General features: G+C 37.6%; 2 protein-coding genes and 1 pseudogene across 3 annotated transcripts; all 3 read left to right on the top strand.

The window, feature by feature from the left end:
• Positions 1 to 4,376: 4,376 nt before the first annotated feature.
• LOC102668117 (uncharacterized) lies at positions 4,377 to 4,745 on the top strand. The gene has a single exon (XM_006574015.1). It carries the CDS (start codon positions 4,377 to 4,379, stop codon positions 4,743 to 4,745), a length of 369 nt encoding a protein of 122 aa, XP_006574078.1.
• A 19,902-nt stretch (positions 4,746 to 24,647) lies between these two features.
• On the top strand, positions 24,648 to 33,106 carry LOC100818682 (ribosome biogenesis protein WDR12 homolog). 2 transcript variants are annotated; one of them, XM_003516796.5, is made up of 13 exons: positions 24,648 to 24,961; positions 25,049 to 25,146; positions 26,037 to 26,143; positions 27,083 to 27,118; positions 27,246 to 27,331; positions 29,235 to 29,293; positions 29,373 to 29,483; positions 29,591 to 29,713; positions 30,218 to 30,361; positions 32,203 to 32,311; positions 32,406 to 32,542; positions 32,641 to 32,676; positions 32,799 to 33,106. In XM_003516796.5, the coding sequence occupies exons 1-13, from the start codon at positions 24,793 to 24,795 to the stop codon at positions 32,889 to 32,891; spliced, it is 1,308 nt and encodes a 435-aa protein (XP_003516844.1). In that variant the 5' UTR covers positions 24,648 to 24,792; the 3' UTR covers positions 32,892 to 33,106. The 2 variants fall into 2 exon arrangements, with proteins under 2 accessions (XP_003516844.1, XP_014629624.1); XM_014774138.2 differs by lacking the exons at positions 24,648 to 24,961; positions 25,049 to 25,146 and adding an exon at positions 25,444 to 25,608.
• Positions 33,107 to 82,790: 49,684 nt separating this feature from the next.
• Positions 82,791 to 133,282, top strand: LOC106799633 (UDP-glycosyltransferase 83A1-like; annotated as a pseudogene).
• Positions 133,283 to 144,179: the final 10,897 nt, after the last annotated feature.

Here is a 144,179-nt window from a genome sequence, read left to right as displayed (position 1 = left end):
AAAAGTGTTTGATAACTTAAGATAATATAACCAAACATAATATAGCACAAAGTAATTTAGATGTAATATAAGTCATAAATTTGACAACAAGGGGCCAATACTTTTTTTTATATTGGCAGTAATGGCATAAATAGTAAAGAATGATTTGACGCAATGGTTTAAATCAGATTGATTAGATGGTGCTGATTATATGTGGCAGTAAAAGCTACTGATTTGATAACTATACATTTGCAGACGAAAATATTTTGTATTGGATGGGTGTATATTGCAACAGTACCTATTACTAGAAGCTACTAACTTTAGTGTTTAGGAGTAAAGCACATGGCAGAGATGCCTTGCTGATACAAATATTTATTCATACTCTCGGGTCTACAGAATATTTTGCTGAACAAAATTCAGATCGAGAAAGCACACAACAAAGGTGCCTTCTTGATACAATTCCATTGATACCAGTGGTTTCTGGAACAGTGGTTTGGTATCTTAGCAACTAATTTCAGCAACCACACACCAGAGTTGTGTTCGTTAGACACTTGTGCTTAGTTGATGGCAATTTCAGGATACATATTATTGCCAGTTTAGGCTATTACTCCTTCTATTACCTGTTGGGCTATAAAGGCTCAAGTCAGTAGTAAGCTATGGAAAACAACTGACCGCATTAATGGAAGTGCAATTGTGTCCTGATTGTAACCAATAATTGTTGTCATCAAACTGTAATTTTTTAGTGCATTTTGGGATGTTCATGTTGTTTTTTTTTTTGTTTTTATCAAATGTAAGGCATTGTTCCTATTCAACCCATTCCAAGGAAATTTGAAATCATGGAAATTTTTTATGGCCAAATGTGATCATTATTAATAGTATGATCATGGCTAACAAAACTGTTAAAAAATGTCTGTTCCAAATGACATTTTAGGCTCTGTATCAGGTTCAGTGTTAGTAGCAGTAAACATTTTCTAATTTCATTTATGAATGATAAAGGATTAGTAAGTCAAATCAATATCAACTTAATGGCCTTAAACCAATCACGCCATGGCAGAAACTGCCCAAAACATGTCACAAAAGAGTTGTGAGGTGTGTTGCAGCCTATTACCAAAAGCAAAAGGAGGTTTGCTTTCACATGTGCTGGCAGCCTATCACCAATGGCTGAGATAACTCTAAAATTTGCTCTGTTGTTATTATATTTATTTATTAGCAATAGAAAAATAGAGTCATAATCTCCTAATTGGTGGCTAAAAGTCTACTAAGTCTACCATTTACCATAAAGGTGGTGTGACTAACAAAAGCTGTCAAAGAAGTCTACTAAGTCTTCCACTAAGTCACATTTTTTCTTTCATAGATGTTACCATCTTAAGTCCTAATAAAAAGCAGAAGATTTTCTAACTATCCTATTTCATATATCATTTTTTAATGAAAATAACTTATTAAAAAATCATTTCGTAGGTGGTATGTGAATTATAGTTGATGTAATAGTGATATAACATCCAAAGAACCGTATAACACCAAACAAAATTTTCACTCTTCAAACAGTCATTAACACTTTTGTTGATTATGTGTTTCTCCTAAGGTATCTTTAGTTCATTATTAAAGAAATTTTTTTACAAGGAATGAATCATGGAAGAAGAGGTTTATAATAATACAACAATTTGTGATAAATCTACAAGATTATAACAAAAACTGATATTGCAAGGAAAGTGTTTACCAAGAATTAAACATGACAGTACCAAAAAGATACATAATCAATGAAAATATAGGTTTCACATCGCTATACTAATATCCTGAAGTTGTGTAATTGTTATAAGGTGTATTGCTAGATATGCTATGAAGATTGAGCTTCTGTTATGAATTTCACAGAAACTATTAATGCAGTTGGAACAAGTGGCAAGCAAAAAACTTTTGAAATGGCATTAATAGATGTCACTAATACTCAGCCAAACAGCCATGACCTCCCAAATAGATAGAGGAAAACCATCAATAATATCTATAGGCTTCGGAATAATTTGTACAATGACTTTGTAGTTGCATCTTTAACTTCTACTACACTACGAGATAATGAAAGCCATGGTCAATCCTATGTACCTGAACACGCAAATGATCCACTTCATCAAACATATAAAGGCTTTCCAGATGACAGTACTGAAAATGCAAGTGACAATAATTACCATACTATATCAAATGAATTACATGTCAAGTAATTATTATAATGGCGTTACTGTTGGTTTTTATGCAGAAACAACTGATAGTTTACTAGATGATGAGAATGAGCTATCATATGGTGTTGATGATTCTGCTCATGACATTAGCATAGGTTTTACTGTCAATCAATGAGGTTTTAGCTTAAGCACAATGTTATTAATGTCAAACTGATTAACTTTTATTTTGTAGGATATGTTGATCTAGGAGACGCTTCTAAAACATGTGCATATTGCCAAGCTACTATGTGGTATCAAGAAAGGACGAGAAAAAATAGAAATCAAGCTAATGCCAAATATAGTCTTTAGTGCAGCATGGGAAGGATACAACTTCCTTTACTCAAGAATCCTCTCATGATTCTGCAACAGCTACTATGTGATGAAGAATCAAGCGAAAGCAGAAATTACCAACAAAATATCAGAGCTTATAATATGATGTTTACTTTCAGCTCTCTTGGAGCCAAAATAGATAAAAGTGTGCTAAAAGGAAAAGGTCCAACAATTTATAAAATTCATGGACAATCATGTCATTTGATTGGAAGCCTATTATCAATGCTTAGGAAACCTTCAAAATTTGTCCAGCTATATATATATGATACAAAAAATGAAATTGAAAATAGAATTGGTGCAGTAAGGTAAATTGTGTTTTTTGAGTTGTGTTTGCTTTCAATGGTTGTATGGACATTTTTATTGAGTTGCGATACAATTAAATTATGGACACAATTATTTAGTTGATATTATTCATGAAATTTTTTATTTATTTATGCAAGGCAAAATATACTTGATTCACAGCTGGTGTCGAAGTTAAAAGAAATGCTTGATGAACACAATGTGTTTGCTAAGTCTTTTAGGATGACCAAAGATTGATATGATAACTTTTAGACAGAGAATCTTAACCTACAATTCATAGCAGACAAGAAAAAGGATGGAAAGATTTATAATTTGCCCACAGTTTCAAAGGTGGTTGCAATTATTGTTGGTGATGCAAGTCAACCTATCAATCGAGAGATAATACTTGAAAAACAAAGTGGACGATTACAAAGAATCAATGAGCTTCATCCAAGTTATCTTGGATTGCAATATCCTCTACTGTTTCCTTACGGTAAAGATGGGTACCACAGTGGTATCAAACATAGAGATATGGATGATTCTCATCAAAGAAAGAGAAACATACTAACTATCAGAGAGTTCTTGTGTTTTAGGCTGCAGTTTAGAAAAGGTGAAGGTCAAACTTTATTGAGGTCCAAAAGATTATTTCAACAATTTATTGTTGATGGTTACCTAATGATGGAAGCAGAATGATTATTGTTTATCAGACCTCATCAAAAGCAGTTGTGTTGTGTTAAATATAACACTTTAAAAAACTCACAACAACCAGTTGAAAATCAACATGTCAATTGTGGAAAACATATTATTCTACCTTCATCTTTTGTTGGTAGCCGTAGGTATATGGATCAATTGTACTTTGATGGAATGGTCATATGTAGCATTGTTGGATTTCTAGATTTGTTCTTGAATTTCACCTGTAATCCATATTGGCATGAGATTCAAAGGTTTATTTCAACTCTTAATTTAACTGCATAGGGTCGGCCAAATATTGTGACAAGAGTTTTTAAACTCAAGCTAGAACAACAAATGTCTGACTTGAAAGATAAAAAAGTTTTAGGCAATGTACTTGCATGTAAGTTGTGCACTCCTAATGCACTTAGTACTCAAGTGATTATTGTGTGTATAGTTGTGCTTAAACTAACCATATGACAATTGCAGATACTTACACAATTGAATTCCAAAAGAGAGGTTTGTCACATACTCATATGTTTCTGTTTTTGGATGTTGCCAACAAGTATCCATCTTCTGCAGTATTGATAGCATCATATTAGTTGAGATACCAGATTCTATTGAACAACCACAACTTTATGAGTGTGTCAAGAAACGTATGATGCATGATTCATGTGGTCATGCAAATAGAAAGTCGCCATGCATGAAAGATGTTTTAGATATTTTCCAAAAAAAAAGCAACCTGAAACTGTTGTTGACCAAGAGGAATATCCTATTTATAGAAGGCATAATGATAGTAAAAATATAGATAAAAATGGAATAACCCTAGACAATAGATACGTGGTACCATACAATCCAAACTTATTGTTGAAATATCAGGCTCACCTCAACATAGAATGGTGCAATCAATCAATGTCCATCAAATATTTATTCAAGCACATTAAAAAAGGTTATGATCGCATAACCACGGCTCTTGTACCTGCCCAGAATGACGATGAAACAACTGAGCAGTCTATTGATAAGGTTAAGCATTATCTCGATGGTAGGTATATTTCTCCTTGTGAAGCTTGTTGGAGAATATTTTCATTCCAGATTCACAAGAGATCACCTGTTGCTGAAAGGTTGTACTTTCATTTACCTAGTGAAAATTCAGTAATATTTGAAGATGATGATGACATTGATGTTTTGCTGTCCAAGCCAACAATTAAGGAGTCCATGTTTACTTCTTGGCTAAAAGCTAACAAGATTTTCCATGAAGGAAAATATCTAACATATTTGTAATTCATAACAAAGTTTACATACGTCGCCAATGATAGATGTTGGAAGCCACGTAAAAGAGGTTATACAATTGGAAGGCTTAACTTGGTGCCTCCAAATACCAAAGAATCGTATTGTCTTAGGATAATTTTGGTTGTGGTTAAAGGACCAACCACTTATGAACAAATTCTTACAGTCAATGGCCAACTGTATTCTTCATTTAGAGAAGCTTGCTTTGCTATGGGCTTCTTGCTTGATGATAAGGAATATATTAAGGCTTTAAGAGAAGCATACCATTAGGGTTATGTCCAATTCCTAAGTGTAAAAATATACATATACTGATCTAAACATGCAAATCAATTTAAATGGCATATTCAGATCAAACAGCAGAAATTAAAAAATATTACGAGCGTACCTCCAGCCATTGCAAATTGAACGCGAAGCGGCGCACACACGAACCTGAAAGACAGTTTTGTTCTTCCAGACCCTTACTCACTCTGAATAGATGGTGTATTTTTTTTTTGAATAGAGAAGTGGGTTTGGTGATACAAAACTGAGAGCACCCCATCCTATTTATAAAGTCTATCCATCACAGAGCTCAACTTATTATCAGAACATGAGATAGGAAGTTATCAGTACGTGAGATAAAGGATGGGTACGTGATTTGTTACTGAAGGTGGTTGCAAATATATTTGCAAAGATATGGGTTGAATGTGGATGGAAAATGGACCAGATTCAGAAATAACTAAATTTTCCAAAATAATAAAATATATAAAAAAGGAAGTACGTGGAGCGTGAACGTGCTTCGAACGTGGGCTTCCAACATTCTCCCACTTGGTCCATTTAACTCGACATCAACCATGACAAGAAACATAATATATGAGTGATGGCGATAGGTCCTCTGATGATGAGTAGTATCTTCCATGTACCACAATATATCAAGTCTCTCAACACTAGCTCTCAACTTAATGAATAAACCATATGTTTATTCTATATCTAAACCGAATGATTTTTCTCGAAATAAATAAATATGTGCACAAAGCCATATGAGAAAATATCTAACTGAATAAGAGTTTCATTGAAAATAACAAATGTACGTACAATGAAATTACATCATGGAACCAAGTCCCATTCGTACTACATGATCCTTAAAATTCTTTGGTGGCATGCCTTTAGTTAAAGGATCAGCAATCATCAACTCAGTGTTGACGTGTTCAATGACCACTTTCTTTTCTTTAACACATTCTCTTATGGCTAAGTACTTGATGTCGATGTGCTTACTTTGACTTCCATTTTTGTTATTTTTAGCCATAAACACCGCAGCAAAGTTTTCACAATACAACTTTAATGGCCTAGCAATAGAGTCCACAACTCTAAGGCCAGATATGAAACTCTTCAACCATACACCATGCGAGGTAGCCTCAAAACAAGAAACGAACTCAGCCTCCATAGTGGAAGTAGCAGTCAAGGTTTGTTTGACACTTCTCCAAGATACAACTCCACTGGCTAACATAAAAATATAACCAGATGTTGATCTTCGTGAATCAACGCAACTAGCAAAGTCTGAGTCAGAGTAGCCAATCACTTCCAAAAAATCAGTTTGTCTGTACATGAGCATGTAATCCTTTGTTCCTTGAAGATATCTCATCACTTTCTTTGCAGCTTTCCAATGGTCAATACTTGGATTACTTTGATATCTTCCCAAGACTCCAACAACGAATGCAATATCAGGTCTAGTGCAAACCTGAGCATACATAAGGCTTCCAACTGCTGAAGCATATGGAATATTTTTCATGTGTTCCCGCTCAAAATCATTTTGGGGCATTGACTCAAAGCAAGTTTGTCACCCTTCACAATGGGAGCTACACTAGGTGACCAATCTTTCATATTAAATCTCTCTAAAACTTTGTTGATATAGGTTTCTTGAGACAAGCCTAAAATGCCTCGAGATCTTTCTCTATGGATCTTTATGCCTATGACATAAGATGCCTCTCCCATATCCTTCATATCAAAGTTCTTTGAGAGAAATTGTTTCACCTCATATAGCATACCCTTATCATTAGTCGCAAGCAAAATATCATCTACGTATAATACAAGGAAACAAATCTTACTCTCACTAACCTTCTGGTATATACAGTGATCCATGACATTATCTTCAAAGCTAAATGAAGAAATGACCTCATGAAATTTTAAATACCATTGGCGGGAGACTTGTTTCAATCCATAGATGGACTTATTAAGCTTGCTGACTAAGTGCTCACCAACACTAGATAAGAATCCCTCAGGTTGCTTCATGTAAACCTCTTCTTCTAGATCACCATTCAGGAACGCCATTTTCACATCCATTTGATGCAGCTCAAGATCAAAATGAGCTACTAATGCCAAAATTACTCAAAGAGAGTCTTTCTTAGATACAGGGGAAAAGGTCTCTGTAATCGATTCCATCTCTTTGAGTGAATCCTTTAGCAACAAGTCTTGCCTTATGTCTCTCAATGTTGCCTTCTGAGTCTTTCTTTGTTTTGATGACCCATCTACATCCGATGGCTTTTACACCAACAAGCAACTCAACGAGATCCCAAACTTGGTTAGATGCCATAGAATCCATCTCATCTCTCATAGCATTATACCACAAATTTGATTCCTTAGAACTCATGGCTTGTGAAAACGTCTCAGGATCATTTTCGGCTCCAATGTTGTAGTCTGATTCTTGTAGGTACACTACATAATCACTAGGAATTGCTGTCTTTTTTACTCTAGTAGATCTTCTTAATGTTATTTGGTCATCTTGCTGAGGAACTTGTTCAACTGGTTCTTCACCAGTTTGTTCAATATCATAATGTTGTTCCTCACAAACAACTTGATCTACATGATCACTTTCAATAGCTTATGGAACTTCAATCATTGGTTGTCTAACACCCATTTTAACTTGAGGGGTGGGAATGACTACCAACCTATTACTTGTCCCAGAAGGTTCAGCTTCATAGTGACCCCTTTCAAAAGAAATGTTCTGAAATTGATCACTCCCACTGATCAAGTCATTTTCAAGAAACTTTGCATTCCTTGATTCCACAATCCTAGTGTTGTGGGATGGACAATAGAACCTATACCCTTTAGACCTTTCAGTATATCCAATGAAATACCCAGTAATAGTCTTAGGGTCTAGTTTCTTCTCTTGTGGATTATAAATTCTTACTTCAGACGGGCATCCCCAAACGCGTATATGTCGCAAACTTGGTTTCCAATCCTTGAATAACTCAAAAGGTGTCTTTGAGACAACCTTGGTTGGAACTCGGTTTAATATATACGCAGCCGTCTTAAGAGCATCAATCCACAAAAATTGAGGAAGCTTTACATTACTCCTCATGCTTCCCACCATGTCTAATAAGGTTCGATTTCTTCGTTCTACCACACCATTCTGATCCGGAGAACCATGCATAGTGTATTGGGCAACAATCCCATGTTCTTGAAGAAATTTCGCAAATGAACCTGGTGCTTGTCCATCCTCTGTGTATCTACCATAGTACTCCCCACCTCTATCTGATCTCACGATCTTAATTTGTTTTCCACATTGTTTCCCAACTTCAGCCTTAAAAACTTTAAAGGCATCTAAAGCTTCATTCTTAGAATGAAGTAAGTAGAGATACATATATCGTGAATAATCATCTATAAAGGTTATGAAGTATTTCGAACTATTTGCATCCATGTCTGGACAACATATGTCTGTATGTATGATTTCTAATAAATTAGAACTCCTCTTTGCTTACCCTTAATGCAATCTACACAAGTCTCAAAATCAGTGAAATCCAAAGTACTAAGTACTCCTTCATTTACTAATCGCTTGATTCTCTCAATAGAGATATGTCCTAATCTCCGATGCCACAACATAGAGGATTCTTCATTCACAATACATCGTTTTAACCCAATAGAAATGTGCATAGAAGTAGCGTCATTTTTCAATTCAATCGAATAAAGACCATCAACCAATTGACCACAACCAATAATTTCATATTTATTTAGTAAATTAAAACCAAAATCTGTAAAATTAAAATAAAATCCCAAAGGTGCAAGTTTAGAAACAGAAATTAAGTTTTTACAGAAACTAGGAACATAAAAAACTTTCTCCAAATGTAATTTAAAGCCACTACTTAAAACTAAGACGCACGTTCCAATGGCCTCTACATGCGAGCTCATCCTACTCCTTGAGTAGATGCACTGCTCACTTCCCACTGGCTTCCTTAGGCTTTCCATACCCTGCAAGGTATTAGAAACATGGATTGTAGAACCAGAGTCAATCCACCATGTATTATGATTCACATTAATCATATTAGATTCATAACAAACGAAATTCAATGGTGTACCTTTCTTCTCAAACCAACTTTTAAATTTGGGGTTGTCCTTCTTCATGTGTCCTTTCTTTTTACAGAAGAAACACTTTGACTCCTTTTTAATTGTTGGTTGAGTCGGAATCCTTCCTTTATTGGTGCCTACAGACTTCTTCTTATCCTTTCCAGAAGTAGAAGTAGTCAAATTTACCTTCTCACCCTCTTCCATTATCAATCTCTCCTCTTCTTGAACACACATGGTCATCAATTCATTAATAGACCATTTATCCTTATGTGTGTTGTAGGAGATTTTGAAGGGTGTATACTGTTGAGGTAGGGTGCACAAAATGAAATGTACCAGGAAGGATTCAGACATGGTAACTTCCAAGGTTTTCAATTGAGCCACTATGTCCCTTAAGCACATGATATGTTCACGCACACCCCTCGTTCCATTAAGCTTAATGGAAGAGAATTGCATAATGAGTGTGCTAGCAAGCGACTTCTCAGAGGTCGTAAACTGTTCGTCAATGGCTTTCAACAGATCTCTGACCTTATCATGCAGGTCAACTGAACCCCGGATACTAGCAGATATGTTGGTTTTTATGAACATAACGGAGAGACGATTAGATTTCTCCCACTTTTCATAAAGATCAACAGCATCAGGTTCGCAAGTTTCAGTAATAGTCGGTGGCTCATCCTTCCTTATAGCATAGTCAATATCCATCCAGCCCAAATGAAGGAGAACTCTTTCCTTCCAAACCTTATAATTATCACCTTTCAAAATTGAAAGGTCACAAGAAATATTCATAGATTGTGAAACTGCAAACAAACACACATGCTCATTAAGAAAATTTGAGACTAAACAAATGCCATGTTTTGCCAATGCAAATCATGTCTCAATATATGAATCTAGTGACACAAAACTTGCATGTGGGCTAAAGTCCTACTCAATTAGATTTATCATGCAACTTTATGATAAAACTATTAAATCATGTTCTTTTCCTTAATTCCTGTGGGTAAATTAAGAAATATAATTTAATATTTTATCCTAATTAATCATACAAATACAACAAAATTCCTGTGGGTAGATTTCATCACATTACATATGATTAATCACAATTAATATTTCTAATGTGATTATAAATTTAGCATATAATTTTACTCAATTAAAGATGTTGTGGCTATTCTCTAATTTAATAAAATTATATTAATCACTTAACATTCAAAAATAATCTTTTGCATAAACATACTTAATAATGCAAATATGCTCAATATTGAATCATAAAAATTACATGTATACCAATTCAAAATAACATTGTACGTATATACATTCAACATGTAATAAACTTTAAAGGATCAAAATATATGTGAACTGCACTTAATAAACAATTAAATTGCAACTTAGCGGCAAAGGGAGTCAGAGAGGTAATACTAACCACATCAACCACTGGATCAAGTCATGCTTTGTTTAGAATTTTCAGAAAACAATATATATTAACAATTTCCCATCAGTAAACATGCGCATGTATATCTTCATCCTCCAGCGTATCACATTATTTAATATATAAAAGTTAGCTTCGCTTCCCTTTTACGCTTTCTCAAAGAGGTTCAAACTTTTAATATTTAAATATTAAATTCAGCCACAAACTTTTAATATTTAAATATTAAATTCAGCCCTTTGAGAATTGTATGCTTTAAAAAAAATCCGTTTAACGCTGAATGTTCATGTTTCTTCTTTAATTGAACAAAGCATAATAAAAGCAAGGCAGAGGTATTATGTGGCTCTGATACCAAATGTAAAAATATACATATATTAATCTAAACATGCAAATCAATTTAAATGGCATATTCAGATCAAACAGCAGAAATTAAAAAATATTACGAGCGTACCTCCGGCCATTGCAAATTGAACGCGAAGCGGCGCACACACGAACCTGAAAGATAGTTTTGTTCTTCCAGACCCTTACTCACTCTGAATAGATGGTGTATTTTTTTTTAAATAGAGAAGTGGGTTTGGTGATACAAAACTGAGAGCACCCCATCCTATTTATAGAGTCTGTCCATCACAGAGCTCAACTTGTTATCAGAACGTGAGATAGGAAGTTATCAGTACGTGAGATAAAGGATGGGTACGTGATTTGTTACTAAAGGTGGTTGCAAATATATTTGCAAAGATATGGGTTGAATGTGGATGGAAAATGGACCAGATTCAGAAATAACTAAATTTTCCAAAATAATAAAATATATATAAAAAAGGAAGTACGTGGAGCGTGAGCGTGCTTTGAACGTGGGCTTCCAACACTAAGAAGATTGTTTGTAACAATGCTCATATCTAATAGCATTGAGAGACCAAATCATGTATGGTCTAAAACATGGGAGTGTCTAATTGATGATATTCTTCATCATCAGAGAAGGATAAGAAACATACCAGGTAACATATACTAAATCTTGACTTCTTTTATTAGTTCCAATCATTGTTTAGAACTTAAAAATTAAATTTTTTCTTTGTCTTCAAAGATTTAGAGCTGGAAACAAAAGAATTACAAAATTTAGGATTGCTTGAGATTGAAGAGATATTGCAATCCAACAAAAAATCATTAAAGGATTATCCAACCATGTCTTTTTCAAGACAGGTGGTGCAATCATATTTTGGTAATATATATATATATATAGGCCGAACAAAATTATGACAAGGCTCAATTACAACATGATTTCCAAACATACTTTGCTTCTTTAACAGGTTAGAAAAACATGGTCGTCTTCTTATTGTACTATGTAATATCACTACAATAGAAACAATTAAGATTCATAAATCATTTTTTGTGTATTGCAAATACAAATGAGCAAAAATATGTCTTTAATTTAATCATCAATGTTGTCAATAGACAAGCTGGTGGAATGTTTTTCCTATATAAGTATGGAGATTCTGAGAAGACTTTTATGTGGAAGACATTAACCTCTGCATTACGTTCAAAATGTGACATTGTTTTAACTGTTGCCTCAAGTGGTATAGCCTCATTGTTATTACCCAATGGCAGGATTGCACATTCCAAATTTGCTATTCTTGTCCCTACATTAGATAACTCCACATGTAATATCCACCAAGGTACAAAACAGGTTGAACTATTAAAGGCAACCAATTTGATTATATGGGATAAGGCTCCTATGGATCATAAGTATTGCTTTAAAGCATTAGATAAAACATTGAATGACATTGTTTGTATGTCTAATTTGGACAGTGTTCCATTTGGTGGAAAAGTTGTTGTATCTGGAGGTGACTTTTACCAAATTCTACCTATGATACCTAGAGGCAGTAGATTAGACTTAGTGCATGCTATTATAAATGCTTCCTATCTGTGAGACTATTGCACAATTTTAAAGCTGACAAAAAATATACGTTTGTAGTCCAACTCAACAATGACAAATGTAGAAGAAATAAAACTTTTCTCAGTGACTGTTAGATGTTGGTGATGGGAAACTAGGAAAAGTGATGATGGATTATCTGAGATAGAAATCACATCTGAATTTATAAATACAAACTTCACTGATCCTATTGAATCGATTGTCAGCCATACCTACTCAGATATCCAACAGAAGTATAAGGATGAGGACTTTCTCAAGTTCAGAGGTATACTGGCTTCAACAAATGAAATCATAGACCAAATTGATGACTATGTATTAAACATCATCCTAGGTGAAGAGAAAGAATATTTTGTGATTCAATTGACATGATAGATGCTGCAACAACTAAATGTTACGAAGCCATAACACCAGAGTTTCTACATTCATTGAAGATATCAGGAATACCTAATCATAAAATTAGGCTGAAAATAGGCACACCTATTATGTTGATTCAGAATTTGGATCAATCAGAAGGCCTATGCAACGGGACAAGGCTAATTATGACTAGAATGACCAATCATGTTATTGAAGCACATATAATTTCTAGAAAAAATATAGGTAGTTTGGCTTATATTCCACAAATGTCATTATCACCATCTTAATCTCCTTGGCCTTTCAAGATGACTAGAAGACAATTCCCATTTATAGTGTCATATGCCATGACAATTAATAAATTTCAAGGACAATCTCTTGAATCTGTTGGATTATATCTTCCTAAACTAGTTTTTAGTCATGACCAACTTTTTGTGGTATTCTTAAGAGTTCAAAGCAAAAGTGGATTGAAAATTCTTATTCATGATAAAGAAGGAAAACAACATAATGCAACTACCAATGTGGTTTTCAAGGAAGTAGTTCAAAATTTGTATTATGTGCTAAACTTTTTTAATCTTTATATAATTAATTAGGACATTAAAGCCTATTCATAATGATCATGTGCCTTGTGGATGCAGGGTGGTTAATAACACTGTATTTTGTAACAACATGATCACATCAATATTTTGCAGAGTTTGCTACAACACAATATGTTAAACACTTTTTTTGGAGAGGTTAGTAAAACACACCTGGCATGATCTGCAAGCTAGGCGCTTCCAATGCACATCATTATGTTTTTCAGTTGTTCGAAGATGAGCCATTAATTAGCTTTGTTCTTGCTAAGCTTTTAACATGTGTTCTTCAGGTATGGTTTAATTACTTGGGAGTTGTTTACGATTACATGCATTAGTTACTAACTACGTACAATCTTATATTGACAGTGTAAGTTGTTTGGTGTTACTCATTGAATAAAAACACAACAATGTTGTATGACTAAATGAATACAAATTATATTTTGATACAACAATGCTTCTTAACCAGTGTTGAGAATGATCCACTTTTATAAGCTACATTGACTAGACATATCAAGGCTAAATGATGATGATAAAGCGTTGTTGAAGACTTTCTTTTGAATTGTGGATTATAAAGTATACTTCATGCAATGTTTAACATCAGTGTATTAAGTAGATGTGGTATAATTCAAAGTTGGTTTAAATTTGTATTAACTACTATGTTGTGGTTAAATGGTATGACAGGGTAATGGTGCAATTTTAATTTTGAATCATAATCATCAAATTTTGAGGCTATTATGTGCAAGGTATCAACAATGTAAAACAAGTGATATGTCAGAAATCTTAAGGTTCAGGTAAGACAATGAACGAACATGGCCAAACCTCTACTACCTATATCTTGACCATTTGTGCTAAGAGATCAATGCATTTGGAAGGAAATAAGAACTACAAAATTCAATGATTTTATAAAAATGTGTATGGTATAATTGTATGCAACAAGTCAAATGCTTGGCCAGTTGATCATCATATTAAATGCATAAGAAATAACTGACACAAAGACTATTATTTCTGTACATTCAACCCTAATGATTCAAGCAATAATCAAAGTTAAAGAGTGGAACCACTTCAATAGACATTGGCTGCATGCAATTACGTTATTATAAAAACTTGAAATGCCATTTACATGACTGAGTTTATAAGCAAAAGATTCATGGCATATCAGCTATTAGCTTCATATTGATCCATCTATCAAGTGTGTCTATGTTTTATTGTACAATTCAAGTTACAATGTGTGTTATCACAATTTATATTTTGTATCATGAATTGAATAAACAGTCTATTTAGTCTGATCACAATTTATTGTGTTTCTGTCTTGTGTACAATGATGCCAAGACATAATTTAATTAGAATCTAGAGAATGACTCTTATTGAATACAAAAATTCTACACAGAGGAGATTCAAAAGCTGACCTCTTTCTAATTCTTCTATGTAATATAACAAACAAAAAAATATTATGTTTAACTTCAATTGATAACATTGTGCTATAATACCGTGCAACTAATTCTATAATTTCCTAATTGTGTACTCCTTTATATCTCTCTCTCTATATATATGCTAACAAATGTGAATTTTATTTATGAATCTGATGTTAAGTTTACGATTTTCCCATTAGAAGCTTTAGTTCAAATTAGGTTTTTTTAATTTCTTGAAATCATTTGCAACTTCTCTTTTGAAAATATCAAAGCCTTCAATTAACCGATTTTTTTAATAGTCAAAAACATATTAACTACAAACTCAACAAATATATTTGAGAGTTTTTTTATTAGACAAACCTATTTCTAATATGCACATACCCATGTTTTCTTCCTGCACCAGGCAATAATAAGTAGCGCAGCCAATGTAACTTAATAATTACTTTGTTCATATTATAGAATAGAATCAAAAAGCTTTTAAATTAATTTGAGCGTTGTGCTAATAATGTGAAAGTGCCATATGAAAGTCCTGGATGGGTCCAAAATTATTTTGAAATTAATTTTCAATTTTATATAAAAATCAAAATAATGTGCAATAAACCAAAATTCCATATGGACCCATACAGATTGTGAATCCGTAATGATTTTATGGATTCATAATTTGTATGAGGTTTACCGAAGGACAATTTTGGAATTGTCCAAAATGTGTTGCGTGTCCAAGTATAGCAATGGGTACAGGAGGAAAAACCTTCGTTGATCAACCTCGCTTCATTCTTAAAAGCACAAATAGCGTATGTAGGTCTCATTTCTTCCTTTCATTTTCCAAAACTCTTTTGTGGCTACTTGACTCACCAGTGGGAAAAATGTTTGGCTTTCCGCAAAAAATGAAGACCGAGATAGGGTTGGCATATGAAGGGGCTTCGTCTCACGCGCAACCAGACAACATTCATCCAACTCTGTCAGTCCGTCCCACCCCCAACCAGACAACAGTCACGTGTTGACCCACTACGCCTGGTAAGAATCATCACCCTACTACCGTGTAGGTTATAATTTTTTATTATCTGTTAGAGACCTAACATCATCTTAGGGTTTTTGATTATCTTCATTCACATTGTTTCGTTAAAAGATGAATATTTTTTCCAATAATATTTTTTATATAAACACAGTGTACTACTATTTGTGCTGCTATCAACACCCAATATTACATTGAAAAAAAATGCATATGGACCATGTACTGTTATCATATTGGTTTGTTTCTGATTGATATATCATGTAGTCTATTATGAAAGAGAACTTTTCATGTTAATATTTCATCTTTGTTTTGCTACCCTTCGAAAGTGGATTTCTAGAAAATAATTTACAGTTTTATTAAAATTTAATATATGTTGTAAAGTTATAGCATTGAACACTAATTGGTTTTTGAGAAAACAACTTTCATTTGATAATTGTTTTAAAATCACCCATGTTTTCATCAAGCTTTGGATGTTCGAAATAGCTTATCACTGCTTTTTTTCAAAAAAACAATATTGCAACTGCTTGGTTGTTTTGTTTCAATAATATGCATAATGTTGGGTACATTGAATATGGAATATAGGTTTGTCATGTACAAGGTTATGTGCAGGCTAAAAATTAAGTGGCTTTCATCGTGCCACAAGAATACTATGTTAGATTTGTATTAGAATTGTATACTAATGTTAGTTAGATATTATTCTTCTTATATGATTATTTATGCATCAACATTTATTGATATCGACTTTTTTACTCTATATGGAGTTTAGAATTGATGAATGAATATTACAGGAATTGCTACGAAATAGCAAAGATAATGATGCAGATTACTAGAACACCTAAGGAGATGTTCATCACCATTATACCAAGGATCAAGTTAACAATTTATTGTGATATTATTGTCATTTTGATTTTGATATAACATATCATTTTTTCAAATGTTTTGCCCAACTGACCAATAAATTATTCTTATTCTAATATTACACCTATTTCAAATGTAGACTTACGATAAAGCCAGTAGGTTGTTTGCCATAAGGTGGAAGGATCAACTGGAACGTTACTAGCATTTAATAGACATGAATGGCCATATGCATACTGTTGTTTACAACAAAGATTTGGTCAACCCAACCATTGTGTCAGGATGGACAACAATGAGGAATTTCTATGGGCTCAATGGAGACCATCAAGTCATGTTGACCCATTATGGCCAGAGTGTATTCCTACTAACCATCTTCAAAAGCAGTAGCAATCCAAAATCTTTTCCAAAATGGCATGCATTATACCATAATGTACCAAATTCAGTTACTTTCAAGGTGTTGCTGAATCAATATAAAGTCACTTGCAACAACTTGGTAATTTACTCATCAATATACTTAATCAATTCAAAAGCAGCTTGATTTGTCAAATTTTTAAATTCTTCCATTTCTCACATGAAGTTATTATTAATTTCAGGATGTTCCAAGTAGTATGTAGTATTTTATGAAAGAGAAAAGGTTCACTCACTTGATTTTGGAAGATGCTACGAAATGTCGCATTGTATACAATGATTGAAAAAAGACAACAAAAATTAGCTCGGGGTGGAGAGCTTTTTCTGAATCACAAAATTTGCATCATGACATATAGATTATCTTTGAGTTTCCTGATCCAATAGTTAATTATATTTTGTTTTGGTTATGTTTATGAATTGAGTACAATGTAATTGTGACATATGTAAATTTTTGTAGATAGACAATTTCTTTTGTGGTTGGAATCTTGCTACAAATAGTGTTTCTAAATTTATCATTTTGTAAGTTGGCAGTATCTTATATAATATCTAGAACCCTTTAGGTATGGGGACGGGGATGGATAATCATTTATTCTTGTACCGTACTCATCCAGAACCCTTACCCGTGGTTATTAAATTACTTTTTTAGTCTTACTTAGGGCTACACAATACACAGTTACATAAGCAAAAAATAGAAACCTTCAAACTGGTCTTCACGCTCAGTCACTATTCATTAGTGCCATTGGCTGCCAACCCTCATTTCTCTCACTCTGATCATCTCTCACGCCAATGATCACGTCGTGATCTCGCATCTCTGAGGATAGTTCTTGTTGTGCTGCTATGTTGTTATTCCGTTGAGTTCTAGTTTGCTGCACTCTTCATTTTATGTCGATCCCACCTTTCATTTTGCATTGTTTCTATCAAACCACCCACCACCGTTGCAAACTCAAATGATTGCACACCAAGCCGCGTCACACTTGCATGCACCAGCCACCAGGTCATCGCACCTCTTATCTTCGATTTTTGTGTTATTCTAGTTTGCATAAACTTGGATTATGTGATTTTGTTTATGTGTTCTTCCTTCTTGAAAGAATCTTATAAAGTTAATATTAATTGTTATATCTTGTGAATGTGTTCATTGATCAAGCTTCAATTTTTTTATTAATTGGGTTCTCACTTCTTGAGCATGTGTTGTCTGAATCCTGGAATTGTTTCCCCTGCCATAAATTCAAGGAAAAGGAACTCTAAGCCAAGGAGGCTGAATTGAGAAGAAGGGAACATGTATGTAATGTGATTTCATACCCTTTTTGTACACTTTTTACTTTTATGTTATTTTCCCTTTTTTCTCCATAATACAATCTTGATACCCTTCTATATAGAATTATAAAGTCATTGTTTTTAATGCTAAGTTGTTGACCATACAAAAATGATATTGCAGTATAATCATTGTTTTTTTTATCCAGGATAAATTTGAATATAAAGTCATTAATTCAAATCCTAGTATATATAATTATATATAACTTGACGTCAGCATTGAATATAAAGTCATGAATTCAAAGTCAACTGTTAATAAGTTAATTGTTAATTTCCAACAACAATAAGAATAGAAACCATTATTTAAACTATGTACTTTTTTATATATTTCTAATTAAGATGCACACATAAAACTTCTAAATATATAGTTATGACTAAGTTGCGGTGAAAACCTACATAATATACCATATAGGCCATGTATTTTAGGCTTACAAAGTGCATATTATTAGTTAAATCAACCCTGAAATTTTTTCTTAAGTTAGGTAAATCAAGTTTCCACACTTACATATGGTGTAGAACTGTAGTAGAAGCATGCATTGTCATTGATATGGAAGCTTCATTTTGGATGTTTGGAATGTCTTTGCTTTATATATGTGAAGCTTTCTCTACTAATTTGTTATTAACTTCACGTGCCTGGGTGGAAGTTTAGTTGTATTTCTATATACATTAATTTCTCAACTAACCTACTATATGTATTGACTGTCACTTGAAAAACTGAACAAAGTGTTCCTTTTGATATATATGAAACACTTTTTTTATTTTAAGTTGTTTTCATCTCTTTTTCTTCTTCTTTAATATGGTTGATTTATTATGCTACAAAAAATATGGACATTGAGGACCAACCAACCACAATCTTCAAACCAATCAACTCCACAATCTGCACAACAACCCACTCCACGAGATCCGCAAATGAATGAATCACTGAGATGGGTTAAGGACCCATGAATGAATCTATGCAAACACCTACTATGGATACAACAGATAATGGAGAGTCAACAACACAAACAGGGAAGTTGAAAAGTGTTGTGTGGAAGTATTTTGATAAAACTAAAGTTGAAGGAAAGGAAGAGGCCCAATGTAGATATTGCAAGAAATTAATTTGAGGAGAATCAAAGAATGAAACAAAGCACTTGTACCACCATGTGAATACATGTCAGGTACAAAAATTACAAATGAGAAGGAAGAAGGGGCAGACAATCCTTATTCCTATGTTTGCACATGGTAAAAAGGAATTGACTTGTGGAAGTTTTAGTCAAGAAGAGGCAATAAGGGTACTTGTATGTGCGATTATCATGCATGAATATCCACTTTCAATAATGGACCATGTTGGGTTTAGGAGACTTTTGGATTTACTTCAACCATTGTTTGAAGTTCCTTCGTGGAACACTTTGAAGAAAGAGATATTCAATGTCTATCAAGATGAAGAACAAATGGTCATGAAGATGTTAGATACAAAGGAAGGAAGAGTGGCAATTACATTAGATATATGGATAGAAAGAAACAAAAAAAAAGGTATATGGTTGTCACGACTCATTTCATTGATAGCTCTTGAACTTTACAAAGTTACATTTTGAGGTAGAAACATTTTTAATTTATAGTGTTTCATATATATCTTGTGTTGTATATCTTTTTTATCTTTACAAATGTTAATTTTATTATGTATTAAGTTCATTTATGTTCATGCACCTCACACAGCTGATAGACTTTACATTGCTTTAGTTAACTATTTGTGGGATTGGAATATTGATGCCAAATTGTCCACCATTACCCTAGATAATTGTAGTACAAATATTTGCATGATTGATAAGATTAAGGATAAGCTGCAGTTAAACACTTTAATCAAGGAAGGGTCTTTGCTTCATATGCATTGTTGTGTGCATATCCTAAATTTGATAGTGAAAAAGGGGTTCGGAGTTTTGAAAGATGAGGTGGAAAATATTCTAGATAATATAGCACATTATACCGCAACACCTAAGAAGGTGGAAAATTTTGAGGAGACTGCTAAGCAATTGCGAACTCCTTACACAAAAAAGTTATGTTTAGATTGTCCAACATGATGGAATGCAACTTTCAAGATGCTTGATATTGCAATAACTTATAAGGATGTCTTTGGTCGATTAAAGCAACGTGATGCTCAATTCTCTTGTTTGCCCACTAATTTGCAATGTGAATTTGCAAAGGATGTTTGTAGCAGGTTAAAAGTGTTTAATGATATTACATAAATCATTTATGGCACCAAATACCCAACTACTAACATTTATTTTTCTAGGATTTGTGAGATCAACATTGCTATAAATGAATAGGTTAACTCCCTTAATCTAGTAACTTAGAATATGACACAATGTATGCTGAGCAAATTTGATGGTCGCTGGAGTGTGATTCATGATATAACAGGAGTTGCTACAGTTTTAGATCCAAGATACAAAATGGACTAGCTTGAATATTATATTGATAAATTGTATGACCCCGATTGTTATCACCAAGTTACAAAGATTCGATAGTTTTATTATGATTTGGTTTCTAAATATCAAATGAAAAGGAATTAAGGCTTTGCTAGTGACTCTCCATCACATGCGGGTAAGGATGTTTTTCATGGATTGAGTGATTTTCAAAAGTACATGGCTAAAAAGAAAAAGAGTAGAACTTCATCTATGAAAAAAAAATTGGATCATTACTTGGAGGAGGAAAAATTGCTAATAACATTAGATTTTTATATCTTGACATGGTGTAAACAAAATGGAGTGAAGCATCCAACTCTACAAGCAATTGCTAAGGACGTATTAAGTTCTCATTGTAGTCAACTTCATTTTACTACTTTAGAGGCTTTGATGTGATAAAAGTTAATTATGGAGCACAAGAAATGTAGGTAAACTTCTAAATTCTTTACTTAAATATCTTATCATACTTTTTTAGTTTTTAATTTATCAATTGTCACATATAATTCTCAATTTCATATTTGTAGGTTCTAAAGAAATTATAGAAATAACTAATTTAGTGAGTGAAAATGAATCTAACAATGAAGGTACCCTTTATTTTAGATTTGTAAATTTTCACTTTCATTGTTCCTTTCTAATTTTTCATTTTTCTTAATATAGATGAATTTATGGTTAGTGGCATTACTCATCAATTGGACAATTAATAGATGTTACTATTTGGTAAGTTTACCTTTTAATGTTGTTGTGTGATCTTGTCATTTTAAGTTATATTTCCACTGTTGAATATATTTGATTTAGAGACTCTTGCATCATATAATGATGGAAAGTGTTATCATTTTGTAGGAACTAGGAAGAATCTAATATGGATAAGTGGTCAAATTGTTCTACTCTTGTTACAAGCTTTTATTTTATTTCTTTATGAATCTTGTTACAAACTTGTAATGGCATTTTAACTGCCAAAGTATGTGCACTGATATTTATCTGGAATACTAATATTTATGCAGCTTTTATGTGTCAAATTATGCAACACTTATTGTATTTGTATTATGTTTAATAGCAATTCTCAAATCAGTATTGCTATGTGGAATAAGAATATTGAATCGAACACTAACATGGGATGTTTTAATTAATATTGTTGTGGTGATGTTTGTATGTAGAATAGGAATATTGGATTGAATGCTAACACAGGATGCATGCCTTTTTGTTTAGCGATTATGTGAACTTCTTGTGCACCATTTGCCATATCTTTTTTGAATTTCTCTTAGAAAAAATTGTTGCAAATTGATAAACAAAACCAATGTATCAGGATGGGGATGAGGTGGGGATGCTTGTCCCCAAACAGAAATAGGGACATCAAACCCGTCCCCACCCCACCCGTTGCCATCTTTAGGAAGAAAGAATCAATTTCTTTTTTGAATATTAAGGATTTGGTAAATTCTTGTACTATAAATGATTTATTAATGTTTTTGTCATTTATTTTTCTTTGAGTGTGGGGATAAATAAAGTCTCGATCACATAATCTAGACCATGGTGGAACCATTAAAATTAGACAGTTTTTATAAACTTTTGATGACTATGTTGTGAAAGACACCTAGTATATAATTGCCATCAATACATGACATGCATGGAGGATTCAAACTTAGGTTCAAAACTTGAAAGACAAAATAGGGGATTATTTAACTATTGAACTATCCTCCTATTGGCTTGGTGTTACCATTGCTTTTAATTTTCACTTAATTAAATAATTTATAAAATATAATCAGTACTATGTATGTAATAAAAAATTGCTTAACAATACCATTTTATTCTGCATGAAACAAAAGAAACATATTCTATTGTTACAGATTCTAACGCTCTACAAGAAGATAATAGAAAATGTAAAAAATCAGAGAGAGGGTACCTTAGGCTTTTGTACGCTATTTATATCCTTTACCCGAAGGTTCTCAAAGACTTCGGAGTTGATTTATCGAATTTTGGTTATTAGGCCTAGTGGTCTTTACGATGCATATTTGGATTAAAGTTAAAAATGTTGTGCTCTTGTTTCAATGCAAATTCAACGAATCAAATTAAAATGAAAGGAAAATAGGATCCTAATTCTTTGACAAAATTACTTTTGCCTAAAAAAATATTTTTTTCATTGAAAACCAAACATGCATGTAATAACTTAATTTATCTTTTGCTGTTTACACTTTCCAATATAGTTTATGCACTCCCTTTCTATTTTTTACATCAAATTACTTAAATAACCTCATATTCTCCCCTTTCAAACATTACTCCCACTTGTCTTGTTTCATTGCACTCCTTTTGTTTCACATACTCCCCTACGTACATGTGATTTCACCACACTTCCCTTTTTCTCGTTTCTCTTCTTAGTAAAAATAAGGTTTGATGAATATGTAGACTAAAATATATTTCTTGTCCTGTTTTGTAGCTAAATCGTGTCTTGGAGAAATGAGACGTAATACAAGAGCATTCAAGTGTCAAATGATGTCTCTAGGTTAAACATCAAGAATTATATGAGCGTGTATAATTCCAAGCATGTTGAATGTAGCTGTTGGCCCGAGATCTCCGAGTGCATATCATGGGTGGTTATGCCCAGATTGTGTACTAGGATTCTCATACTCGTGGAGCTCAGGTCGTGATTGACGATTATACCTAGTTAAAAGTCGAGCATGAGATTAGAGGTGGTAATCAATCAGTTGAAGGTCAAAGGGGTACATAATCCCACAATCCTGAGTATGTAAAGCACAAAGGGACTAAGACCAAGATTATGGTCGTCTCACATCCGACTGAGGTTGCCAAATGGGTACATGTCTCTTATCTTTTTTGTTTTATCTTTTAAAAGATTTATTTTTGTAGTTTTTCTCTCAAATCTAAGTGATTGTTGTCCTTTCAAAATAATGATCGTTTTCAATTTTGTAGCACAATTTTGAACCCCTTTTTTGACTGATTCAAGTTGTAAGACTTGTCTAAATAGCTTTACCTATATGAAAATTATGGAACACAACCAACGTCAAATAAAAGAAAAGTCATAAACATGGTGAAAAATAACATAAAAGTGAGTCTCACAAAAAAACTGAATACTTGTAACATAATTTTTTTTCTAGTTGCTCGCGTGACCCGTGTATTGTGCAATTTTTATCATGTTTTATGATTTTTTTTGTTTGAACATTAGTTGGGACATTTATCATCAAAAGACTAAAATCATTAACAGAAAAAAGTTGACGGACTAAGACTAGTAAAAATTTATTTAGAGATTAAATTAATTTCCTAAAAAGTTCAAGAAAAGAATATATATTTAATTCTTACATTTATATACTTTTAATTAAATAGTTACGAAAAATATTTAATTAAATATATTTTTTATTATATATAAGAAACAAAAATGTAAATATGAGTTGTGTAATAAATTTATAAATAAAAATAAGTTTATTTTAAATTACTCATTAAAAATAACTTAATGGCAGAGAATTGAAGTAGAATATATAATGTTATAAGTGCAAACTTCAACGTGATTATTGTAGAAAAAAAATTCAGTTTGAATTAGAATAGATCAACTTTTAAAAATCAATTTTAAAATTCAATCTAATAAAAGTATTCAATTTTTTATTCATGTAATTTTTAATTTATTAAATATTTTTTTATTGGATTAGATGAATTTATCACCATCGATTCCTATTCACATTCACAATGCCTAACAAAGGATTGACTAAATTTTAGAGCAAACTATACTACGCCTCTCACCTTTTTTTTTTTTTGAATTGCGCATATATATATTTTTTTATTTCTCCACAAACACTTTTTAATGCTTACAAATATGACACCAATTCCCTTTAATATTTGAAAAGAAAAAAACTCAGGGGTATTAGGGTAATTTGATCTAAATTCTAAAACCCATGGCAACTGAACTAGCAGGTTGAGAACCGTTAAACCCTAGCTTCTTCTTCCTCTTCGATTAGCGTCTTCGTCTCTCGCACTTCGTTTTCACCTTCACCTCGCAGAAGAAAGAGAGTAGTAAAAGGAAGCAAAGATGAATATGAACGAAGAGAGTGGTGAAGGAAGCGCGAGGAGGGTCCAAGTGCGCTTCGTGACGAAGTTAGGCGAGCCGTACAAAGTTCCGACCACCGCCATCGCCATCCCCGCCGACCTCGCTCGATTTGGCCTCTCCTCACTCGTCAACGCACTCCTTCAATCCAACGGTAATTTCAATTTCTTATTTTCTAATTTGGTTAATTTTAGATGATTGATGAGTTTTGGTTAATATTGTTGCTGGTTGATTTTTGCAGACGCTGATCATCAGCCGGAGCCGTTTGATTTTTTAATCGATGGTGAGTTCGTCCGGATGTCGCTCGAGCAGTTTCTTTTGGCCAAGGGAATCTCTGCGGTAATCATTTTAAAACGATTATTACAATTCCTGTTTTCACTATATCTGTTGTTGTTTGATAAAGTCTGTATGACAGAAAAGTGAAACTACAAATTGATTTTATGTATGTACTGTAAGAGAATGTATTTTTTTTATGGAGGTGTTTGGAACGAAGTTTCATGGAATGGGGTTTAGCTTTGGGAACTAGTTGTTTAGATAAGTAGGACTAGGAGTGCTTGATTTGTCTCTTGCATTCCAGTGATTCATTTTATTTTTTGCATTCTCTTTTGTTAAGGGTTTGCTTTGACAGCATCAATGTGTGTATATCAGTGAAGCAAATAAATGCTACTTGTTATGGTGATAGTGTCAAATGGGATGATGCAGTGGAATGGGGGGTGGTTGTGAAGGAAGTTGCGGCTGTAGTATTCTTGTTGCTGAAAAGGGGATAGTTCAGGTTGTCAGTACAATATGACTGTAACAGTGGTAGGTGACAATTGCCATGTATTGATTGACTTTGACTCAGTTGGACTTGGATCAATTGCTAAGTTGACTTTTTAAGATAATTGGTTCCTATGAGTGTATTCAATAATTCAACACTTCATCAATTTTTCTACAAGACATTGAAAGATGATACTCATCATGAACATTCTGTACTTATGTGAATTCAACACAGATCTTACACTAAACAAAGTTTGAGGTTTCAATCATGTGAAACCGAATAATCTACAACCTTATGCCATTTAGTCACTTACAAGGAAGTTGTTGAAATTCCAGGGATTGAAATTGGGTATACAAACAATAACTTATCAATTTCTTTAATCTTTATTTTTTAACATAGGAAACAAACCATTGTTACTACTTGCTATGATGTCATAGGATTATAGCTAACAGTTTTGAATAATCAATTATAGGAAAGGATATTGGAAATTGAGTACGCAAGGGCTGTCGCTCCGCGGAAGGAGGAGGACCCTTCTCTACATGATGATTGGGTTAGTGCTGTTGATGGTTCTTCTTCTCGGTAAGCTTGCAAATGTGTAATAGTTTGATGGAAAATTTTCTTAAAGACTTGTAGTAATTCAATTTTTCCATAATGATCCTAGTCCGTGTTAATGTGTTCTCTATTAACTCTTATGTTTATTAATGCTAGCAACTGGTGATATGCCAAAATTTGTATGAGAAACTCCTTTTGTTTTACCATTGTTTGTGAAAGATTTTACTGAGGTTGGAAGGTTGAATTTATGTTAGTGTGATTGGTTTTTATTGGCTTCCCTTGATTTTTTAATCATATTTGGTGCATGGTGATGATGGCAAGAGTGATTGCTTATTGGTGTAAACTTTTGATAATGTAGGGTTTGAGTACATCACACTATCAGATATTCACTGCTTGAGGTTCATTTTTGCATTGTGGTTGATAGCAGTAGCCAAAGAACACAACCTAACCCTCTTTGTGAATAGGTTCTTTAATTAATGTTTTGGCCATTGGATGAATGAGAGTAATTGTAAAAGCCTTTATGTTTGTTTAACCCATGACTTTGTGTAATTTTCATTGGCTAAAATATACTACCTCTGGTCCTATATATAAGAAACACCAATAAAAGTAGTTAGATTGGTTACTTTGTCACAAATTTTAGTTTTATTCCATGACTACCCATGGTTACTTTTCTAAGATAATTTTTCAACCAATGAGCTTACCTTGTTTTGTTGATAGCTCAATAAAGACACCACTTTTATGGGAAAATGAAGGTAATCATTAGGGGTAAAAAGGAAATTTAGCAATAAAGTTATCATATGTTTCTTATAATTAGGACCAAGAAAAGGTTGCCTTTTGTTTCTTATATATAAGACCAGAGGTAGTAATAATTTTGGTTCTATTTTAGTAAGTTGAATGATTTTTGTACCTGTATGCCCTATTGCCCTTTCACAAAGAATTTAAAGTCAAGTGTTACTATTTCTGCAGGTTCTTTTTGACCGGATGTTATGATGGTTTAGGGAGGTAATAATCTTGCACAGTTTTGTTCTTTTAGAATTATTGGCATATTTTATTATTGATTAATATTATCATTTGATTACTTTCTTCATCTACTGAGCTTCGACCACAATATGATTAAATTGTATTTTAGGGTATGGAAAGGTGCTGGATTATGTACCCATATATTGGAGGGACATAGTGACGCAATCACTTCCGTTAGTATCATCAATCCAAAAGGTATAGAGACAAGTATATTCTCCTACATACTGCCAACTTTATTCTGTTTATTTTTCTGATTGCCAGTTGTCAATTTTATGGTAATATGTAATTTATTTCTGATGAGAAAATGATAAAATTTTGTATCTAACAGTATACGAAATCTTATGGCTGTTTTGCCTTGGCTATCAAGATCAAAGTCATTCTATTAAATTAGCTGTTTAGGGTTTTCTCTTTCCCCTCTTCTCAGTTTATGACTTCAAAATCTGTTTTGTAAAACAAATTTAAGAAATTATTTATGAGAAGAGACTTAAAACGAAATCTGTTTTGGTAATTTTGAATTGAAATCTGTTTTAGAAATAGTAAATAAAAAAAACTTGTTAAAATTGTTTTCAAAACATGTTTTGATAACTAAAAAAATAGAAAACAGAAAACTCATTTGATAGTATTATTGTTTTATGATTTTTAAATTTATTGAAAAACTTAGATATATATTTAAATATGTTTTAGTTCCCATCAAGGATTAAAATCACACGTTTTTAAAGATTAAAGTAGCATTGTCTTTTACTAAATGCAAGGACTAAAAAATACCACCATTTCTTTCTTATATAAAGTAACAAAGGTTGTAATCTGCTGGGTGAAAGTTACTCACTCAAGCATTCTTTTCAAAAAGGCTTGCATTCTGAACTTATACAAATTAATGTTAGTTTAATTTCAATTTTGATTAAATAAAAAGGGTTCCCTAGGAAAATCTGCTTGAGGGGTGATGTCGACAAATTATTTTTTAATTTAATCACAAAATATTGGAATAAGTTTTACTCCAAACAATGATAAGATTTTGTTAATAATTAAAGTGTAAACAAACTGTTAAATTAGTATATGTATTATATATTAGTATATGTCTTGTAATAGTCAGTCCTTTCGTATCTTTTTCTCTGCTTTAGCCATTTGATAAGATGCTTAGTCTACACCTCTCTATATACCTATATACTGTTTGGCTTTTGTATGATAATATAAGAAGCTTCAGCTGAGTGAGGGTCACTCACTCAAGCAATATTTGTCATATTAATAGGCAATTAAGCCACCCATTAACATAATTAGCAGGGCACCAACATAACATCGTGGGCAAGTGTGATAATCATATCCCGAAAAATGCTTACATGCTTGCAAGACAACAAAAGTTTCAGAAATGATAAAGAGAAGATATTTAAATAAAGGCCATTAACGAAAACTGTAAATTCTCCACTTATCCGTGTGTTTTGTAGATTTTAAAGCAAAAAACGAAAACTGAAAAGCAAAACATCTTAAAGCTGTTTTTGTTTTTTTACTTTAAAAACTAAAATAGGAGGTAGTTTTAAAAAACAGTTTTATAAAACTCATCACTCAAACAAGATTTTTAATTTTTAATTTTAAAAACTAGAATTTTTTGAAAAGAATAATCAAATGGACCCTTAACATTTTGTTCTTTCCCTATTCCTATATAGGATTGGGATGATTATGTTTTATTTGATATTAGTTAGTATTTCAATGCTTTAATTTCCTTAAAAGCACTTACATTTATACCACAAGATAAAATATGTCTTGTCTCTGCTAGTGACTATGCTTATATTATATGTGCAACAGAGCAAGGTTGTCAAGATTGAATTTTTCAGCATTGAAACTGAATCCTGCAGGGGAGGGGGGGGGGGGGGGGTTGTAGGATTGTAACACATATTGTAAGATTCAATTAAAATGCAAAACTATACGTGTGTATGTGCATAGAAAACGACATATTTGGGTTTTTTGGTTGGGATTTGGGAAAAGCTTGTTGCAAACATTTGTGGTCCTTTCTTTGTGTAATCCATATGTTATATTGTTCCATAATATAGTTGCATATTATTGTTATTGAATTGTTCCAAGATATCAAGATTTGTACTGCATTCAGGTGAGGAAACTGTTACAGTAGCTACTGCTTCGAAAGACAGGACATTGAGGCTATGGAAGGTAAATAAAAGCTGTTGAGATACATTTCCTTATGCTGTGCTTATGCTTACTATGTTATGTTTTCCCATTTGTGTTAAAGCTCAATGCTGGGGATCATGTAAACAATCCTATGAGGGTTAGGGCTTACAAAATCTTGCGTGGTCATAAGTCTTCTGTACAGTGTGTTGCAGTGCAGACTGCTGGAGAGATGGTTCGTATTGCTTTTCTATTTTTAACTTCTCCATTTTTTTTCTCCTTGATTTATGAGCAGAGTAATAGTAGTGTGTAGCATTAGTCTTCTTCTATTGTGTTTCATAGGTTTGTTCAGCTTCTTGGGATTGCACCATCAATCTATGGCAAACTAATGACTTTAATGCGGAAGATGACCTAGTGTCTAAAAAGAGAAAAATTGGAGCTCAAGTTGAGGAGTCCCAACTAGAGGTTTGTAGATTTTCATTACACCTTATTTTTTATTTATCTTCTTGTGCAGTTGAAATTGGAATTTTATGTAGTCACATATATTTCTTCCAAACATTTTGTATTTAGAATTTTGTTCACTTCCAAGGGATGGTCATAGATGGCATTTTACACGTCCTTCTCTGACATGTAATTGATCTTGGAATAGTAAAAAATTAAGGTTGTTGCTGACTTTCTGTATGTATTTTCTACCGGTTGAATGTGAAGTATCAAGGTTACAGTTTATGCTGGCGCCAGAGGTCATGGAGGAGGATGTTTTTGAAACTATTCTAGAAGAAATTTGAGCATCTAATTCTGAGACAAGTTAAAAATTCTTCTAATATAATTGTAGACCTGTAAAATTGTTAAATGAACCTTGTAGATTTTGTTACTATTTTCCCCTGAATTGGCGTTTCTTTTCTGTTTGATGTACCAATCTTTTGTTTTCATTGACAAATAAGTTTTCATTAATATTTATCTGTATTGTAGGGAGAGGCTTTTACTACCCTTGTGGGCCATACACAGTGTGTGTCTGCTGTGGTTTGGCCACAACGGGAGTCAATTTATTCTGCATCTTGGGATCATTCTATTAGGAAATGGGATGTTGAGACAGGAAAAAACTTGACAGATTTAGTAAGTTGAAAATTGATGCTCTCTCTTCTCTACCTTAAAATTGTACTCATTTGAAGTGTTAAACTGTTAATTTTTGTCTTTAGGTCAAGCTGTGACATCTTACCCTTTGATGCTCTGCCATTGATTAACTATTTGTGGGTAGTCAGGCAGCTAAAATTGGTTGTTTCTTAATGTCGTTGTAGCGATGTTTAACTTATTTGTTTCTCTAGATAAGGTTTTGTCTAATCTATAAATTAGTGTGTGCTAGTTCTTCAACTTTTTTTTTCCTCATTATGATATTTTTACATGGAAGCGACCATGGAAGCGCTGAGAATCAATTTGGTTTCATGCCGGGAAGGTCGACCATGGAAGCGATTTATTTATTACGGCGGGTGATGGAGCAATATCGCATGGCCCAACAAGACTTGCACTTGATTTTTATTGACTTGGAGAAAGCGTATGATAGAGTGTCTAGAGAGATTTTGTGGAAAGCTCTAGAGAAGAAAGGGGTTAGGGTTGCATATATTCGAGCTATCCAAGATATGTATGATAGGGTATCGACTAGTGTTAGGACACAGGGTGGAGAGTCAGACGATTTTCCCATCACAATTGGTTTACATCAAGGGTCAACCCTTAGCCCCTACCTTTTTACCTTAATTCTGGATGTCCTCACGGAACAAATCCAAGAGATAGCGCCGAGATGCATGCTTTTTGCAGATGACATAGTCCTCTTTGGAGAGTCGAGGGAGGAGTTGAATGAGAGGTTGGAAACTTGGAGACGAGCTCTAGAAACACATGGCTTTCGCCTAAGCAGAAGCAAATCGGAGTATATGGAATGTAAGTTCAACAAAAGAAGGAGGGTTTCTAACTCAGAGGTGAAAATAGGAGACCATATTATCCCTCAAGTCACACGGTTTAAATATCTTGGGTCTGTAATACAGGATGATGGGGAAATTGAAGGGGATGTGAATCATCGCATTCAAGCAGGATGGATGAAATGGAGAAAAGCATCGGGGGTGTTATGTGATGCAAAGGTACCGATCAAGCTAAAGGGAAAATTTTATCGGACTGCGGTAAGACCGGCGATTTTGTACGGAACAGAATGTTGGGCGGTCAAGAGCCAACATGAGAATAAAGTAGGTGTAGCGGAGATGAGGATGTTGCGGTGGATGTGTGGTAAGACTCGACAGGATAAAATTAGAAACGAAGCTATTAGAGAGAGGGTTGGAGTAGCGCCTATTGTAGAGAAGATGGTGGAAAATAGACTTAGGTGGTTTGGGCATGTAGAGAGAAGACCGGTAGACTCTGTAGTGAGGAGAGTAGACCAGATGGAGAGAAGACAAATAATTCGAGACAGAGGAAGACCCAAAAAGACTATAAGAGAGGTTATAAAAAAGGATCTCGAACTTAATGATTTGGATAGAAGTATGGTACTTGATAGAACATTATGGCGGAAGTTGATCCATGTAGCCGACCCCACCTAGTGGGATAAGGCGTTGTTGTTGTTGTTGTATGATATTTTTACATGGCTCAAATAGTTTATTGTCTTGTTATGAAGCAATCTTGGCTTTGGCCCTTGGTTATACTTAGTTTAGAATAAGTGTGTTGAATCAACTGCAATATTTTTTCATCTAACAAATAATTTTTAGTGCTTACTGTGCTGGAGGAAGTGGAACCCTGACATGGGCATAACTCTGATTGATGAATGCGATGTTTTCTGGTTATCTATTTTGTTCATTTATTGTTCTAAATTATTTTCTATACAAAATTATTGTTGAAAATGAATGTTTGACAATCTGAAGGAGAAGAGAAACTCAATTAAAAAAGTCAGAATTTTAGATTAGATTGTCTTCCATGTACAGTTCTGTGGGAAGGTTCTCAACTGCCTTGATATTGGTGGGGAAGGTTCTACTCTGATAGCTGCTGGTGGTTCTGATCCTGTCATTAGGATTTGGGATCCTCGTAAACCAGGTCTGTTAAACAAAGCTAATTATCATTTTCTCTCACCTCCATAGTCAATCACATGCATGATAGTATCTTATAAAGCGTTTATTTTTTCCTGCAGGCACTTCTGCTCCTGTTTTTCAGTTTTCTTCTCATATGTCCTGGGTTTCGGCTTGCAAATGGCATGATCAGTCTTGGTTTCATTTACTTTCTGCATCCTATGACGGGAAAGTTATGTTGTGGGATCTGAGAACTGCGGTAATATATCTTTATTCTGCCAAGAAATTTTTACTCCTTACGCGATTATATATCCATCTTTGGGCCTTTTCTGATAATTTTCTCCATTAATGTTGCAGTGGCCTCTTTCAGTCATTGAATCGCACAGTGATAAGGTATACAACTTTTTTTCCATGTTTTAGCATAACAAAAATACCTCTCCACAACTGACATCTTTCTTTAATCCTCAAGAAGAGCCAAAATTGTCGTTAATAGAATTGTCATTTATTTAACTCAGGTATTGTCTGCTGATTGGTGGAAAAGTAACAGTGTTATCAGTGGTGGAGCAGACTCAAAACTTTGCATTTCTTCAGAAATTCCTGTACAATAGGGTAAACTTCGTTCATATTATGGCTGTCTTTTGTGATGGTGGGATAGGGGCAGATATTTATTATATGTAGAGAACGGGTCAAGTTTTTTGGCCAATTTTGTCCTAGGCACAACTGCCAAGTGTTTTATCAGTTGTGAACAAAGTCTTATTTTGTGTTGCTAACGGCTATGGATGTAAGCATTTGAAATTATTCATATTTTGCTACTCATTGTGCATGCAAATCTTCAATATTTTACTTATTTGTGTTGTACAGTTTGTTCATTTGGATTGTTTTAGCATTCATATTGCTAAAATACTCTACAGTAATCCTCCATCATAAAGCATAGTGCTGTGGCATCTTGTTGGAGGTTTGCTTTTGCCTGTCTGTGGTTTAGATCTCGGTTGAGTCCATGGAATGCTCAAATTGCTTTCCTCCTACTATTCATGTAATACTAACTAACTACCCTGAAACAAATATTTTGTTGTATGGTGCGCTATGGAGAATTAGTGAAGAATGAACTCACCATCATTGTCTATGATGCAGTATCAATCATCTTTGGGATGCTAGATCCCAATACCAACTGTGCTGCTGATGCAGGACAGAAGGCTGCCCTTCTAATTCTCTTTTTCTCTGAAATCTTAACTGCCCATCCAATGCTCTGATAAGCAAGGACACATGTAATCTTCTCACTTTCTGATCTATTTACGCATTCGATTAGCTCCTTAACTTTCTCTTGCGTAACCTTCCAACACTGCTTCAGATGATTTCACAAAAATTATTTTGACATCTTGATTGACTAAAATTAGGGAAAAGCTCTATTAGAGGAATCACATACCCATTGTACTGGGTGAGGGACAACCATAACATGTGGCCTTGCCATCCTAATTATTCCCTTGCTATGGATATTCACTTAGTTCTTGCTATACATATTGTCATAGTAAAGTTACTATCAAAGTTTTAAAAATCTTAGACGGAAAGTGCATTTGATCCTACTGTTGTCTACAACTACTTGTCTTCATATTTCATGGCATGTTCTTGTAGTCTTACTATAAAGACACCTGTGATTAAAATATGTGATCAGTGCTGGAAAAAATTCCATTTATTCAAAGCTAATGGTGATGACCAACAGTAATTAGTGAAAATGGAAATAGACCCGTGGCTAGAGGCTAACTTTAGTTGAAATGTGACGGTTCCAATACTAAAATAATCACTATAGAAGATATTTTTAACTAATGGTCCCCAATTTATGAATAACCAAAAGGTTTAAATATGTTTTTCATACTTGAAAAATAAGCCGTTTTCAAATTATTATTTCAAATTCACTTTTGGTTAATTATGTACCTAATTTTTTTTAATGTTTCAACGTATTACCTGTCGTTAGTCTTATTCTATCAAGTGATGACGTGGTAGATGGAGTGTCACGTCATCAAGTTTAATCATTAACACGTCATTACTTTGTCTTCCCCTTCTCCAACGAAAACCATCACCACCGTCGTCCAACCATTGCTGTCCAACCCAGCGCCACCATTGTCGACCTAGTAGTCGACAGGAGATTGCGAATGAGCAAATCGAACACTCTGAATATCTAATCTCATGCTGCATAAAGCTCAAACTCTGATCTCCTAAAAGCAATCCATTGCTCTTACTCTTGAACCCGAAGCTCTTCTCGATTGATTTCCAATCTAAACTAGCCAAATCATCGGTATCATTCCCGCTATGGATATATGAATTAATTGAATCATGAGTGAATTCTCAAAGGGCATGGGGATTCGAAGGGAAGGGGCAAGTGGTAGGCGCTCTGGACAAGGGAGGTGGGGTCAGCAACGAAGGCCTTATTGGACTTCGGATGAATATGGAGCATGGTGAGTGGGTGGAACTTGCCACGGGGGATGAGTCTGTTGTTGGAGATCGCTAGGCCGTAGTTGACGGGGCCAGCGTAGAGGTCGATCCAGAAGCAGCATTGGCAGTCGACAACACAGTCAGTGTTGGTGGCACTGGGTTGGATGACAGTGGTGACGTGGGGTTGTTTTCTATTGGAGAAGGAGAAGAATGAGAAGAGGTTGTTTTCTGTTAATGGCCCAATGGTGGTTGTTTTCGTTGGAGAAGGGAAAGAAGGAGATGACATGACATGACAGTGGCATGTTAGTGATTAGGCTTGATGACGTGACACTCTATTTGTCACGTCATTACATAATAGAATGGGACTAATGGTAGGTAATACATTGAAACATATTTTTTCAGGTACATAACTGACCAAAAATAAATTTGAGGTAGTAATATGAAAACGACTTATTTTTTAGATATGAAAAATATATTTATGCCTAACTAGAAATTAACCCTCAAATTGTTCAGATTTATATATATCTAATAAATATGATATGATTTAGAGATATTAGAAATATTTATTTTACAAAAATATTATGTAGAAAATCATAAGGTTTATATGTAGAAATTAAAGTATAATTTAAAAATTAATCTCTGGGTAAGTAGATATGTAAAAAAATGATATTATCCGATCATTTCACTTGATTTATAAAAATTCTTTTCAAATGTTAGATACATGGTGTTATAAAATTTGAAATTGATTTTAAATTTATAAATTATTTATCATCAAATAATAATAATAATAACAATAATAATAATAATAATAGTAATAATAATAAAATCAAGCCTTTCTTAAAGGAGGAAGAAGAGACCGAAGAAATGTGTTTAAAAAGTTTTTTTTTTTTGCAATTTGATTAAAATAATTTTATTGAAAAATTAAATATTAAAAAATAAAAATGTTTAATTCTAATTTTATTTTAATTTTGTTGATTTAATTGTACGTTTATTATTAATATAGATTGAGAATATTAAAAGTATATGTACAAAAAAAAAACTGAAAAAATGTACCATAAAAGAATATTAAAAAATCCTTTTCACAAATTCTTATGCTGTGTTTTTTTTTTTCAAAGAATTACTTTCACAACAAGTCATGCATCTGCTCAACCAATTACGTTAGATCATGTTGGTGCATATAATTTGTTACATTGTAAGACACAATGTGCCTAAAGCTTAAGGCCCGCATGTGAAGAGAGAGAGGTCCCAAATTTGGATATATATTACACAACTATAGTGACAACACCATGTGGCAAATTGATCTAACAGGGTCACTTTTACAAACAATTTATCAAATAAGGTCTCTTCCTAAACTATTTAGGAACGGGGTCTATTTTTACATGCATTCCGTCACTTGTGTTGGCGATACAGCTAAGTCGTCACTCGCATTAGCGACATACCAGCTGACGTGGAGGGTGTTTCGCCAGCTGCATTGGCGAAACAACTGCTGGAGTCAGAAGAGCGAAGTAGAGCAGCAATGGTCTCGCTACCATGGTTGGCGAAATAACAGCAGAGGAAGTCTCGCTAGCATGGTTGGCGATTCCACTTTTTTTTAATTTTTTTTCTTATTCCGTGGAACAGTGAATGCAAACACGAAGCACTACAAAATGAAAGGGACTGGTTTGATATTGTGTGATGCCAAAATGAAAAGCAATAATTATTTAATCAGAGAAAGAAAGAATGACAAATGAAAGGACACAAAGCTTATTTTTAGGCACGTCCAACAAAAGCACAGAAGAATAAAAAACAGATTTTTTTTTGTTTTTATTTTTTTTACTAATAATTACACGTTTTAATTGTAATTACATGTAAATTATTATTAAAAAATTATTTAATAAAATGAATTAGAATCCTTATATAAAAAATCATTTTTATTAAAAAATCATTTTTACAAGAAATGTCATTAGAGAATAACCAATTTGACCATAAACTTAATTAAATCATGAAATATCTAAGAGTTTAATCACATGACATTATAAAGTACTTTTAAAATATTCTTCAATCATATTATTAATATAATTTTTGAAGTAATTTTCATAAAAATTAATAAATTTATTATACACCATAAATTTAAATTATGGTCTAAATTTTTTTAGAGTTTATAATCCCTTTTCAATAACTAAACTAAAAAAATATTTAGATTCTTACTCTTTTTTATACTTATATTTTATAATTAGTTTGATTATTGGTGCATTTTATGATCTTTTTAAATTCAATATTTATAATAATTCCTATTTTTTTCACTAAACAAATATGAAATATATAATTAGTTAATAAACTGAAAATAATTAAATTGTTTGAAAAATATTTAGCTGAAAATTATTTAATAAAATGAATTAGAATCCTTATATAAAAAATCATTTTTAATAATAATTTGCATACTAAAAATGATTTTTTATATAAGGATTCTAATTCATTTTATTAAATAGAGAGTGTAAATTATTGTTTTTATTCTTATGAATAAAAAATATTTTTATATTAAATTCTAATTTATTTATCTGAAATTAGTATCTTCTTACTATAAGACAAATAATTTTTATATAAGGATTCTAATTCAGTTTATTAAATAGAGCAGACATGTTTTTCACAAAGAAATTTTCATAAGTAAGAAAGACAAATAATTTATTTTTTCAAAATAAATGAAACCAAACCATATGAAATTCCACCGATGTAAATTAAGAAATTACAATTAAAATGTGTAATCATTAGTAAAAAAAATATAAAAACAAAAAAAAATCTGTTTTTGTATTCTGCTGTGCTTTTGTTGGCTGTGCCTAAAAATAAGTTCTGTGTCCTTTCATTTTCCATTCTTTCTTTCTCTGATTAAAAAATTGTTGCTTTTCATTTTGGCATCATACAATATCAAACTAGCCCCTTCCTTTCATTCTGTAGTACTTGTTTATTTTTTCATGTTTGCATTCACTGTTCCAGGGAACAAGAAAAAAAATTAAAAAAAAGTGTAATCGCCAGCCATGTTAGCGAGACCTCCTTTGCATGCCTGCTCTGTTGCGCTCTTCTGACACCAGCAGCGGTTTCGCCAATGCTGCTGGCGAAACACCCTCCACATCAGCCGGTATGTCGCTAATGCGAGTGACGGCTTAGCTGTATCGCCAATACGAGTGGCGGAATGTATGTAAAAACAGACCCCGTTCGTAAATAATTTAGGAAGAGACCATATTTAATAAATTGTTTGTAAAAGTGACCCTGTTAGGTCAATTTGCCACACCATGATCATCTTCCGTCACGTGTCATGTTCATGTAAGTGTTGTAAACTGGGGGTTTTATTATCGTGTCCAAATATAATATCAATTAAGTCATTTACAAATTTGTTCTTTAGACTAATTCTAAATGAATTTGGCTTGTTTAAGGTGTCTTTCCGGGCTTAGTCAATATTGACCGCAAACTATATAGTTGCCTCTGAGTCAACGGTCTCATAGATGAATCGTTGGTTTTACAAGCATAAGCGTTTAAGTAAACTTAATATTTACCTTAGAACAAATATAAATACATTTGTTTAGTATCATAGAATGACAATGACATTCTCATAAAAAATGTATCACAATGAAATTAAAATTTGTATTAAATATTTTAATAAAAAAATCAATTCAGAAAATTTTGTCATAATAAAATGTAATAATTGTATTAGAATTAGTATTAGCTCATAATTCAAAATTTTGATAAAATGTGATAAGTTGTTAGAATTTGTAATCAATGCCATACAATTATAAATTAATTCAATTAGAAGTTAAATATTATAATTAAGAGACATAATTTGATTAAAATTTCAGTATTGGAAGAATAATATAGTATGAAAATATTATTAAATATAAATATCAGAACCGAATAATGTTGCAGTAAAAATTTAAAATTCAGTATTGAATGGGCGAATAAAGTGTTACATAATTGAAAAGATTATTTTTTTAGCTAATGGTAATAACTAATAATAGATTTTTCAATTTAATAAGATGTTGACACAACATGACTCATAACAGTAGAAAAAAAAGAATCTTATATTAATAAAAATCATAATTTTTTTTACAGGTAGTAGTATAAAACCTAGATGTCCTAACTAGAATGTAAAGAACTTGGTTAACTTGCCTCCAAACTCACTGGATAAAAAGAGAGTTGGAATTACCACTAGCCCTGAATCTTTTAATCCCCATTTTTTTTGTTTTACGCTTCCTCAGCCAGGTTTGGGCAGAATAGCAGAGCAAGTAAAATATTATTAGTATAGCAAAAATGCGTTCCTCGTCATTAATATGTTTGCTAGGGGTAATTGTGGCTTCTCGGGAGAATTGATGAATGCATCAAAGATGCACTTGCTATTGCTAGTACCAGTACATCTAATAATTCTTAATTGTTTGGTTTAAATAGCCCCGGACTGTGGAACAAAGGAGTATCCCAAACCTACATCGAGGTATTGACGACGATCCTCAAATATCGCAGAACAGAACAGAATGGGATACGATGAGATAGAATGCAATAGAAACAAAGACAAGGAAAAAAGGAGTTATCTACTCTTTTTAACGGTCAAAGCAAACCCTTTCATTCATTCCGAATTACAGATTTAGGAGTCAATAAAATCTCCCCAAATAGGATTCGAACCTACAACCAGTCAGTTAACAGCCGACCGCTCATGTATAGAATAAGAAACTCTGAAGCCCCCTTGAAACGAGTGTGTAGGACATCCACAACAGTTTTGTAGTCAGATTCGAATTCAATGACAATTTCGGTGAGATCTAGTTGAGGTATCCATTTTAATGCTTGGAGAAGAGCCCATGCTTTCGCCTCCCTCGGGTTCGGACTTCCACTTGTTGCTACCGTCTTCGCGCGAACAAAAGCTCCATTGTGATCTCTTCCCAGCTCCATATATACCTCTGTATTGAAAAATTGCTGCATCAAAATTGACTTTAAATGCATTATGCACTGGTTTGACCCCTCGTGAGGTGATGTTGTGATCATGTTTGAGTGTTGAAGCTGTTGCTGACTCTCGGGCCTTGGACCGTGCATTCTGCTAGAAATTGCAACACATGAGAAACAGAAACGCTTGGTGGAAGCATTTTATTCTCCCATATTTTCTCATTCCAATGCTTCCAAATGCACCCCAAAATGATGGTGAAAGTTTGAAGATGAGTACCTTTGCTGATTGTGCTCCTTGCATGTTTGTGTGGACTGTATTCCAGAGGCCAGTAGTTTCTTAAACTTTCTTTACTTGATCACTTCCAAAAAATATATGCCATTCATTTTCCAGATTATTTTCACAAAAACTGCAACAAGGTGTACAAGATACTCTGTAGTCGCGTACGTGTGGGAAGACAAGATCTTTGGGTGCACCAAAGGAAGTGCTTCATTTTGGGAGAATATTGAGGTTCCAAAGAGAAGTCTAGCTTTCATTCACTTTCAGATGATCATTGCATATTAGTTTCTCCATTAAAAAGTGATATGCAGTCTTGACTGAATAGTTGCCCGAGGCTGTAAACTTCCAAACAATGTTGCCATTTTTAGCTTGTTTACGAGAGGAAATTTTCTTGATTTCTTGCGCATCTTCATCATTAAACAGATTCACGATTGTGTCCATATGCCAGCAGCTAAGATCATGGTCAATAAGAGAGCTAACATTTAAGGATTCAAGACCATTAGGCGGAGTTGAAGAGATGAAAGACTTATATGGGTTTCTAAGCCAAGGTTAAGACCAAATGTTATAAGGATATGCATTTTTGGAGAAGTGGTTTAAGGACACAAAAGCTGATTGTTCTAAGGATATGCATTTTTGGAGAAGTGGTTTAAGGACACAAGGCTAGGGTCTTCGAAATAATTTTGTAAAGGACGCTGCACATGGATATGGGTTTGAAGTCTTTTCATGGAATTGGGGTTAGGAATCTTGGGAGTGAGGACAATTGAAGTTTGATTAATTTGTGGGGGAAAAGAGCCATTTTCAAGCTAAGGTTGCTACTCAGAAAATATCTAAACCACAAAGGTTCCAATTTATTTTTGTAGAAAGCAGGGTTCAAGCCATCTGGGCTAGGTGATTTATTATAGTCCATTTGAAAAAGAGCATCCCTAAACTCATCAATGGAAAAGAGCAAGAAGGGAGGTGTTAGAGGAACATGATTCACTATTTCAAGAATTTTAACTAAATTAAAGTAAGATTTTTTAACATTACAAAGTTCATTTATGGTTTGTGACAACCATACCATCATCATGAGTGAGGGAGACAATAGTGTTGATCTTCTTTCTTGCAGAAGCATATGAGTGAAAAAAGCGAGAATTCATCTCATCTTCTCTGAGCCAGTAAACCTTTTCCCTTTGTTTCCAACAGGACTCTTCCTGTGCAATCAGATTGTTTAGCTTGTCCTTTTTCACATTATAGCAATTTGCTGAATCTTCATAAGATGCTTCCCTAAGTTGTCCCATCTCTCTTCTACAAAGGTCAAATTGTGATCTAAAAGAAATTTTGACTTGGCGGCCCTATGAGTGCATGTAAGAGGAACCACTTTCGAGCTTCAAGATCAAATTGTCATTTGAGCCATTGCCTATCCTTCCTTAACGACAACATCTAGAGATGGTTCCAAAAACCTGGAATTCTCAAAACGAAATTGCTTACGAAAAGATTTCCTGCAATTGGCATCAAGCAAAAGATGGATGGGTGAGTGATCTGATTTAGAGGCTATGAAGTTCTTTAGCTTGAAATCTGGGAACATGTCAAGCCAGTCAAGATTGGCCAGTGCTCTGTCTAGCTTTTCTTCTATTTCATCTGGTTTCCTTTTGCTTTTTGTCCATGTGAATTTGTAACCTTCCTTCCATAGGAAGATCATGGAGGCCACTGTCATGAATAGTCTCATGAAAAGCCTGCATGAGATAATTAGGATGCTCACACATTCCAATTTTTTCATCTGAAAATAAGAGGTCATTAAAGTTGCCAAAAACACACCAGGGAAGAGGGGAAGAAAGAGAGAGAGATTGTGGATGAGGTCCCAGGAATCCCTTCTTCTGTCTCTTTCAGGAAAGCCATAGAATCAGGTGTTGGTTAATTTGAAAATCAAGATAATACTGGATAAATCTGAAGTCGTGTATAACACTTTCAGATTGAATCAAATTTCGGGGTTCAACCAAAATTGTTCAATCGGATAAAATCAGAAGATTATAATTCAAGAGTTTTGTTTTGGTCTTGTATGTTTTTTTACCCGTTATGCTTTTTGAACCAGAATGATTATTTATGATCAAAGAATAGGTGGTTTTTGGCGGTTGATGAACAGGTGGTTTTTGGCGGTTGATGGAAGTTTCATCTTTTTTAAAACTGCCTTTTCCTGAAAGTCACTTCCATGTAATTTCCAAAATTTGCCTAAACCGAACATCTCGTTATTACATTAAAACAAGCGTGCACTCTTATTTTAACATAATAAAGAGATCAATTACACTAAAATGTCCAACAAACCTCCCCCATTTTAGTGTAATTACCGATCAAATCACCAAAGTCATAACATACCACAAACTACTGCATAGATGAAATATTGTGACGATTGAATTTCATCTTAGCAAATTACACATTTCAAATATTCGAATATCAGGGTGTCACTAAGGATTGAACCCTTTCTATTCATAATGAATACATGAAGATAATATGCACAATAGTTTATAACATTACTCTTGCTCGACACTAGTTTACTAGCCTGTGTCCCTATCCTTCATAAGCATATCAAAGCCAAGTCCCAGCTTCTTGAAGCGGCTAAACTTCATGCTTATATAGGTAGTCCTTTTCTTTCTTGCACCTGCAAATGCAATTTTTCAAAAGAATCATTGAGAAGTTATACTTCAACCTCCTTAACTTACAGAACTGAACACATACCTTTTGGAATACTTTCGATGATGTGTTCCAATCTCTACATGTTAAGCTTTCCACATTGAATTCAACACCTAATGTCATATTAGATGGGAATTGGGTATCTTAACATAAGAGATTTCAGATGGACTTTAATCCTAATCCCACAGCCGACCTTTTCACGAGATCTCTACTTAACCCTTTGGTTAAATGATCGGCCAAATTATGCTGAGTTCTCACAAACTCCACTGATATCACACCATGCATGATTAACTCTCGAACCATGTTGTGTCTAATACCCAAGTGTCTAGACTTCCCATTATACACTTGACTATATGCCTTAGCCAAAGTAGCCTGACTATCGCACCTGATAGACATGGGAGGTATAGGTTTGGGCCACAATGGAATCTCATAGATCAGATTTCTTAGCCACTCAGCTTCTTTACCAGTTGCTGCTAAAGCTACAAATTCAGATTCCATTGTTGAATTTGTAATGCAGGTCTGTTTCTTGGATGCCCAAGAGATAGCACCTCCTCCAAGGAGGAATACCCAACCACTTGTGGATGAATAATCTTCCATATTGGTTATCCAACTTGCATCAGAGTAACCTTCAATAACCGAAGGAAATCCGGTATATGTCAAACCATAGTCAATGGTTCCCTTTAAGTACTTGAATACTCTATTCATAGCTTGCCAATGATGAGAACTGGGATTACTTGTAAACCTACTAAGTTTAGCAACAACATAAGCTATATCAGGCCTAGTACTAATCATTGCATACATGAGTGATCCTATCGCCCTTGAGTATTCAAGTTGAGACACTGCTACACCTTTATTAGGTAATAGCTTCAGGTTAGGATCAATGGGAGTACTTACCGGAGAACAATCTTTATAATTAAATTTCTCCAATATCTTCTCAATATAATGTGATTGAGAGATGGAAATGCCATTGTTTCCACGTTTGATCTTTATTCCTAAGATCACATCCGCCTCCCCCATATCTTTCATATCAAACTTAGAAGACAAAAATGCCTTAGTTTCATTAACTTGATCTTGGTCGGTACCAAAGATCAACATGTCGTCTACATACAGATAAATGATAACTCCTTTGCCATGAGTATCAAACTTGCTGTATAGACATTTATCTGCTTGGTTTAGAACAAAACCACTAGACAACACAACCTCATCAAATTTTTTATGCCATTGTTTAGGCGCTTGTTTCAAGCCATAAAGAGATTTCATCAGTTTACACACCTTATTTTCATTTCCTGGCATAACAAACCCTTCAAGTTGTTTCATGTATATCTCTTCATCCAATTCACCATTTAAGAATGCAGTTTTCACATCCATTTGGTGAATCACCAGATTGTGGATAGCAGCAAGTGCTAACAACAGTCTAATAGTGGATATCTTAGCAACAGAAGCATATGTATCGAAAAAAATCAATACCCTCCTTTTTCCTAAAGCCTTGGATAACCAATCTGGCTTTGTACTTGTCAACAGTACCATCCACTTTCATCTTTCTCCTAAAGATCATCTTACATCCTAATGGCTTACATCCAGGAGGTAAGTCAACCAATTTCCAGGTATTATTTTGCATGATGGAATCCATCTCACTTTGGATTGCTTCTTTCCAGAATACAGCATCCCTTGAAGTCATTGCTTCACTAAAAGTCTTTGGGTCTTCCTCAACATTAAGGCAATATTGATATTGAAATTCAATATCATTCCTTGACCCTTCAACCAAATAGAGTTGAAATTCATCACCAAATGACTTAGCCTTTCTTACTCTCGTACTCTTTCTAGTTTCAGTACTAGTTGAAGGTATATCCTCAATATTAACTGAGACTTTCGACATGGAATTCATGTCCTTTGGCCTAGGTATAGATGTAAACCTTTGTTCATCAAAGATAGCATCCCGTGACTCTATAACCGAGTTCACAGCAACAGAATCATTAGATTCTAGCACATAGAATCTATATGCTTTAGAATGTTCAGCATATCCAATAAATATGCAATCTATACCTCTTTCACCTATGGTTTTCCTTTTAGGTTCTGTAAGCCTGACTACAGCCCTACATCCCCAAATTTTGAGATAACTCAAATTTGGTGTCTTTTTGTGCCAAAGTTCATATGGGGTAACCTTATTCCTTTTGTTAGGAATTCGGTTCAACAAGTAACAGGCTGTCAACATAGCCTCACCCCAAAATCCTTCACTTAAACCCGAATAGGATAACATGGAATTCACCATTTCTTTTAAGGTTCTATTCTTCCTTTCGGCTACACCATTCTGTTGTGGTGTATAGGGAGCTGTAGTTTGATGTATTATTCCAGTAGATTGAAAATAAACTGGATCATAATACTCACCTCCCCTATCTGTACGAAGAGTTTTGATTAGCCCATTTTGATGAAATTCTACCTCTTTCTTATAAATTTTAAATTTATCAAGAGCTTCATCTTTTGTATTTAATAATTATACATAACAATACCTTGATGCATCATCAATAAAAGTAACAAGATATTTTTTATGACCTAATGATGGAGTAGCATGCAAATCACACAAATCACTATGAATAAGGTCTAAGACTTTAGTCTCACTTTTAACATCCTTAAAAGGTTTCCTAGTGATCTTGGTCAACATGCAAGTTTTGCATTTTTCAATGTTCATATCAAAAGGAGGAATCATACTTGTTTTTGACATATCTTTTAATCTTTTGTAATGAACATGTCCTAATCTAGCATGTCAAATTTCTGATTTTGTCATATTAGTTATAGAACTACACGAGGCCATACAAACAGATTCATGAACAAAAGGAACATCAATGTTTAATTTAAACATTCCATTACAACGATAACCAAATTCAACAAACGAACCATGTCTTGACAAGATGTACTTGTCACTTTCAAGTACTTGCTTGAAACCACAATTATTTAAAACCATACCAAACAATAAGTTCTTACGAATACCAGGTACAAATAAAACATTATCCAAATACAAACTTTTTCCGGAAGTAAAAACTAAATTCACACAACCTAATCCTAGGATTGGTTCAGTTGCAACATTGCCCATCTTCACAATATAGCCATCATCGATTGGTCTAAATTCCTTGAACCAACGACGATCTTTGCACACATGGCTTGTTGCTCCCGAATCAAACCACCAAGCAACGTCATCATCCTGCACATAGAATGCATCAGATATTAGTGATACATAATTTGAATTCGTATTCGAATTAAAATTATTCACTACAACCTGACCTTGTTGCTTTTCAGGATCATTAGACCCACTTGGACTAGCCTTGTTCTTTCCTTTGAACACCCGACAATCCCTCTTTAAATGACCAGGTTTCCCACACTTCCAACATGATAATTTTGTCTGTTTGTTTGGACCTTTGTTCTTATTTCCTTGAAATTTTCGTTTGTTACCTTTAGCATTGTAATTTTGCTTTACTGTTCCACTTTTCTCTACCATATTAATGAAAGAGGAACCTGCTACGTTTTTATCATTGACTTTGTCAATTTTCTGAGCCCTCAGCGACTCCTCAATCATGAAATGACTACCGAGTTGAACCAGAGTCAACTCTTCCTTCTTATCTTTCAAGGTATACTTGAAGTCTTTCCAAGAAGAAGACAGTTTATCAATTATAGATGAAACTGCAATGGATTCATCCATTTTCAAATCATGTTGAGTAAACTGACCCAAAATCCGCAGCAGTTCATTATATTGTTCCTTAACAGGCCTCGAATCAATCATTTTGTAATTAAAGAAATTACTAACTAAGAATTTGTTACTTGAGGCATCTTCTGCCATATACTTGGATTCAAGAGAGTCCCATAATTCCTTAGCAGACTCAACATTTTGATAAATATCAAAGAGAGAGTCAGACATACCATTTAGAATGTGTCCACGACAAATGTAATCGTCGTTCTCCCATTTCGAACGCTTCCTTGTTTGATCCAGAGTTTCGTCTTCCATAAACACCGGCATCAGTGTACTCAGCACATACACCACCTTCAATGTTGTCAAGAGAAAGTGCATCTTCTTCTGCCATCTTCTGAAACCCTGCCCTTCAAACTTGTCCAACTTCGCAAACTTGCTTGTCATCTTCGAACTATCGTTCGTCATCTCGAAAGATTTGATTCAATCTTTTGTTGGTTAATTTGAAAATCAAGATAATACTGGATAAATCTGAAGTCGTGTATAACACTTTCAGATTGAATCAAATTTCGGGGTTCAACCAAAATTGTTCAATCGGATAAAATCAGAAGATTATAATTCAAGAGTTTTGTTTTGGTCTTGTATGTTTTTTCACCCGTTATGCTTTCTGAACCATAATGATTATTTATGATCAAAGAACAGGTGGTTTTTGGCGGTTGATGAACAGGTGGTTTTTGGCGGTTGATGGAAGTTTCATCTTTTTTAAAACTGCCTTTTCCTGAAAGTCACTTCCATGTAATTTCCAAAATTTGCCTAAACCGAACATCTCGTTATTACATTAAAACAAGCGTGCACTCTTATTTTAACATAATAAAAAGATCAATTACACTAAAATGTCCAACATCAGGTAAGATGCCAAACTGGGAAATGATTTTGATGAACTTCCACACTTATGTTTTGGGAGAAGTTTAGAAGATGACCCTAAAAAGGGAGTTTGATGAACTTCTACATCAATGGAAAGACAATTAGTTTAGAATTTAATTTGAATATACTAGGAGACAAGCATAAAATTTAGATTTTATTGAGATTGTAAAAAAAAATAATTTCCATATGATTATTTTAGAACTTGATCACTTTGCGAAATATAAATTGTAGTTGTTAATTGACCACTTTAACTCTAAACAAGCCCTAAAACGTTTAACCCTTTTCACGGATATTAATAATTATGAAATCACTAACCACATGCACACATTACTACAAGACTTGTTGCTCTCTATTCAAAAATCTTATTATAAAATAACTGCAGTATATAAAAAATCAAATAATCTTCTATAAACATGTCAAGCAATCAACTAAACAAGTACAATCAATATGCTCTAGAAACTTATAAGCTAACATCTCAAAACAGGATGTTACTCCAATCTCCAAGCCCCCTCCAGCGGATTTGATGAACTTTTTCGGCGAGATTCCCTAGACAGTTGCCACCTTCGCAGCACCTCTTTGTGTCCAACCGTTGAAGATTAGCATGGTGGCTTGAAGAATTCCAATTCTTACCGTGGTACCATAAAATTCAATTGTTTCCATTGTTCAATATGGATGTGTTTTACTTCATCCTTCGAAATTGCTACAAAATAAAATTTTATGAATAACCTCTGGTTAGGAAATTTTAGAGACAAATCTCGTGTAAATATCTTTTCATATGCTTTTTTTTTGTTCGGGTTATGGCTTGAAGATCCTGATGCAGTGAAATATTTCGTTGAGAAACGGGTTCAACTAACAGATTATATTCTTCAGAAATGGGTTTGATAATGCGTTCAATGCTTTGCTTGGTTTTTTGAATTTCTTGGATTCAAATATACGTTGAATTTTTGTCCTGGAGAGTTTAGAGAAGTAGAGATTCATCTCCGGTGAAGACATAATAATTTCGCCAAGTACTTGGCTTATGCGGCCTCTTTCTGCGGTGGCCATCGTGGCGCCGCAGAGGTGGTCGCCGATGAAGGAAGGGAGGAGCTGCGCCGCTGCGGTTCCAACTCCCATGGAGTGCGGAGGCTGCAAGGGGTTGGGATAAAAAAAATCCCGTGAAGGAGATGTATGGTATAATCCTAAGATGAAATGAAACTAATGATATTTAACATATCCAAAATGGACAATTTAAGGTGGTCCATGCCAGTAATAGCCTTAAAGTTGTACCCAAAATATAAAATTTATATGCATAATACAAATTGATATAAAAAAGAAATAAATTAAAAAGAATAATTTATATTTGATCATAATTTCTATACGAAAATATGTTGGTCAAATTTTCCTTTCCTGGAGAGAACTAATAAAATTGTTTGCAAAAAAATTATATTAAACAAAAAGTACTCGGAAAATAAACTAAATCGGCTAGCAAAAGCCAACCTCTTTTTAGGTTAGGAGAGCATAGAAGACCAATACATGGTTGACTTCACTTGATCTGTTTTTGATTTTTTTTTATAAATAAAAATTTGTAAAAAGACTTCGTTGATGACCTGTTTTGGTTTTTCGCTTCTGTTTAGTGCACCACATGTTTAGTTAACCACGGAAGTTCAACGTGTGTATCTTTGAACCACCATGAACTTGAGCCATTGAAAGCCTTAAATAATGACCGTACTGCCGTGTTCAAGGTTGTTGAAGCCGCCACTCTAACCGCCGTCACAGTCGCACCTTTCCATCTCTCCTTCTCGCACCTCTATCTATAGGGTTGTGTAAAAACTAGTTTTCTATGTTATATCTGTGTAGTCAAATTGGTTTGGAAATTGGTTCAGAATTGAATTGATTTTTAATCAATTTTAAATTAATTCTAAAAATCAGACCAGTTTCAAACTCATTTTCAAATCGTGCTTTTCAAATAAAAAAGATATTCAAGTGAAAATTAGTTATGTTAAGGGAAATGGTTTTGTAAAAAAATTTGATTAATTGAACTAGTTTTATAAAAAATTAATTCAGTTTAGATTCGATTATAATCTGAATCAATTCAAACCAGATTTTTTACACACCTTTATTCCTTTGTGCATGATTTCGACATGACTTGGGACTTTTATCAAAAGGGTGCAAATTTTTTTTTTGTTTTTTCATTTGGGGATCGATTTTAAATTATTACCGAAAGAGAGGTAAGTCATAACATGTGTTAGGACTCCTAAGTTAGAAATTGTAACATCTATTACGATTTATATTTTTTTACATTTTTTTTAATCTGAAGTCATAAGATTTTTTATGATTTTATTTTAATTTTTTTATTTACGACTTCAAAGTAGTAGATGTCATTTGTTTTTTGTTTTTGAACTTACCACTTTGAAGTCATAATTTTTTTAAACTTTGGAGTAGTATTTTTTCTTTTAAGTTTTTGTTTTAGCATTTTTTATTTATTTGTATTTTCTTTCCTTTTGCTTTCAATTTTTTTAAAAAAATTATAAATAATTTGATTCATTTCATTATTAAATAAATATTTTAAATTTTATTTGTTATTAATTTTATTTAACATCATGTATACATTTTTTATATGATTTTATTTAATATGCTATATATTTTTTAATATTATTTTATTTAAAATATTTTATATAATTTTTTAATAATATTTTATTTAATATATTTTGTATATTTAAAATTTAGATTTTTTTTAATAATGTTGTTAAATTTAATTTTTTTCTAAATGAAAGAGATAATATAAATTATTTAAATTTTAAAAAACTAAAATTTTAAAACATAATCGTAATAATTGTACATATATTTAAAAGACTAATATAGTTTTTAATTTTGATGTTTGTCTTTAATTTGTATTGTTCATTTTATATTAATGTATTATGTTATTTTGAATTTAACAACTACTTTTATTACTAAATTATTAGATGTTGTTAATAGTAAATTCCTTTATACAAAATAAATAATATTATTTCATAAAATATAAGATAATATTAGTAAATTTTATTAAATTTAAGTATTTAAAATAAAACAAAATATTCAAAATTATATATTAAATATCACTATGTTTGTTTTTTTATTTCATTTATAAAAAAATCAAATTCAATAACATTATTAAAAAATTATCTAAATTTTAAATATACAAAATATATTAAATAGAACAATATTTAAAAATATATAAAATATTTAAATAAAAAAAATTAAAAAATATAAGATATTAAATAAAACTATATAAAAATATATACAAGATATTAAATAAAACTAATAATAAGTAAAATTAAAAATACTTATTTAATAATTAAATAAATAAAATAATTACAATTTTTTAAAAAAATTTAAAAGCAAAAGAAAAGAAAATACAAATAAATAAAAAATCCTAAGTCAAAAAACTTAAAAAAAAAAAATAAGACTTCAAAGTCGTAGAAAAAAACTTACGACTTTAAAGTCATAAGTTAAAAAAATATATATAACATTAAAGTTGTAAAAAATTTTATGTCTTTAGTTGAAAAATAAAAAAAAATAAAAGTCAGAACATATTATATGATTTCTAACTTAGAAGTTATAATAATTATTACGAATTTTCTCATTTTTTTATAATAATTTAGAATCCACATCCAAACAAAAAACCGGAAAAACAATTTAGACCCTTTTGATAAAAGTTCCACGTGGCAAAAAAATTTAGACCCTTTTGATAAAATTTAGAATCGACTTCGTTGTTGAATGATGGACAGTGCCACATGATCACCTTTACTAGCGAAGTAGAAATCTTCTAATAAGAAACAAGATGGCACAAAATTTATATATTATAAATAGATTGTGCTATTTAGTTTGAAGAAATCTCACAAAATCCTCTTAGGTAAGGATATTAATAGATATACATGAATGGTTATGATTTTGTATAAAATTTTCAATTAATGCTTAATATCACAAAGTTTTTTCTTAAAAAATAATATAGAAAATGACAGTCTTATTAATGCTTAATATTTTTTAAGTTTTAGTAGCGTCAATAACATAAATTTACAAAAATTTAAATATTTTAAAGGTGATTTCACACAGGAAATTTAATTAAACTATTTGAGCCTAAAATGTTTTCCGGTAGGGCATAAATTCGAATTTTTTTCAAAATATTTAGAAAACCACATATCCAAACATGCTATACATGGTTAGTAAATTAGAAATCATAATAGATATGACTTTTAAAGTAGTTAATTATACCATAAATGATAATTTGAGATTGAATGAAAAACTGTTTACAGAGACTATTTTATCTATTTGTAAGTATAGGCAAAGAAAACATAAATTGGCTAATGAAATGTGATACACTTACTGATGGAAGCTTGCTTGTGGGGCTTCTATGGAGGCTGGATCTTTGAGCTTCAATGAGGTCCTTTAATGGTGATTTTCCACCATGAAGATGCAGCGGAAGACAAAGGAGAAGAGGTGAGAGGAGGCGCCATCCACTAAGGAATAAGCCATGGAAGAAGGAGCTTCACCACCAAGATGAGCCTTGGAAAAGAAGCTTAGAGAGGATGCTTCAATGGAGGAAAAGAAAGAGGGAGAGAAAGAGAGAGAGGGAGCACGAAATTGAAGGAAGAAAAAGGGAGAGAAGTTGAACTTTGAGTTGTGTCTCACAAGACTCTCATTCATCAAAGTTACAATAAGTGTTACACATGCTTTTATTTATAGACTAGGTAACTTCCTTGAGAAGCTTTCTTGAGAAAACTTCCTTGAGAAGCTTCTTTGAGAAAACTTCATTGAGAAGCTAGAGCTTAGCTACACATACCCCTCTCATAACTAAGCTCACCTCCTTGAGAAGCTTCCTTAAGAAGATTCCTAAAGAAGCTAAAGCTTAGCTACACACACCTCTCTAATAGCTAAGTTCACCTCATTTAGATGAGAAGCTAGAGCTTAGCTACACACCCCCTATAATAGCTAAGCTCACCCATATGCCAAAAAACATGAAAATACAAAAAAAGTCCCTACTACAAAGACTACTCAAAATGCCCCGAAATACAAGGCTAAAACCCTATACTACTAGAATGGCCAAAATACAAGGCCAAAACAAAGGAAAAACCTATTCTAATATTTACAAAGATAAGCGAGCTCATACTTAGCCCATGGACTCGAAATCTACCATAAGGCTCATGAGAAACCTAGGGCCTTCCCTTGGATCTCTAGCCCAATCTACTTGGAGTCTTCTATCCAATGCCCTTGCGGGGTAGGATTGCATCATTCCCTCTACCTTGAAAAGGATTTGACCTCAAATCCCGAGGTTCTTCATACTCTGGGCTCCTTCCCTCGACACTTGTAAAAAGAACAAAAACATATGTATTAGTGGTGTTTGGTATGTTGAAGTAAGGTAAGGTTTGAAAACCAATTTCCTGGGCATCTTCCCATGAAGGAACATGGTTCCTCACCAACTCAATGAGTGGTGCTACAAGTATAGAAAAATATGGGACAAACCTTTTGTAAAAGTTTGTTAAGTCATGGAAGCCCCAAATTTTTCTTATACTTGGTGGAGTGGGCCACTCAGGAATGACATTTATTCTCTTAGGGTTCATGGGAACCCCTTGATCACTATTTGACAAATTAACAAAAGTAACGCAATAAAACATACATTTTCCTGTATTTTCATATTGAATATTCCTACCAAAAAGTATGACAAACCTAAGGTGTCCCATATGAGTACCTAAGTTTGTATTGAAACTAAAAATAAGAACAAACCTACCTAATGGGTCCCTATGTACACACACCATGAAAATGTTAGGTGCACGAGTGATTTTACAAAAGAGGGTTGCACACTCAAAACATTCATCATACCACTTATTTTAGGGACTTGGTGCCTAATAATACCTATTTTGAGCACCAACAAAGCACAAGGATTTAAGCTTTTGCGAACTAAACCCTCATCCAACAACTTCTTTACTTGAGGAATAAACTCAAGCCCAAGAGGTGTGGCAATGCTAGCAAGTGTCTTTTTACAAAAGAGAAAATGTGGAGGTTGTCTAAGAGGGAAAGTTTCTTTAATGTTTGTCTTTATTGTAAAATTAGTTTCCTTCTTAGTCAACCTCTTGGAGGAGACACTTACCTCCTTACACTTCTCTTTAACCACTAATGGTTGTCCTTCTTTTTGGGGGTAGATTTCTTCACTAGATTCTTCCCATTTTGCTTCTTCACTTTCGCTAGAGGAAGGTGAAGTAGTAGCCTTATCTTGGCTACTATAAATGTCTTGGCCCCTCATAATCATGGTTTTTGTGGTGGGGCATTGAGAAGTAATATGTCATTTTCCAAGACATTTAAAGCACTTTATAGAGCTAGTTTTCTCTTGCATACTAGCCTTATGGGCTTGCTTTTCTATTGTCTTCCCCTTATCATCTTTGGGCTTAGAAGGTGTCACCCCAAAGATGCCTTGACCTTGGTCTTTCTTTGGATAAGAGTGAGAGCCATAAGATTTTGACGTAGACTTCTTTTTAAGTTGTTGCTCTACCCTTATTTCCCAAACTAAGTTAGCCTCTACATTGTCCTTCCCATGGAAGTATGGGAGGTTAATGTTAGCCTCTTGAGGCTTTCTTTCCTTTTCTCTTCTATGGGAGTGAGGTCTAAGATGTGACCTATGCCTTCCTTCGTAATAGTCATGAAGTTCTTCACTTAGGCTCTTGCAAGAGTTATGACTACTATAGGAGGCATGTTTTTCTCTTTTCATTTCTTTCATTATTTTTCTTCTCTCTTCCTCTCTTATTTTCTTTCTTTCATCTTGACTTATTTCTTCCACTCTTTTTTTCCTTTTTCTTTTCTCTCTTGTTTTTCTTTCCATAACTTGAGGAAACTCAACTCATCTAAGATTCAAGATAAAGGGTCTTTATGACTAGTACCCTCACCATTAACACTAGATGAATGATGACTCATGTTGGTTCCTAAGTTGTGGTTCTTTCTTGTTGGAGGTTTGAAAACAAAAGGTAAAAGAAACTATGGTTGAAACTAGCCAAAATAAACACTAAAAGAGGTGTGAAAGATAAGGTAAAAAACTAATTGGTAAAAGGAAAGCTATCTAGGCGGTTTGACAATGGAAGGTAAAGGAAATAAGCTATGAAAGTAAACAAGAAATGTAAACTATGTGAATCCTAAGATTGTTTGGATGACCACATTCAAGGTTCCAAACAAAACACTCACTATCCTAAGGAAAAAATGCCTAAAATTATTACACATAAATGGAAGTTTGGTAACCTATTGGAGGCTCCCAACACACTTCCAATGAAAGACCTTTTTGTTACAAAACTTGAAAGCAATGAAGGTAAGTAAATTGTAAATTACAAAATTACAAAACGGTCCTCAATTTTGGTGCTTGTTCTCTCTTTGGTGATTCACTCAATTTGAAGTGCTTTTTAGTCCAATAGCTCTTAAGGTGGTTGGCCCCTTACTTATTGACTCAAATTCTTCAAGGGATGACACCAATCCTCCTTCCAATTCCCTATATGGCAACCCACAAACAAGGAAACAAAGAGACAAGCAACAACCAAAGACAAAAAAAAATGAAATGAAAGTTAAACCAATGGAGTTTTAACAAGACAATTTTTCAAGGATTATTCAACAATTAAAGCAATGAAAAGGACATAGAAGCAAACTAGGACTCAAAGAGAAACTTAGAATGACTCTGGAGTAGAGTAAAAAAACAAAAAAAGAAAGACTCAAAAAACCCTTAGTTTTGTCACTTGTTTTCACACTTACTTTAAATTGAAATTTCAGAACTAAAATTGGTATAAAATAGGAACCAATTATAGCACAAATTTCGAGCCAAAACAACAAGCACACTTCCCTTTCACTTTTTTTTTTCTGGACTCTAATTTTCTGCCAACTTGTGTGATTTTTTGTATTTTCTCCTTTTATCCAAATGAGTTGTTCTTTTTTTTATAATTTTCTCCTTTTATATTTTCTCCTTGCGGGGTAGGATTGCATCACTTACCATCAGAATCTATGATGCCATCTTCAATGAGTGTGAGAATGTTGTATTGCAAGGCAAACATAGTTGCTGAAGCTGTCCAGAAGAGAACTCCTTTAATACCTAGCTTACTCCCAACTTCCAATGACCATATCCCCCCATTATCATATCAGCAACTATGCATGTGATTTTGTCTCCACCATTCAAATGAATATCTTCAATGAGCCTGTCTAGCATGGCAGGCATGGTACTTAATATGGAAACAGATAGCGCACCTACATCGCTTCTGTCATCATCAGGTCCTAAACCATCAAGGATTGAGACCAACTTCATTGGATTAAAACGAAATCTGTTTTGGTAATTTTGAATTGAAATCTGTTTTAGAAATAGTAAATAAAAAAACTTGTTAAAATTGTTTTGAAAACATGTTTTGATAACTAAAAAAATAGAAAACAGAAAACTCATTAGATAGTATTATTGTTTTATGATTTTTAAATTTATTGAAAAACTTAGATATATATTTAAATATGTTTTAGTCCCCATCAAGGATTAAAATCACACGTTTTTAAAGATTAAAGTAGCATTGTCTTTTACTAAATGCAAGGACTAAAAAATACCACCATTTCTTTCTTATATAAAGTAACAAACGTTGTAATCTGCTGGGTGAAAGTTACTCACTCAAGCATTCTTTTCAAAAAGGCTTGCATTCTGAACTTATACAAATTAATATGTTAGTTTAATTTCAATTTTGATTAAATAAAAAGGGTTCCCTAGGAAAATCTGCTTGAGGGGTGATGTCGACAAATTATTTTCCTACATACTGCCAACTTTATTCTGTTTATTTTTCTGATTACCAGTTGTCAATTTTATGGTAATATGTAATTTATTTCTGATGAGAAAATGATAAAATTTTGTATCTAACAGTATACGAAATCTTATGGCTGTTTTGCCTTGGCTATCAAGATCAAAGTCATTCTATTAAATTAGCTGTTTAGGGTTTTCTCTTTCCCCTCTTCTCAGTTTATGACTTCAAAATCTGTTTTGTAAAACAAATTTAAGAAATTATTTATGAGAAGAGACTTAAAACGAAATCTGTTTTGGTAATTTTGAATTGAAATCTGTTTTAGAAATAGTAAATAAAAAAACTTGTTAAAATTGTTTTGAAAACATGTTTTGATAACTAAAAAAATAGAAAACAGAAAACTCATTTGATAGTATTATTGTTTTATGATTTTTAAATTTATTGAAAAACTTAGATATATATTTAAATATGTTTTAGTCCCCATCAAGGATTAAAATCACACATTTTTAAAGATTAAAGTAGCATTGTCTTTTACTAAATGCAAGGACTAAAAAATACCACCATTTCTTTCTTATATAAAGTAACAAAGGTTGTAATCTGCTGGGTGAAAGTTACTCACTCAAGCATTCTTTTCAAAAAGGCTTGCATTCTGAACTTATACAAATTAATATGTTAGTTTAATTTCAATTTTGATTAAATAAAAAGGGTTCCCTAGGAAAATCTGCTTGAGGGGTGATGTCGACAAATTATTTTTTAATTTAATCACAAAATATTGGAATAAGTTTTACTCCAAACAATAATAAGATTTTGTTAATAATTAAAGTGTAAACAAACTGTTAAATTAGTATATGTATTATGTATTAGTATACGTCTTGTAATAGTCAGTCCTTTTTGTATCTTTTTCTCTGCTGTAGCCATTTGATAAGATGCTTAGTCTGCACCTCTCTATATACCTATATACTGTTTGGCTTTTGTATGATAATATAAGAAGCTTCAGCTGAGTGAGGGTCACTCACTCAAGCAATATTTGTCATATTAATAGGCAATTAAGCCACCCATTAACATAATTAGCAGGGCACCAACATAACATTGTGGGCAATTGTGATAATCATATCCCGAAAAACGCTTACATGCTTGCAAGACAACAAAAGTTTCAGAAATGATAAAGAGAAGATATTTAAATAAATGCCATTAACGAAAACTGTAAATTCTCTGCTTATCCGTGTGTTTTGTAGATTTTAATGCAAAAAATGAAAACTGAAAAGCAAAACATCTTAAAGCTGTTTTTGTTTTTTTTACTTTAAAAACTAAAATAGGAGGTAGTTTTAAAAAACAGTTTTATAAAACTCATCACTCAAACAAGATTTTTAATTTTTAATTTAAAAAACTAGAATTTTTTTAAAAAGAATAATCAAATGGGCTCTTAACATTTTGGTTCTTTCCCTATTCCTATATAGGATTGGGATGATTATGCTTTATTTGATATTAGTTATATTTCAATGCTTTAATTTCCTTAAAAACACTTACATTTATACCACAAGATAAAATATGTCTTGTCTCTGCTAGTGACTATGCTTATATTATATGTGCAACAGAGCAAGGTTGTCAAGATTGAATTTTCAGCATTGTAACTGAATCCCGCAGGGGAGGGGGGTTGTAGGATTGTAACACATATTGTAAGATTCAATTAAAATGCAAAACTATACGTGTGTATGTGCATAGAAAACGACATATTTGGGGTTTTTGGTGGGGATTTGGGAAAAGCTTGTTGCAAACATTTGTGGTCCTTTCTTTGTGTAATCCATATGTTATATTGTTCCATAATGTTATTATTGTTATAAAATTTAAAGTATGCATAATACAAATTGATATAGAAAAGAAATAAATTAAAAAGAATAATTTATATTTGATCATAATTTCTATACGAAAATATGTTGGTCAAATTTTCCTTTCCAGGAGAGAACTAATAAAATTGTTTGCAAAAAAATTATATTAAACAAAAAGTACTCGGAAAATAAACTAAATCGGCTAGCAAAAGCCAACCTCTTTTTAGGTTAGGAGAGCATAGAAGACCAATACATGGTTGACTTGACTTCACTTGATCTGTTTTTGATTTTTTTTTTATAAATAAAAATTTATAAAAAGACTTCGTTGATGACCTGTTTTGGTTTTTCGCTTCTGTTTAGTGCACCGCATGTTTAGTTAACCACGGAAGTCCACCGTGTGTATCTTTGAACCACCATGAACTTGAGCCATTGAAAACCTTAAATAATGATCGTACCGGCATGTTCAAGGTTGTTGAAGCCGCCACTCGTAACCATCGCACTTTTCCATCTCTCCTTCTGGCACCTCCTAGGTGTGTAAAAACTAGTTTTCAATTTTATATCGTATAGTCAAATTGGTTTGAAAATTGGTTCAGAACTGAATTGATTTTTAACCAGTTTTAGATTAGTTCTAAGAATTGGAACAGTTTCAAATTGATTTTCAAATCCTGTTTTTCAAATAAAAAAGATATTCAAGTGAAAATTAGTTCTGTTAAGGGAAATGATTTTGTAAAAACAATTTGATTAACTGAACTAATTTTATAAAATAGTGCATTTTTTGAATTAGTTTTAAAAAAATTAATTCAGTTTAGATTCGATTACAATCTAATTCAATCCAAATGAGCTTTTTTACACACCTCTAATTCTTTGTGCATGACTCCGACATGACTTGGGACTTTTATTAAAAGGGTGCAATTTTTTTTTTGTTTTTTCATTTGGGGGTTGATTTTAAATTATTACCAAAAGAAAGGTAAGTCATAACATATGTTACTACTCCTAAGTTAGAAATTGTAACATCTATTACGACATATATTTTTTTAAAATTTTTTTAATTTGAAGTCATAAGATTTTTTATGATTTTATTTTAACTTATTTACGACTCCAAAGTCGTAAATGTTCTTTATTTTTTGTTTTTGAACTTACGACTTTGAAGTAGTAATTTTTTTTTAAACTTTGGAGTAGTATTTTTTCTTTTAAGTTTTTGTTTTAGTATTTTTTATTTATTTGTATTTCCTATCCTTTTGCTTTCAATTTTTTTAAAAAATTATAAATAATTTTATTTATTTCATTATTAAGTAAATACTTTTAATTTTATTTGTTATTAGTTTTATTTAACATCATGTATATATTTTTTATATGATTCTATTTAATATGCTATATATTTTTTAATATTATTTTATTTAAAATATTTTATATAATTTTTTAATAATGTTATATTTAATATATTTTGTATATTTAAAATTTAGATATTTTTTTAATAATGTTATTGAATTTAATTTTTTTCCTAAATGAAAGAAATAATATAAATTACTTAAATTTTAAAAAACTAAAATTTTAAAACATAATCGTAATAACTATACATTCAATCAAAAGACTAATATAGTTTTTAATTTTTATGTTTATCTTTAATTTGTATTTTTTATTTTATATTAATGTATTATGTTATTTTGAATTTAACAACTATTTTTATTACTAAATTATCAGATGTTGTTAATAGTAAATTTCTTTATACAAAATAAATAATATTATTTCATAAACTATAAGATAATATTAGTAACAATTTTTTTAAAATTTAATTATTTAAAATAAAACAAATATTCAAAATTATATATTAAATATCATTATGTTTTTTATATTTCATTTATAAAAAAATTCAATAAAACTATTAAAAAAAATCTAAATTTTAAATATACAAAATATATTAAATAAAAAATATTTAAAAATATATAAAATATTTAAATAAAAAATATTAAAAAAATATATCATATTAAATAAAACTATATAAAAATATATACAGGATATTAAATAAAAATAACAATAAGTAAAATTAAAAATACTTATTTAATAATTAAATAAATAAAATATTTACTATTTTAAAAAAAATTTAAAGCAAAAGAAAAGAAAATACAAATAAATAAAAAATCCTAAAACAAAAACTTAAAATAAAAATACTACTACAAAGTCGTAGAAAAAAACTTACGACTTTAAAGTCGTAAGTTAAAAAAGACATATATAACTTTAAAGTCATAAATAAAAAAATATTAAACTGAAGTCATAAAAAATTTTATAACTTCAGTTAAAAAAATAAAATAAAAAGTTATAATACTTATTACAAATTTTCCCATTTTTTATAATAATTTAGAATCCACTTCCAAACAAAAAATCGGAAAAAAAAATTAGACCCTTTTGATAAAAGTTTCACATGATGAAAAAATTTAGACCCTTTTAATAAAATTTAGAATCGACTTCATTGTTGAATGATGGACACTGCCACATGATCACCCTTTACTAGCGAATTGGAGATCTTCTAATAAGAGATAAGGTGACACAAAATTTATATATTATAAATAGATTGTTTTATTTAGTTCCAAGAGATATCACAAAATCCTCTCAGGTAAGGATATTAATAGATATACATGAATGGTTATGGTTTTGTATAAAATTTTCAATTAATGCTTAATATCACAAAGTCTTTTCTTCAAAAATAATATAAAAAAATGACAAGTCTTATTAATGCTTAATATTTTTAAAGTTTTAGTAGCGTCAATAAAGTAAATTTACAAAAATTTAAATATTTTAAATGTGATTTCACACATAGGAAATTTAATTACACTATTTTAGCCTAAAATGTTTTCAGGTAGGGCATAAATTCAATTTTTTTCATCTATTTGTAAGTATAGGCAAAGAAAACATAAATTGGCTAATGAAATGTGATACACTTACCATCAGAATCTATGATGCCATCTTCAATAAGTGTGAAAATGTTGTATTGCAAGGCAAACATAGTTGCTGAAGCTGTCCAGAAGAGAACTCCTTTGATACCTAGCTTACTCCCAACTTCCAATGCCCATCCCCATTATCACATCAGCAACTATGCATGTGATTTTGTCTCCACCATTCAAATGAATATCTTCAATGAGCCTGTCTAGCATGGCAGGCCATGGTACTTAATATGGAAACAGATAGCGCACCTACATCACTTCTGTCATCATCAGGTCCTAAACCATCAAGGATTGAGACCAACTTCATTGGTGATCCATGAAGGCTTTCCTGTTTGGCCATTGAACTCATCACCCGCTTGTGGGTGAAGTCTGTGTTCACAAAGGTAATTTTGCATCCATGCCCAACCAACTTTTGTGAGAAGTTCATCAAGGGATTCACTTGTCCTTGTGGATCGGATATGGTACAATCAACACATTTGGAATGTTCATGTTGTTTGCGTTTCTATTTTCTTTTGATTTAGAGGTGAGAGAAATGTTCGGTGGATACTAAACTCTGTTTAATACCCAGAGAAAAATACAAGTCTAATGAATAAAATAATGTAATAAGAAAAAAAAAATAATAGATAATAAGTGTTTGATTTATAAAAATATCTATATATCGAAAAACTATTACATGGTCTAAGATCATCACATGATCATGGCCCAATCAATTTTTAGGTGACATAATTGAATTTTTCATTTTACTAGAAAGAGTTATCAAGATTCAAATATGTGTCACGTAAAGATTCACGGAGACCATAGTAGTTAGAATCAAATGACAATTTTCCTTATATGTCACCACTCTTGGATGCTATGCTTTTATGTTGGGCTACTTGATGTAGTTTGCACTTTACATGTGTTTTTAGTTGGCTTCCACTTTGACACTTACCATGCCAATTCAGCTTTTTTAGTTGTCTTAGATGATCTTGACTAATAACAAATGACTAAATTGATCGATTATTAACAATTTCAAGGATCAATTTGATTGATCATTACAAAATTTTAAAGACGTCTAAATTGATGATTCATTTATGTGTAAGTTGTGTATCTTGAGAGGGTATGATGGTTTCAGATACAAAAACAATTTTTGTTGGGTATCCGAGGAGAGGGAGAGGGAAGGGTTTCAAATACAATGTTAAATTAATTTTTGTTGTCTATCTTGTATTAAATACAAAATAAATTAGATTCCATGAAAGATAATAAAGTGGGCCAAGCTCATATATATACGCTATCGTGATAGAAGAACATTGTGGTGGGTTGCTATAGGCCCCAACACAGTTTCTATTGGCCCCTATCATGTTTAAAAAATTCCAAAAACACCTCTTCCCATAATATACAATGGAAATATCCGTTGTATATTTGTGTATTTTTTTACACCCCATTAGTGCAACGGAAGTATATTTCCATTGTATATCTAAGTTTGAAAAAATGTCCAACGAAATATTAATATTGTTATGCAAGTGGAGGTTAACAAAGAATGTATAATAAAAATATGATTTCAGTATATAATGTGTAATGAAATTATTATACTTCTGTTATATTTCTTTTTTTCATTATTTAATAGATACAAATAACTCAAATATTAAAATAAAATCATGATTTTATTATGTTATAATTTTTTTGATACAATCAAATTGATTTCGTTTTGTTATACAAATTATAAAATAATAAAATTGTGATTCGACAATTCCCTTGTGCTATAAACACCATAAATGGAAAAGAGTGAGTATAAGAGGAAAGGAGATAAAAAATACTTTAGTATCTGTGCATTAATTTTAGGGGCTCAAAGCAATATTGGAGGGCCAATATCAATTCCCAACCATGACAAACACAAACAACACCGCGTCACAATCATCGAGCTTCCAAAATTGATGAACAATATACAAAATAATATAAAAGTCAAACAAAATCAAATAACAGTGATTGATTTGAACAAATACATAGCTCGACGGAGAAAGAAAAAAATATGATAAAATTATGAGATTAATTTAGTGGTCGAAGAAAAAATAAAAGAAAAAGAGAGATGTTAGGTTCAAAAGAGGTCTTGAATTCAAATATATTCTGACAAAAAAATCTAATAAGTTAATAATTAATATTTGTTGATAAAAAAAGAAAAAAATTGACTGATCTCATTTTATTATTATTATTTTTATTTTTTTAATTTTCATTTGCTTTCCTTCTTTCTGTCAGATAGTACGGGATCCCTAATTTTGAGACCATTATTTTTTTGTTCAAAACCGTTATTATGTGTCTGAAATTCATGTGGTCGTGTGCTTTTGTTAGATATTTTGATGTTTGCTCTATTGCTCGTGTGCTTTGTGCTTATGGGTTCGGTCTTATACATGCTCATTTGCTTGTGTGAATCAATATGCATACATTGATCAATCAGCATGCCATCAACACATTTTCTAAAATACGTTCTGTTGTGGGCTAAAATTTGTTAAGAAGTCATAAACTATCTCTTTTTTAATTTTGTAAATTTTTAATAAGTTTTAACTAATGATAAAATATTGTTAGAAGAATTATCTCAAGAATGTATTGTTAAGAATGTATAACATGATACTTAATAAAAAAATATGATTTTTATCAAATTTTTTTATTAAAGGATGAAGCAAAATCTCCCGTATGAAGAATGGGATCTTTTTTACAAGATTTTTGAAGATCTGTAAATTGATCAATTTTTTTTTTTACTTTTTTTTCTTAACAGCAAAATGCGGGAAGATCCCGTAGATAAAAAAGAGATGAAGAAGAAGAAAGTAAAACAGACAGAAAAAAAAAAATAAAAAATAGACATTATGGCATAAGGGGTTGCAGCGGAGGTCCAATAGGGGAAAGGGGGTTGTGGCGGAGGAAAAGGGAAAAGGGAGAATAGCAGCAAAGGAGAAGGGCGACGGGAAAGGGGATGAGCAATGGCGTAGGAAGAAGAAGAAAAAAAGAAGAAGAAAGAAGACAACATGTGATAGGGAAATGAGAAAAGAAAAAAATAAAAAAAAGAGAAGGTTGACAAGTGACGTGAGAGAGAAAATAAATAAAATATTTAAAAGTGAGATTGATGTAAAATTTATTAAAAATTATCTAAATTATAAAATGAAATCTATAATTAAAAAATGATTTTTTTAAGAGATATTTAATTTTATATAATAATATAAAATTCACCAAACTTGTCAATCAGGTGCAGCGTTGAATTTACTTTAAAAATTTTGGTGATTTCTATCCTATGCTCTCCCATAAAATTTCCTTTTGAACTTTCTTCTGCTCTGTACTTATAGCCTAGAAAATAGACTTGGTTCATTGATTTGACTTTTTGATCAAAGATATCTTGCAAGTTATCGAGGAACAATCATTGCCGAACCCGGCTAGGCTAACTGACCAATTTTTTATTTGTTGTTTTTCTTTATTGTATTTTATATATGTTTGTTTGTATTTGTTGTTTCTTGCTCGAATTGTCCAGTTTGCTTTTTATTTTCATATGCATCTTTTGTATTGAACTTAGCGTAATGCAAGCCGAAAAAGAAAAGAAACAAGGACATAGAAAGAGAAAAAAGTGTCAACAAACAAAATAATAATAATAGTATTAATAATAATAATAATAATAATAAATCCTTTCGATCCAAGTGGTGTAACCCTCCAATTTATTTGCAAAGTTCTCCAAACAAACAGTATAGTGTTTCAAAAAAAAGAAAACAGTCAGATATGAGCCTCTAGTTAGATCAATCAGGAGCCAGGATTCAAAAACATATAAATAGTAATAATAACGCGGGTTAAATATATTTTTGTTCTAATAAATTAGTATTTTTTTCTTGTAAGTTTATTTTTTAATTTTAGTCTTTGTAAGTTAATGCTTTTATAAATTTGGTCTGTATAAGATATTTTGTTTATTTTTAGTCCCTATAAATATTTATTTTTTAATTTTGATCCTTATAAACATGAACTTATAAGGATTATAAATAAAAATTAAAATTTTAAAGGGATTAAAATTGAAAAAACACAAATTTATAAAGATTAAAAATAAATAAAAAAACTTATAAGAACCAAAATTGAAAAAGTATAAACTTACGGGAACTAAAATTAGAAAAATGAACTTATAGAGACCAAATATAAAAAACGCTAACTTATAGAAACAAAAAATATATTTAGTCTGATAACTAATATAAAAATTGAAAAAACTGGACCGTACGGCTCACGAAACTCGGCACTTGCTCGGCTCGTGGGGCCTTGCTTGCTCGGCTCGTAGGGCTCCACTTGCTCGGCTCATGGAGATCCCCGACTGCCACCCATGAACTCGGCCATGATGCATAGAGGAGCAGTTTACCAACGTGGCTCCGAACATTGCGTAACCCCCTCAACACTGGACATGTATATATAGACCTAGAGAGGAGATCCCTAAGCACATTTTACTCATACCAGTTATAGACACATAAACACCTCAAAGCACCACTGACTTGCTCGTTGGAGTCCCTTTTGCAATACCTCCCCTCACTTCAACATCAGAGATTCCGCTAAGAAGGAGAGGACCAGATAGTTCAGTCGAACCTTATCATAACTCAACAAGAACATTGTTGAAACTCAGTAGGAACATTTGGTGCCCATCGTGGGGTCGTGGAAAATTCTCTTATGGACCCAAAATGGTAGCAACAAGGAGAGGCGATCCTAATTCATTTGTGCGCTCCACACAAGCCAAAACATCATCCATACTGGAAATTCAAGAATAGATGGAATAGTTACGAAAGAAAATAGAGGTTGATTTGGAGGCCTCGAAGCAACAACATGAGGCAGACATGCAACCATTAAGGTAGGAAAATGCGAACCTTAGAGCTCAACTTACAATCCAACACCTATCTCCGCCATCCCCACCACTACTGATGCAATCCTACCCCGCAAGGGCATTGGATAGAAAACTGCAAGTAGATTGGGCCAGATATGCAAGAGAAGGCCCTAGGGTTCTTATGAGCCTTAGGGTAGATTTCGGGCCCATGGGCTAAGTACGAGCCCACTTATCTTTGTAAATATTAGATTAAGGTTTCATTATTTTTGGGCCTTGTATTTAGGGCTCCATAATGTAGGTAGGGTACCCTAGAAATATAGGATTTTTCAGCCCTTGTATTTTAGGGCACCTAGACTAGTTTTTGTATTAGGGGTAGTTTTGTAATTTCACATGCACTAAGTGGATATTTGATGTGTGTGGTTGGAAATAAATTTAATTGAATTGGTAGAAGCCCAATCCAATTAAATTTTAGAGGGGGAGGTGAACATTTGCTAACTACACCCCATTGCCACATCATATAGTCACACTTTGTGCATGTCCTTCATGCTTTTCATGCCTCATGACACCTAAGCACACTTAGTGGAGAATCTTGGAATTGATCTTGGATTAGTGGGCTGAACCATAACTAAAATTCACTAATCATAATTAGTGAAATTTTGGCTCCAAAGTTTGGCTCCACAAATTCAATTTCAAATTCAAGTGAAATTTGAATTTCCCTCCAATTTTGTGTGACACTTAGGCTATAAATAGAGGTCATGTGTGTGCATTTTTTTGAACTTTGATCATTTGAATATTAAACTTCAGATTTCAAAGCTCATTTAGAGCACAAAATTTCGTGCTCTTCTCTCCCTCTCCCTTCATTCATCTCCTTCTTCCTCCAAGCTCTTATCCATGGCCTCCTATGGTGGTGAGCTTCTTCTAGACTCATCTTCTCCTTGAAGTGGCGTCTCCTCTCTCTCTCCCTTTCTCCATTCCGCTGCCATTCATCTTCCAAGAAGCAAAGGAATCCATTGATGAAGAAGATCCTAGGCCTACAAGCTCCAATGGAGCTTGCATCAACTACCATCTCCACCTCGCTCCCCATCCCCACCACCCACCCATGCCTAGACACATACCTAGGAAAGTAACACTCAACTTTCCTCCTATAACCACCACGAGCAACCTCCCATCCATTCTCGACTCAGATCACTCAACACCCATCATGATGCCATTCACTGACACCCTTTTGTAGATGGCATAGTGCATACCCCCTACCCATAACCTAGAAACCCCTAAATATTGAAAGGTACGATGGTACCTCGGATCCCAACGAATACTTAGATGCATTCATCACAAAATTCAATTTGCACTTCAATGACAACGCCGTGATGTGCAAGGTCTTTCCCACCTCCCACAAAGGGTTGGCGCTGACATGGTACAAGTGCTTACCCCTACGATCCATTGACTCTATCTTCTCCTTAGCCCAACGCTTCAGAGTGCAATATGTAACCAGCTGCCCTCATCACATCACATCCGTCGATCTGGTCAACCTCCGCCAAGAGAATGACGAGTCATTGTGGTCTTTCAAGGAGAGGTATGCCGCCATCTTCGTTAGAATTAGAGACCTTGACCCCGGTGAGCCTTTGCCGGAAGCAACCCAAAGATCTGGATGAGCTTTGAGCTCGAGCAATGGGATACATCTAAATGGAGGAGTTATCCGCCTTCTGTAACTAAGTACATTCGACGAAGTAGAAAAAATATAACCACAACAAGGATAAAACGAAACCCATCCAAGACAAATCCTTCAAAAAGTCAAGCCAACAACCAAAGTACCAACACTACTCACCGTTAAATGTCAGCTGAGCACATTTACTTGAGGAGGCATTCAACACAGAAATTGTATCCTTACCACCTCCAGCAAATTCGATCAACTCATTTGACATAATGAAGACATGTCAATATCATCATAACTTCGGTCATACCACAGAGGAATGTATGGCTCTAAAGGACAAGATAAGGGAGTTAATACAGGAGGGTACCCTTGCCAACTACATCTACACCCCTAACAACAATAGAGGTAATTATCAAGGTTGTGGTTGAGATTGTGGAAGTCATTATGGAGGTTGAGGACAACAATCTCATAGTAATAGGCTAGAACAAACCGACGCCAAGCCAGATTCAAATCGGTACCTCGACAGTTGACAAAGGGGGAAACACAGTCATCAACACCATTGCAGGTGGCTTCGCTGGCGAAGGTAGCACCAAGTTAGCTCGGAAGAGGCACTTATGTGCCATCAAAAGCGTGAACCATATTTCTATAATGAGCTCGAGGAAATAAATCCCACCAATAACATTCACCGATGCCGACTTCATAGGATTCAATCCTGAGCAAGATGATCAAATGGTGATTATAGTTGGCATCACCAATTGGAATGTCAGGAAAGTCCTGATAGATGGAGGCAACTTGATTGACATACTCTTTTGGTCCACTTTTCATAGGTTAGATATCTTGCAAATAAGCTCATATAATCTCATTCTGAAACCTTGATTGGTTTTACAGTGGTACAAGTCCACACCCAGGTGTAGTAGAGCTAGTGACCACCTTTGAAAGAGGAGAGTTGTCAAGAACGTTACTCGTTCAGTATGTCCTCATCGACGCCAACATCTTCTACAACATTTTGATTGGCAGAACAACGTTGAATGCCCTGGGCGCGATCATGTTGACGCCCCATCTCACAATGAAGTTCCCCAACCAAAGTGGCAACATAGTCACTATCAAAGTAAACCAGGTTGAAGCCCACAATTGTTCCACTAAAAGCCTACTCGTCAAGCCTTACACACTCGCCTCCATGAAGCATGTCGATGCAGGGGTGTTAATCATGTGGAAAGCACTACACCGAGCTAGGCCGATCTTGACCCAAGGAGAGATGAGGAAGACAAGAGGCCAACACCAACCGAGGAGTTGCGTTGTTTCCAGCAAAGAGCCACACCAAATGCACCAAGATAGGGGAAAGACTTGGTGAGCACCTTCAGAAACGGATTGAGGGCTTGCTGACATGCCCGACATAGACCCCAATTTCATATGCCACAAACTCTCCATTTTCCCAAAGCCAAACCCGTGGCACAGTGGCGATGGAAGCTTGACAAGGACCGCCGACAAGTTATAAAGGAAGAAACTGAGAAGTTAATCAAAGCCGATTTCATAAGAGAAGTCGTGTACTCGACATGGTTGTCCAACATCGTGATGGTCATGAAATCCAATAAGAAATAGAGGATGTGCATTGACTTCACCGACCTCAACAAGGCTTGCTCGTATGACACATACCCACTTCCCAACATCGATCGACTTGTCGATGGTGCCTGTGGATACTGAATTTTGAGCTTCCTCAAACCATACTTGAGCTACAATGAAATCAAGATGTAACCACCAGATGAAAACAAGACAACATTCATCACTAAAGATGTCAACTTCTGCTACAAAGTCATGCCTTTTGGTATGAAGAATGCCGGTGCCACATACTAGAGACTAATGGACAAAGTCTTCAAAGACATACTCAGAAAAAAATATTGAGTTCTACGTTGATGACATGGTCGTAAAATCATTTGACCCCAACGATCATCTTGAAGACTTGATGGAGATATTTTTTGAATCCTAAAAGCATAACATGCGACTAAACCCTGAGAAATACATGTTTGGGGTCAGAGGGGGTAAGTTCCTTGGTTTCACGATCACCTGCTAGGGGATCGAGGCCAACCCAGACAAGTATGAAGCAGCCATTGCCATGCGCAACTTGCAAAACTTGAAGGAAGTACAGAAGTTGACCAGTAGACTGGCGGCTCTATCTCGATATCTACCGAGAATGGCCAAGAAGATGAAACCATTTTTCTGGCTGCTAAAACAACCAACCGACTTCCATTATGACCAACAATGCGAAGCAATGTTTTTTGAGTTCAAGAGTTTCCTTGCCACTCTGGCCATCCTTATTCGGCCCATATTTGGAGTTGAGTTGTTGTTGTATCTATCCATTTTGGACTTCGCAAAAAGCTCAACTCTCTTAGAGGAAAAAGGCAGAAAGCAAATGCCAATTTACTACATTAGTTGAGTACTCCAAGGAGTATAAAAACACTACCAAACGATCAAAAAGCTCAGCTTGGCACTAATTCATTCCGCCTGGCAATTAATTCAGTCAAGCTCTCCAAGTTCGACTTACGATTCGAACCTCGAGGCCCCATCAAAGGGTAGTGTCTGGCCGATTTCCAAGTCGAGCTCCCACCAACCGAGGAAAGTAGCAAAGGCTAGTGGACATTGTATGTGGATGGAGCCTCCAATAATAAGGGTAGTGGCATGGATGTAACCCTTGAAGGACCAAATAAAGTCTCCATCGAGTAGTTAGTAAAATTTGGCTGGAAGGCTTCAAACAACCAAGTAGAGTATGAAGCTCTCATCGCAGGACTAAAGCTAGCAATCAAGGTTGGCGTAAAGAAGTTGAGGAGCAAGAGTGACTCTAAGCTCGTTACTGAGCAAGTTAATGAGGTCTTCGAAGCCAGACTGCACAAATGCATAAGAACTACCACTTGGTCAAATAACTCTTGGAGCATTTCAAGCATAAATAACTGGTCCATGTCGACAGGGAACAAAATGACCGAGTTGATGCTTTAGCCGCCTAGTGAGCACTAAGAGACCAGGTCAGTACTAGAGATTTATCTAGGAGACCCTTGCCTTTGCCACCACCAACGTTATCGAGGTTTGCTCAAGTCAGATTGCTCCCAGTAGATGGATGTCTCCCATATGGACTTACTTAGTCATCATAGCCTTACCCTAGGAGGCGATAGAACCCAGAAAGGTAAGACACAAAGCTTCACACTATGTTATCATTAAAAATGAAACATTCAGGAGAGCCATATAAAGGCCATTTTTGAAGTGCGTCGACGAAGATCACACAGAGTACGTCTTGGATGAGGTACACAGAGGAATTTGCAGAATGCACACCAGAGGTCAGAGCATGGAAGCCATAGTCATCCGCGTCGATTACTATTGGTCGACCTTGAGGACGGACTGCATTGAGTATGTCAAAACTTGTAAGGAATACCAAGAATTTAGCAATGTCCACCATGCATCACCCGAAGCACTTACAACATCATGTCCCCTTAGCCTTTTTCCATGTGGGGAATAGACATCCTCGGACCATTCCCCACGACCAAGGGACATGTCAAATTCCTCCTTATCGCGGTGGACTTCTTAACTAAGTGGATCAAAGCAAAGCCCATACAACGATCACAGCTCAGAAGGTTCAAAAGTTCACTTGGAAGAACATCATTTGTAGGTATGGCTTACCTCAAGCCATCGTGATGGACAATGGGAGACAGTTCACCGAAAAGGACTATGGAGAGTTCCTCAAGCAGCTCGACATCAAGCATCTCACATCTTTGATCGGGCATCCCCAGACCAATAGGCAAGCAAAAGTCGTAAACATGGTCATCCTTACTGAGTTATGCAAAAGATTGTCGAAAGTCGCCAAGGGACTGTGGGTGGACAAGCTCCCGAGAGTGCTATGGGGTACCACTGTACTCCCTAATCTACCACACAAGAAACTCCATTTAAGTTAAACTATGACACCAATGCCATGATACCTGTGGAGATTGGCAATTTACTTCATAGAAGCATGTTCAACGTGGCCAACAACTCAGAATCATTGGAAGTGAAGCAAGAGTTCAAGAAGAAGCCTACAAATGGAGAATGAATTGGAAATACAACTCGAAACTCAATAAATGCAGCTTTAAGACCAACAAATTGGTTTGGAGGCTCCGAGGAGATGCCGAGAAAGACAACTCGGAAGGAAAACTCGCACCAAATTAGGAGTGCCCATTTCTCATTATCGAATCCTTGCAAAACAATGCATATAGGCTTGAAGACATACCAGGAAAGGTAATCCCTAGGACCTAGAATGCAACTCATTTAAGATTGTACTACAATTAAAAATTAGGTAGTGTACTCTTTTTCCTACTTCAATATTTTCTCCCACTTGTAAAAAGATAAGGATTTTTTCTGAAGAGGTTTTAACGAGGACCACTTGAGTACTCATGTAAAAGGACAATCCTTCATGAACTATATTGTTATCAATACAATCCTTTTACTACAAAAACTCTATTCATTGTTTTTTATCTGATAAATCACTTAGTAAATCTCTAAGTTGACTGCAACAAGGTCAAATCTGAACCTCGGCTTTTTCAAGTAATCTTTGAGGTCGAATATGAACTTTGACTTTTTCAAGTGAACAACAGGTCAAGTCTAAACCTTAGTTTTTTCAAGCAAACATGAGGTCGAATTCGAACCTCAGCTTTTCCAAGCTAGCGAAAGGTCGAATTCGAAATTTGACTTCTTTAAGCAGACAATAGGTCAAGTTCGAACCTTAGATTTTTCAAGAAAACATGAGGTCGAATATGAATCGTGATCATTTTCAAGCCAACAAGAGGTCGTATCCAAACCTCGGCCTTTTCAAAGAAAATGAGGTCAAATCCGAACCTCGGCATTTTCCGAAAATGACACAATCGTGAAAAAGTCGTCTTTTTCATTAACATATTATGCAATAAAAAAGCTTCATACAAACCAACAACAATGAATAAAAAATTTTCATTCATTTTTAACTTTGACTCTTATAAAATTTTTTTACATCAAAACTAACAATTCTTACAAAAAACTTCTACAAATGAACTTAGAAACTACAAAATAGGATCACTTAGATTCTACTTCCTTCTCCTTCTCACCCTCAGACTCAGAGCAGAGTTGCGAATCCCTGATAATCTCACCATCTACAGTGTTGCAATTCACATCAAGTCGTGCAGAGTCGAAGCTCGCGACCAATACCTTAACTTGGCATTGCGCCTTCTTAAAACCCTCTAGGTGGTTTAGCATAATCAACCTCTTGGCCTTCTTTAACTCGGCCATCAGAGCATTCTCGCTCTTATCTTTCACCAGCAACTACCCCTCTAACTTTTCAACAGCCTTCTTCATTTCCACCAACTCCTCCTCCATAATCCTTTTCTCCGAAGACAACTCCTCCATTTTCCTCCCCATATCTTTTACTTGCTCCTCAGGGTCGGAGACTCGGCTGCTCAACATTTCGTTCTCTCTAACCTTATTGGATAGATACCCAACATGCTTATCCAAGTCATCTTGCAACTTTTTCATCACCTCCTATAATTTTAGCCAACTCTAGGTCGAGTTCCTTGGCCTTGCCAGCCTCAACCTTCATCAACTTCAGTTGCGCAACCATCACTTTGGTCTTCTCTTCAACCTGGGACACTGTCTCCTTCCAGTGGCGAACAACAACAAGAGATTGACCAAGAAAGATCTCGGTTGCATCCAAACTCTCTATTGGGTCCACATAGTCCATCATGTTATGATCGGTCTGACTCAAAAAAGTATATTAGACAAATTTTGGCCCGATGAGGTCAACATTCCAAAGCGAAACAATGTTTAAAGCCATGGAAACATTTTCCAGGCGACAAAGTTTTCCTTCGTGGTAGCACAGGACAACCTTATTCTTCTAAGGTGCCCCCATACTCGAACTATCCCCAAAACTGATTGAAGTCAACTTCTGAGCGACCTCCGTCATCTTTTCCTTCTTAGTCGCAATTGACTTTTTAGCCACCTCTACTTCTTTCTCTTTCTCAGCCTTTTTTCCCATGCGCCCTCTTTTAATATCACCACAAGCCCTTCGGCTGCTTTGCATACTTCCACCACCTTGGGCCTATCAAGGTTAAAAATCTCTACCTCAGCATTATCGACTTCATTCTGCCCCTCCATAGACTTAACCAGTTTCTTCTCATGCTTAGGCGAGTCCTTCATTCATTTCTTCTTCTTCATTTTCTCGACTTGAGTTTGGTCATCAACGACTTGACAGGTAGTTCCTCGGCCCAGTTACCTTTAGCCCTTTTGACTCACTTTTTTAACTCTCCCAGTATGACTTTATTGGTTGCCTTAGTCTTCCCATTACTTTGTGGGTGTTATATGGAAGTTGCTATGTGTTTGATCCCCAAGCTTTTGAGGAATTTTTCAACTCCTTTGTCCATAAATTGTGTTTTGTAGTCCGAGATCAAAGTATTAGGAATTCCAAATTGGCATAAAATGTTCTTCAAAATGAACTTTCGAACATTGGTTGTCGAGATGGTGGCGATGGGCTCGGCTTCTATCCACTTGGTGAAGTGATCAATGCCCACTAGGAGGTATTTTACTTGTCCCTTTGCTAGGGGAAAAGGTTTGAGTATGTCTACTCACCAAATGGCAAGGGGCTTTGGTGTTACTATGTTGTGTAGCTCTTTGATAGACATGGAAGAGATGTTGTTGAATTTTTGGGATTCTTCCCATTTCTTCACATTCTATATAATCTTTTCTCATTGTCAACCAGTAGTATCCGACTATGAGAAATTGAGTTTCCATCAATCAAGACCCTGAGTGCATTCCTTATATTCCTCTATGCATCTCTTCTATCACATATTCAGATTGGTCTCTAGTTAGGCATTTCAACAGGGATGTTGTAAACCCTTTTCTGTACAGGTCTTCACCCTCTATTATGTAATAGTTAGCGTTCCTTTTGAACATTTTTTGCTGCCTTTGGATTTTTTGAGAGTCTTCATTTCTTCAGGAAGTCCTAAATCTCACTCATCCATTCTCGGTCGATGAGAGTCACACTAGCCATTATGTCTAAGCTTGGTTCTAAGATGGTTTCTTGAATGACCATCTTATGTTGTCCCTTCTTCCTTGTATTAGAAAACTTTGACAGTAAGTCATCTCACTTATTGTTTTCTCAAGCAATATGTTGGATCTTGAATTTAACAAAGGCATCTTTAAGCCGAGTAGCCATGTGGTAGTATCTTGTCATCTGTGGATCTTTGGTCTGGTATTCTCCATTCAATTGACCAGTGACAAGTTTGGAATTGCTCCAACACTTTAAGTATTTGGCCCTTACTTCCTTAGCCAATCTCAATTTGGCTAATAAAGCTTCATACTCGGCTTGGTTATTTGTTTTTTGAAATTTGATCCTTAGAGATTGCTCTAGGATGACTTTGTCTGGGCTTTCTAGAATGACTCCAAACCTATTCCCTTTTTTGCTAGATGAACCATCCACACACAACCTCCACCACTCAAATTTTGGTTCTTTGTTGGTTGATAGTTCAATTACGAAGACGACTAGGCATTGCGCCTTCATGGAACCCCTTGGTTCGTACTTGATTCCAAACTATGACAACTCGACCGACCAGGCTATCATTCAACTTTCAAGTTCTGGTTTCTTTTAAGACTTTTTGGATGGGTTGGTTGGTTTGAACCACAATTTGATGGCTTTGAAAGTACGGTTTTAGTCTTCTAGTAGTTGTGACTAGAGCCAAGGCTAACTTCTTGATCATTTGATACCTTGTTTATGCATTTTTTTAAGATTCGGCTTGTGTAATAGACAAGGTTCTGTCTCTTCTTTTCTTCTACCACAATCACCGAACTTATAGCATGTTCAGATACTACTAGGTATAGGATCAAATCTTTACTCGGTTGGAGGTTTACTCAAGATGGGCGGTGAAGCAAAGAATTATTCAAGTTTCTGGAAGTGGGCTTCATATTCCCCATTCCAATTTGTTCCCTCCTGCTTTTTTAATAATTTGAAGAACGGTTTAGCCATGTATGCCGTTCTTGGTAGAAATATGGGTAGTGCTACTAGTTGGTCAATGAGTCTCTGCATCTCTGCACCTCTTTTAATGTGTTTGGACTTCTCATTGCTATGATGGAAATGCACTTTTCTGAGTTAGCTTCATTTCCCCTGAGTCAGCATAAAGCCCAAGGATTTCCTGCCTTGTACTCCAAATATGCATTTTTCCAGATTTATCCTCATGTTGTGTTTTCTTATCTCGACCAAAATTTTTGCTAAGTCATTTTCATGGGAGATGGTGCTTCTGCTTTTGACCACCATGTCATCCACATAGACCTCCAAGATTCCCCTTAACTAATTGGTAAATATCTTGTCCATCAGCCTTTGGTAAATGGCTCCGACATTCTTGAGTCCGATGGCAGAACTGAATAACAGTAGTTAGCCGTGTTGGTCATGAGGGCGGTTTCCTCCTCATCTTGCTTAAACATGGGGATCTGGTGGCATTCAGAATATGCATCCGAAAAACTTAAGATAGGGAACCCGAACGCTCCATCAATGCTCGAAAGTGGATACGAATCTTTAGGGCATGCCTTTGATAATTGTGAAATTTAAGTTAATTTGATAGTCAATTTTGGCTAATAATGATTGCAATTTCTTTGCTTTACTATTGTTTTTAATGAAATAATGAAAAAATTAACATCTTTGCAATTTTTGATAAGCAGAAGTCAAAAGAAGAAGATTTCAAGTGCTTTAGAGGAAAATTGATGCAAAAATTTGAAGAAAAAGTCTTGAAGAAAAGTTGGAAGAATTGGACAACTCGCTTAGTGTGCAATCCAGGTTTAGCGTGCAATTCAGGCTTATCGTGAAGAAGGCCCACGAAAAAGCCTAAAGGTGCGCTTAGAGTGAAAGCCCGTGTTAAGCACGAAGTCAGCATGAAAAGTAAGCTACCATAGGCCTATAAAAGGAGTAGGAAGCAGAAGGGAAAGACACATAGAATCTCAGAGCTCTCCAGTGAAAAAATCCAAAGCCTGAGCACCCCTAATAGGGGAAACCCCCCTTCTTTAACCATTTCTCCCTTTCTTTAATCTAGTCATCCAACCCCTTCTTCCATCTACATTAGCCCCTGAACTGTAAAGTCTTTCATGGCTATGAGAGGCTAAACCCTTTTTGTTGGGAGCCTGGCAGGCCAAACTCTTGTAATGTAACTCATTTCCATTATCTATTTAATGCAATATTGTTTTTATTATTCTTCTCTATGCTTTTTTGTTTATTATGGCCTGATCATTCATATAATGTTTAGAGGGTAATGTATTAAAAAATGGTTATTTTCTAAAGAACTGGGGAAGGGTATCTAAATAAATTGATTGCTATTTGTTTTTCCCAATGTATAGATCTCTAATCATAATGCGGTTTATTATTTTTATCTTTGCAAAGAAATTTGGAAGAAAAGAATAAATAAATTAGTCTCTTCGTGTGAGAAACCAAAGATAGAGTGTCTTAATAGATGTGAGCAGAAACAAAGATTTCATTAGATAAAGAAAATCATTAACATTGCGTTACAAGTAGTCTTGGTATGCTAGGCCCCAACATTATCACATTCTGGATTCATTTTTCTGCAGTTAAACCATTGTTTATTTTTCTTGTTATTTCTTTATTTTTTTTACTCTAATTTTCACACTAACAATTCCCTATCTTTTCTATTTCTTTTAATTGCTTGATAATTAGGTTTGCATCACTTAAGTACAACGAAAGTCCCCGTGGATTTGACACTTTCACTTTTGAGTCTTTTACTACTTAAAACAAATTGGTACACTTACCAACGAGTTAACAAGTTTTTGGCACCGTTGCCAGGGACTTTGGTTTTTGTACTTGGTTGTTACAAACCCCAATTTGCGAGTAATCATTGTTTATTCTTTTATTCTTTATTTAATTTCTATTTTAATTCTTTTACCTTGATAACCTGCACGATAATGTTTCTTTTTCTTGTATGCGAGGTACATCTGCAGGGGAAAACCTCATTCCATTGAATCTAGAGATCGAAGCAACTTGCAGAAGGAACAACACTGCAAGAAGAAGAAGAGAGCAACAAGAGGTGCAAATTAATCAAGGAGAGAGAGGACCCTCATCTGAATCATCTTCTCCCTCTCCTATGACCAGTCCATATCCTTTCTCTGAAGAATTCATCATGGCAGAAGATCATCCACAGAGGATGACGCTAGAGGACTACTCTAGCTCTGTTACTCCGCTGTACTTCACCAACATAGCCAGATTGGACATTCAAGTGACCAACATCACATATCCATATTCCCTCATCCATCTGATCCAGGGGAATCTATTCCATGGCCTGACAAGTGAAGATCCATACGCACACCTTGCCATATACATCGAGATTTGCAACATGGTGAAGATAGCAGGAGTTCCAGAAGATGCCATCTGCCTCAACCTATTCTCTTTCTCCTTGGCCGGTGAAGCAAAAAGATGGTTTCACTCATTCAAGGGGAATAGCCTGAAGACATGGGAATAGGTAGTGGAGAAATTCCTGAAGAAGTACTTTCTAGAGTCCAAGACCGCTGAGGGAAAGGTGGAAATCTCATCCTTCCACCAACACCCTAATGAATCACTGAGTGAAGCACTTGACCGCTTCCATGGGTTACTCTGGAAGACTCCTACAAATGGGTTCAACGAGCTGGTCCAGCTCAACATCTTCATTGATGCCTTGCGACCCCATTCCAAGTAGATCCTCGATGCCTCTGCCGGTGGGAGGATTAAACTCAAGACTCTAGAAGAAGCTATGGAGCTAATAAAGAATATGGAAACCAGTGATCACGCCATCCTCCGTGATCGAGCCTACACACCTACAAAGAAAAGTCTTCTTGAGCTCACTTCTCAAGATGCTATGTTGGCTCAAAACAAGCTCCTGGCCAAGACCTTAGAGACCTTCACATCAACTCTAAGTAATCTCCCTCAACAGTTGCATGCAGTGCAACCTTCTCCATCTTCAGTCATGTACATTGGGGGATGCAACATTTGTGGTGGCGCTTATGAGTCAAGCTCCTGCATGGCTCAAGATGATGCATCTAACAAAGTCAACTACATGGGCAGTCAAAATCATCAAGGATTCCATCAAGGAGAACCACCATAATTCCATCAAAGAGGAAATTTCTCTTAAGACCAAGGTTGGAGATCTCATCCAGGGAATAACTTCAATCAAGGAGGTCTATCCCATCAGCCTCCCAACCTCTATAAGTAAACAACCAAGCTGGAAGAAATGCTGGCACAGTTCATGCAAGTCACCTTGTCACACCAAAAAAGCACTGAGTCAATAATCAAGAATCTGGAGATGCAGATGGGCCAATTAGTTAAGCAAATGGCTGAAAGACCCACTAGAACCTTTGTGGCCAATATTAAGAAGAATCCCAAGGAGGAGTGCAAGGTAATTTTCACTAGGAAGGAAAGTGTTCAGAAGAAAAAAAGAATTGAGGAGTATGTGAGTAAGGAGAGGGGTGATGAGGTCTCAACCACTAAGACCAAGACCAAGAGCCAGTTAGCTCGGGAGGCTAGAAAGGAGATACCTTTAGTCCTAGTAAAGAAAGTTCCATATCCCTTGGTGCCATCCAAGAAAGACAAGGAGCGATACTTTCCTCGTTTTCTTGACATCTTCAATAAGCTAGAGATCACCATTCCCTTTAGAAAGGCTTTACAACAGATGCCTTTATATACCAAATTCCTGAAGGACTTCCTCACAAAGAAATGGAAATATATCAACAATGAGAGCATAATGGTAGAGGGCAATTATAGTGTAGTGATCCAGAGGAAGCTACCACACAAGTTCAAAGATCCAGGAAGTGTGACCATCCCATGCTCCATTGGGGATGTGTTCGTAGGGAAGACTCTCATTGACTTAGGTGAAAGCATCAACTTGATGCCCTTATCCATGTGCCAAAGAATCAGAAATCTGAAGATAGCTCCTACGAGGATGACACTCCAGCTAGCAGACCATTCCATCACAAGACCATTCAGGGTAGTTGAAGACGTCCTGGTCAAAGTCCACCAAATCACTTTTCCGGCGGAATTTGTATTCATGGACATTGAAGAAGATGCTGAGATCCCCTTGATTCTAAGTCAACCATTCATGCTGACTACAAAGTGTGTTGTGGACATAGGGAATGGCAACATGGAGATGAGTGTGGAGGACTAGAAAGCCACCTTCAACTTGTTTGAGGAGATTGAGCATCCCAATAATAGCAAGACTTGTTTTAAGGTAGGGGAAATTGAGCAAAAAGCTAATCTTGTTGGGTAGCACTTGAACTCTGTGTTTCTAAAATAAGATGAAGCCAAGCTAGTTGTGAATCTTGCAGACTCTTCTAGTGTCTTCCTAGAGCTAAAACAGGTTAGGACTCGAGCCATTCTAGACATTCCACCAACTCCTCCATCAGCGATCCCTCCTCTAGATGTCTGTCCTCCACTTGTCGGCCAAACTTCTCTACCTTTTTCTCAGTCAGAGCAACTCCTTCCTATGCTGCATAGCCTCCACCATGGTCAATACCTACCGATGCAGTGCCTCCACCATCTCTCCCTCCAACAGTCGGCGATGACATCAGAGGCATTCTTAGCCCAGGTTGCTTGGCCAGGGGTCCAACTTACTTTTGTTAGGGGTGGTGACACCTCTGGTGTTGCTGATGATGTTGCCGCAGATGTTGAACCTGAAGATGATTATCTTGCAGACATCAATGATGCTCATAGAGCTTGGGATCCAGGGCCCACACAGGATTGAGGCCCATTTTGACTAGGAACCTTTTTTCCCCCTTTTCTTTAGTTTTATTTAATTTAATTTCAGTAGTTAATTCCAGTAGTTTAATTTTAATCATTGAATAAAAAATTGCATGATTGACAAAGGAAAGCAGTAGTTGGCTATGACTTATTCTGGATGCATTGATGAATGAGATCTACTGATAAGATGATTATGAAAATTTTGATTTTTGTGAGCAGGCATCATTGTGAGTGATGAAGTATGAATCGAAAGCACATGAGTATAGAGGTTAGCACGTCTCAATGGGAATCATGGTGTGGTAAGCCAAACACTTAATAAATGTCCAGTGGGATGTGTGACCTTATAACTGTGAGAGAATGATTGTCCTTAATTTCTTGATTTTGCATGATTCTGATATTGTTTGAGTACGTACATAAGGTGGAAATGATCAAGGCCTTGTATGATTTTCTTAACCACTGAGCCAAATAGCCAACTTGTTACTAGAATGAACCCCTTGAACCCTGTTAAGACTAATGAATTGTTTTGAAACCTTAGCCAAATGAAATTAATGACCACCTTATCTTAGGTTGTAGAAGGGCACGGGTTAAGACAAATTCACCCCTAATTTGGGGGAGGAGGATTTTTGGTTTTGGGTGAAAATTTTTGTTTCAGGAACATCAATAACAACACAAACTCAAATGTAAATTGTGATAAGTTGCTACAGTACCAGTTTAATCTAGTTAGTTAAAAAAAATTGTTTCAAATAAAGAGTTGATAGCAACTAAGTGCCAAATAAATTGTGTGCTGTTAAGAATGAAATACATGAAAAGTTGGGGCTGTGAAATATAGAGCCATGGGTTATCAGAAAAACATGAGGTGGGTGCTCTCTTAGAACCTAACTTTGATTCCAAAGAAAAACCATGAGTTCTTTGTTAGCCCAGCCACGTTACAAGCCTAAAAAGCCCTTAGTGATCCATAGTATGCACTTATGATTGCCTTAACTGAGAAGAAGTGCAAAGTTGGGAACATTAGTTCAATTGTTGACTTTAAAAACATTATTTGCCGAGACACTTGTGCGTTGAGGGAAACACTAGCCTTGTGTGGAATGAAGTGTTGTAATTCTGCCTTGATAAAGTTTTTATTTGCTAACCTTTTTTCATCTCCATGTGCATTCCTTCAAGCTCCCATCACAAGATCAAGACAAATGCAAGCTCAGGATCAATCATTGAAAGGTTTCACAGTTATCTCATATGTCGGTACATTCAGAACTTGTCTTTTGCTTGAGGACGAACAAAGATTTAAATTTGGGGGAATTGATAACTGTGAAATTTGAGTTCAATTGATAGTCAATTTTGGCTAATAATGATTGCAATTTATTCGTTTTACTATTGTTTTTAATGAAATAATGAAGAAATTAACATCTTTGCAATTTTTTATAAGCAAAACTTAAAAGAAGATTTCAAGTGCTATAGAGGAAAATTGATGCAAAAACTGGAAAAAAAAAGCCTTGAAGAAAAGTTGGAAGAATTGGACAGCTCGCTTAGCGCGCACCCTTGCTTAGTACATAATCCAGGCTTAGCGCGAAGAAGGGCCACGAAGAAGCCCAAAGGCACACTTAGCGTGAAAGCCTACGCTAAGCGTGAAGTTAGCATGAAAAGTAAGCTACCTTAGGCCTATAAAAGGAGTAGGAAGCAGAAGGGAAAGACACACTGAGTCTCAGAGCACTCCAGTGAAGAAATCCAAAGCCCTAGCACCCTTAATAGGGGAAACCCCCCTTCTTTAGCCATTCCTCCATTTCTTTCTTCTAGTCATCAAACCCCTTCTTCCATCTACATTAGCCCCTGAAGTGTAAAACCTTTCATGGCTATGAAAGGCTAAATCCCCTTTGTTGGGAGCCTGACAGACCCAACTCCTGTTATTTCTTTATTTTTCTTTTACTCCATTTTTGACACTTAACAATTCATATCTTTTTATATTTCTTCTAATTGCTTGATAATTGGGTTTGCATCACTTAAGTACAACCAAAGTCCCTATGGATTCAACACTCGAACTTCCGAGTCTTTTACTACTTAAAACAAAGTGGTACACTTTCCAATGAGCTAACAGCCTTATTCAAATCTGTGTAGTTAGTGCATATTCTCCACTTCCCATTAGACTTCTTTACCATGACTTTGTTTGCTGGCCATGTGGTATATTCCACTTCTCTAATGAATCCTGCACTTAGCAACTTTCTTGCATCTTCATCCATAATTTTCCACTCTAAGGGATCAAGTTTTATTTTTCTTTGCACAACAGGTCTAGATTCTAGATAGATTGCTAGCTTGTGATAGTGGAATTTAGAGTTGATTATAGGCATATCTGATCTGGACCATGAGAATAAGTCTCTATTTGCTTCTAGTACTTGGGTAATATTTTCTTCCACCTCTGCGATCATTTAACATTTGAGTTTGGTGCACTGGGATGTTTCTCTACTGAGTTGAAAAGGCTTGACTTCTTCTGTCAAATTTTCCCTCTGTTATTCTTCTCTCGGATCAAGCTTGGTATCCCTCAGATTATTCAGGTCAGTGTATGCCACCAGCTGTGTCGTAGGCTCGACTCCTTTTGTCCTTTTACTGATTCTGAGACTTGCGGCATAACACTCTCTTGCTGTCATGTGGTCAGCCTGGACGACAATAATTCTTCCCATGATAGGCATTCTGAGTATGGTAGAAGCTTGCCCTATGGTGGTTTTCCCTACTGGTGTCTTGTTGCCATCTGCAGCCATTAATGGTGGTCAAAGGAGAAGTTTTCCCTTGTCCCATGGTGGGCGTCAAATTCTCTTACCAAGTTTGAAAGAACCTTGTCATGGTGGTGATCTTCCATGAGCTCCTCCACGAACAAGGGTGGAGATACTTGCAAAGACACTCTGACGCTCAAGTTTGAAGCATAGAGATAAATAGGTATATAGGTATATGGGTTAGAATGAGAATATAATACCTGAATTGTGTTCATCTTCTTTTTATAGAGGGGGAATTGGGTGCATAGATCTCAATTCCCCTTTGTAATGAATGAAATATATGATTTTTATCTTATCTTTCCTTTAATAATAGATATTTCTTAGATTTAGAGTCTATGTTATCTTTTGAATTGCAGATAGAGCTTCCCACTTTCCTTATTTAAAACTACTAATCTTTCTTTCTAAGTTGTTAACTTGATCAGATATTGAGTACAATATCTCGCCGAATCCGAGTAACAAATTACTCAGGCCGAGTAGCAACTTGTCAAGTCCGAGTAAGACATTTTCTAATAAACATGAAATAGGCAAGACCCTATCAAATTTTTTGAATCAAAATTTACAAAGAAAAACATTAGTTGCAAAATGTTTTCATAAAATCATGTAAAAATCTATCATAATGAATTCTATTAATTCCCATACATTACCACTCAATCACTAGTTTATTTTATTTTCATTGTGGGATTAATTTTGACCACTAAAAAGACAATTCAACTATCACCAAGGATGCCAGAGTCGGACACATGAATCCTTTTTTTGGTTAAAGTTGGGTGACATAATAAATGCTAAAGCCAATTTATAATTATTTGGAGCATTGTGACACAACATATGAACTTAAACCTACAACAATATCTCGTGTTCCAAAGCTCCTTCCAGTTGATCCATTATTGAGAAGTTATGACAATACATATGCAATTGTAGGATCATTGACAATTTTGGGAAGAAGATATTTCTTGCTTGAGTTGGCTTGATCAACAATCTCATCATTTTGTCATGTATGTTGCATTTGGTATAGTATTACTCATTTTGACCAAAACCAATTCAATGAACTATCTCTTGGTCTAGACCTCACCAATAGACATTTTCTTTGGGTAGTTTGTGAAGACAATAAGATGGCACACCCTAAGGAATTCAAATGGCATAAAGGTAAAATAGTTGGATGGAACCCTTAACAGAAGGTGCTAAGCCACCTTGCAATAGCTTTCTTTGTTAGCTATTGTGGTTGGAATTCGACCATGGAAGGTTTGTGTAATAGGGTGCCCTTCTTGTGTTGGCCATATTTTGTTGACCAAATTTATAACAAAACATATATTTATGATGAATTGAATGTTGGGCTAGGATTGAACTTGGATGAAAATGGACTTGTGTCATGGTGGGAGATTAAGAAGAAATTGGACCAACTACTTAGTGATGAGAACATAAGATCAAGGTCTCTAAAGCTAAAGGAGGAGGCAATGCACAACCAAATAAATGAAGGTCGATCTTTAGAAAACCTCAACAAAGTAGTCAAGGTCTCTAGCTAGTGTCTGTATATTTTGGATGAACCGCTTAGTATTGAATGTTGATGCAATTTGGAGCTGATCAACTAATGTTTTTGGATTTAATGCTAGTTGGATATGAGAGTCTTTAATTGGCTTAGGATTTGTTGTTTTTATCATTAATTGTAATGTTGCTTAAGGTCAGTGAGTTACAAGTACATTGTCAATATGGATGTTTATTTATCTTCTTCTCAGTGAAAGCTTTTCCAATTGTGTGATTATTTTTAGTTATAAAGGGCATTAACTATTCTAGTTGTTGGTTTGGGTTTTGGCCTTGCTCATATATCTATAAAAAATCCCTAATTAATTATAGTCTTGTGTGTACATCTTGTACTCAACGTTTCTCTTTTGGTGGTTGTGGTAGTGATAGCGGCAACGAAGGTTGTAATACCTCGATCAAAATCACATCTGAATGAGAGGGATCCAGAAGCTGTGTAAGTAAGAGAGTGTTTCGCTTGGAGTAGTTATGGGAATATTGCCTATACCAATAAGATGCATTTACTTTTTCAGTAGCCTATCACTTAAGAACTCCATAGTTAAGCGTGTTTCGCTTGGAGTAGTTATGGATGAATGACATTCTAGGAAGTTTTCCAGAAAACGTATGAGTGAGGATAATCGTTGGTTTTGAAAGAAATTGAAGTAGATTGTCGATGTCTTGGAAAGGGATTATGGAGAGTTTTGAACGATGAAGGATTCTGACCAACAAAGATGTTGAGTGAAGTTTCATTGTGTGAAGTGTCATAGTGTGTGAGCCACTGAGAAGCCAACAATCAGGGATGTTGCAGCGATGGTGATGAAGGTGACGCTAATAGTGAAATGGTGGTGATGCTAGTGACAACAACGATGGTGATGGTGGTGGTGACAATGACAATGAAAGTGGTGGTAGATTGGTGGTGGAATGGTGGTGGTGGCGGCAATGACTGATGTTGTTGAATGGTGATGGTAGTAGTAGTTATGGTGATGAAGGTCCATGGTTGTGATAATAAGAGAGTTTTTTAAAACTAAAAATCAATTTCACAAACATTTTTTCTTATTTTTAAAAATGAATATAAATGTGTTTCAAAATTGTGTTTAAACCATTTCAGTTCCCCATTTTATCAAATGCGTTTTGTTTAAAAATCTCATTTGAAAATAAAAAAACCTAAAAACTTGCAACCACATTGAATGAACCCTTAATTAATATTTTCCTTCTGAAATAGTAATCATTTTGAATTTCAATACATGATGTTTAACCCTTTTTTATTTATTGATATAAGATGTGAAACTTGTTTTATGAGATTACATATGTGAAACTATGAAACTTAACTACTTTTTGAATAAAAATGATAATAAATAAGGTGAAAATTACTAAAAAAAAACATCATCTGTATGATCCTTTTGGCTCAAAATTGGGTTTTAAAATAAAAAATGATCACTATTTTGGAAGGAAAACATTAATTCAAATTTGAGAATTAAAGGACCAAAATATACTTTTAAAAGATAAAAGACCAAAAATATATTTTAGGCATAAAAATACACAAGTCTATAACAATGGATGGTAGAAAATAAAATAAATTTTTTTAACACAAACTAGTGTGGGTTTGAGTGGGTCGACATTGACCTTAACACTACTAGAAAATAGGGTTTTAACATCGCTACATTAACATCGGTCTTGAATAAAATCGATGTTAACAAAAACGCGGTGACATTCTTGTAAATAAAATGAGTTTATTAATATCGGTTTTTGAAAAAATCGATGTTAACATCGGTTTTTGAAAAAAACGATGTTAACGAGAGCATGTTAACATCAGTTTTGTCAAAACCGATGTTGTGTTTTGACTTAAATTAAAACCCAAAACCCTTTCCTGCTCGCGTTTAGTCTCGCAAACCCACTTTGTTATCACTGTGCTCCTCTGACCCTGTGTCCACCTTCGCGCTGATCGGGACTCATGCTCACCATCGTGTCACTGTGTTTCTTTGACCCTGTGTCCACCTTCTCGTAAACCCAGTCTGCTATCACGCTCTGTCGTGTCCTGGGTGTCATACCCTAATTTCGTCCGGGGACCTTTGCTTGATGACATGCGACCTTTCTTTGGTCCTTGTGAGGTGCTTGGCACCCATCATTAGGCAATTTGTGAAATTCCAGGACATGCCGGAAAACCAAAAAAATATTGATGCACAATCCGTAAGTTTCCGTGACACACCGGAAATCAAATGGAAGCATCGTTGCATAATTAAGTGAGATTCCGTAACATTCCGTAAGTCAAAAAGGGGATGATTATGTAATCCGCAAGGTTCCGTAACATTACGGAAAGAAAACAAGTATCGTTACGAGATTCGTAAGTTTCCGTAACTTTACGAAAAAAGAATCACCAAAAAAGGTAAGGGGGGTGAACTTATCAAGATAGGGGTGTAAATAGAAATTCAAATCTAGGCCCTTCCAGGACATTTTGGAAGTTGGGTTGCTTAAGGAGGAAGCAACTAGGCGGCAAGCTCCTCCACGTTTTTGAAAAATGGTTTTTGGGGCTTCCGCGGCTTCCGTAATACTTCCGTAAAATTTCCAAAAACCTTGGGTAAGCATATTCCACTTAACATTGGTGAAAGGGAAGAGAAAATAGATGAAAATCAAATTCGAAAACAGTTCCGTAAGGCTTCCGTAACTTTTCCGTAAAATACGAAAAGGGGGGTGAACTTAGTAATTTGGGTGCGCTTAGAAATCTTCTTCATTAAGTCTTTGGGCGGCAAGCACCTCCCTTTTTTTCTATAAATAGGGGAGGGGGGAGCTGTTTCAAAATGTAAAAAAAACCCCTTTGGGTATGCATTTCGGCTATTTTGGGCAAAAACACGTTTTCGTGAAGAAAAATCAAGTCGAAGTACTTCCGTAACGCTTCCGTAAGCGATTCTGTGGAAATTCTTCATCGTTCTTCGTCGTTCTTCACCGTTCTTCATCCGTTCTTCGTTCTTCAACGGGTAAGTTTTCGAATTCGAGACTTTCAATTCATTTCTTGTTTTGTGTACTTTCACTTTAATTTCGTTTACTTTCAGTTTTCTTTTCTTCCGTTTTTAACGTGCTTTAACCATTTATTTAAGCCGTTTTCTCGTCTAATAAATGATAAAATGAATTTCAACCGATCATTTGTGTTGTAATCTCGTTTAATCACTGTTAAAACGAAATCTAACCGATCGTTCACGCTATAACCTCGGTTAAACCAAAAAAAGTAAAATAATAATAAAATAATCAAAATATCTTGAAAAATAATAATAAAATAATCAAAATATCTTTGAATAAAATAATAAAAAAAATCAATCGGACGTTTTTCTTTGGAAGTTTCCTTGAATGAATTGATTAATAACCAAAGTGAAACTAAGACTAAAATCAACTCACAAATCAAGTTTTTTTTCCGAAAAATCACTAAAAACCGTTTTAAGGTCCAACGCCTTAAACGGTCCTCTTTGCTTTTATCGGTTAACATGGACCGTTCAAAAGCATAAAATCAACATGTGACTTTACCACTTTTGCAAGAACTATGTAGGTCTGATTTCCTCATCGCAATTGAGGATACGTAGAAGCAAAAGCCCCGCTTTTGTCGACCACCCCAAGAGATCGTTAATGGTCCAATGCCTTAACGTTTCTCTCCTTTCAAAAACAAGAGATCATTAATGGTCCAATGCCTTAACGTTTCTCTCCTTTCAAAATCAAAAGACCGTTTAATGGTCCAACACCTTAAATGACCTTTTGTTCAAATAAAAAACATATTTTGCAAAAAAGACAAAAAACAAACTTAAACCAAACACTTTGTTCCGAAAGAACTACGTAGGTCTGATTTTCTCATCCCAATTGAGGAATACATAGGAGCAAAGGGAAACACCCTTGTCGACCACAAAAAGAGAAAAAATATAAAAAGGGTATAAAGGATATAAGGACATAAAAGGGAACGTAAAAATCAAAGTCATGTTTGCACATTCGATTAAAGGCTGCCGTCCCTTGGGGCGGACGTGTGGGGTGCCAATACCTTCCCCGTGCATAAATACAACTCCCGAACCTTTCACTTAAAAGTTCGTAGATCGTGTCTTTTCCGGTTTTTCCGACGTTTTCCTCAAATAAACGTTGGTGGCGACTCCGCGCGTATTCATTTCGTGGAACACGCATCCCGCGAGTCTCGCGTCGCCCTCCCGCCAAAGGGTAGGTTGCGACACTGGGTACCAATTTTTGAGCTTATCGACACTGTTTGCTGTTCTTCTGGGAACCTACTCATTTACTGTAGAACATCCATAGGTATGTCCTTCTGATGACCGTGTTCTCTGGCTTTTGTTGAAATCATATTTAAAATACTTATAGGCTTAAAGTGGAATAGACCATAGCTCGAATGGGTCTCTCTTATCTTTAATAGAAAGCTGTGTTTTCATCTGAGATTGTGAGCCTTTATTTTAGAAGAGTGGAAATAAAGCAATGATATAGTCAAGTAGAGGGCCTTGATTTTGAAATTTGATTGAGTGTTGTCGTTGTTATTATTTATTGCTTCCATTGTGTCACAACATGCCCATTTGCGGGCGAGCGAGGCGAAGCTCACGGGTGCGCTTTCCAAAGGAGGAAAATGCGCAGAGTCTCCACCAACGTTTATTTGTGGAAAACGTCGGAAAAACCGAAGGAAAACTGGTCAAAAAGAATATTCCAAGTTCGGGAGTTGTTTTTACGTTTGAGGAAGGTATTAGCACCTCTCACGTTTGTCTCAAAGGACAACAACCTTATTTTTAGAATTGTGTGAAATTGTGTTACCTTACCTTTTATTTCCTTTTTTATTTTTGAGGTTGACAAAAGCGGGGCTCTTGCTCCTACGTACCCTCCATCGAAGAGGAAATCAGACCTACGTAGTTCTTTTTAAGGATGAATCAAGCGATTCTTTTTACTTGGAAGACGATCATTTTAAGGCGTTGGACCATAAAAATGATCCATTTACTTGGTAAGAAAAACTGAGATATTGAACTTTTCAAATCTTTTTTTTAGTGATTTTTGGTGGACGAGCTTGACTTTGCGGGTTGATTTTAGCCTTAGTTTCACTTTAGTTATTAGTCAATTCAATTAAGAAAGAGAAATCCCAAAGAGAAACGTCCGATTGATTTTTTCGCTTTATTTTACTAAAAGGTATTTTTTGATTATTATATTATTATTTTACCTCTTTTTTGATTTCCAACGTGGTTACGGCACGACTGAACGATCAGATTTCATTTTAACAGAAATTAACGGATATTACCAATCAAATGATCGGTGAAAATTTATTTTATTTTTTGATTAGGCGAGAAATGACTTAAATAAATGACTGAAACACGTCAAAAGGGGGTACGAAAAGTAAATGAAACGAGAATAAAAGTACACGAAACAAATGGGGACCACCACGGGTACATGGAATGAATTGAAAAGCTCAATTTGGGGTACTTACCGGTTGAAGACCGAAGAAAAATGAAGAACGAACGATGAATGTCGAAGAACAGTTGAAAATCTTCACGGAATCACCCACGGAAACGTTACGGAAGCACCTCGGCTTGGATTTTCTTCACGGAAACAATTTTCCTCAGCAATTTCAAGTGAATACGAAGTGCCAAGAAGGCTGAACCCTTTTCTTCTTCACTCCTCCCCCTATTTATAGCAAAATAGGGGAGGAGCTTGCCACCCAGCTCGCCCAGGCGAGCCAGGTTGCTTCCTCTAGAAGCAACTGCCTTCTGGAGGAAGAATCTGGAAGGTCCAAGTGGGCCTGGTTGCTATTTGCACCCTTTTTTTACTAAATACATCCCCTTTTATTTTTTTGGTGATTCTTTTTCCGTAACGTTACGAAACTTTACGAATTTCGTAACGATACTTATTTTCTTTCCGTAAGGTTACAGAACCTTACGGATCATGCATTTACTCTTTTTTAGCTTTCGAAAAAGTTACAGAAACTCACGGATTGCGTAACAATACTTCCTCTTGGTTTCCGTCACATTACGGAATTTCACGGATTGCGTAACCACACTTCCTTTTGATTTCCGGCGCGTCTCGGGCTTCACATATTGTGCAACAGAAGGTGCCAAGTACCTCGAAGCGGTCAATCAAAGGTTGCATGCCATCAAGCAATAGTCCCCGGACGAAATTAGGGTATGACAGTTGCCCCTCTTTACTTACCTTTCATCGAAGCTAAGAGGAAAGCAAAGATAAAACACTGATTTCGTCCGTCTTTGCCCTTCCGTGATTATTCTATGATGACTCCCGTCTCTCCTTCTTTTTTTTTTTTTTCTGCACAACACAAAACAAACACAAACAACAAAAACACCAATAACATAATATACATATTTTTGGCGAAGGAACCGATCGGGAAAATAACAAAAACCACATTTCCCAGTCCCCGGAGGCTCCGCACTTGATGGTGGAGGACGCATGAACAGCGCTAGGCAATCAATTTATGAGTCTCCGAACAAGATTTGAGGGTGGAGGATAGGTGTCGCAACCTACCCTTCGGCGGGAGGACGACGCGTGACTCGCGGGATGCGTGTTCCACGAAAGGAATACGCGCGGAGTCGCCACCAACGTTTATTTGAGGAAAACGTCGGAAAAACCGGAAAAGACGCGATCTACGAACTTTTAAGTGAAAGGTCCGGGAGTTGTATTTACGCACGGGGAAGGTATTAGCACCCCACACGTCCGTCCCAAGGGACGACAGCCTTTAATCGAATGTGCAAACATGACTTTGATTTTTTATGTTCCCTTTTTATGTCTCTATATCCCTTATACCCTTTTTTATATTTTCTCTTTTTGTGGTCGACAAGGGTGTTTCCCTTTGCTCCTACGTATTCCTCAATTAGGGATGAGAAAATCAGACCTACGTAGTTCTTTCTTATCAAGTGATTCTTTTTACTTAAGAGGTGATCATTTTAAGGCGTTGGACCTTGAAAATGATCCATTTTACTTAATGAGAAATTGAAATGACAAACTTCAAAAGTCTATTTTTGTGGACGAGCTTGACTAGGCGAGTTGATTTTAGCCTTAGTTTCACTTTAGTTATTAATCAATTCGATTAAGAATGAGAAATCCCAAAGAGAAAATGTCCGATTGATTTTCCGCTTTATTTTACTAAAAGATTTTTTTTATTATTATTATATTATTTTTTACCTCTTTTTGATTTCCAACGTGGTTACGGCACGACCGAACGGTCGGAATTTATTTTAACCGAAGTTAACGGATAATACAATTCAAACGTTCGGTGGAAATTTATTTTATTTTTAAGTTAAGCGAGAAATGACTTAAGTAAAATGGCTTAAGCACGTCAACAGGGGGTATAAAAAGTAAACAAAACGAGAATAAAAATGCACGAAACACAATGTGGACCACTACGGGTACATAGAATGAATCGAAAAGCTTGGTTCGAGGTACTTACCCGTTGAAGATCGAAAAACGATGAAGAACGAATGAAGAACGTCGAAGAACGGTTGAAACCTTTGCGAAATTCTTCACGGAAAACGTTATGGAAACGTTTCGGAAGCGCCTCGGCTTAGATTTTCTTCACGGAAACAATTTTTCCAAGCAAATTCGAAAGAGAGAAAAGTGCCTAAGGGGCTGAACCCTTTTCTTCTTCACTTCCTCCCCTATTTATAGCAAAATAGGGGAGGTGGTTGCCGCCCAGCTCGCCCAGGCGAGCCAGGTTGCTTCCTCCAGAAGCAACAGCCTTCTGGAGGAATATTCTGGAGGGCCCAAGTGGGCCTGGGTGCTATTTGCACCCCCATTTTTACTAAGTACACCCCCCTCTACTTTTTTTTTGTGATTCTTTTTTCGTAAAGTTACGGAAACTTACGAATTTCGTAACGATACTTGTTTTCTTTCCGTAATGTTACGGAACCTTGCGGATTACATAATCATCCCCTTTTTGGCTTACGGAATGTTACGGAACCTCACTTAATTATGCAACGATGCTTCCATTTGATTTCCGGTGTGTCACGGAAACTTACGGATTGTGCATCAATATTTTTTTGGTTTTCCGGCATGTCCTGGAATTTCACAAATTGCCTAATGATGGGTGCCAAGCACCTTACAAGGACCAAAGAAAAGTCACATGTCATCAAGCAAAGGTCCCCGGACGAAATTAGGGTATGACAGTTGCCCCTCTTTACTTGTCTTTTATTGGAGATAAAAGGAAAGTAAAGATAAGACACTAATTTCGTTCCTCTCGATTTGACGAGAGTCGCGGGTGACCATAAAATCTCCACATGCAAATGACTTGTTGTTCCCAGAATTTCACAAATTGCCTAATGATGGATGCCAAGCACCTCACAAGGACCAAAGAATGGTCGCATGTCATCAAGCAAAGGTCCCCGGACGAAAATCAGTGTATGACACTAATTTCGCTCCTCTCGGTTGACGAGAGTCGCGGGTGACCATGACTTGTCGTTCCTAGAATTTCACAAATTGCCTAATGATGGATGCCAAGCACCTCACAAGGACCAAAGAATGGTCGCATGTCATCAAGCAAAGGTCCCCGGACGAAAATCAGTGTATGACACTAATTTCGCTCCTCTCGGTTGACGAGAGTCGCGGGTGACCATGACTTGTCGTTCCTAGAATTTCACAAATTGCCTAATGATGGATGCCAAGCACCTCACAAGGACCAAAGAATGGTCGCATGTCATCAAGCAAAGGTCCCCGGACGAAAATCAGTGTATGACACTAATTTCGCTCCTCTTGGTTGACGAGAGTCGCGGGTGACCATGACTTGTCGTTCCTAGAATTTCACAAATTGCCTAATGATGGATGCCAAGCACCTCACAAGGACCAAAGAATGGTCGCATGTCATCAAGCAAAGGTCCCCGGACGAAAATTAGGGTATGACACTAATTTTGCTCCTCTCGGTTGACGAGAGTCGCGGGTGACCATGAAATTTCCGCATGTAAATGACTTGTTGTTCCCGGAGGAACAAAAGGTGCAGAAGACTATGTCAGCCTCTGCATGCTATCAAGCGTTCTGTCTTACAGATAGCAAAAGAATGTTTATACGGATAACCACTCGGGTATTTCCGCGTATCATCGGGCCCGCCGCCTCTGGATGATACAAGGGTGCAGAATGACCAAACTTGGTCTCTGCTTGTCATCGGGCCCGCCGCCTCTGGATGACAAAAGGGTGCGAATAACCATAAGGTATCTCCGCGTATCATCGGGCCCGCCGCCTCTGGATGATACAAGGGTGCAGAATGACCAAACTTGGTCTCTGCTTGTCATCGGGCCCGCCGCCTCTGGATGACAAAAGGATGCAGAATGACCAAACTTGGTCTCTGCTTGTCATCGGGCCCGCCGCCTCTGGATGACAAAAGGGTGCGAATAACCGTAAGGTATCTCCGCGTATCATCGGGCCCGCCGCCTCTGGATGATACAATGGTGCAGAATGACCAAACTTGGTCTCTGCTTGTCATCGGGCCCGCCGCCTCTGGATGACAAAAGGGTGCGGATAACCGTAAGGTATCTCCGCGTATCATCGGGCCCGCCGCCTCTGGATGATACAATGGTGCAGAATGACCAAACTTGGTCTCTGCTTGTCATCGGGCCCGCCGCCTCTGGATGACAAAAGGGTGCGGATAACCGTAAGGTATCTCCGCGTATCATCGGGCCCGCCGCCTCTGGATGATACAAGGGTGCAGGATGACCAAACTTGGTCTCTGCTTGTCATCGGGCCCGCCGCCTCTGGATGACAAAAGGGTGCGGATAACCGTAAGGTATCTCCGCGTATCATCAGGCCCGCCGCCTCTGGATGATACAAGGGTGCACGTCACATGACCTCAGGGTCAGTATGACAAAGATTATGGGGCGGCCGACAAAAGCAAGGCTCTTGCTCCTACGTATCCTCCAATGAGGAACTCAGACCTACGTAGTTCTGGATAACTTGTGAGACTTGAAAAGTCTCCATCGGAAAATGCTGACATCTCCGGAAAAGGCGCAGATGACCACATTGGCCTCTGCTCATCAATCACACTTGGGGTCACTAAATGACGAGGTGCGGATAACCGTAAGGTGTCTCCGCGGGCTACCAGCTCTTGAGTCATGGCAACAAAAGGCGGTGTGGTCGACAAAAGCGAGGCTCTTGCTCCTACGTATCCTCCAATGAGGAACTCAGACCTACGTAGTTCTGGATAACTTGTGAGACTTGAAAAAGTCTCGGTGTTTTCTCCACTAAAATGCAAACATGCTTTAGCAAAGAGACAAATATTCCAACTGATTTAGAGCAGCATATGCTTTTTTTTTTGGAGTGAAAAACAATGCGTCTACCGGGGAAGGAGAGTCTGCTGATGAAATTCCCCATAACCATAAATGAGATTTTGGATGTTAGCATTTCGTTTCAAAATGACCATTTAGAGAACACCGGGTTCGACAAAAATAGAAGAAATCACTCAAAGTGTATCAATCTCGCACAGGTAAGTGTTTCACCCTAATTCCGAACCATAGATATGTCATGACTTGACTTTGCAAATTATTTCCTATCAAATCAAAAATCACATGCGTGATCATGGATCAATAGGGCTTCCCTTGGGAATGGGTTCTTTTGGTGGTTTTTTTTTTCCGGCTTTTGTGTGTTTTTTGGCTTTTGATTTTTCTGGCTTTTTCTTTTTCTGTTGTTTTTTTTTGTTTAGTGCGGGGCGAGAAAAAAAAGTCGCTAGCGCACGGGATTTTGGTTGGTAATCCAAGGGAGAAGACCATTTTAGGTCGTGGTTTCCTTTCCTTCTTTTTTGTTCATTTGGTGACAATTCTGTATTGTTCAAATATTGTCCGGTCCAAAGACCTCTCTGCACATTTCTTCTGTTTTTTTCCTTCGATCACTGATCAGGAGCTTTCTTTCCTTCTTCTTCTTCCTTTTTTACTTTCTCCCATTCTTTGATTGGGAATTTTCCTTTCTTTTCTTTTTGCTTTCTCCCACTCTTTGATTGGGGAATTTTCCTTCTTTTCTTTTTTGCTTCCGAGGGTAAGGATTGACATTCTCACCCTAGGTCAAGGTTTATGGTGAGTCAGGATTTTGGCTCAAGGTTTGTAGAATGACTAGACATGATACATGTCGGGTTTTGGTTTGGCTCAAGGATAAAAAGGATGCCCCACATTATTTCCATGACACAAATGCAAAATGATGATTTAGAAACTTCATGCAAAACTGGTCATGCATGCACCTATGCGGACACTCAAGTGTCAAATTTTTATGGTCATGTGATGCTAGGGCTCAGGATTCATTTCCTCTATTTTAAATCAACCCAATGTTTCCAAAATATGTTCTTTTATCAATTCGTGCATTCATCCGAGTCCATTTTGGGCGTCCGGGGAAATTTCACAGCATTCACCCTTCAGGTGTAGACACGTTTTTTTTCTCTTCAAAAATCGGTTATGATCAATGAATTTTTCTTCAAAGAAAAGTTGGAAGTCATCTCTTTTCAAAAGCATGTTGGTTTTCAGCTAGACAACTTATTTTCTCTTTTTCTACCTTTGTTTCCTTACTTGCTTTCTTCTTCTCCTTTTTGTTTTTTTTTCACTTCATTCATTTCATTTTCTTCCTTTCTATTTTTATTTTTATCATGATTTTTTTCGTTTATTTTACACATATATTTTTTGGACGATGTTCCTAAACGAAGAACTCTACACGGTTCCAGAATTCCAAACATCATCAATAGTAATGATATATAAACACTAACGCAATAATCTAAACAAAAAGGTATGCGCTGTACAAATGATAATCGAAACAACAAAACCAAACATTAGTCTCTCAAGTCAAAACAATAACATAGAATAAAAAATGACAAAAGAAATATGAAAGAAAACATGAATCTGGGGATCTCCCAGTCACGTATCTCCACTCCCTCCCAAGAAATCCAGCAAATCGGCCATCTCCTCATCCTCGTGGGCCTCTTCTCCATCGCCGGGAGCTCCTGGGGGTGCCTCTCCTGCTTGGGCCTCGGGCCAATCTCCGGGCCATGCAACCTCTGCCCTGAACTGGTCTGGAGTAGGGCATGAAAAAGAAGCGAAGCCCTGGCTCTGCATGCTGAGGCTCATCTGGTACAGACAATCATGGGTCCGTACATGTGCTCGGTGGTTGGCCGCCTGCTGGCGAACCAAATGCCGTAAATACTGCTCCATGTCAAATGCCCCAGCCTGGCCAGCCTGATGAGGTGGTGGAGGCGCGCCTGCGGCCTGTGGAGCATCACCCTGAGCCTGTCTCTGGGTACAGTAGGTGCGACGGGGACTCCGAACGACTGGCAGAGTCCTGTGATCAGTGCGGGGAATCCCAGGGCCCTGTTGGACTTATCTGGGTCCAAAGGGTGCCTAGTGGGCGCCATACCTGCAAAAATATATATGGCATCAGCGATCAACTGAGCCACATGGATGCTCATCCGTGTCAGGATGGCGTACACCAGCTGACACTTCGGCATGGGAAGGTCGGAATTATGATCGGTGGGCAGGATGTTGCTGAGGAGCAACGTCATCCATATCTGGGTCAGGGTGGTCATGTTGGTGCGCATGATTCGCACTCGCCTCCCTGCAGCAGTCCGGGCAAAATCCTGCCCCGGTATACATAGCAGCTGGGCGATGACCTCCTCATCGAACCCATCAGACCGGTTCCTCCTCTGGCCATACTCACATTCCTGGCCCTCTTCCAACACCAACGGATATCCTAGGAGTTGGTTGATAGCGTCGGCATCAAACGGGATCCACTGACCCCTTACCCAGGATCTCATGTCACGCACGCCCTCCTCTGTTGGCCAAGCATTGGCATAAAACTCAAGGACTATTTCTGGATCAAACTTGGCCATAGGAGTAACCAGTGGTGCCCACCGCCGGCGCCCTATTTCCTCCTGGAAATCAGTATACTCGTCGTCCCTGAGCTGGACGCGTCGCTCCCGAAGAAACGACCATCCCTTGATGGCCTCGAAGCGCTGCTGGTGTACAGCACTCCTAAAGCGGTGACTATCATACTCCGGAGCGGAACTAGTTCCTTCGGCTGCCTTGTCCTTCCTGGACCTCTTTGAGGCAAGCTTCCTCGGGGCCATTTCCTGCGAAGGCAAACATTTGGAAAGTTAGTTTTACCAGTGGGACACTATTCTTAAAACAAAAATGGCATACAACCTCCTCCCATAAATACAAACATCAATGTCAGTTTAGAGCAAGCTTATGCACATATTTCCTTACGAACGTTCACTTGCACAAGACATCCTATTAACTAAGAAAAATGCACCCATATACAATCAAGGTAGCTTCATTACCTAGATTATTTACATGTGCTTCCAAGGTGTATTTGTTACTTACATCACACACATCTCCTTGGCTGGATTTACATACATGCATACTCAAAGCATTTTGGGGTACCAAAAATTGCACATGCGCTCATCTTGGTATTTCTAATACCTATACATATACAAACTTCATGATGAATCTTGACTACCTACACAATAAGGTGCTACATTTCATGCTTTTTTTTTCAAGTTTTTGCTACCTAAAGCCGCATGCAAATTCAAGCATATTTTCCTTCACTGACTAAAATTGTATTCAAATTAAAAGGTATATATCTTTTTGTAATATGTTTTCTTCACATAACATGCAACATATTTATATATATTTTTTTGTGAGACATTTTGACTACCAAAAATTATATATACATACATCCAAGTATTCTGCTATCATACCCAAAGTGTAAATTGCCAAAGGTATCTTGCTACCTATTCTAAACCTACACATTCATGATGAGCAAAATTCCTAAACATCTAGGCGTAGGGAAAATATTGTAGTGTGGCCCATAACTGATTGCTGGCCAAAAAGGGTAACTTTACCCAATATGCACCTCCTTTTGTGTTCTTTTTGCATAAAATTTAGTTCCTAGGCCTAGGATACATGTGGGCAATTACTCTAGCCTTTTTCGGGAATGAATACATACTCCAAAAATAGAAAATATGTACAAACCAAGATGCCCCATGGGTTGTTTCCTTACAAAAGTCACGCGCTAATGCCATTGAGGCATTTCACCGAACACTTGGTGGGCGCGCGTTTAGGTAACAATAGCAAGAGAACGGGGACAATGTGGCATGCCCCATTGTTTCAAAATGCATTATAGGCCTAGGGCCATCCCATACAAACCTCTAATTCAACTTAATCAAGCAAGAAAACAAACCAAAATTGCCCCATATATTTGAGCACATTCCCACAATTTAGAGCACCAAAAGGAGATCAAAATACACCAATGAAAAGCTAGAAAGCTTAGGGATGGAACACTTACTTGTTGGTGATGAACAAAAACGCAAAACGGAATCAAAAAATGCGAAAAAGGATGACCCTAGGGCTGCAAACTCGTCAATCCCGTGGGTATGGCTTTTGAAAGGGGGGAAAAGAAGTTTTTGAATGTAAAAACGTCCCCCCTTCCGTCATTCTTATAATTTGGTGCAGGGGTGGCTCGCCCAGGCGAGCTAACCTGCACTTTTTTTTTTTTTTTTTTTTTTGAGGGGAACATTAACCATGTCCCCTCCCTTCTCATGGATTAGCATCTTGCCTAACTTGAACTTACTTAGGTTAGAATTAGGCGTTGATTACTTATTATTTTTTTTACTTTTTAAAACAAACAAATAGTAAAAGAAAGCTGCAAAATACAAAGGATACGGGGCTGCCTTGCAGCGACATTCTCTGCTTGTTTCGCACAGAGAAGGGGCAACGATCGGTCGGTCGTGACCCCATCCCTACTTGCATCCGTCCTTAAGTACCTGCAAGTAATAAACAACCAGGTATGGCCAATCTTGACCGCGTCATTACCCTACCTTGATTGGTTTCTGCCGTTCATGTTTTGTCTCTACCCCAGAAGGTAGCCCAAGGTGATCCTGCCCCTGTTTTACCACAACAATATACATGCGTATGCGTATGCGTATGCATGAATGTTTTCAAACGCAGCAAATTTAGGGAAAGTTGGTTCAGGTTCAATTCTAATTAAGCGCTTGGGGGATCCCATGAACTGAGCGGAAGGGCTCAGGTGATCACAGATTAACGCAAGGTGTGAAACTAACGTGAGGACTAAAAGCCTCGAATCCACGTTCATTTCTTTGAAAGATTGTAACGAGAGATACAACAGACAGGAAATCCCTGGGGGAAATCCAGAAAACACATAAAGATAAAGAACATGCAGCGACATCCTTAATTGCCCCAGCTTCTAAGCATAATATTGTTTGACGACATCAGAGTTCACGGGTGAAGGTAGCTCTTCCCCATCCATGTTGGTAAGCACCAGGGCTCCTCCGGAAAAAGCCCTCTTCACAACAAAAGGCCCTTCGTAGTTTGGGGCCCATTTCCCTCGATGGTCCTTGACAGCATGGGACATTTTCTTTAGCACAAGGTCTCCCTCATGGAACTTGCGTAAGCGTACTTTCTTGTCGAATGCACTCTTCATTCTTTGCTGGTATAAGCGCCCATGACTCATGGCCGTTAAGCGCTTACCCTCAATGAGGTTGAGCTGATCATAGCGTATTTGAGCCCACTCTGATTCCTTTAATCCGGATTCTGCCAAGATCCTTAATGACGGGACTTCTACCTCAAACGGCAACACAGCCTCCATCCCATATACCAATGAGAACGGCGTTGCCCCAGTTGACGTTCGCACTGAAGTCCGGTAACTGTGCAACGCGAAGGGGAGCATCTCGTGCCAATCCTTGTATGACACGGTCATCTTTTGGATAATCTTGTTGATATTCTTATTGGCCGCTTCCACGGCTCCATTCATCTTTGGCTGGTAGGGTGTGGAATTGTGATGCTGGATTTTAAACTCCTCGCACATTTCCCCCATCATCTTGTTATTCAGGTTGGTGCCGTTGTCCGTGATAATCTTCCTTGGCAAACCATATCGGCAGATGATCTCTTTCTTAATGAACCTGACCACCACATTCCTCGTGACATTGGTATATGAAGCCGCCTCGACCCACTTGGTGAAATAATCTATCGCTACGAGGATGAAGCGATGACCATTCGAGGCCTTGGGCTCGATGGCCCCGATGACATCTATTCCCCACATGGAGAAAGGCCAAGGGGCGGACATGACATTCAGAGGATGTGGTGGGGCATTGACATTATCTGCGAATGCTTGACATTTGGGGCACTTCCTCACATGGACACAACAATCACTTTCCATGGTAAGCCAGTAATAACCTGCTCTTAGGATCTTCCTGGCCATAGCATGTCCGTTGGCGTGCGTTCCAAACGAGCCCTCATGGACTTCTTCGATCATGTGATTTGCCTCCTTGGCATCCACACACCGCAGGAGTGTCATGTCGTGATTTCTTTTATACAGTATACTTCCGCTCATGAAGAAACCGGCTGCCAACCTCCTCAATGTCCTTTTATCGTTGTCGGCAATCTCTGGCGGGTATTCTTTGCTTACGACATATCGCTTGATGTCGAAATACCAAGGCTTTCCGTCCCGTTCCTCTTCCACTTGGCAACAATGCGCGGGTTTGCCACGACACCAAAATTCAATGTAGGGTAGATCCCCGTGCGGTGTTAGCTGGAACATAGACGCCAACGTAGCAAGTGCATCTGCCATTTGATTTTCCTCGCGGGGAACATGATGGAAGGAGATCTCATCGAAGGTCTTAGCCAATTCCTTGATATAGGCTTTGTAGGGTATCAGCTTGGGATCTCTAGTTTCCCATTCCCCTCTCAGCTGATGGATTACCAATGCCGAGTCGTCGTACACCTTGAGTAGTTTGACATTGGAGTCAATTGCTGCCTGGACGGCTAGGGCACATGCTTCATATTCGGCCATGTTGTTGGTGCAGTCGAATCCTAGCCTGGCTGTGAAAGGTACACATTGATTGTTCGGGGAGACCAACACTGCCCCAACGCCATGACCTAGAATGTTTGACGCTCCGTCAAACCATACAGTCCATTTGTCCCGATCTTCATCCAATTTTTCCTCGAACAAGGCCATGATGTCCTCATCCGGGAATTCAGGATGCATGGGCTGGTAGTCGTTAAGAGGCTGTTGAGCCAAATAATCTGCCAAAGCGCTTCCTTTTATCGCCTTTTGGGTGACGTAGACTATATCAAACTCAGATAGCAGGACTTGCCACCGGGCGATTCGTCCCGTGAGAGCTGGCTTTTCAAAGATGTACTTAACCGGGTCCATTTTGGATATCAACCAGGTAGTATGGCTCAGCATGTACTGCCTTAGGCGATGGGATGCCCATACTAAAGCACAACACGTTCTTTCGAGCAAGGAGTAATTCATCTCACAGGTCGTGAACTTCTTACTTAGGTAGTAAACAGCGCGCTCTTTTTTCCCGGATTCGTCATGTTGCCCCAGCATACACCCTATTGACTCGTCCAAGATTGTCATGTACAAAATGAGAGGCCTTCCAGGTACTGGTGGCATAAGCACGGGAGGATTCATTAGGCACTTTTTGATCCTTCCAAAAGCCTCTTGGCAATCCTCATTCCAGCGATCAGTTTGGTTTTTGCGCAAGAGTTTGAACAACGGCTCACAAATGGCGGTGAGCTGCGATATGAATCTGGCAATATAATTCAAGCGCCCCAGGAAACCTCAGACTTGCCTCTCTGTACGGGGTTCTGGCATCTCAAGGATGGCCTTCACTTTTTCGGGGTCTACCTCTATCCCTTTCTGGCTTACAATGAAACCAAGCAATTTCCCTGATTTGACCCCGAAGGTACACTTAGCGGGGTTCAACCTTAATTGATATTTCTTAAGCCTTTCAAACAATTTCCGCAGGTTGACAAGGTGTTCTTCCATGGATTTAGATTTAGCAATTATGTCGTCCACGTAGACCTCGATCTCTTGATGCATCATATCATGGAACAAAGCTACCATGGCCCGTTGATAAGTTGCCCCGGCATTCTTGAGTCCAAAGGACATCACTTTGTAACAGAACGTCCCCCACAGGGTGACGAAAGTAGTCTTTTCCATATCCTCGGGCACCATCTTTATCTGATTGTAACCAGAGAAACCATCCATGAAGGAAAATAAGGCGAAATTGGCCGTGTTATCCACGAGGATATCGATGTGTGGTAAAGGAAAATTGTCCTTGGGACTGGCCCGATTCAGGTCCCGATAATCCACACACATTCGTACTTTCCCATCTTTCTTAGGAACTGGTACGATGTTGGCAACCCATTCTGGATACCGAGCGACGGCCAGAAATCCAGCGTCAAATTGCTTCTTCACTTCTTCTTTTATTTTCAAGGAGGTTTCGGGCTTCATCCTTCTCAGTTTCTGTTTTACCGGGGAACACTCGGGATTTAGAGGTAATCGGTGCTGTACAATGTCAGAACTCAAACCGGGCATATCTTGGTATGACCAAGCAAAGATGTCTTGGTAGTCTTTTAGCAGGATTATTAATTCTTCACGGATAGGTGCGGTAATACTTGTACCTATCTTTACTTCCCTCTTTCCACTGCCAATTCCTAAGTCTACCAGCTCTGTTTCTTCTTGATGAGGCCCCGTTTCTTGGTCCTCATGAGCGACCATTCTTTCTAGTTCTGGGGGAAGTCCCACATCCTCATTTCCTTCATCTTCCGTTTGATTCATTTCTTGCTCGAAGTCGATAGGCGGGTCCCAGGTATTAGTACCTTCGGGGGACTCGTCATCGGATCTGCCGTTTCAGAAAAAGAAGTAAACATGCAAATGAATGAGAATGGGTAGAGACCAGGAACAGATGAAGAAAGATCCTTGTATTATAAATTCAAAAACAAAAGACACAAAGCCTTATCAAAAGGAAAAACTCTAAAGCCTAGGCCCAACTATAGAGCTTTTAAAACCGTAAAGGTTTACATTATGCTCGTTGCGTAAATGCCGGGGCGTTCCTCCACTCGCCAATTTCCCAGCTGGAAATCAGGAGGGCATGGTCGTACCAAATCCAAAGTACTCGGAATATCATCTTCGCATATCGCGAACGCTTGACCTTTGTCTCCCAGACCCGCGCTTATAAAGCTTCTACTTATGTGGCAGGGTGGGCTTCCTTCACTTTCTTGTATCCAACGCGAGCTTCGACCACTGTTCTTCCTTCTCGCGATGCTTCTTTTCATGTCCGCCTGAGTGGGCTTATAGCCTAAACCATACTTCCCACGATTTCCTTGGGTATTTATCAGGCTAGTTATGCCGCCGTTGTCTTTGCCTAAACCCATCCCGGGCTCATAACCGTTCCCCAACATAACTCGGGCCATCATTACCGCTGCGTCGGACAGACAAGGCTGCCCAAAGAGGGAGTCCACGGAGGAAATGCTGACCACCTCAAAAGACTGGAAAGCAGTTTCTAACGATTCTTCTGCGGCTTCCACATAAGGCATGGAGGATGGGCAGCTTACCAAGATATCTTCCTCGCCTGACACGATGACCAAGTGCCCCTCCACTACGAATTTCAGCTTTTGGTGGAGGGTAGAAGGCACAACTCCCACTGAGTGGATCCACGGGCGCCCCAACAGGCAGCTGTAGGGGGGGTTAATATCCATTATTTGGAAGGTGACTTGACAGGCGTGAGGGCCTATTTGTACTGGGAGGTCGATCTCTCCCCTCACCTCTCAGCGGCTGCCGTCGAAGGCCCGAACCACCATTGAACTTGGTTTTAAGTGGGAAGCATTGAATGGTAACTTCTCCAAAGTGCTCTTAGGCATCACGTTTAAACTGGAACCATTATCGATGAGCACCTTGGCTACGATATGGTCCATACACTTGACTGATACGTGTAAAGCCTTATTATGCCCTCTCCCCTCGGCGGGGATTTCTTCTTCGGCGAAGGCAAGATAGTTGTTGGCAGTGATATTGTTGACCAGCCCTCCGAAACCTTCTACCGAGATATCTTGGGCCACGTGAGCCTCGTTCAGCACTTTTACTAGCAGAGCCCGATGAGGCTTGGAGCTCATAAGTAACTCCAACAGCGAGACCCTAGCCGGGGTTTTGTTGAGCTGTTCGATAACCTTGAATTCGCTCTGCTGAATTATCCGAAGGAACTCGCTGGCTTCCTCTAGCGACACCTCCTTTCTACCATCCTTTATCTCCGGGGGCCCCTTTGCCGGAATATCTTTATTCGAAGCGTGGGGTGCTTCGCCATCTTGTTCCTCCACCACTTTTCCTTTTCCCTTGACGTCGGCGGGTTGGACTGGTAGGTCCGGAGGTGCGAACGCACGACCACTACGGGTCACACCACTCAGTCCCGTGATATTTGTTACTTTAGCTGACAGCGAGCTGACGTCAGTGACTTCTTCTTCCTTCTTCTCCGGAGGTGTATATCTCCACGGGACCGCGTGGCTATCTTGGTACGGGAAAGGAACAGGTTTGGCTATCAAAGGGTGTTCGGGCTTTTGCGAAGCTGCGCTTTTAGTGAAGTATATCACCAAGGGTTTGGGCTTCACAACACCGCTCCCCTCCGTAGATTGCATGCATATATGCTGCTCTTCTTTTCCTTCAATGCCGACTTCCAGTCGACCTTGATCTATCATCCGCTGTAATAATTCCTCCACTTCCAAACACGTCTCCATGTCATGCATCTCGCCGGAGTGTAGCAGACAGGAATCCTCCTTACACCCACTATGGGGAATCACACCTCCTTTTTGTAAGGCCTCAAAGATAAACCTCCTAGGGGTTGCCACATCCCTTAAAGGTTTAGACCTGTGCGGCCTATCGGACTCAACTGCATTAACCGCTCCCCCTCCATGATTGGCGAGCGGGTTGGTTCTCACATTGGGCCGATCCTCTTGGAAAGTCAGCCATCCGGCATCCATTAAATGTTGGACCTTGTATTTAAGGGCCAAGCATTTTTCGACGGAATGCCCCGGGACACCCCCATGGTACTTGCAAGTTGCGTTAGGGTCATACCACTTCGGGAAAGGGGGTTCGAGGACCCTTCCGGGAGTTACCACGGCCAAATGATTGGCGATGAGGGATGGTAGAAGATCTTCGTACGTCATTGGGAGCGGGGTGAATTCCGGCAATGGCCTCGGAGGGAAATTCCTTGTTGTGTTGGAATTACCGGCCAGCCGAGTCGTGCTCGAAGTTGGAACTTGGGGAGCTTCCCTCTGAGTGGGTGCCTTAGGCTGCACGGGTGTTGAACTAGAGGCGTTCCCAGCATGAGCCGAGAAACTTGGGTGATGTTGCGCGTACTGATGGGTACCATGAGGTGTTTGCTGGGGTTTGACCCACGCGGGTGTTGAAGAGACGGCATGGGCATCCCCTTCCTTCCTTTTTGCCCCTGTTGCCCCGACTCTTTTGGCATTCGCATTTGTGGAGGAGACGTAATCAAACTTTCCTCTTTTCAATCCTACCTCGATTCTTTCCCCGGCAAACACTAGATCCGCAAAGCTGGACGGCATGTAACCTACTAGCTTCTCATAGTAGAACACTGGCAGAGTGTCTACCATCATGGTGATCATCTCTCTCTCAACCATGGGAGGAGCTACTTGTGCCGCCAAATCCCTCCATCGCTGCGCATATTCTTTAAAGGTTTCACCCTCTTTCTTGAACATATTCTGCAGTTGAGTACGGTCAGGAGCCATATCAGAATTGTACTGATACTGCCTTAGGAAGGCGGTAATCAGATCCTTCCAAGTACGGATACGGGAAGCCTCCAAATTAGTGTACCACACAACCGCAGCTCCGGCCAAGCTATCCTGAAAGAAGTGTATCAACAGCTTTTCATCTTTAGAGTGGGCGCCCATCTTACGGCAGTACATTTTGAGATGGTTTTTGGGACAAGTCGTCCCTTTATACTTGTCGAAGTCCGGCACTTTGAACTTCGGGGGAATAACAACATCGGGTACTAAGCAAAGATCCGTCATGTCCGCAAACGGATAGTCCCCAAATCCTTCTACAGCCCTCAATCTTTCCTCAAGGAGATCGAGCTTCCTCCTTTCTTCAGTTGCCGGGGGCGGCCCTTCCATGGACAAAACTATTGGCGAAGCTGTGATGTTGGGTTGAGGCAACGTGCCTGGTGCCGGCCCTTCGGGGATCGGGGGATAGAACTCGACATCCCTTCGAGCATAATCTTGAGGGTCTTTATGGACTTCGTCGGGCTACTGAGGAGGCTCTCTTTCATGGACGGGAGAGGCAATGTGGCCCGCATCTTCTTGCAAGACGGGTGGTGAATAGTTGGGCGGCAATCCATAAGGGTAAGCCGCTCGGTTGTATCCCAGGTGAGGGCTGCCGTCGTGCCCCAGTGTGTCCCTTCCCCGTCCTACTATGTTTGAGGGAGGATGGTGCGTAGTTGCCAAGAGAGTCAGGTCTGCTTCGGCAGCCGAACTAACAGCGGCGGCGGTGGCCGCGTTCTTCTCTATGAGCTGCTTCATACTTAACATGGCCTCCATCATGGAGGCCATTTGTTCCTTCAGAGCCGACATGTCGGCTTTCATCTGTTCCTGCGTCTCCTCTTGATCACCCATCGTTCTAGATTTGGATCTGGTGCGATAGGGATCCCTTGCGGCGCGTTTAGTTATGGTGTTTTTCCCTAAAAAACCAAACGTGAGGAGTGGGTAAAGAAAGAAAATGCATGCTAGAAATGAAATGTAGGAGTGATTTGATTTGCACAAGCTTTTTTGGAGTAGAAACATGGGACCAACTCATTTTATTTCAAAAAGGAAGTCGTATCCAGTCAAGGTCTGAGAGACCATACAAGTTTCCTAACGATTTCTAATTATGTGGGCCATTAAGTCTATCATATGCTGACAATAGCCGAGAAGCCCATGAATCTCTTCGGGGGCGGAGTAGGTGTCTGCCATCGCCTTGGCCTTGGCTAACAATCGGGGAAGTTCTTGACTCCCGTTCAAGGTACGAGCAAACCGATCCATCCACATGGTTGCCTCTTGGTGTAAAGAACGATCACCCTTCCTCTAGCCTCTTTTTCCGCGTATACTTGGGCATATTCGTCCGCAATCCTATGCTCGTGGGCCGCGGCTAGACCTAACTCTTCTTGGTACTTGGCGATGATAGCTAGCATGTTGGTCTCCGTCTCGCATAAACGCTGAGACAAGCTTCTTTTGGACCTAGAACAGGCAACTAACTCCTCTTTCAAAACCATGCTACGTGCTCGCGACTGGTCCCTTTCTTCCTTTCGCAACTTGAGTTCACTATTGCTACCCCATAGAGCTCCACGAAATTTGTTCCGGCCATACTCTTCCTTGCGAGCCCTCTTGGTCTCTTGTTCAAGGGCTCTTGCGGTAATTGCATTCTCTTCCCGTAACCCGGCACACTCCTTCCGAACGTGTGTAGCGGCCAACTTGAACTTCTCCTTGGCAAGTTTTGCCTTTCCTAACTCGCTTTTGAGAGCTTGGACTTCTTCGTCCTCTTCCGGTGCTTCAAAATTCTCTTCGCTGACGACTTTTAACTTGGCGAGCCAATCTAAACCTCGTATATGAACTTTCAGCCATTCGTGGTACCCACCAATGATGCCATTACGAATGCCTCTAAGCTCTTGATCTTTCCTTAACGGGGTTTCCCATGCCTTATGGATTCTTTGTATAGTCTTGGAATTTTGTGCGCCGAGATCCCTCACAAGGAAAGGAGACATGCTTTCTTCCGTCGGTGCTCCCCTCATGGGGTACCCTAGTTGTCTTATAGCGAGCGCGGGATTGTAGTTAATACAACCCCTCGTTCCTACCAGCGGAATGTTCGGGTATCTTCCACATGAGAAAAGGACTCCTTCTTTTCCTTCCTTCCATCGGGGGAACCAACTGATTGTTCTACCTCCTATCCCGGCCAAAAGCTGGTCCCAATCTATTCTCCTCTTTTCAGTACACGAGCGATGGCTCAGGAGCGGACATGGATGCCTTGTGTCTTGTCGGAACAAGTGCGAAACCAACCAAACACAGAGGGCGGGTAAGCAACAGATGATCCGTGCGCTACTCTTTTCGCACCTTCGGTCAAATGTGTCAAATAGATCTGCCAAGACAGCTACCACCGGACTTTCCTTGCTATGGTGGTAGGCAAGGAAAGCGTCGATTGCTGCTAGGTCTACCAAACCATCCACGTTAGGAAAGAGGACGACCCCGAAAATTAGCAAAGCTAACACATCCATAAACGGGACCCAGTCTCCTTGATTGGCCATACCCCTTGCCTTGTCTTCTAGGTACTTCTGTGGTAGGCCCGCTATGCCGTTCCGAGTCTGTTTTATGCGGTCCAAACCTCTTGCTGAATCCTTGACCACAGTTGCAATTCTGCTCAAAGAGGGGAGACACCCGGAGGAAAGATATGGTTTTCTTCCCCTGAGAGGACATCCTAGAATTTCCTCAAATTCTTCAATGGTTGGTACTAATTGGAAGTCTCCGAATGTGAAGCACCTCAAAGGCTGGTCGTAGTATTGGGTAAGTGATACAATGGCTTCTATGGACACCTCTGCTATGGTTAACTCTAAGATCTTTCCGTAAGTTTTGCGGAAGGCTTGCATTTGGAGGGGTTCCATCAACCGCCCTAATTCCTTGATGCTGGTGGTATCTAGGCTTTTGACCTTGACTTGGTAGAACCTCTTGCTGGTTTGATTTGTTCCCATGCTTACTAAAGTGAGACAAAAGCTGGTGCAAATCAAAACTCCGATATCTCATGGGTGGGATGGATGAATGCATGATGGAATGCATATGACACAGATGCAATCTAGGAATGCGGGGGTCCGGGGAGTTTGTCCCCTTCTTAGATACGACGTCTAGGGGTAGCAAAATGCCCCAACGCACGTTTTTAAGAAGGCGACACGGACCCTCCGTTGGTTTGTTTACAGTAGGGATCAAGACAGAACCCATATGCAATGCCTATGCAAAAGACACAATGCGGGAATGTACACAGTATGACAATATTTACCGAACATAAGCAAAAGGGTATATGATACTCATGCATGGCAGTGTGAAAAATGGCACGCAGCGTGTTTGCTCCGTGCCCCTATTTAAGGGACCTATAAGGGAGAGAACTAACTAGGCTTTTAGTGATAACCCCCAAGGTAGTTATATCTCTCTTGATGGTTTCTAGAGGTATCATCCCCTTCGAAGAACATATTGTAGCAGTAGGGACTACTAGCAACAATAGGTTTTCAAAGAGAAAAGCTCTAGATGAGGGTTCACTGTAATCAAGCAAGTCGGAGACCTAGCATGATCACAGATTCACCTCCACTCCTTATGCTCCCATGAACCCGGGTATAGGGCCCTTTTTCACTCACAGTGTGTGCAAATAGTGTTGGTGTTTGTGTGCATCAAATGAATAAATATTTACCCCATGCATACATTTTAAAACGCACTAAAAGCAACAAAGAGTTTATATACATAAGAACATAATGAAGGAAAACCAACAAAGGGATAAGTCACGGTAAAACTTTGCACAAGATTAAATGGCCTAACTCTCTAAAAAATAGTCCCCAGTGGAGTCGCCAACTGTCGCAACCTACCCTTCGGCGGGAGGACGACGCGTGACTCGCGGGATGCGTGTTCCACGAAAGGAATACGCGCGGAGTCGCCACCAACGTTTATTTGAGGAAAACGTCGGAAAAACCGGAAAAGACGCGATCTACGAACTTTTAAGTGAAAGGTCCGGGAGTTGTATTTACGCACGGGGAAGGTATTAGCACCCCACACGTCCGTCCCAAGGGACGACAGCCTTTAATCGAATGTGCAAACATGACTTTGATTTTTTATGTTCCCTTTTTATGTCTCTATATCCCTTATACCCTTTTTTATATTTTCTCTTTTTGTGGTCGACAAGGGTGTTTCCCTTTGCTCCTACGTATTCCTCAATTAGGGATGAGAAAATCAGACCTACGTAGTTCTTTCTTATCAAGTGATTCTTTTTACTTAAGAGGTGATCATTTTAAGGCGTTGGACCTTGAAAATGATCCATTTTACTTAGTGAGAAATTGAAATGACAAACTTCAAAAGTCTATTTTTGTGGACGAGCTTGACTAGGCGAGTTGATTTTAGCCTTAGTTTCACTTTAGTTATTAATCAATTCGATTAAGAATGAGAAATCCCAAAGAGAAAATGTCCGATTGATTTTCCGCTTTATTTTACTAAAAGATTTTTTTTATTATTATTATATTATTTTTTACCTCTTTTTGATTTCCAACGTGGTTACGGCACGACCGAACGGTCGGAATTTATTTTAACCGAAGTTAACGGATAATACAATTCAAACGTTCGGTGGAAATTTATTTTATTTTTAAGTTAAGCGAGAAATGACTTAAGTAAAATGGCTTAAGCATGTCAACAGGGGGTATAAAAAGTAAACAAAACGAGAATAAAAATGCACGAAACACAATGTGGACCACTACGGGTACATAGAATGAATCGAAAAGCTTGGTTCGAGGTACTTACCCGTTGAAGATCGAAGAACGATGAAGAACGAATGAAGAACGTCGAAGAACGGTTGAAACCTTTGCGAAATTCTTCACGGAAAACGTTACGGAAACGTTTCGGAAGCGCCTCGGCTTAGATTTTCTTCACGGAAACAATTTTTCCAAGCAAATTCGAAAGAGAGAAAAGTGCCTAAGGGGCTGAACCCTTTTCTTCTTCACTTCCTCCCCTATTTATAGCAAAATAGGGGAGGTGGTTGCCGCCCAGCTCGCCCAGGCGAGCTCAGCTCGCCCAGGCGAGCCAGGTTGCTTCCTCCAGAAGCAACAGCCTTCTGGAGGAATATTCTGGAGGGCCCAAGTGGGCCTGGGTGCTATTTGCACCCCCATTTTTACTAAGTACACCCCCCTCTACTTTTTTTTTGTGATTCTTTTTTCGTAAAGTTACGGAAACTTACGAATTTCGTAACGATACTTGTTTTCTTTCCGTAATGTTACGGAACCTTGCGGATTACATAATCATCCCCTTTTTGGCTTACGGAATGTTACGGAACCTCACTTAATTATGCAACGATGCTTCCATTTGATTTCCGGTGTGTCACGGAAACTTACGGATTGTGCATCAATATTTTTTTGGTTTTCCGGCATGTCCTGGAATTTCACAAATTGCCTAATGATGGGTGCCAAGCACCTTACAAGGACCAAAGAAAAGTCGCATGTCATCAAGCAAAGGTCCCCGGACGAAATTAGGGTATGACAATAGGCGAACAGCGCTAGGCAATCAATTCGCTGGGCTCCAAACGCGATGGTGGAGAACACATGAATAGTGCTAGGCAATTAATTCATGGGTTTCCGAACAAGATTTGAGGGTGGAGGATAGGCGAACAACGCTAGGCAATCAATTCGCGGGGGTCCAGACTCGTTGGTTGAGGATGCATGAATGACAATCAATTCATGGGGCTCCGAATAAAAGTTGAGGGTGGAGGATAGGCGAACATCGCTAGGCAATCAATTCGCGGGGCTCCAGACTCGTTGGTGAAGGATGCATGAATGACAATCAATTCATGGGGCTCCCAATAAAAGTGGAGAATGAAGGATAGGCGAACAGCGCTAGGCAATGAATTCGCGGGGCTCCAGAATCGTTGGTGGAGGATGCATGAATGACAATCAATTCATGGGGCTCCGAATAAAAGTGGAGAATGGAGGATAGGCGAACAATGCTAGGCAATCAATTCGCGGGGCTCTAGACTCGTTGGTGGAGGATGCATGAATGACAATCAATTCATGGGGCTCCCAATAAAAGTGGAGAATGAAGGATAGGCTAACAGCGCTAGGCAATCAATTCGCGGGGCTCCAGACTCGTTGGTGGAGGATGCATGAATGACAATCAATTCATGGGGCTCCGAATAAAAGTGGAGAATGGAGGATAGGCGAACAACGCTAGAAAATCAATTCGCGGGGCTCCAGACTCATTGGTGGAGGATGCATGAATGACAATCAATTCATGGGGCTCCGAATAAAAGGTGAGGGTGGAGGATAGGCGAACAGCGCTAGGCAATCAATTCGCGGGGCTCCAGACTCGTTGGTGGAGGATGCATGAATGACAATCAATTCATGGGGCTCCGAATTAAAGTGGAGAATGGAGGATAGGCGAACAACGCTAGAAAATCAATTCGCGGGGCTCCAGACTCCTTGGTGGAGGATGCATGAATGACAATCAATTCATGGGGCTCCGAATAAAAGGTGAGGGTGGAGGATAGGCGAACAGCGCTAGGCAATCAATTCGCGGGGCTCCAGACTCGTTGGTGGAGGATGCATGAATGACAATCAATTCATGGGGCTCCGAATAAAAGTGGAGAATGGAGGATAGGCGAACAACGCTAGGCAATCAATTCGCGGGGCTCCAGACTCGTTGGTGGAGGATGCATGAATGACAATCAATTCATGGGGCTCCGAATAAAAGTTTTGGGTGGAGGATAGGCGAACAGCGCTAGGCAATCAATTCGTGGGGCTCCAGACTCGTTGGTGGAGGATGCATGAATGACAATCAATTCATGGGGCTCCGAATAAAAGTGGAGAATGGAGGATAGGCGAACAGCGCTAGGCAATCAATTCGCGGGGCTCCAGACTCGTTGGTGGAGGATGCATGAATGACAATCAATTCATGGGGCTCCGAATAAAAGTTGAGGGTGGAGGATAGGCGAACAGCGCTAGGCAATCAATTCGCAGGGCTCCAAACTCGTTGGTGGAGGATGCATGAATGACAATCAATTCATGGGGCTCCAAATAAAAGTGGAGAATGGAGGATAGGCGAACAACGCTAGGCAATCAATTCGCGGGGCTCCAGACTCGTTGGTGGAGGATGCATGAATGACAATCAATTCATGGAGATCCGAATAAAAGGTGATGGTGGAGGATAGGTGAACAGCGCTAGGCAATCAATTCGCGGGGCTCCAAACTCGTTGGTGGAGGATGCATGAATGACAATCAATTCATGGGGCTCCGAATAAAAGTGGAGAATGGAGTATTGGCGAATAGCTCTAGGCAATCAATTCGCGGGGCTCCAGACTCGGTGGTGGAGGATGCATGAATGACAATCAATTCATGGGGCTCCGAATAAAAGTGGAGAATGGAGGATTGGCGAATAGCGCTAGGCAATCAATTCGCGGGGCTCCAAACTCGTTGGTGGAGGATGCATGAATGACAATCAATTCACGGGGCTCCAAATAAAAGTGGAGAATAGAGGATAGGCAAACAGCGCTAGGCCATCAATTCGTTGGGCTCCAGACTCATTGGTGGAGGATGCATTAATGACAATCAATTCATGGGGCTGCGAATAAAAGTGGAGGGTGGAGGATAGGCGAACATCGCTAGGCAATCAATTCGCAGGGCTCCAGACTCGTTGGTGGAGGATGCATGAATGACAATCAATTCATGGGGCTCCGAATAAAAATGGAGGGTGGAGGATAGGCGAACAGCGCTAGGCAATCAATTCGCGGGGCTCCAGCCTCGTTGATGGAGGACACATGAACAACGCTTGGCAATCAATTCATGGGTCTCCAAATAAGATTTGTTGGGAGGAACGAATGGTACACCGGTTTTTTTTTTCACCTAAAAAGGCAAACATGCTTTTGCAAAGAAATATAAATCATTTGCGAGAACAGCATCTCTTAGAGAAACAATATACCCATGCCAAAGGTAATTTTCCTTGTAACTGAAAATGAAGGGCAGGATGTCAACATTTAGGTTTTAAATTAACATTCAGGGGAAACATCGAGTGAAACTGAAACTGGGAATAAATCACTCATAGTGTATAAAAACTCACACAGGCAAGTGTTTTACCCTAATCCCAAACCATAACTGCACCATGACTTTATTTTGCACACGATTTCCTATCGAACCAAAAGATCACACGCACGATCACAGATCAATAGGATTTTCTCGAGGGTAGTGCTTTTGGAGAGGAAACTGGGTGTTTCGATCTTTTCCTCTTTGTTTAAGTGGGATGGGATGTCGCCAGATGAGAATGACTTTGAATGGCAATCCCAAAGGAAGAACCACCAAAAAATGGGTTTTCCTTTGCCGGCAATCATTTACCTTGCCAAAAATTTATCTGGTCTAAAGATCTTCTGTTCTCTTTCTTTCATTGATCGGGAATTACTCTGTTTTCCTCCGATCTTTCCTTTTTACTTTCTTTCGATCTTTTGATCGGGAATCCTTCTTTTCCTTTCTTTTCGTTTTTTTTTCTTTTCTTTCTTTTCATTTCTTCCTCTCCATTTCTTTCTTTGGGAAATCAGGTTTTAGCATTCGTTATTTGCTCTCCCTTGAGGAGATTCCGCTGTCCTTTGCTTCGGGGGAAAGGATGAGGATTCTTTTTATAGGCCAAGGTTCAAAGTAGTCTAAGGCTGTGTCTCAACGGGGTCTTTTATCATGGGAGCCCGATCTTGATATCTGGGGCAAAACAAATTCGTGGGTCAAGGTGTCAGTCTCGGGTTGAACTTCCATATTATTTCTAGAAGGCACGCGCAACAATGATGATTTGGAAACAACGTGCAAAATTAGTCACGGCTACAGCTAGGTGGGCACTCAAGCATCCAGCTTATGGCATTGTGATACTACGGTTGGGGATTTACACAAATAGACCCAACGTTTCCAAATTATGTTCTTTCATCGGTTCAATGAAAGCATCCATTCTTATCTCGGTCATTCAGGAAAATAAACTCTTAGCGTCAGTCCTTTGTTTCCAAAAGATACGTTTGCTCTCTATGAATGATTTATGCCTCCTACGACTATAACATGCTGACCTTCGAGGTCTTCCTTTCTTTTTCCTTTTTGTTTCATTTTTATGTTCACAAAAACTATACATCCATTGCCATCTATGAGAAAAACTTTTCTTTGTACACTTACATTCCTATACATGACGAACTTTTTCTGTACACGCATTAGAACTCTTTCTCTTTACGTCAACACGGTCTATATACAAAACCTATTCATGTTCAAAGATTTCTTTTTTTTTTTCGTTTTTTCCAACACACACCCGTAGTTTATACAAAAGTTTCTTTATATACACTCGTCGCTCACACACACAAGAATTTCTTTTCACACATTATTTACACACACAAAATCCTTCTATACACATTTTCTTTTACATATATAAAAAACTCTTTTCTTTTCTTTGTATACATAGACACGACATTTGTTCACAACAATTTTTTCTTATTTTTGGCGTTATCACGATTTTGGTTCATTTTATTTTTTAGGACGACGTTCCTAAATGAAAGACTCTGCACGGTTCCGGAATTTCAACAAACACTATTGACAACAACAAAGTAAATACTAACATAACAGTTCAAATGACATGTATGCACAAAACAAGAGTCAATCAAAACGAAACAAACGTTAGTCCCTCAGTCATACAAAATAAAATGATACGTAACAAATAAAAGAGGAAACATAAAAAGAGAATAAGGATCTAGGGATCTCCCGGTCATGTGGCTCCGCTCCCTCCCAAGAAATCAAGTAAATCTATCATCTCCTCGTCCATGCGGGCCTTATCTGCATCGCCGAGAGCCTCTGCGGGTGCCTCCCCTGCCTGGGCCTCAGGCCAATCTCCGGGCCATGCGACCTCTGCCCTGAACTGATCCGGAGTAGGGCATGGAAAAAAAGCAAAACCCTGGCTCTGCAGGCTGAGGCTGAGCTGGTAGAGACAGTCATGGGTCTGCACGTGCGCCCTATGGTTGGCCGCCTGCTGGCGAACCAAATGCCGTAAATACCGCTCTGTGTCAAATGACCCAGCTGGATCTGCCTGATGAGGTGGCGGCGGTGCGTCAGGGGCCTGCAGGTCGCCACACTGCGCCTGCCTAGGCGTGCAATACTTCTCTATGAAAGCCCAGGTGATCGACAGTCGAATCACCTTACTAGGTGTGATAGGAACCCCAAACGACTGGCAGAGACCCGTCATCAATGCTAGAAAACCCAGGACCCTGTTAGACTTATCTAGGTCTAGAGGGTGCCTGGTAGGTGGTATACTTGCAAATAAATAAATGGCATCAGTGATCATCTGAGCCACATGAATGCTCATCCGTGTCAGGATGGCATACACCAGCTGACACTTCGGCAGAGGGAGGTCGGAATTATGATCGCTGGGCAGGATGTTGCTGAGCAGCAACGTCATCCAAGTCTGGGTCAAGGTAGTCATGTTGGTGGGCATGATCCGCACCTGTCTCCCGACAGCGGTCCGGGCAAAATCCTGACCTGGTATGCATAACAACTGAGCAATGGCCTCCTCATCAAATCCATCGGCCCGGTTCCTTCTCTGACCATATTCGCACTCCTGGCCCTCCACCAATACTAGCGGATATCCTAGGAACTGACTGAGGGCATCTGCATCAAAAGGAATCCACTGGCCCCTCACCGATGATTGTAGGTCCCGTACGCCCTCCTCTGTAGGCCAAGCATTGGCGTAAAACTCGAGAACTATATCTGGATCGAACTTGGCCATGGGAGTGACCAGCGACGTCCAACGTCGGCGAGCTATCTCCTCCTGGAAATCTGTGTACTTGTCGTCCCTGAGCTGGACGCGTCTCTCTCGGTGGAAGGACCATCCCTTGATGGCTTCGAAACGCTGCTGGTGCTCAGCGCTCCTGAAACGATGGCTATCGAACTCGGGAGCGGCACTAGTCCCTGATGCCGCAGCGTCTTTCCTAGATCTCTTTGAGGAAAGCTTCCTCGGGGCCATTTCCTGTGAAGACAAACCCTTGGAAAGTTAGTCTACAAGAAAACACTTATTTTAACACAAAAATGACATGCTAATCTTTCCGATTTAGAACAAAACTCGTGCACACATTTAATATAACACATTTATGAACATGCGTATGTGTAAAAAATATCCTACCATTTATGTCAACATATAAGGACATTTAAAACATCCTAGTTACCACACATATATATATTTTGAAAAGAATACACATTCCCGTGCTCAAGGTATTGTGTCAAAATTACACATATTCATATCCTAAATGTTTTGCTTATCACAAACCACCTACACACATTTGAAGTATTTTATTTAACATAAAAATTTTGTTGTTTCACCTATATACGCATTGGAAAGCTAATCTTCCACGCTACCTATATTCACACACATATATACATACCATTAAAAGGTATTTTCCATGCTACCTAGATGCAAAGTATCCCTCATGGGGCAGCCTAATTTTCATGCCTTTCCACTTTCAAAACCAAAATTTAGATTTTTAGGCATAAGTCATGCTTCCTTGCATTGAAGTTAAGAACTTGGATTCCTAAGCTTGGAATTGCATTTGGGCACCCATTTCGAATCCCCTATGCTGTCCCTATGTATATAAAACAGTCCCACAATCCCAATCTTACAAAATCATATTCATATGTCATTGGGGCATTTCACCGAGCACTTGGTGGGCGGATGTTTAGGTATGAATAGCAAGAGAATGAGGGCAATGTGGCGTGCCCCATTGCTTCAGAATACAACACAGGCCTAAGGCCATCCCCTACAACCCCTCAACTCAAACAAATCAAGCATGAAAACAACCTAAAACTGCCCCACAAATTTGAGCACATTCTCACAATTTAGAGCCCCAAAAGATGAACAAAATGCACCAATGGAAAGCTAAAATCTCAAGGATTAAATACTTACTTGTTGGAGTGAGTAGGAATACAAAAAATGAAAGCTAAATGCAACCAAATGTGGCTTGGAGGAGCAAAAACCGTGAGCTCTCTCCTTTTGAATGAGGGGGGGGGGATTTTTTGGGTGCAGAAAACGTTCCCCTCCCTTGTTTTTTATAATCTGGTGCAAGGGTTGCTCGCCCAGGTGAGCTAACCTGCCAATTTCTTTTTTAGGGGAAACATAACCATGGCCCCTCTACAGGTTAGCGTTCGCCTACTCGAACCTACCTATGTTAGATCAGGCATCCATTACTTATTTTAAACAAACAATAGTAATAATTACTGTGAATTCAAAGGATACTGGGCTGCCTTGCAGCGACGTTTTCTGCTTGTCCAGCGTCGGGAAGGGACGGCGATCTGTTGGTCGTGACCCTATCCTCCATTTGCATTTGTCCCTAAGTACTTGAAAGTAGGAAACAAACAATGCACGACAAATCGTGACCGGGTCGTCGTCTTACCTTGGTTAATTTCTGCCGTCAACTTTGTCTCGACTTCTGACCGTGGCCTAAGACGATTCTGCCCCTGTTATCACAAAATATTCATGTGTATGTGCATGCATGAATGTTTTCAATGCAATGATCTTCTTAGAGAAAGCTGGTTAGATTCAGTTTTAATTAAGCGCTTGGGGCACCCCATGAACTGAGCGAAAAAGGCTCAGGTTATTACAAACTAACACAAGGTTTAAAACCAAAGTGAGGACTGAAGCCTCAACCCATCTTCTCTTCTTTTAAAGGAACGTGACGAGACAATTACAACGGATGGGAATCCCTGGAGGAAACCAAGAAGAACAAAAAACTCAGTAATAAAAGAACATGCAGTGGTTCCCTCAATTGCCCCAGACTTCAAGCGTAATATCGCTTAACGACATCGGAGTTCACGGGCGAGGGTAGTTCCTCGCCATCCATGATGATGAGTACCAGAGCACCCCCAAAAAAAGCTCTTTTCACAACGAAAGGTCCTTCGTAATTCGGGGCCCACTTCCCTCGATTATCCTTAACAGCGCGGGATATCTTTTTCAGCACAAGGTCCCCCTCGTTGAACTTGCGCGAGCGTACCTTCTTGTTGAACGCGTTCTTTATCCTTTGTTGATACAGGCACCCATGGCTCATGGCCGTCAAACGCTTACCTTCAATAAGGTTGAGTTGGTCGTAGCGTGTTTGAGCCCACTCTGACTCTTCTAGGTCTGATTCCGCTAGTATCTTCTGGGAAGGGACCTCTACCTCAAATAGGAGTACCGCTTCCATCCCATAAACCAAGGAATATGGCGTTGCCCCAGTAGAAGTTCGTACCGAGGTTCTATATCTGTGCAGGGCGAAAGGCAGCATCTCATGCCAATCTTTGTATGACACCATCATCTTCTGAATAATCTTCTTAATATTTTTATTTGCAGCCTCTACAGCCCCATTCATCTTTGGCCAATAAGGGGTATAGTTATGATGCTGGATCTTGAAATCCCCGCACATTTCCTGCATCATTTTGTTGTTCAGATTGGTGCCATTTTTAGTAATGATCTTCCTAGGGAGTCCATATCGACAAATCAGTTCCCTCTTTATGAATCTGACCACCACACTTCTCGTGACATTGGTATAAGAAGCCACTTCGACCCATTTGGTGAAGTAATCTATCGCCACAAGAATGAAGCGATGACCATTCGAAGCTTTGGGTTCGATGGCCCCAATGACATCTATCCCCCACATGGAAAAAGGCCAAGGGGCGGACATAACGTTCAGAGGATGTGGCGGAACATTAACATTGTCCGCGTATGCTTGACATTTATGACATTTTCTTACATGGGCGCAACAATCGCTTTCCATAGTGTGCCAATAGTAACCGGCTCTAAGGATCTTCTTGGCCATAGCATGCCCATTGGCATGTGTCCCAAATGAACCCCCGTGGATTTCCTCAATCATGTAGTTCGCCTCTTTGGCATCTACGCATCGTAGGAGGGTCATGTCGTGGTTCCGTTTGTACAGGATGATACCACTCACAAAGAAACCAGTAGCCAATCTCCTTAACGTTCTTTTGTCATTGTCGGAAATCCCTGGTGGATATTCTTTGTTCTCAATATATTGTTTGATGTCGAAGTACCACGGTTTCCCATCTCGCTCTTCCTCTATCGCACAACAATGTGCTGGCTTGCCCCGAGATCTGAATTCGATGTACGACAGATCCCCGTGTGGGGCAAGTTGAAACATGGATGCCAGGGTGGCCAATGCATCGGCCATTTGGTTCTCTTCCCGAGGTATGTGGTGGAAAGAAATGTCGTCAAAGAATTCGGCTAACTTCAAGATGTGAGTTTGATAGAGTATCAACTTCGGATCCCTAGTTTCCCATTCTCCTCTCAACTGGCGTATTACCAAAGCCGAGTCTCCATACACTTTGAGTAGTTTTACATCAAAATCAATGGTCGCTTGAATCCCAAGGGTGCACGCTTCATATTCGGCCATATTGTTGGTACAATCGAAACATAGCCTGGCCATGAAAGGAATACACTGATCATCCGGGGATACAAGGACTGCCCCTACTCCATGGCCCAAAGCATTAGATGCCCCATCGAAGCAAACAATCCATTTGTCTATGTCCTCGTGCGTCCGCTTCTCTTCGAACAGGGCCATGATATCTTCATCCGGGAACTCATGGTGCATCGACCGATAATCCTGGAGGGGTTGCTGGGCCAAATAATTTGCCAAGGCGCTTCCCTTTATCGCCATTTGGGTGACGTACACAATATCGAATTCAGATAGTAGTACCTGCCACCTAGCGATTCGTCCCGTGAGAGCCGGTTTCTCAAAGATGTATTTCACGGGATCCATTTTGGAAATAAGCCACGTGGTATCACTGAGCATGTACTGCCTAAGACGATGTGACGCCCATACCAGGGCGCAACACGTCCTTTCTAGCATTGAGTAATTCATCTCACATGCGGTAAACTTCTTGCTTAGATAGTAAATGGCTTGTTCCTTTTTCCCAGAGTCATCGTGCTGACCCAACACGCACCCCATAGACTCGTCTAACACAGTCATGTACAGGAAAATAGGTCTTCCTGTTACTGGTGGCATGAGCACCGGGGGGTTTGCGAGGCTCTGTTTGATCTTCTCGAAGGCATCTTGGCAGTTGCTGTTCCACAGGACCGCCTGGTTCTTACGTAATAGCTTGAAAATAGGCTCACATGTAGGGGTGAGTTGCGAGATAAATCTCGCGATGTAATTCAACCTGCCCAAGAAATCTCGAACCTGCTTCTCCGTGTGTGGTTCCAGCATTTCAAGAATGGCCTTCACTTTCTCGGGATCAATCTCTATCCCTTTCTGACTTACGATAAATCCCAGCAACTTCCCCGACTTTACCCCGAAGGTGCACTTGGTTGGGTTTAGCTTCAGTTGGTATTTCCGCAACCTTCCAAATAGCTTACGCAGATTGATGAGGTGTTCATCCTCAGTCCGAGATTTGGCAATCATGTCATCTACATAGACCTCTATCTCCTTATGCATCATGTCATGGAACAACGCTACCATGGCACACTGATAGATTGCCCCAGCATTTTTCAGCCCGAAGGCCATCACTTTGTAGCAGAACGTCCCCCATAGGGTGACGAAAGTAGTCTTCTCCACATCTTCGAGTGCCATCTTTATCTGATTATACCCCAAGAAACCATCCATAAACGAGAAAAGGGCGAACTTGGTTGTATTATCTACCAGTATATCAATGTGTGGCAGGGGAAAATTGTCCTTAGGACTGGCTCGATTTAAGTCCCGATAGTCTACACACATTCGCACCTTGCCATCCTTTTTTGGGACCGGGACAATGTTGGCCACCCACTCCGGGTATCGAGCTACAACCAAGAAACCCACATCGAACTGCTTTCTCACTTCTTCTTTGATTTTTAAAGACATCTCGGGTCTCATCCTTCGTAGCTTTTGCTTAACTGGGGAAGACCCAGGATTCAATGGCAACTTATGCTGCACAATGTCGGAGTCTAGACCGGGCATGTCTTGGTATGACCATGTAAAGACGTATTGATATTCTTCAAGAAGGGTTATCAAGCCTTGGCGGATAGGTGTGGTCATACCGATTCCTACTTTTACTTCTTTCTTTCCCTCTCCGGTCCCTAAGTTTACCTGTTTGGTTTCCTCTTGGTGAGGCTTCATTTCGCGTTCTTCCTGAGCGATCAACCTCTCCAACTCTGGTGAAAGGATGTCCTCTTCCTCTTCTTCATTCATCGTTTGGCTTACATCTCGGTTGAAATCTATTGTCAAACCCTCGTTGTTAGGATCCTCAAAGAATCGACCCTCGTATCTATACCAATCAAGACAAAAGAAACAAAAACATGCAAAATGATATGAGAAAAGGTGGAACTGCAAGAATAGATGAAACAAGATCTCTTTGTTTATTTAATAAGGTTGGTTTCACAAAACAAAAGAGAAAGGAAACTATAGCCTCTAATTACATTGAATCAGTGGTATAGACCTCTGACTGGCTTATCACGCGCCAGTTCCCCACTTGGGAATCGGGATGGCATGGCCGCACGAAATTCGGCGGGTCTTGAGGGCACTCCTCTCCTATTGCTGCCACCTCTTCCTCGAACATTATTCTGGCACTGGTGAAACACTGGCTAACATGGCCGGGCCATGCCCTATCCGCCCAGAGTCTTGACGGTGCATTCCTCCTTCCCGACATCCCGGGTTCATACCCCAACCCATATTTGTACGGGTTTCCCCTAATATTGACCACGTCGGCATTCCCAAGGCCATCCTTGCCCAGACCCATTCCGGGCTCATTACCGTGCTTGAGCATCACCTGTGCCACCATTATGGCCGCATTAGAGAGAGAAGGTAGCAACGGGCTCGTTTCCACAAAGGCACAACTCACCACCTCGAAGGATTGGAAAGTTGTTTCCAATGATTCTTCCGCTGCTTCTACATATGGTGCGGAGGAGGGGCAGCTCACTAACATATCCTCTTTGCCTGACACTATCACCAAAAGTCCACCAACCGCGAACTTCAATTTCTGGTGAAGCGTCGAAGGGTCCACTCCCAGCGCATGAATCAAAGGTCTCCCCAAGAGGCAGCTGTAGGCGGGATTTATGTCCATCACTTGAAAAACCACATTGCAAGTGTGAGGGCCTATCTGAATGGGGATGTCGATTTCCCCCATCACTTCCCGCCGACTTCCGTCAAAGGCTCGTACCACCATCGAACTGGGTTTTAGACGCGACGCACTAAAAGGAAGCTTCTCCAAGGTGGTCTTTGGCATCACATTTAAACTTGAACCATTGTCGATGAGTACTTTAGCGACGACATGGTCCATACATCTGACTGACACATGTAGAGCCTTGTTGTGCCCTCTCCCCTCAATGGGAATCTCTTCTTCCGCAAACACGATATAATTATTGGTGGTTATATGATTAACAATGCCTTCAAAACCCTCAACTGAGATGTCGTGTGCTACGTGGGCTTCGTTGAGGACCTTCATCAATAGTGCACGATGAGGCTCAGAGTTTATGAGCAGTTCGAGCAAAGAGATCCTTGCCGGAGTTTTATTCAGTTGCTCAACTACTTTAAACTCGCTTTGTTGGATGAGACGAAGGAACTCATGAGCCTCTTCCAAAGTCACTGCCTTTCCTTGAAGACCTTCTTTCTTTTCAGCTCCTTTTACCACCGGAGGATCCACTTCTTTTGAGGGGGTGGCTACGTCTGTGGGCTCTTGGATCATGGGCGCCTTCCCCTTGGAGGATAATTCCGCCGAGTGAGGGGGAGCGAACACCCGGCCACTGCGGGTTACGCCACTAAGGCCGGTGATGTTGGTCACCTTGGCTGACAAAGAGTCAACTTCGGTTACAACTCTTTCTCCAAAAGCGGGAGGAGTATGCTTCCACGGAATGGCCTTATTGCTTTGATATGCAAACGGTGTTGGCTTGGGTGCTGTCGGGGGGTACATGGGCCTGGAGCCGGTCCCTTTCCTAGTGAAACATATTACTAGGGCTTTAGGGGTTGAGGGAACCTTCTTTTCTTCTGACTGCATGCAAATATGTGGTTCTTCCCTACCTCCTTTGGATACTTCGAGCTGCCCCCAGTCCATGAGTCGTTGAAGCAATTCTTCCACCGCGGGACAGGTTTCCATGTCGTGTGACTCCCCGAGATGAAACAAACATTCATCCCTTTCGTCTCCGCCACGAGAGACCATGCATGCCGCTTGCAGCGATTGGTAGATGAAGCGTCTAGACGTAGCCACATCTTCTAATCTCTTTTCCCCTGACGGCCCATGCTCTTCGATGGCGTTTACGCTAGCCCCTCCATGACTGGCTAGTGGGTTGGTTTTAACGTTGGGGCCCTCCTCTTGGAATAATAGCCGGCTGGCATTTATTAGGTGTTGCACCTTATATTTGAACGGCAGGCATGAGTCAATGTTGTGTCTGGGAGCTCCACTATGGTATGCACACTTGGCATCCGAGTTGTACCACTTGGGGTATGGTGGCTGGAAGACCTTCCCGGGTATGGCCACCACCAAATGATTTTCCAATAATGAAGGCCACAACTCGGAGTATGCCATGGGAATAGGAGAGAAATCATCTCTCGGGGGTGGGCGCCGTGCATTATTATAGCTCGCGCCAGGAGTTGTATTATTGGTTGGCCGGGGAGTGGCTGGAGTTGTGTGTTGGGCAGGCATTCTTTCTGTTGCGGGAGGTCCTTTCACTTGTGTTGGGAGGGAGCTCCCGGCTCAGATTGAAAAGTTCGGGGGGTTGTGCTGGTATGAGTTTTGGACATTTTGGGGCGCTTTCATCCATGTTGGGGCGGTGGTGACCGTGTGGGTATCTCCTTCCTTTTTCCTCGTGCCCACACTGGGGCTCTTCTGTTGTTGTTTGGGGCCACGTTTGAGGCATATTCAAACTTGCCTTTTCTCAGTCCGGACTCGGTTCTTTCTCCGACGAAGACGAGGTCAGCAAAGTTAGCTGGCATGTATCCTATCAGCTTTTCATAGTAGAACGTAGGCAACGTATCTACCATAATTGTGATCATCTCCCTCTCAGTCATGGGCGGGACGACTTGGGCTGCGAGATCTCTCCACCTTTGGGCATATTCTTTAATGGACTCATGTTCTCGCTTGGTCATGCTCTGAAGCTGGTTCCGATCAGGAGCCATATCCGTGTTGTATTGGTACTGCCTAATGAAGGCAGTTGCCAAGTCTTTCCATGACCGGATCTGAGAAGCTTCCAGATTGGTATACCATGCCACTGCTACTCCGGCTAAGCTGTCTTGAAAGAAATGCATCAACAGTTTTTCGTCCGTAGAATATGCTCATATTCTTCGGCAATACATCCGAAGATGATTTTTGGACATGTCGTCCCCTTGTATTTATCAAAATCTGGTACTTTAAACTTGGGAGGGATGACGATGTCAGGTACCAGACACAGATCCGCTAAATCCGAGAACGGGTAGTTGCCGAGGCCTTCTACCGCTCTCAGCCTCTCTTCAAGTAAATCAACCTTTCTTTTATCTTTTGCAAAGGGAACAGATTCTTTAACGGGTGCGAGTGGAGACGGGACATGGCAGACTATGTTTGGTTGGGGCAATTTATGGGGGGCCGGATCTTTGAGGGGAAGTAGGGGGCCTAGATAGGCATCTCCTTCTTCATCTTCTTGCAGGGGATAGTCGACATAAGGAGGGAGTTGCCCCTCGAAGGTAGGGGCTTGGCTCAAATCGTCCGGAGTAGTATGGGGAGTGAAGTCCGGAGGCAAACCATAAGGGTAGGCTTGAGGACTATACCTCCGACCTAACACCGTCGTGTTTCTGTCTCGGCCCAAGTTTATTGCGGGCTGTAGCACCGGTTCCGCTTCCCTAGCTGTATTGGAGGCGGCCGCCGTGGCATTATCTTCTATAGTTTTCTGAAGCTTTAGCATGGCCTCCGTGATGGAAGCCATTTGATCTTTTAAGGCCGATAGGTCGGCCTTCATCTGTTCTTGCACTCCCTCTTCATTATCTATTTTTCTGGATCGAGTGTTATAGGGGTGCCTTTGCGCTTTCTTAGTTATGGTGAGTTCCCTAAAGAAACAAACAATGGTGAGTATGCCACCAAAACATGAATATGCTAATGAATGATCAGAGCACTTGGATCAACCTCAAGGCCCCTTTTTAGATAACATGATGAGTTTCAGAACTTCTCGTTTTATAAAAAGGAACAAAGCTTTTATCTTGCCAAGTTCATACAAAAGTGTTACAACAAAACCTAACGGTTTCTAATTATATGGGCCATCAAATCTATCATGTGTTGACAGTAATTGATTAGCCTGTGAATTTCCTCAGGGGCTGAACACACTTCAGTGATGGCCTTTGCTTTGGCTAGTAGTCGCGGGAGGTCTTGACTTCCATTTAAGGTCAAGGCGAACCTATCCATCCACATGGTCGCTTCTTGATGCAATGCATCAATCACCCTCCCTCTTGCTTCCTTTTCGGCGTACGCTTGTGCGAAATCCTCCACTAGCTTTTGTTCATGAGTCACAGACTGGTTTAACTCTTCCTTGTACTGCCCTATGATGGCTAGCATGCTTCGCTCCGTGGCTTCCAAGTGTTGAGCCAAACTCCTCTTGGATCTTGAGCAAGTAGCTAATTCTTCCTTTAAGATCATGCCATGTACCCGTGACTGGTCTGTTTCCTCTCTCCGGAGCTGGAGCTCATTATTTCTACCCCACAAAGCTCCTCGGAATTTATCTCGACCATGTTCTTCCTTGCGGGCCCTCTTGGTTTCTTGTTCAAGGGCTCTTGCAGTGGCCGCGTTTTCCTCTCGTAACTCGGTGCACTCTTTCCGGATGTTCGTAGCGGCTGACTTGAATTTTTCTTTGGCGAGTCTTGCCTTCCCTACCTCTAATTTTAGAGCTTGGATTTCTTCATCCTCTTCCGGAGCTTCGAAGTTCTCCTCATTGACAACTTTCAACTTGGAGAGCCAATCTAACCCTCGCGTATGAACTTTTAGCCATTCATGATAACCACCGATGATGCCATTACGGATGCCCCTAAGTTCTTTATCTTTCCTCAACGGACTTCTCCACGCCTTGTGGACTCTTTGTACAACCTTGAGACTTTGCGCGCCGAAATCTCTCACAAGGAAAGGCGAGAGGCTCTCTTCCGTTGGTGCTCCCCTCATGGGGTACCCTAGCTGTCTTATGGCAAGTGTGGGATTATAGTTAATACAACCCCTCGTCCCTATCAACGGGACGTTAGGGTAGTCCCCACATGAGAAAAGAACTCCCTCATTTCCTTCCTTCCATCGAGGAAACCAATTGATTGTGCTGCCTCCTATTCCAGCCAAGTGTTGGTCCCAATTGACTCTTCTCTTTACGACGCACGAGTGATAACTTTGAAGCGGACACGGGTGTCTTATGTCTTGTTGGAATAGGTGCGAAACCAACCACACACAGAGAGCGGGTAAGCAGTTGACGATCCGTGCGCTGTTCTTCTCGCACCTTCGGTCAAATGTATCAAATAAGTCTGCCAAGATAGCCACCACTGGGCTTTCCTTGCTATGGTGATATGCAAGGAAAGCATCAATTGCGGCTAGGTCCACCAAACCGTCCACGTTCGGAAAGAGGACAACCCCAAAGATTAGCAAAGCTAGTATATCCGCAAACGGAACCCACTTTTCTTGACTTGTCATATCCCTTGCCTTGCCTTCCAAGTATTTCTGCGGTAGGCCCACTACGCCGTTTCGAGTTTGCTTCATGCGATCCAACTCTCTTGCCGAATCTCCGACCACAGCTGCATTCTTACTCAAGGAGGGAAGAAGCCTGGAGAAAAGATACGGTTTTCTTCCCCCAAGAAGGCATCCTAATATCTCCTCAAACTCTTCAACAGTCGATACCATTTGGAAGTCCCCAAATGTGAAGCATCTCAACGGCTGGTCATAGTATTGGGCGAGGGATACAACAGCTTCCGTAAATACCTCCGTTGCGGTCAATTCCAAAATCTTTCCGTACACTTTGCGGAAGGCTTGCCTTTGGAGGGGTCCCATCAACCGTCCCAACTCCTTAAGGCTGGTGACATCTAGACCCTTAATCTTGACTTGATAAAATCTTTTTCCGTTTTGATTTGTCCCCATCATTTACCTAAAAAAGGGGTGGATCAAGACTCCGATATGAATGATGCAATGCGTATGCATGAAACGGAAAGAAAACAAAACAAAGGGGTAATTTACATATACGAGACCAAGAAGATCCATCTTTTTAATACTATGTTTTAGGCATTATGGCGCCTCAACGTATGTATTAAAAAGTGACGTATTACTCTAGAGAAACAAAATATCACTAGCAAAACTATAATTTATGTGCTATTCGTAGAAGAATGCATGAGAACAAATGGCACGGAGCGTGTTTGCTCTATGCCCCTATTTGGGAACCTATAGGACAATATCTAGGGGTCTCTAATAACTACTCCCAACGATTCATAACTCACATGGCTATTTTCTAGAGGTATCATCACTCAAGATAATAATATTGTGGCGGTATGGAATACCAGCGACAACACATTATAAAGAGAGAAAGCTCTAGACGAGGTTTCACTATTGTCAAGCAAGTCGGAGACCTAGCATGACCATAGATTCACCTCCACTCCTTAGATTCCTATGAACCCGGGTATAGGGCCACTTTTTTACTCAAACCCGTGGGTGCTTAGAATGTAGTGTAAAAATGTGGAATAGACAACAATTATTACATTTTACACAGTTCAACAAATGCACACACAAAGTTTCACAATTCCACAATTCCTTAAAACAGGCCTAACTCATAAAAAACAGTCCCCAGTGGAGTCACCAACTGTCGCAACATGCCCTTTTGCGGGCGAGTGAGGTGAAGCTCACGGGTGCGCTTTCCAAAGGAGGAAAATGCGCGGAGTCGCCACCAATGTTTATTTTTGGAAAACATCGGAAAAACCGAAGGAAAACTGGTCAAAAAGAATATTCCAAGTTCGGGAGTTGTTTTTACGTTTGAGAAAGGTATTAGCACCTCTCACGTTTGTCTCAAAGGACAATAGCCTTATTTTTAGAATTGTGTGAAATTGTGTTACCTTAACTTTTATTTCTTTTTTTATTTTTGATGTCGACAAAAGCGGGGCTCTTGCTCCTACGTACCCTCCATTGAAGAGGAAATCAGACCTACGTAGTTCTTTTTAAGGATGAATCAAGTGATTCTTTTTACTTGGAAGACGATCATTTTAAGGCGTTGGACCTTAAAAATGATCCATTTACTTGGTAAGAAAAACTGAGATATTGAACTTTTCAAATCCTTTTTTTAGTGATTTTTTGTGGACGAGCTTGACTTTGCGGGTTGATTTTAGCCTTAGTTTCACTTTAGTTATTAGTCAATTCAATTAAGAAAGAGAAATCCCAAAGAGAAACGTCCGATTGATTTTTTCGCTTTATTTTACTAAAAGGTATTTTTTGATTATTATATTATTATTTTACCTGTTTTTTGATTTCCAACGTGGTTACGGCACGACCGAACGGTCGGATTTCATTTTAACAGAAATTAACGGATATTACAAATCAAATGATCGGTGGAAATTTATTTTATTTTTTGATTAGGCGAGAAATGACTTAAATAAATGACTGAAGCACGTTAAAAGGGGGTACGGAAAGTAAATGAAACAAGAATAAAAGTACACGAAACAAATGGGGACCACCACGGGTACATGGAATGAATTGAAAAGCTCGATTTGGGGTACTTACCGGTTGAAGACCGAAGAAAAACGAAGAACGAACGATGAATGTCGAAGAATGGTTGAAAATCTTCACGGAATCACCCACGGAAACATACGGGAACGTTACGAAAGCGCCTCGGCTTGGATTTCCTTCACGGAAACAATTTTCCTCAGCAATTTCAAGTGAATACGAAGTGCCAAGAAGGTTGAACCATTTTCTTCTTCACTCCTCCCCCTATTTATAGCAAAATAGGGGAGGAGCTTGCCACCCAGCTCGCCCAGCCGAGCCAGGTTGCTTCCTCCAGAAGCAACCGCCTTCTGGAGGAAGAATCTGGAAGGCCCAAGTGGGCCTGGTTTCTATTTGCACCCCTTTTTTGCTAAATACACCCCTCTTTACTTTTTTTGGTGATTCTTTTTCCGTAACGTTACGAAACTTTACAAATTTTGTAACGATACTTATTTTCTTTCCGTAAGGTTACGGAACCTTACGGATCATGCATTTACTCTTTTTTAGCTTTCGAAAAAGTTACGGAAACTCACGGATTGCGTAACAATACTTCCTTTTGGTTTCTGTCACATTACGGAATTTCACGGATTGCGTAACCACGCTTCCTTTTGATTTCCGGCACATCTCGGGACTTCACATATTGTGCAACAGAGGGTGCCATGTACCTCGAAGCGGTCAATCAAAGGTTGCATGCCATCAAGCAATAGTCCCCGGACGAAATTAGGGTATGACACATTGTTTTGTAGATGCATGTTCTAAATACATCAATATTGAAAAATGTAATAATAATTTTGGGTATGCAAGAATTTATAAGAGAGCAAGAAGGAATGCCACTTAATGAATAAAATATAGTAAAAACTTTCCTAAGATGGTTTGGTCATGTGAGAAGAAGACCAATAGAAGCAGTGGTAAAGAGTTAATTTGACAGAAGATAGCCTGATAATTATAGGTAGATGGAGAGAGGAAAACCAAGAAAATCTCCAAGTTAGAGACTATTAAGAAGGAAGACATTGGCATTGTTTGATCCATATAGCCGTCCTTACTTATTGTGATATAAAATATTAAAATTACAGTGGAAATGTGGTTCTAATTCCTTCTTGCTATTGAGTTTGTTTCATTAATCTGGGTAGCAATTGTTACAAGTAAAATTCATTTTGAACAACTAGATTCTTGCATACCATATGCATTATTATAAAAGAAGTAGGCTCATAAAGAAAACAGTTTCATATTCTTGAAATCTTTTGACAGACAGGCTTTCTATATTAGAGTTTCCATGCATTAATTTTATTTATTACTTACTTATTCTTTGCCTTTGTTTGCTTGGTGCCTCTGGTATATTATGGTTTGGTATATAAAATTAGCTTTTGATGTATATATATATATATATATATGCTCAAAATGGTTGGAGGTTAATTTACTCTAAAATCTAGCAATATTTGCATTAAATTTTTTATAAAAATATGTCAAATATCCTATGTGCTTCACACATCTCTTAAGATCATAGTAACCAAAGACTATGCCAAGTTATTGAAGTATGGTGACTCGCTTTACCGGTGCAAGTGTCTTAAGGTTGCTGCTCTTGGCAGCATGTGCATTGTGATCAAGAGGGTTGGCGCGAGTTTGGCTTATTTAGAACAGGTCAGACAACACATGGCTAGGCTTCCCTCTATTGATCCAAATATGAGTACTATTTTGATATGTGGATATCATAATGTTGGTAAGATCTGATGTAAGCTCCATTGGAGCTTGTAGGCCTAGGATCTTCTTCATCAATGGATTCCTTTGCTTCTTGGAAGATGAATGGCAGTGAAATGGAGAAGGAAGAGAGAGAGGAGACGCCACTTCAAGGAGAAGATGAGTCTAGAAGAAGCTCACCACCATAGGAGACCATGGATAAGAGCTTGGACGAAGAAGAAGATGAATCAAGGGAGAGGAAGAGAAGAGCACAAAATTTTGTGATCTAAAAGAGCTCTGAAATCTGAAGTTTAATATTCAAATGATCAAAGTTGAAAAAAATGCACACACATGACCTCTATTTATAGCCTAAGTATCACACAAAATTGGAGGGAAATTTGAATTTCAATTCAAATTTCACTTGAATTTGAAATTGAATTTGTGGAGCCAAAATTTCACTAATTATGATTAGTGAATTTTAGTTATGGTTCAGCCCACTAATCCAAGATCAATTCCAAAATTCTCCACTAAGTGTGCTTAGGTGTCCTGAGGCATGTAAAGCATGAAGGACATGAACAAAGTGTGACTATATGATGTGGCAATGGGGTGTAGTAAGAAAATGCTCACCTCCCCCTCTAGAATTTAATTGGATTGGGCTTTTACCAATTCAATTAAATTTATTTCCAACCACACACATCAAATATTCACTTAGTGCATGTGAAATTACAAAATTATCCCTAATACAAAAACTAGTCTAGGTGCCCTAAAATACAAAGGCTGAAAAATCCTATATTTCTAGGGTACCCTACCTACATTATGGAGCCCTAAATACAAGATCCAAAATTAATGAAACCTTAATCTAATATGTACAAAGATAAGTGGGCTCATACTTAGCCCATGGGCCAGAAATCTACCCTAAGGCTCATGAGAACCCTAGGGCCTTCTCTTGCATCTGGCCCAATCTTCTTGGAGTCTTCTATCCAATGCCCTTGGGGGGTAGGATTGCATCAAGATCTCATTTATTAACAAGATTACAAGAGCTGATGTGGATGTGCATCCCTATGCTTTCACTACCAAGTCTTTCTTTGTGGGTCATACTAATTGTAAATACCTGAGGTACCAAGTAATTGATACGCCAAGGATTTTGGACAGGCCTTTTGAAGATTGTAATATTATTGAGATGTGTAGTATCACTACTCTAGCACATTTGAGAGCTGCAATCTTGTTTATCTTGGACGTTTTTGGATCTTGTGGTTACAGTATTGCTTAGTAGGCAGTGCTGTTTTGCAACATTAAGTCTTTGTTTATGAAAAAGCCATTGATTATAGTATGCAACAAGACTGACTTGCAGCCACTGGAGGGGATATCAAAGGAAGACATGAAGTTGGTCAATGAGATGAAAAGAGGGTTTTAGAAGCTAAAGCTAAGCTAAGCTAACCTAAGCACTGTAATAATGTAATCAATTACTGAATTTCCAATTTGTGCTTGAGTGAAACTGGAACTTAATTTTATTTTACTTTTTTTTTTAATTTGATGCATAATAAATGAGGGAAATTGGAACTTGGGTTTTGCACTTTCAATTGTCATTTCTTTATACTTGTTATTATTAAGAACTTGGATAGGATTGATGTGAAACGAGATTTTGTTGCAAGTTTGTGGGCCTTGTAACTGCTCTTTCCGTTTTGTGTGCAGTTCAAGTTTGAAAGCAGTTCAACTTTTGTTCTTCAAAAGAAAATTATCCTTTTGTTTTACTTTTTCTCTTTCTTGTGTTTGTATAATTGCACTTGTTAATTGAATGCTTGAATTTTGATATTCTCATGTCCAATTAATTGAGGGTCTTTTGGTTGTGATGATATCATTTGGTTGTTACATTAGTATGTCACTACTACCTTCACTTGTTTTTATGTTAAAAAATTATCCATAATGGTCATATACACCTAGAGAGAGAAAGACAAAGAAGAGAAAAGTGTTTTGGACTTCAGCTTAAGTGGATAAATCCAAGAGTGATGTAGGCCAGGGGTAGGACCCCGCAAGTTACTAAAATTTAGTTCAAGAGTCTCAGTATAATTAATTAATTAGTTAGTTATGGTGAACACTTGTTGTCCCATTGAGTTGGAGCATAGGACACTGAATCAAGTGCAGTTCACTCAAGCAAGGGTACATGCATAACTTCTACCTCCACTATTATTTCCAAATTATTTAGGTTGTACATTTGCTTTGGAGGCTTAATTTGTTAATATTTACCTATGATTATTGATAATCTGTGTTGTTTCTTGCAGGAAGTAGTTGCAGAGGTGGTTCAAAAGACTTAGTTGTTTGTTGTATCGATAATTTTCTCAAATAGCTCCCAATTGCTAGCTATTCCTTTTGTAGTAATTATATCTAATTAAGTTTATTAATTTTGTTTTTCATTTGTGAATTTCATGGACACAGACACAATTTTCCTACAGTTTATAACACAGGTTTAGCTTCTTTTCTAGCAAGAAAAAAGATCATGTATTTCATTTTTGGGGTCTTCTTTTCTGATTTAGAGGAGATCATCACTGATTTTCGAGATTAGGTAGAAACTTATATTGTTAGAAATTACATATATGTTTGTGGTGTGGGCAACCATATATTCTTATTCAGTTGTGTGTGAGGTTCCATGCCATGCCATTATGAACCAAAGACTTAGTTGTTTGTTGTATGGGCAATTTTTGACGCCTTTGGAGCCCATAAAGAAACTCGCTTACCAGAATGACCCTTTCATCATGGCAGAACAAGCTAAACAGGCATTTTATGTTCAAGACCCTTGTGATGAAAGATGGTCAGTGGTTCTACACGGAAAAACAATTGGTGTTAATGTTGAAGATGATGATTCATACATTCATACTTATGTTACTCCTTTGTCAACACAAATGTGGCCTAACATCGTTGGAGAAGAAGAAGCTGGCAACGTTCATGCTAATCGTAATGATCATGATGAAGGAGAATTAATTAACATCATCTAATGTAATTTTCTTATTACGTATTTCATTTCAGTCCATTCATTTACATAAGTTATTCAGTTTTGTGATAATATTAATTAACTAATGTTTTTTTCTTTACAAGCAAATGGCTACACCACCCAGCTCTCCTCCTCCTCCTCCTCCTCCTACTGGTGCAACATCACAGTCGCCATCTACCCTGAAGCGGACAAGAAAAGCCACACGACTAAGACCATTAGCGACTAGACCAGTTGGGGCAGAGAGACCGATGGTCCATGTTGATCCTACGACCAGGGATGTCCCTGAAGCATATTTGGGGATCCTCGCTTGTGATAAGGTGGATGTCACATAAGAAACAAGTCCCTATTGCTCAGAAGGATTTGTTGTGGGAGGATATTAAGGTATTTTAGTTAAATCTTGCATTTTGTTGATTGACAATCAAATTGTAATTTAGTAACAATAGAATGTAATTTTCTATTTGTCATGCTGAATTTGATATCCCTGAAGCATCTAATCTAAGGACAAAAAAGAAAATACTTCAGACTGTGGGGGAGAGGTGGAGACAATTTAAGTCTGATTTGACGTCGAAATGGACACTTGCAGCTGACAAGGAAAGTGTCGACGACACTGTATGTGAAAAGCATGACATTAGCAAGGAGAAGTGGACCCAATTTTTTCAGACCTATAGAGACCCTTCGTGGGAGGTAAGTTTGTGATTTTCATTGCTATAAACTTTAAATTGTCTTACTGTTATACATTGTAATGATAACTTTCACTAATGTTTAATTTCCACAGGATGTGCGAAAAAAGGCACAAACCATCCAAAAACAAAACATTGCTCCTCACATGTTGTCTCACGGGGGTTATGAATATTTAGAAAACAAGTTGATGGATGAGAAGAGAAAGATAAAATTGGAGGAAACTACCATTGGATGACCAGAACACCCTGGTTGTGTGCGTGCTATTGGAGCCAGTGTCACAATCAAGCAATACTTCGGACCGGCTCCTAGGACCTCCCACACGTCTTCCTCCATGGCTCCTGAAGACCTGGAGCAGCTAACACAACAAATTAGGGACCAGCTGGAGGAGTCGATCACAAAAAAATGACTCGACAGCTAATGTTATCCTTCAGCCATATGCAGTCCCAATTTCAGTCGCAGATGCAATCACAGGGACTCGTATTGCCTCTTGAGCCTGAGGTTGGTCCTTCAACTACTCGTGTCAGCACAAAAGAGAGTTGTGTTGATCCCTCAGGGAACGATCTAGACACGGGTGACTTAGAAAAATACGGGTTGTACATCAAAGAAAATCCTCCCCACCTAGTTGCCCTAGGAAGACTTTATAAGGGATCCACAATCGTTCACAACATTCCTTTGCTGCATGATCAAGTCAAGGTTGGTGTTGAGGAGGTTAGAGATACAAATGCTCCCATTCCTATACCAACTGAAGAGGTTAAGTTAGTGGGGCAGACACATGACACCTACACATCTTGTCAAGCGTTTATCATAACAGATATTTCAGTGTCATTAAATGCTTCTTTTTTCAATTAAAGTGTTCACTGTAATTAAATTATGTTAATTAACTATGTGGGATAAATATGGAGCTGTGGGACCGACGAAACCTACAAATAGGTCGATCATGATGTCGATGATCCCCTGTATCTGATGACATTAACCATCCCACAACTTTTTTTAATGTTTTTGCAGGTTATGTGGGATGCTACCGTGTTTGGGGTGTTTAATGATAACTTCCCCTTGTACATAAAGCATGAAGATATGTCTGAAATAGCACACGGTGGTCAATGTCTCAGCATCTTTGTTATATAGTTGTGGAGTTTGTAAGTCAGTTTACATTATTGTTTATTACCTAACTTATTGTTTTAAATTCATACATAATTTACTTTATATTAACAACAATAGGCATATGAATGAGACAAGTATCCAAGTGGGGAATGCTGATGTGTATGGATTCCTCGAGCCACAGTCCATCCAGAGATTTCGGCAATCACAATTTGAATAAGAAAGTTACATTAAGAACTAGATGTAGGATTCAAAATGGGATGTGTACCTAGGAGCCTACTTGAATGGGTAAGTTAAACTGAACAAATGAATTTAAATAATGTTTCATAGTATAATAACCTATATTGGTCTCCACTGCAGTGCATATTAACAAATGGTCGTCATTTTGCCTAAGGAAAATGTTGTCATCTAGTTTTGTTCATTGCATAATAGGCCAGACAACTACCTCAAAGGAATAATTAACAGGTCGGTGTTGTTTTTCAATACATTTGCATTAGCATTAGTCAGGAATATCAATATTTTAATTGTACAATAAGCATCCATGTTTGTATTCAACAATTCTTTGAAAGGACTTGACGATACTCCACAAAGTAAATCCAAGGCTGCTGCTAGGTGGATTGTTGTTAAAGTAAGTCATTTAAACAATGCTTCTAGTTATATTTTAGTATTGTGTAGACTAATTTGTACTTAGCATTGAATATCTATATTTTATAATGTATTTAGTGTAATAGACAAAAAAGGAAGCACTGAGTGTGGGTATTATGTCATGCACTAGATGTCAACTATAATCTTATGAAGTTTCAAGAATAATTGGAAAACGGTAATTGTTTAATTCAAACAAATTTCATTTTCTTATGATTGGTACGTATTATATTATTAACTTATGTTTTATTATATCATGCGATATTTCAATGATGCTAGACCATTGGAACCAGAGAGATTGAAGGCGCTTCGCATCTAGTGGACAAAGTATTATTTGAAAGTTAAAAATGAAACTTAGGATGTTTAGGCAATTTTGTAATTGTAGTTGAATTACTTTACATTTTTTACAATTCATGTCTCTTTAACAATAAATATTTTTTTCATTCATAGTAATCAATAAATTTATGGTCAAAACTGTTTCAAAACAGAATGAAAATTATATGTTGTGTGGTTTGTTTTTAAAATTTACAGGTTAATTTTGGAGTTATTGAAAAAAACAGACACTATATTAAAAAAATCATAAAAACAACATCGATTTTTAAATAAAACCGATGTTGTATGTCATTTTAACATTGGTTTTTTAAAATACCGATGTTAAAATTCATTAACAACATCGATTTTGAAAAAAACCGATGTTGCTGGTAATAAAACAACATCGGTTCTTACCAAAAACCGATGTGTGTTATAAGAAAACAACATCGGTTTTTAATAAATGTCGATGTTGTTTTACTAGCAGTAACATCGATTTTTACTAAAAACCGATGTTGTCTTCATGTATTAACATCGATTTTAGTGAAAACCGATGATGATTTGGATATATATAACTTTGTTTTTTGATAATTCTTATTATATAACATTGGTTATTTAAATAACCGATGTTGTAATTTTATATTAACATCGGTTTTTGGAAAATCGATGTTAATGATAATACTTTCAACGTCGGTACTTTCAACATCGGTTAATAACCAATGTTGAAAGTCCTTAATAACCGATGTTGAAACCCTATTTTTTAGTAGTGATAAACTCGATCAACCTAACCCAATCTAACTACATTTCAATGAATTGGGTTCGTTTTGGTTGACCAAATTAAAATTGAGTTGGTTATCAGGTTAATTAATTCCTAACCCAATTAATCCGACCTAACCTTACATATATATTATATTAATAATTAAATAATGAACAAAATTTCACCTTTGGTCTTTAATTTATCTTATTTTTTTGTTCAACTTAGTTTCTTATCTCATAAAAATAATCTAGTCCTCTATTTTCTAAATGATTCAAGATGGTCCCTCCGTCAATTTAAAGATAATATTTTTATTTATTTTAGGATATTGACAGTTAAAAATTATAACAAAACAATACTTTTTTTAAAAAAAATATTCTATTTGCGTAATTAACATTGTGATAGTTTCGATTGTGTTACTATAATATTTAAAAACTCAAAAATATAAAATGGTGTGGCAACCACTCCTCACAGTGCTCGTAGAGCCTGTTTACCCATCCTCATTTTTTCACCACCGTCGGGACAACCATTGTAAGCAACACACAATTGAACAAACAAAAAACAAACTTTGTAATTAAAAAACCCGGGTTGATTGTTGAAACTAATATGACATTTTCTCAAAGAAACGCTAGGGAGAATGGTTGCAACATCAACTTGCTAAGCATGGTTGGGTACCATGGCCCTTAGGAGCTTCACCTTCTGCATTGCCACGCTGAGGTAGCTTAATAGAGATTTTATGGGATAGAAGGTAAATGAAGTTTTGCAGTTGGTGGCAATTGACGACAAAGATGGTGACACTATAGGGAGGATGTGATGGCGTTGAAAGGGGAATATAGGGAATGGATCAAGATGACACCAGATTGGTTGACAGAGTCGATGGCGCAACAAATGGTTTGGAGGAGCATGGTGATGAGCTTGTTGGAGGGGGAAGGGCATGGAGGCTGGACTAGGAGAGGAATTGGAGGAGGACATTGGTGACGGTGGCAGAGGTAAGGTCACTACTAGAATTTATAGATTTAACAAAAATGCAGTGACATTCTGGTAAATAACATGAGTTCATTAACATCGGGTTTTTAAAATCGATGTTAATGAACTCATGTTAACATCGGTTTTACCAAAAACTGATGTTAGCATTAGTTAGCTAACATCGGTTTCTGAAAAAAATGATGTTGTGTTTTACTTAAATTAAAACCCCAAACCCTTTTCTTTCCTCAAAACTTTCCTCCTCAGTTGCCATCACCACTCACTACTGTCACCGCCGTGTCCTCCTCAGTTGCTATCGTCAGTCTCTTCGTGGCTTCGTGGCTTCGTGCAACCCTCTCTCACATTTTTTTCCTGGCTTCCTAGCTTTATGTCATTCTTCACTGATTATTGTTGTTTCAGGTTACACGCAGAACCTGCAACTGTTGGAAGAGTTGCACTTCGCCACCACCGCGAGAAAACTCAAGTTTGAATGTCATTTGGACTCTGACATCATTGATTTTAAGGTACTAGCTTCACTTGTAATTGTGGTTTGTTTGATTGAGATGGTTGTGCTTGCGGGAACCTTTGGCACCAATGTGGTTAACATTGCAATGCTGAATTTGTATTATGTGATGCTGAGATAGGATATTGGGTTATATGTTATTAGGCAAACTGGTGTTGAAGCTTTGTTTAAATTGATCCACGCTTCTATATCACACTATAAGTTCTGCCAACTTTTTTTTTGTTAATTTGATAGAGCACAATAATATGTTTTGAAATTGGGAACTGAATGTTGGCAAGTAAGAATAATGTGTCCTTGCCAAGTGAACCACCGGTAAATTGAATCTGATTTTGTTTACATTAATTGTTGAGCGAAGGAATAGTTTTTGGATAATTTGATGGAGCACAATAGCAGTATTTGATCATGTAACTGAAAAACTAAGCCAAATTTGGTGATTGAATTTATTTTTTAATTGATGTTGTGTGAGTCTGACTGTAGAAAGAGAGGGAGAAAGTTCTTTTTCAACTTCATGATGTGTAAAGTCATTTTGTTTAGTTCATGGCACATTATATGTTATGGTTATGAAATATAGCTGGTGGGGATAATTTCAAATGTGAAAAGTGTGACTATTTGGTGTATGATGTTTGTGTGACCATGAAATTTGATACACAAGTGTGATAGCAAAGACACTAATTCATGTTTCCAAGAATCTTATACGAAAAGGTTTGGGACTTTCATTTATGTTTTTAGGAACTTGAGTTATATGACGAAAGCAATAAACTATTTTATGCTTTATTTTAGACATATTGTGTTGTTAATAAATTTCTTTTGGAATTTTTTTCTATCCTTTTATAATTTTCTGTGTAGGTAGAGTTCATGGTTTTTGAATACTCAAGTCATAAAAAGTTGTTAACACAATTTGGTTTATCACTTAATCCTTTAATTAAAGTTTGGATAAAATTTTCAGTTTTGGACATTGAGTTGTAATTAAAAAAATATCATTTTATCCTAACAGAGAAAACAAAGTGATAATGACATGGACTTATAATTAAAGTTTGTATTTTTAAAGGTTGTTGTATTAACATGCTCAATGTATGTGATATGCACTTTTCATTTTGTTGTTTGCATCGTGATAATGATATTCATTGTTGGAGAATGTTAGCGAGCATTATCACAGGTATGAATGTCTTTCATACTTTTGATAGGCTGCTTTTTCTTATGAGTCCTTTTTAAACTTGTTTTATGTGATTAATGACTATTGCTTTGTATATAATTAATGTTCATCATGAGTGAACCTTAGATTCCCATTTGAGATTTAATACAATGATTCTTGCGGAGAGATTATATTAATCGTTGTATTGAATCTTGAATTGTCTTAGTGCATACTTGATAGTTGGGAATTAATCTTACTGCTTTCATGTTGTGTACTTGGAGATCAATGGGAAATGTTGCCGAAATTTCGTCAAATTTAACAAAAGAGACTTAACCTTGATGTATGAATCTACCATAAAAAAATGTCTTCCTGAATGGGATAGGGCCACACCTTTAATGAAAAAGTAAGATTTTCATTTATCGAATAACTTTGTGAGTATCATGGAGTTATTAATTAGATGGATCAAAGTTGGATGAATGAAAGTTGCATGAGTCCTGCGTACGAGGAAGACATGGAATAGTTCTTGCAATTTGCTTCCGAAAGAAGTTGACCAGATGAGGACGAAAAATATTTTTGCCCTTGTATAAACTATTTGAATGGGAGACGACAAGTACTAGACGACATATACAAACATCTTCTATGTGATCGGATTAAGAAGAATTATACGATGTGGATATGAATTGACAGATATGCAGAGGGGGTCAAAATTTGAAGCGTTTGATGTACAAATGGGAGACCACTTGGAGGATATCATTCGTGATCTTGGACAAGAGTCTTTTTAGCTAGCATATTCCCCTATGTATGATACATTGCAAAGTGATTTGAAGAAGCCTTTGTATCCAGGGTGAAACAAGTCGTTGACGCTGTTGTCAGTGGTGTTAAGTTTGGTTAATGTCAAGGCCAGATATGGGTGGAGTGACAAAAGCTTCATTTCACTACTTGAAGTAGTGCACGATATGCTTCTAGAGGGAAGCACGCTACCAAAAAGTTACTATCAAGCAAAGAAGATATTGTGGCTGATGGGTATGGAGTATCAGAAGATTCATGCTTGCCCTAATGATTGCATATTGTACATACTTGAGTTTGAAGAAATGCACAATGGCCCTTGGTGTGGGGTATCACAGTACAAAGTGAAGGATGATGACAACTGTAGTAGTGACAACAACTAAAAGAAAGGCCCCCCAACGAAGGTATTGTGGTGTGGAGACGACACAAAAGACCTTACATGGCATGCAAATGGGGGAAACAACGATGGAATGCTCCGTCGTCCTACTAATTCCTCCTAGTGGAGGAAGATTGATCGTTTGTATCCAAATTTTGGCAAGAATGCAAGAAATTTTAGGCTTGGAATTGCCACTGATGGAATGAATCCATATGGTAGTTTAAGCACTCAACACAGTTTGTGGCCAGCTTTACTAGTAATTTATAACTTGCCTCCTTGGTTGCGCATGAAGCGAAAATACATGATGTTGCCTATGATGATACCGAGCCCAAGACAGCCAGGAAATGACATCAATGTTTATCTCAGTCCCTTGGTTGAAGACTTGACAAAGTTGTGGGACGAGGGGGTTTCAGTGTTTGATGGATTTCAAAATGAGACTTTGCATGCAATGCTTTTTTGTACCATTAATGACTTTCCAGCATATGGGAATTTGAGCGGGTACAATGTTAAGGGCCATTGTGCATGCCCCATCTGTGAAGAAGACACAAGCTACATACAATTGAAACATGGTAGAAAAATAGTATACATGAGGCATCGACATTTTCTCAAACCTTATCACCCTTACCAGCGATTGAAAAAAGCATTTAATGGAAGTCAAGAGTATGAAAGTGCGCCGATACCGTTAACTGGTCAGCAGGTTTTTGAGTGGGTTAAAGACTAGAATACTATATTTGGAAAGACCCAAAAGAAGGAAAAAAGTAAGAATTGCATATGGAAGAAAAGGTTGATTTTGTTTGAGCTTTCGTACTGGTCCGATCTAGATGATAGACATTGTATTCATGTTATGCATGTAGAGAAAAATGTTTGTGATAGTGTCATTGGGACAGACACTTAACACCTTCATTGCTTGGTCGATGCATCTTGTCAAGCATTTCTCAAAACAGGTATTTTACTGTCATTAAATGATTTTTTTCATTTTAAAGTGTTTACTGTCATTAAATTATGTTAATTATCTGTGTTGGATAAACATGGAGTTGTGGGATCGGGGAAACCTGCAGATAGGCCTGATCATGATGTCGATGATCCCTTCACTACTAGAAAATACACTTTCAACATCGATTATTTAGAACATTCTACATCGGTTCTAAAACCGATGTTGAAAGTGACGATGTTGAATGTATGAATGTTAACATCGGTTTTGGAGAACCGATGTTAACATACATATGACAACATCGGTTCTCCAAATACCCGATGTTAAACACAATGAACAACAGCAAAAAAAGTGTAGGCATGATGAACGTTGACATCGGTTTTCCAGTAAAACCGATGTTAATATGTTAGTTTAACATCGGTTTTCTAGAATAACCGATGTTAATGTATGCCCTTAACATCCGTTTTTCTAGAAAACCGATGTCAACGTTGATGATGCTTACACTTATTTGGTGTAGTTCTTTGTGTATAACATCGGTTAATTATAAATAACCGATGTTACTATTCAAATATTCACATCGGTTATTTATAATTAACCGATGTTAATGTATAATAGTTGACATCGGTTATTTATAATTAACCGATGTTAATGTATAATAGTTGACATCGGTTATCCACAGATAACCGATGTTAAAATACAAACGCTGACATCGGTTATACACAAAAAACCGATGTTAATATACAAACGTTAACATCGGTTTTCTATTATAACCGATGTTGGTTATGATATTAACATCGGTTTTTGTTAATAACCGATGTTGTTTTCAAATATTTTATATATATATATATACTTTCTGTTTTTACAATAAACCCAAAATTGTACCTGTCAAATGCAATTTCAGGAGGCCCAATTCACAACAAATAAACATTTTATTCTGCTTTCAAGCAGTTTTAATGATAATAAACATCAAATAATTGATTTATATATTATAAAGAACAATCAACAAATGAATTCAATGTTCGTGTTACATAGAAAATGTAAAAAATGTAAAAAATGTTAAAAAAATGTCCCTAAATCCTAAGCCTGATCTCTAACTCGGAGATAAAACTGTGCCCACTGAATCCGCAATGCTTTTAATCTCTCGGGCTCCAATGGTCTAGGGTCGTCAAAATACTGCATGATTAAATAAATCATATTAAGTTAATAATGTAATACAAATTATAAATAAATCGATTTTCTTTGAAATAAACTTACCGCTTCCCAATTATTTCTAAAACTTCCTAAAATGATGGTGGACATCTAGTGCATGACATAGTAGCCGCACTCAGTAGTTCCTTTTTGTCTATTACACTAAATACATAATGAAATTTGGATATTAATTAAACAACTAGTGTACAGACACATAAAGAAATATATATAAGTGGAAGTTTTATGTAAATGACGTACCTTGACGACAATCCACCTAGCAGGAGCCTTTGATTTAGGCTGTGGAGCATCATCAAGACCCTTGATAGCACTGTTCCATATGAGTAACAATTAAAAACTGGTGTTGTACGTTGAGGTATTACAATGCAAATGTATTGAAAAGAACACTAACCTATTAATAATCCCCTTAAGGTAGTTGTCTAGCCTGTTATGTAATGAACAAAACCAGACAACTAAGTGTTCCTTGGGCAGGATGACCACCATCTGCCAATGTCCGCTGCAGTGGAACCTAAAATGGGTTAGTACATTAGTAAACATTAATTAAATTTTGTTATTTTGTGACTTACCCATTTAGGTAGGCTCCAAGATACACATCGCGTTGTGAACTCTGCATCCAACTCTTTATGTAACTTTCAGATTCAAACTGCGATTGCCCAGACCTCTGAATGAACTGAGGCTCGAGGAATCCATTGATATCAGAATTCCCCGCTCGCATACATGTTTCAGTGAGATGCCTGTTTATGTTAAGTCAAAGTTAAATATTTATGAATTGAAAGCCATAACTTAGGTAAATAAAAGCCTTTTATATAAAGACTTACAGAA

Source organism: Glycine max, chromosome 1 (assembly GCF_000004515.6).
Source record: "Glycine max cultivar Williams 82 chromosome 1, Glycine_max_v4.0, whole genome shotgun sequence".
NCBI classification, from domain to species: Eukaryota; Viridiplantae; Streptophyta; class Magnoliopsida; order Fabales; family Fabaceae; genus Glycine; species Glycine max.
Note: the sequence above shows the minus strand (reverse complement) of the source record. Positions and strands in the feature narration are given on the sequence as shown.

Coding starts and splice junctions, on each gene's coding strand:
- LOC100818682 (XM_003516796.5), top strand. CDS start 24,793: ATGAATATGAACGAAGAGAGTGGTGAAGGAAGCGCGAGGAGGGTCCAA. Junction 24,962..25,048: donor CGCACTCCTTCAATCCAACG/GTAATTTCAATT, acceptor TGATTTTTGCAG/ACGCTGATCATCAGCCGGAG. Junction 32,312..32,405: donor TTGGGATCCTCGTAAACCAG/GTCTGTTAAACA, acceptor TTTTTCCTGCAG/GCACTTCTGCTCCTGTTTTT.
- LOC102668117 (XM_006574015.1), top strand. CDS start 4,377: ATGTCCATCAAATATTTATTCAAGCACATTAAAAAAGGTTATGATCGC.